The 144,179-nt window shown below is 35.3% G+C and overlaps 1 pseudogene across 1 annotated transcript; it reads left to right on the top strand.

Moving 5' to 3' along the window:
• Nucleotides 1–40,811: 40,811 nt before the first annotated feature.
• Nucleotides 40,812–103,334, top strand: LOC149531687 (lysine--tRNA ligase-like; annotated as a pseudogene). The gene is made up of 14 exons (XR_016359132.1): nucleotides 40,812–41,150; nucleotides 41,557–41,642; nucleotides 54,525–54,649; nucleotides 54,734–54,814; nucleotides 55,105–55,230; nucleotides 55,339–55,621; nucleotides 55,803–55,899; nucleotides 56,024–56,180; nucleotides 60,655–60,798; nucleotides 61,068–61,136; nucleotides 78,399–78,542; nucleotides 78,622–78,673; nucleotides 102,289–102,550; nucleotides 102,820–103,334. The product of XR_016359132.1 is annotated as a lysine--tRNA ligase-like (transcript).
• Nucleotides 103,335–144,179: the final 40,845 nt, after the last annotated feature.

Below are 144,179 nucleotides of genomic sequence, written 5' to 3'. Positions count from 1 at the left end.
GGCTTGAACCATGACATAACATTCCAAGTCATAAGTTGAGAACTTCTTTTTAGCATCAGTTAATTTCTCAAAGAAGAAAGTAACTGCCTTACCTTCTTGAATTAGGACTACACCTATGGTCAAATTACTTGCATCTATTTCCATAGTAAAAACCTTGTTGAAATTAGGTAGAACCAAAATGGGATATTGAGAAACTCTATTTTTAAAGTACTGAAATGCATCATTGGCTTCTTTTGTCCAAGAAAATTTAGTCTTCCTACCTCCTTTAATGGAATCAAGCATTGGTTCACACACATGACTAAATTTTTTGATAAACTTTATATATAAGGTGGCAAGACCATGGAAGCTTCTTACATCACCTTGGTTCTTTGGTGGAGGCTAGTTGATGATTTCTTCTCAGGGTCCATCTTGAGGGTACCTTGTGAGATCACAAAACCTAGGAACACAAGTTTCTTCTTCATAAACATGCACTTTTCCAAGTTGATCACCAACTTGTGCTAATGAAGCCTTCTTAATACCTATTCCACATGATCAAGATGCTCCTCCTTTCTATGATTGAATATTAGTATGTCATCAAGTAAAATAACAACAAATTTTCTAATAAAATCAATGAATATCTCATTCATAAGCCCCATAAAAGTACTAGGGGAATTTCTTAACCCAAAGGGAATCACTAACCATTCAAAAAAACCTTTAGTAGTTTTGAATTTTGTCTTCCATTCATTATCTAGTTTGATTCTAATCTAATAGTATCTAGACTTCAAGTCTATCTTGGAGAAATAACAAGCTCCTCTTAGTTGATCTAATAGATCCTCAATTTTGGGCATGCAAAATTTATACTTTATAGTGATCTTGTTGATAGCCCTACTATCAATACAGAGCCTCCATTCTCCATCCTTTTTGGGAGCAAGGACAAATGGAACAACACAAGGACTTAGGCTTCTTTATATTAGCCCTTTTTCCAAAAAATAATAAACTTGCTTAGAAATTTTAGCATGTTTGTTTGGGTTCATCTTATAAGGCCCTATATTAGGTAGAGAAGAACTAGGTATCAAGTCAATTTGATGACTAATATCTCTAATGGGAGGGAGGCTTGTAGGCAGATTAATAGTAGTGACATGACTGTACTTTTGCATCAGGTTTTGTATCTCTTGTGGAATAGGATCTTTTTCCTTAAAGGTTATGTTTTCCTTTGGCTTAGAAACTAATATAAAATATTAGGCATTAGGTTTTTTCAAGGCTTTGATCATTTGTTTCTCTCCTATGGTTACAATAGTAGGCTTTATTTTAGGATCAGGCATGGGTTTCATGGTGAAAGTTACACCATTCCTAGTTATAGAGTAGGTATTCTTTTTGTAATGGTTGATGGCATCAACATAATATTTCCAAGTCCTTCCTAGGAGTATATGAGATTCATCCATTTCTACAATATCACAAAGTACTTTATCCTTGAAATCTGCTAAGGAAAATTCTACCCATGCTTGTTCTATTACTAAGGTTTGATGACCCTTTGTTAGCCAAGAAACATGATATGGAAATAGGTGGGGTTTCTTAGGTAGTTTAATTTTTTCTACCTTTTTAGAGGAATCAAGATTTTTAGTTGAGCCTAAATCAATCAACAAACTACATACTTTACCTTGGCACTTGATCTTTGTTGTGATGTGGAGCCTAATCTGACTTAGAGGTTTATGTAGCATAGTTTCCCTCCATATTATTTCTATGAGGGTTTGGGGGCAGCACCCCCAAGATGGGGTCAAGGGGTAGTGCCCATGTAGGGTCCTGGGGTAGCATCCCAGGTGCACTTCTTGTCATATCATAGGGTGGGATCAAGGGGCAACACCCCTGTAGGGGTTTTTCAAGGGTAGTGCCCCCAAAGCTAGAAATGAATATTATAAAAGGTGTTGCCTATTAGTTTCTATCATTATAGCCCTAATTTTATAAGTGGCAAAAAGATTGTATAAAAAGGCTTAGGGTTAGGGATTTTCATAATGTGTAATGCAAAAATTGGTTCTTGCAATAGTATCGAGCTATAAGGGATTACAAATTAGGGCTCTATTAATTTTGTGTTCTTTGCTTAAAAGCTAGAATGGCTTGGTAATGGCTATGAGTAATTCTATTTCCAAATCTAATACCATAAAAATTGATGATGTGATCGGTGTTATTTTGAGTAAGAAAACTTGTAGGAAATATTCAGGTGGATCTACATCAGGAAGTGCTTTGAATGCACAAAGTAGAGGTAGAACAAATGAGTGAGGAAATAATTCTAGAAATCATGGAGAATCAAGAGGAAAGTCAAAGTGGAAGAGGTCTTAATCTAGAGGACCCAGAGATTGTTGGTATTGTGGTAAAATAGGGCATAAGAAGAAATATTGTTGGACTTGAAAGACCAATGAAGGAGATAAACTAAAAGGGAACAAGGAGGAAAATATTGTAACTGAAAAATCCGAAGAGGATACATTGATGTTGTCTTTGGAAAGTTTTGATGTTTAATGGGTTTTAGATTCTAGTACTTCATTTCATGCTACACCTCATAGAGGTTATTTCATTGATTATGTCCAAGGGTATTTTGAGCTTGTTTATTTGGGGGATAATAAACCTTGTCAGATTGTTGGAAAAGAAAAAATTAAAATCAAGTTGTAGAATGGGAATCATTGGCTACTACATGAGGTAAGAGATGTTCCAAGGCTGAGTAGAAATTTAATTTCAGCAAAGCAACTCAGTGATGAGGGTTGTGTAGTTACTTTTAATGATAAAAATTGGAAAGTTTCAAAAGGTTCCCTTGTAGTAGGAAAAGGTGTGAAAGTAGGCACCTTATATCTTTGTATAGGTTATATTGTTCCTTCTACTTTGATTGTTTCAGAGAAAAATGAATGTTCAGGAATAGTTGTTGTAGTTGAGCGAGGAGAACAAATAGTTGTTGTAGACTTTGATATAACATTGTGGAACAATAGAATTGGGAACATGAGTGAGAAAGGTATTAAAGTACTTCACTAAAATCAATTTTTATCAGGTCTAAAATGTGTCAATATGGATTTCTATAAAAGTTGTGTGTATGTAAAAAAAGAGAGAGTGAGTTTTGTGAAGACTAGGAAAGAGAAGAGAAGTGAGAGACTAGAGCTTGTGCATATAGATGTATGGGGACCAACTCATGTATCTTCCCTTGGTGGCTCTCATTATTATGTTACATTTATTGAGGATGCAACTAGAAAGGTATGGGTTTATTTCCTTAGATAGAAATCTAATGTATTTAAAAATTTTAAGAAATGGAAATGGTTGGTTGAAAATGAAACTAGAAATAAATTAAAATGTCTTAGATCTAAGAATGATGGTGAGTATTGCAGTCATTAGTTTGAAGATTATTGCTCTGCTAATGGTATTCATAGATAGGAAACTATTCCAAGGACTCCATAGGAAAATGGAGTCGTTGAATGAATGATCAGGACTATAATGGAGTGTGCAAGGAGCATGAGGTTGTAGGGTTGCCCTTAAACATGTGGGCAAAGAGTATCAATATTGCTATATATTTCATTAATAGAGGTCTATATACTCTTTTGGGTTGTGGTATTCTAGAGGAAGCATGGACTAGTAAGAAGGTGAGTTATTCTTTTCTCAAAACCTCTAGTTGTGAAGCGTTTACTCATATAAATTTTGAAAATAGAACCAAGTTGGAAGTTAAGTCAAAGAAATGTGTATTTTTTAAATATGCAATTAATGGATTTGGTTATAGGCTTTGGAATTTTGATAATCACATAACTATAAGAAGTAGGGATGTTTATGCAATGAGAAAGTATTGTATGAAGATTTTTTGTAGCAACATGAGAAGAAAGGAGATGATTATGTAGTACTAGATGATACTCCAAAAGCTGAATGTCCAGTAATTCCTCATGATGTGTAACAACTACAACAATGAATACCACACACTCTAGTGAATATTAGATGATCAACAAGGATAAGTAGACCTCCAAAAAGATTTTCTCCTTCCTTGTACTTTATTTCACTTACTGATGTTGCTGAACTTGAATGTTATGATGAAGCTGTGTAGGTGGATACAAAGATTCAGTAGGAGTTTGCAATGAAAGAAGAAATGGACTCTTTGCTGAAAAATAAAACATGAGATTTATGCAAGTTGCTTGTAGGAAAAAAGGCTTTGTAGAATAAATAGTTTTATAGGTTAAAAGAAGAGGATGGAGGTAAGAAACGATTTAAAGCTAAGTTAGTTGTAAAAAGATTTGCATAGAAAAAAGGAATTGATTTTGATGAGATATTCTCTCCTATTGTTAAAATGACTTCTATTTGCACTATTTTAAGTATTGTGGCTACTAAAGATTTGCATTTAGAGAAACTTGATATTAACATAGCCTTCATTCATGGTGATTTGGATAAAGAAATATATATGGCATAGCCATAGGGATTTGAGGTCAAAGGTAAGGAGAATTTAGTGTGTAGACTGAAGAAAAGTTTTTATTGCTTGAAACAAGCACCTCAAAAATGGTATCTAAAATTTGATAGGATTATGCATGAGCATGGATATAGCAGTTGTCATTCAAATGATTGTGTTTATTTTAATAGGTTGGATGCTAACATCTACATTATTTTATGTTTATATGTTGATGATATGCTTATAGCTGGGTCTAACATGGATCACATTTGCTATGAAGGATTTGGGGGCAAAAAAAAAAATCTTTGGGATGAAGATTTGCAGAGATAGGAAGAATAGAAAATTGACATTATCTCAAGATAATTATATTGAAAAGGTGTTGCAACATTTCTCTATGGAGAATGCTAAAGTTGTCAGCGCACCTTTACTTGGTCATTTGAAGTTGACTAAGGAGATGTGTCCCAAGACACAAAAAGAGGAGGAAAATATGTCTAAGGTACCCTATGCTTCAACTATAGGAAGCTTAATGTATGCTATGGTATGTACTAGGCCAAATATTGTACATACAATAAGAGTTGTTAGCAAGTATATGAGTAATCTAGGAACTGAGCATTGGAATGTAGTTAAATGGATTCTCAGATATTTGAGAGGCACATTTAGTAAGTGTTTACACTTTGGGGATCTACTATTGATTTATAAGGATATGTTGACACAAATTTGGTAGGAGATATTGATACTAGGTGAAATACTACAGGTTATGTATTTACTATTAGTGGGGTAGTAGTGAGCTGGGTTTCTCAATTATAGCAGGTTAATGGTATATCCACTACAGAAGTAGAGTATGTTGCTACTATAGAGGTAGCCAAGAAGATGATATGGCTTTAGTTCTTCATAGAAGAATTGGGATACCCATATAGGGATAATTATTTGTTCAAAGATAACCATAGCTCCATTCATCTTCCAAAGAATTCAGCTCTACATTCAAAGACAAAACACATACAGTTGTGGTACCATTTTATTTGGTCAATTTTGAATGATGGGTAGTTAAATCTAGAGAATATACATAAAAATGACATTCTAGTAGATATGTTTATAAATATAGTGGCAAGGGAGAAGTTGAACTCCTCTTTAGCTTCGATTGGTTTTCTAGAGTAACCAAACAAAAAGAACAACAGAGTCCAAGGTGGTTTAATATTCCAATGGGAGCTATAGGTTTAGTAGTGCTATGATCAATCTCCAGTCGGAGGTTATTATTGTGGATTCTGATTAGTTTCCAAGTGGGAGATCGATGTGATGTAGAGCCTAATCAGACTTAGAGGTTTATTTAGCATAATTTCCCTCCAGATTATTTTTAAAAGGGTTTGGGGGCAGTGCCCCCAAGATGAGGTCAAGGGGTAATGCCCTTGTGGGGTGCACTCCTTGTTGCATGATGAGGCCTCAAAGCCACAATGACCTTATATTGTAAAAAGTGTCAGATATTATTTTCTATCATTCTAGCCCTAATTTTGTATGCAGTAAAAAGCTTGTATAAAAAGGCTAAGCATTAGGGATTTTTATAATGTGTGATGAAAAAATTGGTTCTTGTAGTAGTATCAAGCTATAAGGGACTATGAATTAAAATTAGGTTGTAACCACTGAATCACAATAATATTCGACTTACTATTAGTGGACATAGCCCAGGGATTGGGTGAACCATGTTAAATCTTGACATCCTGTGTTTTCTTATGTGTGATCTATTATTTTCTAGTATTGGTTATATTTGCATGTAACTATTATTTCTATCTAAGGTTAATCCTAACAGAGCCAGACGGTTGTTGTTAATTTTAGTAGATTGTTGTCATTTTTTTTAGTGATCCTCTGTAAGAGGGTCTTATAGTTGAGTGAGAGTCTCATGATTGAGTGGGAGAAATGGTAGACACAGGTAAGCTATAGGCAGAGAAGTTTAATGGACAAAACTTTCAGTTATGGCAGATGCAAATGGAAGGCTATCTTTATCAGAAGGATTTTTGAAAGTCGTTGGAAGGAAAATTTGAGAAACAAGGAACTATTTCATATGAGGATTGGAAGATTTTAGACAAAAAAGGAATTTGGAAGCATTCAATTATGCTTGGCATGATTAGTCACATTTAACACTAAAAAAGCAAAGATGATTGAAGAGTTGATGGAAACCCTCGAAAAATTATATAAAATGCCCTTTTCTTTAAATATGGTATTTCTCATGAAGCATTTATTTAATGTGAAAATGGCAAAAGGTGGATCTATTGTAGATCATTTAAATGAGTTTAATACTATTACTAGTCAATTATCTTCTATGGGTATTAATGTTGATGAAGAAATTAGGGCTCTCTTAATTTTGTGTTCTTTTCTTAAAAGCTACAATGGCTTGGTAATGCTTGTGAGTAATTCTATTTCTAGATCTAATACCATAAATTTTGATGATGTGATTGGTGTTATTTTGATTAAGGAAACTCATAAGAAATGCTTAGGTGGATCTACATCAGGAAATGCTTTGAATGCATAAAGTAGAGGCAGAATAGCTGAGAGAGGAAATAATTCCAAAAATTGTGGGAAATCAAGAGGAAAGTTAAAGGGGAAGAGGTCTCAATCTAGAGGACCCAGAGATTGCTAGTACTGTGGTAAAATAAGGCATAAGAAGAAAGATTGTTGGACTTGAAAGAACAATGAAGGAGATAAACTTGAAGGGCACAAGGAGGTAAATGTGGTAAGTAAAATTTCCAAAGAGGATGCTTTGCTTCTATCATTAGAAATTGTTGATGATTCATGGATTTTAGATTCCGGTGCTTCATTTCATGCTACACCTCATAGAGGTTATTTCATTGATTATGTCCAAGGGGATTTTGGGCTTGTTTATTTAGGGGATAATGAACCCTGTTAGATTGTTGGAAAAGGAAAAGTTAAGATTAAGTTGTAGAATGGAAATCATTGTCTACTACATGAGGTAAGACATGTTGCAAGGTTGAGTAGGAATTCAATTTCATCAGGGCAACTCGGTGATGAGGGTTGTGTAGTTACTTTTAATGATAAAAATTGGAAGGTTTCAAAAGGTTCCCTTGTAGTAGGAAAAGGTGTGAAAGTAGGCACTTTATATCTTTGTATAGGTTATATTGTTCTTTCTACTTTGATTATTTTAGAGAAAAATGAATGTTCAAGAATAGTTTCTATAGTTGAGCAGGGAGAACAAATAGCTATTGTAGATTTTGATATAGCATTGTGGCACAATAGAATTAGGCACATGAGTGAGAAAGGTATGAAATTACTTCATTAAAATAAATTTTTACCAGGTCTAAAAAGTGTCAATATGGATTTTTGTGAAAGTTGTGTGTATGAAAAAAAAGGAAAGTGAGTTTTGTGAAGACTACGAAGGAAAAGAGAAGTGAGAGATTAGAGCTTGTGCATACAGATGTGTGGGGATCAACTTAGGTATCTTCCCTTGGTGGCTCTCATTATTATGTTACATTTATTGATGATGCAACTAGAAAAGTATGTGTTTATTTCCTTAGATAGAAATACGATGTTTTCCAAACTTTTAAGAAATGGAAACGATTGGTTGAAAATGAGATTCGAGAGAAATTGAAATGTCTTACACTTGACAATGGTGGTGAGTATTGTAGTCATGAATTTGAAGATTATTACTCCACTAATGGGATTCATAGACATAAAACTATTCCAAGGACTCCATAGGAAAATGGAGTGGTTGAATGCATGAACAAGACTATAATGAAGTGTGCAAGGAGCATGAGGTTCTTGGGTGTGAGGGATCTACAAAAATTCTTGCCTCGCCATCAAACATGTTCCTTCCTTATGTTCAAGGTCTCTACAATCAAGTTTCTCTTCTTCCACAAGTTGTGCTCTTCTTTCCCTTTGATTGTTATTCATTTTCTCATGGAACTTTCCTACATGGTTTCCTAATTTATTAGATTTGTAGCATGTAAATAGGCCATTACCTTATCCTCTACCTTTGAAATAATTTTATCTTCTATAGTTCCCTTTAGAACTTTGTCCTCCCTAATCCTTATTCTAATTTGTAGGTTTGTTTCCACTATTCTGTCCCTTGTTCCAAGAATTGTCCTTGGGCTTGAAATTCTTGTTGTTCTATTTTCCTTTGTTTTGATCTTGTCTCCTCTTTCATTTTAATTCCACTTTGAGGGGTAGTTGATAGCACTTATTCACTAAAGTGGGACTACAAAAGTTGAGTTCTTCTTAAAAGGGTAACTTAAGGCCATTCATATACCTTGCTAGTTTCTCTTCCTCATCCTCTACTATGTTGGTTTTCATACACAACTTCAAGAACTCTTCTATATATGAACTAACATCTAGATCCTTTTGTTTCAAACTTTTTTTTCTTCCATGGAGTTGTACCCTATAGTCTTTAGGCACATATGTCTCCTTGACTAGTTCCATCATTCTATCCCAAGAAGAAATCATGCTTCTTCCTTTCTTCACCATCTTAGTCTAGATGAAGTTCCACCAAGTTAGGGCTACTCCCTTCAACTTTGAATTTTCCATATTACCCTCTGCTTCTTTGGAATGTCTTCATACTCAAAGAAACTAGTTAGGGCTTCTATCCAATCCAATGCCACATCAACAATTTGAACTTCACTTTCATGGTTCTTTTCTCTATATATTTGAGAGCATTCAAAAGAGGTTTTTATTCAGCAGGAAATTCACCATCTTCCTCAAGGTCTTCAGCCTCATTATTCTAGTCTCTTTAGATTGTGCTCCTTTTTTTTTGTCCACCTTTCCTTCAAGTTCTCTCAACCTCTTTGCTAGAGAAACATTATTTTCCCTTTATTCTCTCATTAACTTTTCTATTTCAGCATTGTTACCATTGTAGTTATTTATTCATATTCTTTAATAAGAGTCATGGCTCTGATACCACTTGATGCAATGGAGCCTAGAGGAATTGATCAAATGATGATCAACTAGTTCAAAAATCCTCTTCATTGAAGTCCTTTTGACAAAGTGTGTTGGAACAATGATAAAATGTCAAAGCACCAATTACAAGTGTTTCAAGGATGGTATTAGGTTATCACAAACACTCCCCCAAACAAGGAAAATTCTAATCACAAGGGAACCCTACAAACAAGACAACTTATCACAAGTTTCTCACAATGCACAATTTGACCCAATTTGGTTAAACAACCCTAAAACTTCATGAAATGACTAGGGGAGACTCATACTTGTGGAAATTGTCTATTTAGGTCACAAATGGAATGATCCAATGATTAAATTTGAAATATGCAACTTCTAGCATATAGTTGCTTTATTAAGCCACTCAAGAAGGATAGTAGCCCTTTTTGATGAAAATATGACTTAAAATAGAATACCTCCACAAAACCCAAGGAAAAAGTTACATTTTTTGTTACCCTTTTGGGACTTACAAAATATACTAAGGCACCAAGGTTTGATGGAATAAATAAATAGGTTTTTTCTCCAATTCTTAGCTAGGAAATTAGGCCTATTAAGTCTCCATTTAGAAAGGAAGTACATATTATAAGACTCCATCCAACAAAAAAAAGGGAAAATGTTATGGAAACCCTAGACAAGTCAAAAACTTGATTTCAAGCCTTGATGCCAAGTCTGGTACAAGTTATGGGAGATGTTGCATTCTTTTTGTAGCATGCACATGGGTCTTGCATGCCTAGAGCATCAAGTAACTCATGGAACCTTACAAGTAAAATCCTAAAACCACTTGCATTTTATAATACATGTTAAACACTAGGATTTTACCAAATTCCATTAGATTCCCATGGTGAAATCCATGGTTATACATAAAATTGTTTCAAAACCCTAGGTTAGCAACTTTTTTAACCAACTTTTGCAAAAATATGGATAACTTGAGTTAGGAGATAGATTAAGACTTAAAAAGAGATGAATTTTAAGTTTTCTTCATCCACCTATCCAAAAAAGTGGGTCTCCTCTAGATGTATCTATATAGATTCGTACAACATGAGACAATAGGTGGATTGCACTAAAATAGATATTTTATTGATTTTAAAAGTGAAAGTACATCATTATTTCCTATCACCTACTTGAAAAGGCTTCTTATATGCCTTCCAATGGTCATAACAATATTTTGAACTATTTTGAGCCATTGGGGGAGTTTTTGCAACATTTTGCAAAAAGTTACTAAAGTTGCTTGAAACCTTTTACACAATTTTTGCATTTTTAGCAATTTTTGCAAACTTACAAGGAAAACTAATGAAACTTGGTCTAAATTACCCAAATAGGTCCGAAACATGGTTAAAAATTAAATAAGTAAAAATCCTAAGACTCTAGGCCCTTTGACCATCTTTGACCATAGTTGACCAAGGGCTTATAACTATGCCAATCTTGGAACTAGTTCTTACAATTTGGTCTAGATTCCTAATTGATGAATCTAACCTAATCTAGGTGTTCTTAGAACTTTGATGAGTCACCATTTTTTGTGGGTTCTCTTGCACCATTTGCCTTAAATAGGGCATCACTTCAAAAGAGTGAAATTGGGTAGCATATTTCTGGTGGTTTTCCCAAATTGGGTTTCAATGTAAAATCCTTGTCTCAAATTGTGTGAATAAGTTTTTAGTATTTCATGTTTACATTTTTGTGAAGTTATTTTGACCTAGGATAGTGACCTACTAAGTTAAGGTATTGGATTATCTAATGGATGCATGCATGATATGGTTTTATGGATATGAATTTGTTAAGCACTGAATAGTTTTATTTGTACACTTGGACCTTGGATAACTGATTCACCACCCCCCCACTCTCATTTATTATAAAGAATTCCAAAAATTGGTATCAATTCTATTGGTGCTTGTAAGAAAATATTTTGAAGGTATTAAAATAAAAAGAGAAAGATGTACAGAAAGGAGGTGCCCAAACCGAACAAGGAAAACTTTCCTACATGGAAAAACTTGATGAAGCTACATGTTGGAGGACTTAGAGATTATACAAAATACACCATCACCATTGATCTTATTGATCCTATTGGAGTGCTTACTTATGATGATTGCAAAAGAAGAAACAACACAATTGAGCAATGTTAGATCTTGCATCTACCCTAAGCTACTTATAGTTTGATGACATCAAAGGATATAATTCTACTAAGATGTGAGATGTATAGAAATGATCTATGGAGGAGACATGAATTTTATGAGAGCCAAAGTTGAAAGTCTAAGAGGAAATTTTAATGTCATGAGAATGCAAGAAGGTGAGACTATAATCTAGTATTGCATAAGAATTCAAGATGTTGTGAATGCTATTAGAGGAGAAAATGGTGTTATGAAGATGAGACTATGATCAACAAATTATTTAGAGCCTTGTTGCCTATATATGCTATTAGAGTCTCTTCCATGCAAAAACAGAGGTGTTTTCTTGGTAGTAATCTAACCTTGGAAGGACTAATGGATAGACTCATTGCTTTTGAGCTTCCTAATTTTGATAATTTCAAAACTAAAAATGTTGAATCTGCTTTCAAAGCTAAATTGATAGTGAAAGAACCTAAAGAGAAGAAGAAAAAGGTCAAGCATGTTTCTAGTGATAGTGATATAGATGAAGATGATGTAGAAGATCTTGAAGCATTGCTGGTGAGGAGATTTCATAGAGGCAAAGGGAAATACAAAGGTAAGTTACCTATCATGTGTTTCAATTGTATTGAGGTTGGTCATATTGTTGAAAGGTGTCCAGAGAAGAACAACAATAGAAGTGGAGATAAATATATAGATAAAAGAGATGAGAACAAAAAAAGACTATAAAGACAAAGTAAAGAAGTCTTGTGAAACAAAAGATGGATCTAATGACCATGATGATGAAGTGTTGTATGTTTCTATGAAGGATGATTTTGATGAACATGACAAAATTGTATTAATATCCTATGTGAACAAAAGTGATAGATGGATCATTGACAATGGATGTTCACATCACATGATTGGAGATAAAAGTAAGTTCATTACCCTTGAGTATTACAATGGAAATATTGTTAGATTTGGAAATAATGCACCTTGTCTGATAAAAGGTAAAGAATCAATAAAACTGATAGAAAATATCATGTGTGATAATGCTTACTATGTAGAAGGACTTAACTATAACTTTTTGAGTGTATCACAATTGAATAGTTTAGGTTGTAAAGTTGAATTTGATAACAACAAAGTAGAGATCTATGAAATTGATGGAAATTGATTGGGAATAGAGATCAAACTAGAGGTAATATATTTTATCTTGACATGAATAATGCTACTTGTCTTGTTGTAGAATTTTATGATGTGTGGCTATGGCACAAGAGGTTATGTCATGTTAACTTTGATAACTTAGTCACTATTATTAACATTAAAAGAGTCAGAGATTTTCCAAAATTGAAGAAACCTAATAATGTGATTTGAAAGCAATGTCAGTAAGGAAAGATGATAAAATCTAGCTTTAAAAGTAATATTCACTCCTCAAAAGAAATTATAGAATTATTTCATAGTGATTTGTGTGGACTAATTGATGTGCAAAGCTACAAAGGTGACAAGTATATTATCCTATTTGTTGATGATTATTCTAGGATGATGACTATTATGTGTTTGAAACAAAAATATGATGCTTTTCAAATGTTTAAGTGGTATCTGACAAGAGTTGAAAAGGAAATTGGTAAAAGCCTAAAATGTCTAAGATCTAAGAGTGGTGAAGGATTTACATCAAATGAGTTTGAGCTATTCTGTAATGATAGAGGAATCAAGATACATAATTTTGCACATAGGACTCCTCCACAAAATGATATTTCTTAAGGGAGGAACATATCTATAATGGATTGTGCTAGAACACTAATGATGGAGAAGAATGTTACTTTGAAATACTAGAGAGAATTTTTAAGTACAATTGTCTATACCTTGAACTGAGTACAAGTCAAGAAAGGTACAAATTCCACACCTTTTGAACTATGGTATGGATACTCACCCAATGTAAAATATTTTAAAGTATTTGGAAGCAAGTGTTACATTCTTAAGGACATTGGGAATGATAAACTTGATGCTAAAAGTGAAGAAGGTATGTTCCTAGGCTATTCCACAAAAGGAAAGGCTTACAAGTGTTTAAATATTAACATTAACAAAGTTGTGGAAAGTGCAAATGTGAAGTTCGATGAATATACAGAGGTACATGAAGATTAACCTAAGAAGGAACCTAAAGAGTACAAAACCTTCATATAGTACTATGAAGAAATGAATGTTGATGAAGTTTTGAACCAAGGTTTAAATCAACAACAACAAGTATGAGGAACTACTGAGTCACATACAATAGATGTCTAGTTGCATTCAAGAGCTGAGTTTTAGACAAAAGCTGAAGTATATTTTGATACCAAGATCAATGTAAATGAAAGGAATGTTAATTTACTTGATAGAGAAGTGCATAGTAACCTTGAAATTGAAAAACCCATTGAAGAAAGAAGAGTAGAACCAAGGTTGTCAAAATATGTCACAAGACATCACCCTGCTAAACAAATTATTGGAGATAAAGAAGCTAGACCAATGAAAAGGAATAGGTTGAGAAGTGATAAATGTCTATTAAGCATGCGTGAGCCTAAGTTAGTGAAGGATGTGTTAGCGAATGAAGATGTAAAGCCATGAAAGAAGAGATTGATTAGATTGAGAAGAACAAAAAATGGACTCTAGTACCCAATCCAGAGAATAAGAATGTGATTGGAACCAAGTGGGTGTACAGAAACAAACTAGATGAGAATGTTGAAGTCACAAGGAATAAGGCAAGATTAGTTTACAAGGGATATGTACAAAAGGGAATTAACTATGGAGAGACATTTCCTTAGTTGCAAGATTGGAATGAGTAATAAATTTTCTTGCTTACTTTGCATACAAAGGTTTCAAATTTTATCAAATGGATGTGAAGTTAGCATTTTTGAATGGTATACTGGAGGAGGAGGTTTACATTGAACAACCAAAAGGATTTGTTGCTCCAAACAATAAGAACATGGTATGTAGATTACACAAAGCTTCATATGGATCAAAGAAAGCCCCAAGAGCATGGTATGAAAGGCTTCATAATTATCTTGTGAAGATTGGATTTGAGAAGACTGATGATAAAAACAATCTACACTTGAAGATAGAAAGAGGTGAAGGGATTTTACTAGCTGAAATATTTGTTGATGATATCATATTTGGAGGACAAAATGCATTGTGCAAGACATTTACAAATGAAATGAAGATAGAATTTGAGATGTTTATGTTTGGATAGATAAATTTCTTTGTTGTTTTACAAATATATCAGATGAAATATGGTATTTACATCACTCAATCTAAGTATGTAAAGGAAATATTGAATTCTTTTTGTTATCAAGGATTCAAAATTTGTTAGTAATCCTATAGTGATAGGACACAAACTATCCAAAATAGATGATTCTGTTGAAGTAAATCAAACTTTGTATAGGTCTATAATTGGAAAATTGGAATATTGCATTAGATGTTGGGATTGTTGCAAGGTTTTCTACAAATCCTAAGGAGAATCATGTGATGGTTTCTAAATGGATCATGAGATACTTGAAAGGAACAAAAGACTATGGGCTATACTAAAAGATGAATGATAAGTTTGATTGGGATGGAAACATTGATGACAAAAAGAGTACAAGTGGTGGAGCATTTTTCTTATGAAAGAGATAGGTCACTTGGACTAGTAATAAACACAATTATATATCTCAATCTACTATTGAAGTTGAATATGTGGCTACTATAGTGAACTATACAAATGTGGTATGGATAAAACAACTACCCAAAGGACTAAAGGAAGAAATTACTGAACCTATGGTAGTTTATTGTCATAACACAAGTGGTATAAATATATCAAAGAACTTTGTGATATACATAATGACAAAGAACACTACAATCAAGTATTATTACTTGAGAGAGTTGGCTCAAGAAAAAGAAGTGAGAATGGACTATGTGAATACAAAAGAACTAATAATTAACATATTCACAAAACATATACCTAAGGATGCACATGAATATCTAAGAATCCAAAGCTACTTAAGAGGCAAGAGTAGTACCCTACATTAGCTGAGTTAAATGTCATATCTTAGAATTTGGTACAGTGGATCTTACTTTGGGAGCTACCTAAAGTAATGAAGAAGCTGAATAAAAAGATTTATAGTCACATGCAAGTTGATAGAGGGAGAAATTAAATTTATTATATTTGCATAAAAAGATGACAAGTCTTTGGCATTGTTGTCAAAGAGGGAGATATAGGTAAGAGGGAGAAATTCCTAGTGAGAGAGATATAAGTTAGAGGGAGAAGATACATTGAGGGAGATTGACAAAGGTTACATTACCCTATATAGAGGAAGGAGACATATTGATAGAGGGAGAGATTTCAAATATATTAATTTTTCATATTGATATTGTTGTTGGTATTGGGTTGCCATCAATGCCAAAGAGAGAGATTGTTGAAAATAGATTGCTTGAAGTGAAGAACCTATCATGGAACAATGATTATTTTGTCAATGATTTCAAACCTACTATGTGCTAGTGAGATAATTGCTTTTTGGTCTAAATTCTATCATTTATTTGATTGATGAAGAGGATTTGAAAATATAGGATAACAAGAAAACCTAGAGAAAGTTTGAGTTTTTTAGTGTATAAAAGGAGCACTAAGACCAAGTAAGACATGGATGATATGATGTATTTTTAATCTACTTAAGGCTAAAGAAAATGGTCACTCTAGCTAAGTGAAGAAGAAGTGTTTTCATAATAAGTGTCTTCCAAGCCCGATTGAGTGAACAATGTAAGCCAAGTAAAATTGAGCAAGTGTCGAGTATCAGTAAAATTTAGTAAGTGCTAAGCATCAATAGAATTTAGTAAGTGTCAAGAATCAATAAAATTCAATAAATGTCAAGCATCAGTAAAATTCATTAAGTGTTGAGCACCAATAAAATTTAGTAAGTTTGAGCATCATGGAAATAATAGTGGTGACCAAGCTGAGAAGACATAGTTGATGTTGAGCAACTTAGTGTTGGTCGAGCATCAGAAGACTATTAATGCCAAGTGAATAATATAAATGCTGAGTGACACCAAAAAGTGTTAAATTGAAGATTTGATGAATTTAAGCTAATTGATTTGATTTCTTTAACAATGTGAAGTGTGTGGAAGACAAGTATAATGAGCTAGTGGCATAGAATTCAAGATAACCCATTTTGAAGAAAATTCAAAGAAGAATATAGAATAAGTTTCTAGAGGGACTCAAATGGAAAAGTGGGTAGATCTATTGAATCTTACTTAAACCTAAAATGGATGATTGTGGTTAAACAAAAAAAGACCTAAATTCTCTATTTATAAAGATAGCAGGCTAGAAGCAAAGGTTGTCATGTGTGAGAACCTAAGGAAGATAAGAAGTCTATGGTGTTGCTTGATATGGTGGTTGAATAGAAGAGACTATGATTTGCATACAAAGCAAGAAGGCTTAAGAGGATGAGTGATTGAAGGGTGAACAAGCTATTAGAGATGAAGAATATGAATACCAAATAGAATGGAGGGCTGAACCATAAACTTTTAATCTACAAGTGAGTTGTATTTTATTATCAAATCAAGTCCTATTGTTACTTTATAACAACTATATCAGTTTGGATAAATCCTTTGGATTAAGGTTGACCTAGTAGTCATTTATAAATCCTTTAACTAAGTGACATTCTAATGGAATGTTATAAAGTCCTCTAACAAGGCTCACTCCTAATGGGGTGATTGAAATCCTTTAACCGAGTCACATTTAACAGTGTATATTATAACCTTTAATAGAGTTGGTATTTAACAGGGCATCACTTCAAAAGAGTGAAATTGGGTATGGTGTTACTAGTAGTTTTTCCCAAATTGGGTTTACATGTAAAATCCTTGTGTCAAATTTTGTGAATGAGTTTGTAGGATTTCATGTTTACATTACTACAAAGTTATTTTGACCTAGGATAGTGACCTACTAAGTTAAGGTATTGGATGATCTAATGGATGCATGCATGATACAATTTTATGGATATGAATTTGTTAAGAAATGAAAAAGTTTTATTTGTACATTTGGACCTTGGATAACTAATTCACCCCACCCCCCTCTTAGTTATTCTAAAGAAATCCAACATGAAGATGACACTAACACCCCTGCACCTAATCCTAATATACTAATTGAAGAGGAAATTCAAGGTTTGATGAAGGACTCAAGAAAACTTTGTAAAAAGACAATTTTTTTATAGATAGTTGAATATCCAAATCTTGAAGTTAGTAAGATTGATGATGTTATAGTCACATAAATTATAGAGTCTACAAGTATTGAGCAACTTGGTAAGGCACTAATTGTATATAATTTGTATGCAAATTTTGAACAAGGAAGAAAGTTTTTAAAAAGACTCATGCACTAAGTTTGAAGAAGTTGAAGTAACACAAAAAGAGAAAGATGTTACTCAATCTCTTATTCAATTTCCAAGTACAAAGGCTATAGAACCAACACATGTGACACCTATGCAACAGGTGATTTCTACACCAGTACAATAGCAAAAGTTGAGATCAAGTGAAAAAGGGAAGATATTGTGACTGTCACTTCCAAGTGATACACCCTCTAGATCTCAAGATATGAATCATGAAGAAGAGGAAGATGATGAGTTAGTCAACCTTGATGAGGTAATTACATTGCCTAAATATGATTTGAATAATCTTACACTAGAACAATTGCATGAATCACAAATGTTGTTGAGTCATAAGGGGGAAAAAATAGTCAAAGGGAGAGTAGAAGAGAGTATAGGTACTTTATATTGTCAAATATATCTTTACTGATGCATTTGGAATTATAGATGTAAATAATCAACAAACAATTTTGGACCAACTAGTGTATATAGTTGACAAAATTCAAAAATATGATATAGAGACAAATGAAAAGTTATTGCAATGGTATAACAGAAAAATGGAGCATAAAGTATTACAGAAAGTCTCATAGGAACTTGTACAGAGACAAGATGAGCTTTCTACATCCATTACACAATTAGAAACAATTTTGAAGTACATCAATTTTTTATACTTGAAATTGTGTGATATAGATTTCTTTATAGCAAACACTACACACTCATTAGAGTTATTGCATGCAGACATGAGAGATAGTGTTCTCACATTGGGAAAGAATGCAAGTTCAAGCTTGTTCTCTTACAATGAACTAAGATTTAGTCAAACAAGGTTAACCAAGCTCACAACTAAAGATGTAGACATAAGACATAAGTTGACATTAATTCAACTTCAGCTATTTCCACATATAGAGACAATTCAAAAGGTAATCTTTGTTGGTAGAGATATTTTGAAGAAAGATACACATTTTTCACACATTGCAAGATTCGTTGATCTAGCTACTAAGATAAAATTCAATTTCAAATTTTGGAATAGGCATATGAGAGGTGGAACATAGGCTATGCCAATATTGTGGCAAGTTATCAACAATTCTTTGATAAATATTAGTTAACCCAAATAGCTCCAAGTTCCACTAGTGACAAAAACAAGGGGGATAATAAGGATAAGGATGCTAAGAATAATGGATAAGGATGATAAGGAAAGATAAGTAGAATGAAATAACAAGAAAGGGGATGATAATAAATAAATAAGGAGATAAGACAATATGTATATCATAGATCAGATATATCAAATTGAACATAATCAAATTTTGGTCTCAAGGGGAGAATACATTTTTTGAATGAGATGATTTCATGGCAAAGTGTTTTCTCCATTAATGTCAAAGGGGGAGATTTTTGATCTCTAAGCCTAAGTTACTTATTAGTGTTCAAACACTTAGTCATTTACTAGGAAAGATTACAAGCTTATCACTGTGACTGAGTTATCTAGTGAAGGCTAAGCATATAATACTTATACTGAGAAGGATAGTAATTGTCAAGCATTCAATAGAGACCAAGAAGATATATGAGCTAAGAAATATAATGAATACTAAGCATATTAATCAGCTATCAAGATCCACATAGATAGGTATATAGAGGCTGAGTAACAACATGAAGGTTTATGCATGACTGAGCATCAGATTACTCAACTATTGAGTAGTTTAGTTTTGATATGTTAGTTTGTACTACACAAACTCATATGTAAACCATTTTTGGATGAATTTATAGGGTATTTAACATTTGTAGATCTAGAACAGATGTTGATTATACATAATTGCATAAGGTAATGATCCCTAGGCATGTAATTCAACCAATCAGAAAATGGGAAATAAATGAAAAAGATGATGAAGTTTAAGTCATTGATCAAGATCTGGAATCTTCACAAAGTGTCTATTTAAGGAGGATTCTAACAATAGTATATTTAAGGAGGATTCTAACCCTAGAATCTATTGTTGTTAGATTTGTTATCAAGGAGAAGATATTCATAAGGAGTGAATGTGCATGTGAAGTAAAATGAGGTTTCATTGATAGATCAAAAAGAGAGAAATTGGAGAAGTGAAGGACTGAATAGAATCATCAGATTAGGAGAATCATATTAGAGTTATAGGAAAGAGGAGACCCAAGATCATTTTGTAGAGAAAACCAAGGGTCAAGTACTGAATTAGTTATTTTGTAATTGAGATAAGGTAAATCTATTAATAGAGTTGTCTTCATAGATCTATATAAACCTCCTAATAGAGTCCTTACTTAATTATGAGTGTAAAACCATTTAGCAAGGTGAGACCTAATAGTCTCTTAAGCTTTTAATAGGTCAAACCTTTCATAGGGAATATCATATTTTATGATCAAACATGGTAACATTAACTAGATAAATTTATTATTGTAATAATGAAGATTTGTGGGTTTCATCCCTACCCCAATTTTACCTTCATCTTGAAGTATTTTTGGGTAACCAAATCATTGTGTTATGTGTTGAAATTTTTATGGATGTGACGTGTTTCATTTATGTATCAACATTACATTTTTATTTATAAATCTATGTGATGATTTCGATATGAATTAATGGAATTGGTTTTGTATTCAAAATTTTAAGATCCTAATTCACCCTCCCCCTCTTAGTATTTTGTTTCCCATTTACTCATTCCAACAGGTGTCTCATCTTTTCTATATAACTTATGACTAGTTATTATTGCTATACTAATAGGATTACAACTTTCCAAGCCAAATATTTTCAACAAATCTTTCAAATACTTAGCTTGTGATATGAAAATTCCATCATTATTTTGTACAATCTACACCCAGAAAGAACTTTATCTCACCAATCATGCTCATCTCAAATTCATTCTTTATTTCCTTAGAAAACTTATCACTTACTTTGTCATTTCCTCTAAAAATTATATCATCAACAAAGATCACTATTATCAACAAACCATTCTTAAGTTCTTTCAAATACAAGTTACTATCTACCGTACCTTTAGCAAATCCAAGTTTTTCCAAATACTTGTCCAACCTTGCATACTAGGTTCAAGGTTATTGCTTTAGATCATATAGAGATTTCTTCAATTTGCATACCATAGCTTTGTCTTTTGTCAAAGGAAATCCTTCAAGATGCTCAATGTCTAAACCTCTTCTTCAAGTGCTTCATTTAGAAAGGTTGATTTGACATCCATATGATGCACTTAGAACTTCTTATTTGTTGCATAAGGCAAAAATATTTTCACTACTTCCATTATGGCTATAGGGAAATATATTTCCACATAATTTATTCCTTCTTGTTGTAAATAGACTTTTCATACTAGTCTAGCTTTGTTTCTCACAAATTCATCTTGTTCATTCATCTTATTTCTGAATACCCATTTCATTCCTATAACATTCTTGTCTATAGGTCTAGAAACCAATTCCCATGTGTCATTCTTCACAATCTGATTTAGTTCTTCCTTCATTTATTGAATCCAATGATCATCTTTACGTGCCTCATCTATACACTTAGGTTCAACTTGAGAAATCATACACAATTACACATTTACTTTATTTCTTTTCATTGCTCCTTTATCTTTGCTTCCAATTATTTGTTCTATAGGGTGATTCTTTATCAGTTTCTTGTTAGGTGTAGGAGTTTCTATCTCAAATCTTATCTCTTCCCTTGGTTCTAATCTCTATTCACCTCTTTTCTCAATAATTTGCATTGTTCTACAAGTCATTGTTAATCTCCAAGAAAAATTTTGCATTCTCTCTAACAAATCTAGGATCTTCTTCTTCTTCTTCATTGGAGTTATAATCCATTATCCTCTCTTTAACTCCAAACTTTTCATCAATTTTTACATTTTCACACTCAAAAATTATCTTAGTTCTATGATTTTTAATGAATAACCAAGGAACATACCTTCATCACTTCTTGAATCAAACTTACCAACATCATCATCTCTATTTATGTTGTACCTACTTCCAATTTTTTTGAAATACTTTACTAAAAGTATATTACCAAACCACAATTCATAAGGATTCTTATTTGTAACTTTATTGATATGTACTCTATTTATGGTGTATATTATTGTATTGGCTACTTCTCTCCAGAAAGTCTTGGATACATCATTTTCAAACATCATTTCTCTTGTTACCTCTGATACTAATCTATTTCTCCTTTCTTCTATCTCATCCTGCTTAGGGGTCTTGGGCGATGATATTTGTCTCTTAATTCCATTCTCTTCACAAAACATGTTAAAATCTCTAGAAGTAAATTCTCTACCTCTATTTGATCTCAAACATTTAATCTTTTCACTAGATTTATTCTCAACTCTATTCTTGACTATCTTGAACTTTTCAAAAGCTTGAAATTTCTCTTTAAGAAATACTATTGACATCATTCTAGTGAAATCATCAACAAAAATCATACGGTACCTTTCTACATATAATTCTCTTGTCCTAGTAGGGCCACTTAAATATGTATGAATAATCTATAGCTTCTCTATAGTAGGGAACTTCTCACAGGGAAATGATACCTTCTTTTGCTTAGCCATGATATACTCTTTACAAATGACATTAGTAGACTTCATGATCTTAGGAAAATATATGACTATAAATATACTACTAACCTTCACAATATTATAAAAAATTACATGATAAAATCTTCTATGCCATAACTAACTATTATCCACTTTTGTAACCAAACATGTCATCTAAGCAGGATTTAATTGAAACACATTCAATCGGTTTACCATCCTTATCTTTTATAATACAAGTCTTCTCTATGAATTGCAACTGATAATCTATATCCACCATTGTCCAACAATCAACAAGTTATGATTTAAACCATCAATAGAGTAAACATCATGAGTTATAGTATTTCTATCAAGAGTAATAGATCCTATTCTTGTGATGTGACATATTGCATTGTTACCAACTCTAACAATATCTCCACCATGATTTCTGAATTAAAATTTTTTGTTCATATCTCCACTATTGCTTGTTAAAAGATGATCCCTATTAGGAGTCTATGAAATACATTCAATACATATCAATCCCTATTCAAAGACTTTGAATCCCTATTAGGAGATTCCAACCCTATTAGGAGTTGTGGAATGCACATGGACCCAATGTCCAAAAAACTTTAGGGGCAAGACCAATTAACTTACTATCCAAATAATCTTTATATTATTCCTTGTAGAATAATAGAAATGAACTATACTTGTACTTTCTCTTCCTCTGTCCTATCAATTGGACCACTCTACTTTTTCTGATCTCGATACCATATCACCAATTTCACATCCAATAATCCTTTGGATCACTTACATGCATTTAGAAAACTCTCTGCTATTATTTGTACTTCTTCACATCCAATACATATCTCAAATAAGGAAAGCATCTTTCCTTTAAACCATGTCCTTAAAACAATTCCTTGAGTTAGCATTGAGGCTTTCCCAATTAATTATAATAAGACCACATTAAGATAATTAATTATTTCAAAATCACATAACATTTTTGGCTCATAGTCTTTACAACTTCTCACATGTGCAACTCTAAAATTTTCACACTCGCCAACATCACCATTAGACTATTTTATGTCATTGTATAAATGCTCATATCATGATTCTATCTCTATTAGGAGATTTAGTCCAATCATCAAAAACTGCTTATCATTTACTCTGACTTTGTACTGATCTCTATAAATCATGTATATCTTATGCATATCTTTGACTTACTCAATACACACTTGAACTTTTCATCAAGACACAATATAGAACATGTTCTTTATCATGCATCACCTGAACATCAAACCTTTGTCTATATGATGTATGTATACTACTCTACTATTCTTCATAGAAACAACACTATATTGTCATTGATGACAAACACAGTCATGAATGAAACATGTCAATCATGCCACATGCTCACTAATTCTTAGGATAATCCCCCAAAGGAATGCCATCATCATCCATGCTAATATGAAACCCCAAGATTATATTGATGACTTCTATGTCACTAGGCAAATGAAGGAAAGTACCTCTCACAACGGCATAGGCTATAACCATACACAAATTTCAAGGATTATAACCATACACATATCTCAAAATATGACACTATAGAAATAATTAATCAAAATTGGCAAGATGGAATAGAAGAGGTTGGCATCCATAACTATGTCTAGAGTTAGAGCATTGAATGACCTCTGCATTCAATTGATGTTCTGCTTCAAGAGATGCTCTATAATGTTATATAATAGAGAAAAATGGTTTCTATCAACTATAACCAAGTGGTGTGGATCAAGAAGATATTGGAAGGAATTTAGGAAAAAAAAGATTGAAAAAATAGTTATCTACTCTAATATAACAAGTTATGTCAACATATCTAAGAACCTAAACATGCAATTTAAGACAAAGCACATTGTAATTAAGTATCATTTCTAATAGAATAGGTACAAGAAAAATATGTATATTTGGAATATGTTCCAAATAAGGAACAAGTAGAAGATATCTTCACAAATCTATTACCTAAGGATATATTTGAGTATCTAAGAGGTAGGTTAGGGGTCACACACGTACTTGAGTCAAACTAGAAGAGATGTTGGGGCACAAGTCAGTAAAGTGCTTATGTGGTGAATTTAAAAAATACGTAGTGTTGAAATGAGTACGTATAGAAAATAAATTCTAATTGAATTTTCTCCTTCTATTGATGAGGAGTTTTCAAGAAAATATTAGTTTCAAAGTCATTATATCTTAGGAAATCTCGAGTAAATAAGGGTGATGTCAAATTGTGTTTTTGTGCATAGAATTTTAATTCCAACTAAAATTTCTCCTTCTATTAGTGATCTTTTCAAGAACTAGTTTCTCAAAAATTGGGATTGATTTAACAGAGAACCATCATGATTCACACCTTGTTTTACAACATGCTCATCAACTTAAAGATTTTTTTAATTTGGCAACACCCAAATATGATTTCACCAAAAACATATTTCATCCCTCAATATCCTAATCCATCTTAGATTGTTTGATTCAGGATGACCCGAATAAGATTTCTAAAAAAAAAAAGTTTTCTTAAAATAAGGTTAGTTTCTATATATTGACTCACCCCAAACCACGTGCTAGAGACAACATACATAATGTAGAAAAATATAGAGATTCGAATGAAAATAAAAAATCAATTCATCTTGCCTTGTATTACACACTTAGACATTTAGAATAATTACCTACTATAGTTAACCAAAGCATAGAAATCTACTTCAAAAGAAACATATTCTATCTAGTTCATAAACCTAAGAAGTTTATAAACAATTTCTACTAAATGGATTTCATAGTAATGACTATTGAGATTATGTGTGTTGTACATATTGCATAATATTATTATATTATATTATGTAATGTTGCACCTAAGAGCACCTAGACAGATGTGCAACGGGGAAAGATTCCCATGGCACATACTTGATGAGTTGTATTCTAATATTGTGATAATATTTGATATAATTATTTAATATTGTGGAAAAGAATTAAATGTCCAATATTAAATTTGGGATCAATTGGTTAGGTAGCACATGGTTCTAGGACATGGTTTATGTAATGCCACTTTATGTTTTTGTGGTATTTACTACAATATAAGTAGCCACAAGGGTAGTTCTATGAGAAGGGAAAAAATGAGAAGACAAGAGTCGAGCATGGAAGGGCTTAGCAAATTATCCAAGGGAGAATTTGTGAAGTTTAGAAGCATGACATGGGATTTATGGATTCATGCTTGTTCACGTGGATTATTTTGTTGTGGCTATGGAATTGAAAGCTTCCATGGTTGTATTGAAATGGTGTTTTTATTAAGTAATACATTGTGATGAATTCTTTTGGAGGCTAGATTTTTTTTTCCTTAATGAGGGTTTCATCTTATGTCACAATTTTTGGATGTTTCATTTAAATGAGGGTTTTAAGGAGAAGCTTGTAGAAATGACCTCCTGGGAAAATAAAACCTCACCATTGGATCTGGGTTGGATTTTCCATAAATTTTGATAGATAATATGCCCTAGTTTGGCCATGTTGATAGAAAATGTAAAAGATCTTTAGTTTTAGCCCATGATGGCTGTTAAATTTAATTGTAGCATAATTTTTGTCACAAAAAAGTGAAATATTTGCAATGAAAATGGTAAAGAGAATGTCTTGGTAAAATGATCGTAGCTTTCTCTTAGGATCAAATTTTAGACTTCTTATAGTTGTTGAAAAGATAATTCAGAGAACTATAGCTTGGTGTAGGTTTGATTCTATGATTTTGAAATTTAATCAAGTTTTAAGAGCCTAAAAGTCATATTTTTTTATAATGGGCAAAGATTTGGATATAACTTGGTATACAAAGACAAATTTTGGACTTCTAGTAGTCAATGGAACAATCTTGGAGTGTTCTACACATTGGTTTAGATTTGGTGCAGGTTTGACATGATTAATTTGGTGATATATTGATCAGAATGGTTTATGATATATATATTGTCTATGGTAACATTGTGATTTTATGACATTGTATGTTTTGGATATTTGAGTTTGATGTTTTTGATTAGATAAACAGGTTTTACAAGGAACTTGAAACCTGAAAGTTAGTACATAAGAAGGCTGATAATAAGCATGACAGCCCAGCCAAAAAAGTATAAGTTCAAAGGCTGATAATAAGCATTAAGCCTAGCCAAAGGAAAGAGTACTAAGAAAAGACTAGGAAAAGGAATTAAACAAAGCCACAGCCAAAAGCCAGAACAAAAAGCCAAAAGACAATGTTAAACAAAAGAACAGGTAAGAGTTATTTGAGTTTGATGTTATTGTACACTCAACTTATATTTCAAACTAGTCTTATGATGATATGGTTATTATTATTTGGTTTGGGTATGTATGATGACTTGTTGGATCTACAAGTTATGCAGTGTTGTAAGTGGTCTATACTTACAGGTTGCATTTATGCCTTGGTTAAGGGTTGTCTTTGCCCATTAATCTTTCATTATTGATGCATATTTAGATTGGTGACTTATATTTGGGTTTTCTATGCCCTAAGTCACATGATTTTCTATTTTTTCTTCATGTAGAAAGGATGATATTTTGTTACCAAGTACAGTCACAGTGGAGGATTGTGGTTGACTATTTTATGCTAACAGGTTGGACACTTTGAGAGTTAGTTACTTCGTTCTCATGGATGTGATCATGGTGCCATGGATCTTGGCATGACATGATTGGATATATAGGTACATGGTATAATTTCATTGATTTGGATTCCTAATTTAGTTATGGTGGTATATCTTCTTGGTTGAGGATCATGGTTATTTGATTTCTTTTGAGGAGCTCATGATGTGCACTTTGAGTTCTTTGATAGTTTGATGCATTGGTTGATTCTCATGGTTAGAGGAAGGTTTTTTCATCATGATGTCATGGATAGCTTAGATAAATGGTTTATTGGGAGCTTGTAACAAATGAGATGGTGATACAAGATTAGTTCCTAGTTTGGTTTGTATCTTCTTGGGTTGGAGATCTTGGTTTCATTTGGTACTGACACTTTGGTTATGTGTGTGCATAGACCTAGAGGATCTTCATGTAAGAGAATTTTATGATGTCATGGGTGACTCCATAGCATGGTTGAATGATATTTTTTGTCATTAATATATTGAGTTTTTGCAGATGTTAGAGGTTTGTCTTAGAACTTGTTGTTACAAAATAATCTTTAACATTTACATGTTATGCTAGTTATCTTCATGTTGTGTGAAGAGGGTTGGATCTTGAGCACTCATGGGGTTCTTGGTTGTCTTAATGGTATACAAAGATGGTTTCATCTTGAGGACTCATAGGATTCTTGGTAAAGGTGTGATTTATGCTTTCATTTGACATGTTATCCTTGGTATTAGGATTATTTTATTATTATGCCATGGTATACTCTTGATACATCTTTAGAGTTTTGACATGTTATGATATGCTCATATGGAGCATGTTATCTATTTGGTTGAGATGGTTTAGATCATTTTTTCATATTTGTGGTCCTAAGGCCATGGTTGGAACTTTGACATTGATCTTGGTTTAGTTTCTTGGTATTGATTGCATTGGTCATTTTTTGGATACTTCATGATATTGCTATGTTCAATTTGGAGTTGGAATGGTTGATTGGTTACAAGTGCTCATGAATACTTAGAGATGGTGGTGATATTGATTTCTCTTGTATTGGAGGAGTATTTTTTGGGACAATTAATGGCTTCAGTAGGAAGTCTGAGGGGCATTCACTTGATATGGACTTGAGAGAATATTTTTCTTAGATGAGTCTTGGTTGGAGACTTGGATATCTTGATGAGCATTCTCATTCCCCACTCCTGGTCTACTCAATGGTTTGCTACTTGAGAGGTATAGCCCATTGTTTCTCTCAGGTGCATTGTGTTTATGCTTTTCTTACATGGATATGGATCTTGAGATATGGTACATGAGTTAGTTCTAGAGGGGTGTTAGAAATATCTAAGATATGACAGGTTACTGAGAGGGGAGGGGTGAATCAGTAACCTCAAAAATTTAATAGAATTCAACACTTTAATTATATATACTATTCACCATTCATTCATCTAATCTACTGTATGTATGAGAGATCAAACATTCATAACACATGTACACAATGATTTGGTGACCCAGACACCTTCCAAATAGAAAGTAAAACTGGGGTGGGGATGATACCCACAAAGCTTCAATATTGTAGTATAAAGTTGGCCTGTTAAGGCTTACATTGACCACTTCTGGTGATCTACCCTATTAGGAGCATAAAGGATTGCTAGGTCCACCTTATTAGAGGATTTATAAACATATAATGAAGTATGCACTCGGTTAAGAGATTTACAAAAGACTGTTAAGTCTACCTTGTTAAAGGATTTAGAAACTTGTTCACCTATTAGGATGAAATAGTAGATTTGACTTACAACTAGATTGTTGATTAGATCCTTGAAGTACAGATCACCTTTTGTGATTGATGAATCTTTACTGTTCCTTGTTGACCTTTCTGAGTATTCTTCTTTGCTGTTGATTCGCATTTACACTTCTCAAAACATTATATGTCTATTTCTCGATACTCTCATGCATGCATTGTAAATGATATAATACATTACATATATATAATTCCAATAATTATAATTGCAAGGTCGGCTAAAACACGAGTGAACAAAATATTACTGAGTCAGCCCAATAGTAAATAACTCAGGTTCACTGAACTGACTCGGTGACCTTCTGATACTCGGCATCCACTGTATTACTTGGCATCATCATGCACTCAGTAGAAGTGAAGGCTCAGTCCATACTAATCAATTGACGTAGTTCTAAACTTGGTGACCACTAGTGACTCGATAGATGTAGTGTTACTCGGTATATACTCCATGCTGAGTTTACCTTGCTTTACTTGGTAAACATTATAACTTCCATGCTCCGTTTACACTGAATTCTCATGACACAGTGTGACTGCTTGGTAGACACTAAGATGCTCGATGAAAATTGCTGAACACTTCTAAGCTCGGTGTAAACTGCTGAACACTTCTAAGCTCGGTGAGTGTAGGAAACTGAGTGCTGAGCTCTGTAGCTATATTGATATAGATAAGTGTTGTCACTAATGGCAATAGTAACTTAATGCCAACAATCTCCCCTTTGGCATTAGTGACAAAATACTTATAAGCCAAAACATATGTACATAACTTGACTCACTGAATTTTGGTTTTTTTAAATTGATCTTTGTAGAACTCTTTGTAGGACTGCTACATATACATTTCTACATATATCTTCTTAATGATGTATATACAAAGATACTTATGTACACATGCTAATTCTATTGAGTGCTAACTCCCCCTTTCACTTATACTAATAACTCTCCTCATTTATTATGCTGAATCTCTCCCCCTTTTTCACAATAATGCTAAAGGACTACATATATAGTTTATATGGGTACACCAAAGTGAGATAGAAAATCTTGATGTACCTTAAGGATGGTGGCAAAAGTATTATCCTAAGTCTGTTGCAAAATTTGACTGGTGGAGAGAGAAATGTGAACTTCTACTGATAATTGGATCATGTGATCAGCCACTAAGAAGTTCTGATCTTGGACCAATTTTTTGCAATGAGCAATATGTTTCTGCATTGTATCCATGATAGGAAGGATCATGTTCTAGATGTCTATTAGTGTAGACTGGATCCTTGCTTCCTCTCTCAATAGTTCTGCTTGCACATCTCCCATATATCTAATTTTGGTGTGAAGGGAGGTTGTGGAGGAGTCCACCTTTAGCTTGGATGCACTTGATTGCATATCAACGTCAATCTTATTTAGCTTATCCTTTATTTCTTTAGTAAAACCAGAAACATCACAAAGTTTGGAAAAAAGTGATTAAAATAATTTTCAAAGTTACCCAAAAGTGTGGACAATTCAACTTGCTTGATTGCTATCTATTGAGCAATATGCTCTAGAAGGATCTTCATTAAACTTTTGTACTACCTCTTCTAACTAAATGAAAATGTGTTGAGTGGAATCTACTTCAACACCTATAGCTTCTGTAATTATATCTTTGGCATTCTCAATTATTCTGTACTCCTTATCCCTTTCAAACCTTAACTGCTCCTACGTAGCTTTCATCTCTATGAGTTGACTAGCTAACCTCATCTCTTCAATGGTAGCAGTGTCAAAGCTAATCTTTGGTATCACTATCTCTGTATCTAAGTCAATGTCTTCTTCAATTTCCTTTCCAGTGATCAGAAGTTTTAATGGATGCTTTTGTTTGACTTCTGTGTTTACTGGTTTGACCTTTGGAATAGACACAATAGTGGAGATAGAAGGGCTAACAGTGAAAAATGGATAGGACTTGAGGATTGAATGCCAATAGAAGTGCTAACTAGATCAAAAACTAAAACACTTCCCAAAAATGGTGTCACACTCGGTAGAGTACCCATAGTAGTATCTAAACTGATTGGAGTTGAAGTGGATACAGATAATCCTAATGAAAACAAAACCATAGAGCTTACTAGAATAGATGGAGACAAAATTGTAGAACTTACTGTTACACTAACTGATGGTGAAGGAGCTAAGGTAGCTAACTTGGTCACTAAAGAAGTGACAGGAAACTTAGTTGATAAAGTGCTTGGCATTTCTGTTTTAGATACCTGGAGCTAGGATGAGGCTAGTGAAGATTGAGCAATTGAAGTGACTATTGTTGTGCTCACAATTTCACTTGCAGAAGCTATCTCCATAGTAGATTTACCAATCTTTGGTGGAGAGTGAGGAAGGGATGCAATAACTACTATTGCAATTCTTTCTGGGTCATATTCATATTTTTCTTCCTCAAGTGCTTCTTCCTCTTTTTCTTTCATAAGTGCATGCACCTCTCCTAGTGTAACTATGATATATGGAGTGTTATCAAAATCATCGTCACTGCTATCATTATCCTTAATTTCAATAGGATCATCTGATGGCTTCCTGAGATGATATGCATCATTCCAAATATCTATAGCATTTTTGACAACTAATTCAATGTCTTTTAATAATATAAGACAAGTATTGAATCTCTTATTCATTCTTCCTTCATGATCTTTTAATGCCTTTTTTGCTTCTGCATCTATCATCCTTGTTGAGATATTTGTATTTGATTTTTTTTTCATTGCCTCTTATTTTAAGTTGCCGATGCAAATGTCGGTGCGAGAACTGGGTGCATGCAATTTTTTGGGGGTTTTGGATGCATTTATATATATGATATTAGAATAGTTTAGAGACTGAATACAAGAAGTTTAGCTGAAAGTAATCAGCAAAGAGCACCTAACTTAAGCGGTTACTTCAGTATCTAGACCCAGCAGCACTATACATCGGAATACATATGGGAAAAGTATCACATATACCCAAAATGGGTGTACATAAAGTAAACAGACCTCAGAGCACCTGCACATGTTTCAAAAACAAGATCTCAAAATAACAACATATTCAAACATTTGCTAATTATCTCTATTCGGTCCTCATCCATCATTAGACTCCAGTGATTGCAAAATATCTGTACGAAAAGTTCATTGTTCCAGCCTGCAAGCACATATTCTTTAGGAATATTGTCACCAAGTTCTTTGACCTCTTTACTTCCACTAGTAGCAGTAGTAGAATGCATTCTTTAGGAATATTGTCACCAAGTTCTTTGACCTCTTTACTGCCACTAGTAGCAGTAGTAGAATGTTGAACATTACTGGAGATTTGTAGCTCTTCCATTTTCTTCTCAAGTTGATTTAACTCAGCAGGATCCAGCATGTCTTTGAACTGATCCAAATACTGAAAAGCCTTGACCTCATTTTTGTGAATCAGGAGCATACTATCTTGAACCAACATCATGAATTGAGCCATAGAAATTTCCAAGGAAAGAGAAACCTGTGACATAATTAAAAAACAGGTGAGTTTACATGTAAACCCAATAAGCCTTCTATCTTTCTGCTGAAAGATCTCTTCATTTCTCGCCATCCAAAGGAACCATAAGATCTCAAAAGTAAGTATAGACCAAAACATATCATGTTTAGAATCAAAAGCTTCAACATATCCTGGCTAGAACTTCACTCCAGTAAAGACCTGGTTTAGATTTCCACACAATGGGGCTACCAAAAATATGGACCACACCATGATGGCAAAATCAAATTGAAAAAATACATGTTCAAAAGACTCAATTGAATCACAAATCTTACAATATCCAGGACTAAGACCCAAGGAATCCATATTGGAACCTAAAGCACATTTTTAAAGTAATAGCAACCATCTAAAACACAACTTCTTTGGTTCAGCTTTTGACTGCCAAAAATATTGAAAAAAGAAACAACAATCAGAAAATGGAGAATAAAAACCTCAACCCTAGATTACTCTTTTTATATATATCCGGATCTAAAACAAGCATCTTGTATATTTTCCTTGGAATTACTTCATTGAGCACTGTGCCATCATACCACAACAGTTGTTTAAAGAAACTATCTAAATCAATAACCTTAGAAAAGTTGCACTTACCAAGTGCCTTGATAATCAGTGTAGAAGTTTTTTTGTGAGTTTGAGGGATGCCAAACATGGCTTTAATCTCTTCCCAGGTACCCAACCGATTATCAATCATTAAATCTTTGATTAATGAAATACCAAGATCGTTCAAATGTTTTGTTGAACAACTTTGTGTAAGTGTCAATGGTGTTCCATATGATATAACCCCCACCAAACTCATCTATCCGAGACAATATAAGGTGGAGAAGACCAAACAACTTTGACTGGGAGGAATATCTTTTTATGGGTCCAAGCCTTCCACGGGGTAGCAAACACATTAGAACCAAATGTCTTGATTTTAAAGTCTCTCATGAGCATGTCACAGAATGGGATATTCCTCCAATTTTTCCCTTTAGGATAGGGGAGCATTAAATATTATGTCTAATCAGAATTTTCAAAGGCTCATTGCCATGAATAGCCCGTAGTATCCATTTAGAAGCAAGAGCAATATCATGTTTCTTAAGATCCTTCAATCCCAAGCCTCCATATTGTTTGGGTTTGTAGCATCAGCTCCAATTCACACAATGTCTTTTTCTTATTACCCATGTCATCAGACCACAAAAAGTCTCCCAAAATTTTTTCTAGCTTATCTATTTGATAATTTGCCATCAACCAAGTAGAGGCAAAATATAGATGATGAGAGGAAAACACCTTCTGAACAACTTGAATAATACAAGCTAGAGAGAGGCGGTGTGTTTGTCATTTACTATGTTTCTTCTAGATTTTATCAAATAGCCACTGCCATATGTCTTTAGCTGAAGGGTTAATAGCAAAGGGGATACCAAGGTATCTGACAATCTCATTTGGGCCTTTCCATTGCCAACCCATTGACTGAATCCAAGTAGGGTGAGAGTTAGACCAACCTAGAACAAAAGATTTATGTGGGGCAACTTTAGCAACATCATCAGCAAGCTGAGAATTAAGAAGGGTATCTTCATTAGGAAGGAAGGGGTCTCTAAGGGTATATAATAGAGCACGAGCTGCTATCACAAAGAGGGAAGGGGCAATAGGGAAACCTTGTATAATTGATTTCCCAAGTGGGATGGGATTAGTGAGATCGCCATTCACATCAATTACTGTAGAAAAATCTTTAAACAATACCTCAATCCAACTGCAAAAATAATCAGGAAAACCAAATGCTTTCAGCATTCCAATAACAAATGGCCACTCTATTTTGTCATAGCCTTTTTCAAAATCAAGTAGGATCATTGCCACATTTTGATTGCTCTTATGAGCCCAACGCATTGCTTTCCAACTTGTTATTAAGTTCTCCAAAATTTATCTTCCACTAATGAATCCTGTTTGTGTGACTGATATCAACCTATCAAGCATATTCTCACTTCTTTTGGCTAGCAACTTTGTAATGATTTTATAGGAAATGTTTAACAATGTAATCGATCTCCAATTCTTAATTTGAGATTTGTCACCATCTTTTGGGATCAACTTAATTATTCCTTTATTAATCTTCCCACCTAAAGATCTTCTATTGATGGAGTCTTGATATAATGCCAAGAGGTCACTAGATTCCAAATTATATTGGATTTGTAGAACTTTGTAGGAAGTCCATCAAATCCTGGAGATTTGTTGTTGGCTAGGGAGTTAATAGCCCATTTAATCTCTTCCAAAGTGATAAGTTTATGAGTCTAATAGAGTCATCATCTGTGACTTTATAGGAATCAAATGAAGACAATTATAAAGAGCCTCATAATTAACGGAAGTCATTTGAGAAGAAAGAAGCTAAGAGGAGTACTCAATGAAAGCTGATTTCATTGTTTCTGAGTCAGAAGTATATTGATCATTGATATGAATACTTTCAATAAGCTCCCTCCCATTCTTTCCTTTAATGATATTAAAAAATAAATTTAAATCTGATATCTCCTTCAAGGGTCCAATTCAATTTGGATCTAGTCTTGTGTCCTTATATCTTATAATTTTGGATCTTTCTCAACGATTTTTTGGTCTTAATCACAGTAGTCTCCAACTCTATGTCCTCAATCCTGACTTGGAGTTCCTTTTCCAATATGTTAAGATAGCTTGAGCCCTTGTTTCTTCAATACTCATATCATGCTTCTCTTATTTCCAATTATTTGAAAGATTTTTTGCCATGATTCAACCAACTCATCCCAAATTTCTCTAGGTGAGGTGTTTAAACTAGTCATTTTAACTAGAGAGGTCACATGTTGAAGTGCACCAGGTGTATCCTAATCCTTAAGAAGAGATAGATTTAACTTAGAGGATCTGCAAGAAGACATCCTAGGAGCTGGCTCCCCATCTTGAACACAAATCATAGCAGAAATAGGGAAATGATCTAAGAGAGAAGCACGATTAACGACAATGGGAGAGTGACCAAGTTCAGATTGAAAATAAAAGAAAGTAGATTCAACATAGATTCTATCAAGTCTACAGTAGACCCTATGAGACCCTTTTTGGTTACTACACCAAGTGTACCAAATGTCTTGGAAGTTCGCTTTCCTTCTTTCTATAGGGTCTAGAACATTAAATCTTCTCTTGAATTTATTCCAAAAGAATAATTCATTACCTTTCCAACTAAAGCAGTTACCACCTCTTTTATCTTCTCTACACTCAACCATGTTGAAGCCACCAATAAAAATTATCCAGTGGGTGTTGGGTAAATTAGTTATGGCCCATTCCCATAATGAAGCTCTATCTCTGTAATTTAGGTGCATAAAAGTTGCAAATCCCAAAAGTTAGTCCATTCTTACTAATCACAATCCAAAGAGCTCTGTGACAAGGAGAGACCCCTCTATTCACAATAAAATCAGCACAGTTTGGTCCAACTAATATAGCCACCCCACCTACCTCTTTCATGATTAGTATAGAAGGCAGTAGCTTGGTCCCATAGCATTTTCAAAATGGTATGAGCCTGAAAGCCAACCACTTTAATTTCTTGAAGGCAAAGGAAATGCTTTTGTTTAACTTTATTACACCATCTTCTAACAATATATTTTCTATCAACCATCTCTAATCATCTAACATTCCAGCTATGGATGTTGATCATGTTCATGGTTTTTAGAGATGTTTTTACGATTATTATACAATTTGTTAAAACAATCAGAGATATCTCCTTGTTTATTCTTAAAACCATTAGAACTAGTGAAGCTTTGAATTATCATGTCTTTTCCTTTTTTTACTTCTTTTATTAGTGACTTCAACAAAGGGGGGATCTTTCTTCTTCTCAGGAGATATCTCCATCCCTGTAGGCTTCGAATTATCCAAATGCATATTCTTCCTAGTCAAAGATCGGTTGGCAATTTTAACCATCTTTTTCCTTTGAGTTAGAGTATTAAGTGCTAGTTGTTGGGCATTAAGTTTAGTATGGGTTTCAACCAAAGGCATTTGCTCAACATTTTCTTTTTGGCAAATAATGGATTGTAATCGATTGGGAACAATAGGGATGACCTCAGAGCCAAAAATGACGTTATTGAGAGGAGGAATAAGCTCTAAATCATACAAGGGATCATTGGCAACTGTAACAAATTCTTCTTCAAGGGGAGGAGAAGCACCCTTATTACTATGAGATCTATGTGGCTCAATAGGCACAAAATTAGATTAAGTGTTAAAAGAATGTGCTTTTTTAATTCTTTTTTTTCCAACAATAGGAACTTTACTAACATTACCCTTTGAAACATCAAAATTTGATATCTGAGTTCTAATTAAATTTGGGCAATCTTTCCTAGCATGCCCATTCCTTTTGCAATGAAAACAAGCACCTAAATTAACAAGTCGAGATATACTCCATGAAAAACTTTAGAATCAATGGAAAGAGTTATAACATCTGTAAATAAAATTCTTGGTTCAAGAGCAACCAAGACCCTAGCATTCAAATGAAGAAGGGTAGTTTTAGTCTGTTCAATCTGCAAAATAGAGCTGATAGGCATTGACAATTGGTGAATAAAGGACCAAAATTCCACATCCAATTTTTTGATTTCAACCCAATTAGGTGAAGCCCTAGCAGAGACCTCTACATTTCCAATAGGAGACCAAAGGAAGGCTCAAAAGAGGGATATACTCACATTCCAAAATTTCTTATTAAGAATTCTTTCTTGCATATTGTGGTTTTTAACAAAAAGCACAAAAGCCCATTTTGAATCATTTTACAAAATGAGACATGAATTCCAAGTTTCTTTCCTCAAACATTAGGTATCCATTCATCAGAACCTCTACATTTCCAATAGGAGACCAAAGGAAGGCTCAAAAGAGGGATTTACTCACATTCCAAAATTTCTTATTAAGAATCCTTTCCTGCATATTGTGGTTTTTAACAAAAAGCACAAAAAGGCATTTTGAATCGTTTTACAAAATGAGACATGAATTCCAAATTTCTTTCCCCAAACATTAGGTATCCATTTATCAAAAAACTTACTGGAGGGTAAAAATTCCTTATCCAAACAAGTAACAAACACTGCAACATTTTTTAAATGTGATTGTTCTGCCCTAATGGCTATTACCATATCCTTATTCGGTGAGAGAGAAAGGCTCTTCGGTTCATGGGAAAAAGACTTACCTTCCTCCTCGACTACACACTCACCAATTGTGACATGTCCTCCACCTCTGAGTCCACTTCCATTGATCGAGGGTTTCATCGTTTCGACTTCCATCTGCAAAGATTTTACAAACTTTCCCACAAAACCAAGCAAAAGGCGGGCAAGAAGCCCTTTGTTCCTTAGTAACAATGATCTTGTAAGACAGCATCACAATTTCATCCTTTGCCTTACTCTGCAAAACATCTTGAGCGCTAACATTGTTTATATTCCCATCCTCATTTATCATTTCAACAGATTTATCTCCTCCTCTGCTATCATTCGTGATTTCAGCCATCAAATCTCCCACGAGTGATCTATGGTGGGAGAATAATGGCAGAATAAGGGTATACCAATATGCGGAAAGGAGACCCAAGCGACACAAGACATACAAAGGCACAAAGATAGGCAATAAAGCAAGCCCAAAAAATGAAAGCATTAAAACCAAAAAAACAATAATGGCACAAAGAGTGATAAAATGTAGATATGCTAAATTGCAAGGTAAGGGAATTGAGGCACATAGGTCTTCGGCTTCCATACTTGATTACAAAGCGTTGAAATGTTATCCAAGCCTTATATATATATATATATATATATATATATATATATATATATATATATATATATATATATATATATATATATATATATATATATATATTACATAAATATTTATTTACGGAAAGAAATGCAAGAAATCTACAAAATTAAATCATTTGATTGTATGGTACTTCACCATTGATCAATATATTTGTAATATGATAGTTCACAAATATTCAAATTGAAATAAGTAATAAGCCATTTCATATACATCTATGTTCACAATTCCAATGCAAATCAAGAAATCATTACAATTACAAAATAAAAAATTAGTTCATGATTTAATGTTTATCAATCAAGATTCACTAATAATATTTAGAATTGTAAGGATTCTCAAGAAAATTCACATCCTCATTATCTCCAACTGCTTCTTTGAACCCAAAACAGTTTCATTTATGCTAGATGCACAATGTGTCATAATTATATCATCATCATCATAACATCATCATCTATGATTGTTGTAAGATCCTTAAACACTGCATCCAAGTTGGCACACTCAAGGGCTATATCCCAAAGCTTGGATTCCCCTTTGTTGTAGTGATTCTCCTTATGTAACAAAAGATGCAATTTTGTATGAATGTAAAACAAGTCCGCTTTTTTTGAGCCCAACTAATTAGGCTTCACTGAGCGGATAAATAAGTTTGTACTTCAATTCCGTTCAACAACATAAGAACTTATAGTGTTAACAGAATTAAACATTCAACTGAAAAGAAAATTAAAGAAACAAAAACTATAAAAGTGTACTTGTGAGAGGATCTTGATTGCAAGAAGTTGTAGATTCTTAAATGGTTGACATAGAGGTACCACCATGTGATAGGTCCCATGTCATTTTGGTCTTCTATTGTAATTGAACTAAGTTTTGCCTTGGTGGTAAATAAGCCAAATTTTAGCCCTACTTTTTTGTGCATTTCATTTTCTTGGAAGTCTTTCAAAAGCTCTGTAGCAACCATTAGCAACTTCTTCATACGCATACGAAGCTACTCTATCTAGCATAGCATGTTTTTTTCCGCTATAGTAATTCAGAGATAAAGAATATGCAAGGAGGTGCAAGGTGTTAATGTTTTGCTAAAAAACAATGATAAATAAAATAGGTACAAACGACAATGACTTACCAAAAAAAACCCCTCCAAATAAAGGGAAAAACCCAACCACACTAGAGAAATATCTCTTTTATTAATCATAGATGTTTAAATACAATGCTTTCAACTTGATGCCATATACAGAAAACAATCACATATATATATTGAATAGAGAGACTCTTTATATCACAACTCAAGGTCTCTTCAATTTCAAAAAGAAAGTCTCTTCACTTTTCCAAACACATGACTTAGCATTTTGTATGCCTAGCACATGTTCAATGCCACATTGTGCTCACTTAATAACAACATAAATGTCTCCTTTAGCTGATGACACAATACAAAGGTATTGTCCCAATTTTAACATATGGCAAAATCAGAGATAAAGATCTCTATTGCAAGTACAATCTTCAATGCTCCCTCTTAGCAAAAGAGAGATCTTTAGTATGGCAGGCATAAATAGCTGCAATGAAATATGTCAATAATAAATTTTCATCGCATAGAAAGCAATGTTATCTCAGCGTAACATTATTCACCATAGTTACTTTATAGGAGCATAAAATTAAAGTCATGGAGTTGCACACAGGACTTCCACTGTGCCTACTCGTAGAGGGTTTTTGACCATACCTACTTGCAGTGGGTTGAACAAGGGCTTTCACCTTAGAGTTCTCCTAGAGAATGCAATTCAATAATGCCTACTCATAGAGGTTACTTATGACTCTTAAGGCCCTTTGGGGGACATTACATTCACATTAATTAGTGGTCATTTCTTGTATCTTTCCATCCATTAAACACAATAGAAACACCTATTGTTTTCGAAGAATTTCCAATTGGTTGAAGAGATCTCTCTAGAGAAGTCTTCTCTTTTTGTAATAGGATGGTAGTCAGTTCTTTATTGATGGCTTCCACCATATTCTTCCAATATGTTATCTCACCAAGTTGAAAGGAAGACCATTGGCATAGAGGCAATGTGCAATGGCTTGATCAACGATCTCTCTTGCCTCCATCTTAAATGTTGTGTCTAATGGATCTCGTTTACAGGGGGTAATTTTTGTCCTCTTCTTCTTGTGGGACACGTACTTGCAAGAATGGATGTATTGAGGATAGAATTGGTCTAGTGTGTATTTACATTTTTTTTCTTTTTGGTTAAAAACTTTTTTTTTGATCTTTTAGCCAATTTTTCAACAACTTCTTGTTCTTTTATACATCTTGCTATTTGTGCATTAGACATCCCCTTGCCATCTTTGCCTTTGCACATTCCCATTCCTTGGCCAGCAAAACCCATAAAGTGAAGTTTGACTTGGGAATATGAGCTATTGAATGGTTTGCTTTTGCTACTTCAAACATTACACTTTGAAAGAAATGAGCCACCTCCTAAAACCTATGATAATCTTGTGGTATGTCTCCATAATGTAGATCCTACATCAATTTTTAAACTATCAACTCCTTGTTCTCCCATTGAACTTTGACTACTCGTGGCAGCCATTCATGCACAATACAATCTAATTTCTTGCTATAATAAGAAATTCAATAAATTTAAATTAGGAAAAAAAAAAAAATGAACATCAAGCATACAAGTGCGAGAAAATGATACAAAAATATTTAAAAAAAAAAGAAAAAAAAGAGAAAAAATTCTTCCTAAACTTCAAAGAATTCATCAAGATCTCAAAAAATTCATTGAAGGGCTCAAGAATGGGATAAAATGCTTACCTTAGATGCTTACAACTCCTATGTGGAAGCTATCTCGCACTCCATAAACAATCCTCTTCGAGAATAATCACCTCATCTTCAAAATGCCAAATTGGAGCCCAAATGAGAAGAGAGAAAATGAGAAGAGAGAGCCTAGCTGCAAACAAAATGAGATGAAAAATGAATGAATGACCCCTACATGGCTGTTTTAGGGTTTTGAAACAAAAAAGGAATTAAATATGTTATGCACATGTTTGAATGAGCTTTAAATTGTATTTTGTTTGAAAATCACGTTTTTGCCAAATGGGACCTGCAGATGCTAGCGGAAGTGCCTGGGTGCCCTATGGATGCTCCCCGAGAGGAGCCTCTGGATATGCTGTGGATGCACAGTTCAGATCAGAATCAGCATCCTTGCCCATCTGCTTCTGCTTCCCCTTCCGCCTCCACCTTGCTAGGGCGCTGTATCCAAGCTCTTATCTGTACAGTGATATTGAGTCTTGTATTATCAGATTGCTTTGTCCTTCACAAATTTGATGTGCCAAATGTATTGCTGAAAAGTCAACCAGAGTTTATTGGAATGAATAAGTTTTTGTGATTATGTTTACACAAATAATGGTCCGGGTTCTTATGTCCTAGAAAATTTTAGTTTGACCATATTCTAGTTCATCTATGGTTAATCTATTTCATCTCAAAGATATTGGAGATTCCACATATGGGATTTCTCATATTTTAATCAGCATTGATTTTTTGTTCAATATTTTTTTCAAGTAATTGATTGATTGTGAATTCAATCTTGAAATTAAAATTTCTATCTTCGAATTCATCTTAGCATTGGATATACCCCTTCATTTTGTATTGACACACATAACGTGTTACTGTTTTCAGGAATTCAGGAATGGAAGAGGCTCAATTTGTTAAGCTCCATGCTGGTGTAAAGCGTGGTGATATTGTTGGCATTCTTGGATTTCCAGGTGTGTGGTTCTCCTTAGTTAATTGAGTCACATTTTATTGAGGCCAATATTTTGGTTGAATTTTCATCAATGCAATAAACTTTCTGTGCCTATGTGAAAATTTTAGACAACAATAAAGTAAGGTTTCTGCTTTAGTGACATTAAATGTGATAGGAGTATTACAATCACAGCTTTTTACATTTTCAATTAAAGGAACGATGACAGAATCTCATTTATATGCATTCAGTTGCACAGCCCATTTTGTTTTTGTAAGCCACAGATTCGTACTCTAGTATGTATTTTTTCAACATGGTTCAATACACAATGGTTTTTATTGACTTGTATATTTTTATCAGGCATATTTGCCATATGGTTTATTTAAAGAAAGCTGGAGTAAATAATGACAAAAAACCATATGAAGGTATATATAACATACCCACCAGGGAACTGTAATGTCGCCTGCTAAGTGAAAGCGCAGTCACTACTAGATTTTCATTTAAGATAATTTAGCAAATATTGTTTATAGTCATACAACATATGAAATTGGCAATGAATTATAAAATTGACCATTTTTTAATGTATATTATGGGACAGAACTAATAATCCTTCAATTCTCGAGAAGGGATAAGACATTGGAGGCAGTTCCCGAAGTGGTTAAAGACCATTGATAGGCTCCCTAAAAGTTTATAGATTCAGCCTTGAACCTGTTTTGGGATTAAGCCCTCAGGGCTAAAGATAACGCTAATCCCTACCCTATCTTGGGAGCTACCCTATTGGATTTAGACTGCCCCTCTTTCCCCTCTCATAAGTCAAGCTATAATAGCATCTGAGTCTAATTATATGTTATAGTTTCATTAACAATTCAGATTAATTGTGTGTATATGTATGTGTGTGAGAGACTGCTATTAAATGATTACTAGCCACATTAATATCAAATGGTACTGCTGTATTTGGATCGCACTGTTCCGTTATCATGCTAACAGCTTGGCCTGTTCGGATCAATCAACACTGGCGGGGGGAATCAGTGTTGCAACACTTTTAATCAAATTAAACTTTTCACCACAATACCTTACAATAACGGAAATGACAAAGCATGAAAGTAAAGCATATACAACAAGAGAATTCATTACACCATGATTTGTTCTCGAGGAAACCTTGGGCAAGGGAAAACCCCAATGGGGATTGAACTCACAAGATAATGCACCAATCTGAAAATGTCCCTGTTAGTAGACTGAACCTATTAAGAAACTAGATTCTGTTAAAGGTCTGCAACCCTGTTAGGAGTTGAGAGAACAAAAAGGGAGTTCACTGCTTGAGGATGAAGGTTATAGCCACTTTCAAGGACCCACTGTCCAATACAATAAAGTATTATATCAAAAGCTTGAACTATACATAGCATCTCAATACTTGATTAGTTCCAATGAAGTTCACATCTTCTCTGTTTTGACATCCAGCATCAAGGCTGGCACATCACAATAGTATTACATTTGTATCTCATATTCTCAGATACAAATTGCTTTCCTTTATACCACTTGATTTTCTATTCTAGTTATCTTTGAGAAGGCTTTACAAAACGTGTTCATACACTCATCGATATACAATATTAAACTGTGCCATCCAAGAGAAGTCCTGATATGTCGGCCCAATAATGCCGAGTAATTGAATTGCCAAGTCAATTCAATTTACTAAGCCAAATTGCCCGATCAACAAAACTGTCCTGTAACATTTTCTTCTCAAACACGTGCCAATTTACACCATTGTAACTCAGTGCATCACATACTAACACCAACTATCTTCTAGAAGTTATAGACCCATCTGAGAAAATCCTTTGTCGTCACTGAATGAGACTGCCCAACTGTGCTCTATATTCCTTTCCCGTACTCATGCATTTTTCACATTCTTGACATACTAAAACTTATTACCAACACTGGTGACTATACCAATGATGTATATTGCCATCAATGACAAAATCTGTACAATCGCCTTGGATTCACTTGCCAACATGATCTTCTTACTAAATCTATATTAGTCGATATTAGAGTGCTCTTATCATTGTACTACAACCGATTTAGATTATTGATTACTTGGGTAATATCAATTACGATTTCCTTAATGAATATCAATAGTGTCGTTCACATCAGCAATTGAATTGCATTTGTTTCATTTTTATTAACTCTCTAGAATAATTGTGTTTGCACGGTCTACCTCCTATGTGGCCTTGCAGAGTCATCAGACTGTGCAAGAGTCTCATTGCTATTGTCAACGATATATATACCCAGTGTTGACGATATAGATAGTTATCTATTTATTAATTATTATTTAGTATCTAATAATTATTAGCTTTATATAATTAAAAATTATTTGTTTATTTGAATATATATAGATATACAATATAATCATTTAATATTTATTTTACTTATTTAGTTATTCTATTAATGACACATTGATGTTGGATAAAATATATATTTAATTAATATATTCCGTGAATTGGTTTATTTATTAAATACTTAGTACAAGTAAGGGCTATTACAGTCTGCCACTCCTAATTATGCTTGTCCTTGAGCAATTTAAGGTTTGGGTGCTAAAAAATATTTGCTCCTTCCCAAGTTGCATTTTACCTCAAGCAAGCCTTTCTATTTAATGAGATATTCTAAATTGGTCTTATTTCTCCACTTATTCTCCCTCATGTTGAGGACCCTTTTTGGTTTTAGGACGAGTTTACCCTCATCATCAAGTAGGGGTAATTCTTTACATGGATTAATTTGTTGGCCAAGTATTTCTTTAGCCATGATACATAGTAGACATGTGGATCCTACTGTTGATGCAGAGCTTCATGGGATTCCAACAAAGATCCCCTAATAAACCATAGAGTTCAATCATCAACACAATGTCTTCAATATTATAGAGACATTAATATATGTTTCCCAATACAACATCAATCAAATTACCATTATCAAAAACAAATCAATCTTGAAAATATATTCTTCAATTATGCCATTCTAGATAGATCTACACACAGAGATTCACAACTTTCAAACCCAATCTTATTTATTCAATCCAACCATCCAATTTAGGCACAGTTTGGTCCCCAGCAACATATCCAAAACTCAGAAACATCCAACGGTAGAATCCAAAGTTATGGTCTCTACACCGAGACCTATTTTTCTGTGATTCCATTGAAGAGGGTTAAAAACCTGTTTTCACTAAAACTGTCATAACTTTTACAAAACTTAACAAAAACATATCAAAACAATTGCATTAGAAAGCTCATTCATCCCTGTTTCCAGAAATATAAGGTTCATCCCTTTAAGATCCATTAAGTAATCGTAAACATTGCTTCAATATGATTGTATTCTGAAAATCTGAAAATTATTATCCATAGAATGCTCACAACTTTCTCAAATCTGCATGAAATTAACTCAAACCAAAAGAAATAGAAGGATTATTCATTTTCCTACTTAACCATATCAATAATACATCGTTTCCAGGCTGTACATGGCCGTACAGAGGCTGGAAATGATAAAAGAACTAGAAAAACCAATCAAAATAACAAGTACAAAGTGCTCCAAAAGATCTTAACTTTTCTTCCCTTTCTTGCTTGGTTCGACCTTACAATGAATTTTATAGTTTCTTCGTCAATTTAGACCTTACAAATGCCACCCTTGACGTTTGGACTTCCTTTTACAATTTTAATGCAATTTTGCATTGCTGCATTTTTTGCAACTCTTTATCTTCTTGATAACTTTTGAGACTTTTTACAAATGTGATGCCATGACTTTGCATAAACCTTCAAGACATATCCAAATGACCATTTAATAACCTTGTACATGGTCTTTACCCTTTCAAGGGTTATTTTACAACTCTTGACATATTAAATCAATTGGGACCTCAACTATGACAATATGGACAACATTACATTTTTGTTACAACTTTTCTTTTCAATTGGATTCCATTACATGAAATGACGTTGCAACATATAAGAATTAACATAGATCATTAAAATTTCCATTATGATCTCATGTAGTTATATGATGGCTAGGTGTTCCTGCACCAACTGTTATCGTGTAACTTGATTTCACAAGCTACCCCACCAATTTTTCTTAAATCTTTGTAGGTCCCATAGAATCATGGCTTAAATTTTTATGCGCCACTAGGTTTTATTGACAACTGTAAATAGGGTTGTAACCTCAAGAAAACCCAATTCCCCAAACTCAAATGCTTGTTCAGTTTGGTTCTATGCTGGTTTTGTGCATGGTGTAGGTTATCTCTAGTAACTCTCATAATGTTCATGTTTTGTTTGTTCAAAATGACCAGCTCCTGGTACCTTACTTTTTGGAAGAATCAAACTCCAAAAAGAATCGGCTTCATAACTATATAATGCCTTGAATGGGCTCATTCCAATGCATAGATGGTGTGTAGTATTGTAATAGTACTCACCAAGGTGTAGCCACTTTACTGATGCATTCAGTTGACTTGTAATGTAATTCCTCAAATATCCTTCTATCCTTGTATTAACTATTTTTGTTTGTCCATCGGGTTGAGGATGATAACTTGAGCTTGGTGTCAATTTAGTGCTTGCCAAATGTAAAAATTCCTGCCAAAACATGCTAAAGAATCGGCTACCTTTGTCGATAACAATGTTTCGTGGAAACCTATGTAACCTGAACACTTTGGAAAAAATCCTCTGTAACTTGAGGTGCTCTATATTCTATAGATTTGGCTGTGAAGTGTGTATTTGGTTAATCAATCCATCGCTACATGTATACAATCTTTCCTGGTACTTTGGGAAGGTTTACTATGAAGTCCATGAAGATGCTCTACCATTTGTGGCTTGATATTGGTAAGGGTTGAAGTAATTCGACTGCGTGTGTTTGCTTTATTTTTTGGGCATTTCGTACATTCTTAGACTTGCTTAACTATGTCTTTCTCATGTCCCTTCCAAGAATATTTTTTCTTATGTCCTTTCTACATCCTGCTATGAGGCTGCCATGAAACTCTTTAATAGTGTTAACCTTCATTTTTGAACAGGATGAAAGATAGTTTATGCTTTTATAAAGGATATTTACCTCAACTATTTTATAATCTTCATTTGGTATGTGTCCTTCAATGATATCATTGGCATGTGATAACATAATTGCAATTTTACATTTTGAATGAAAGAAACAATGCCAAACAAATATTGCAGAAATTGAAGGAGATTTGCTGATTAATTTGAAGAAATGTTCATTTACGAAGAAAGAGATTGTGTACCTTGGTTTTGTTATTTCAATGGATGGTTTGAAGATGGATCTTGAAAAGCTAAAACTTATTCTTGATTGGCCTACACCAGAGAATGTTAGAGAGGTAAGATCATTTCATGGGTTGACAAATTTCTATAGGAAGTTCATAAACAAATTCAGTTCTATTTGCAATATTATGACTGAGACTATCAGTGGAGATAATAAGGATTTCAAGTGGACACATGGAGCATAGAAGAGCTTTGAACCATTGAGACAAAAGATTGGAGAATTGCCTTAGTAAAGTCTTTCAAGTTCATTGTGATGCTAGTGGAAGTGCTATTGGAGTTGTTTTGAGTCAAGAGGGAAAACTTGTAGCTTTCTTTAGTGAGAAGTTGAATGATGCTAAAAGAAAATATTCAATTTATGATCAAGACTTCGTTGCTATTATTCAAGCTTTGAAGAAATGGAGACATTATTTGATGCCTAAAGATTTTGTGTTGTATAATTTCCATAAAGCTTTGTAGTGTTTGGGGGGTTAGAATAAGTTGAATTAGAGACATATGAAGTGGGTTAAGTTTTTGCAGAACTTCTCTTTCTCTTTGAAACATAAGAGTGGACAGTCAAATATTTTGTTGATGCAGTAAGTAGAAGGAATTTATTGACAGAGATGAGAGTTAAGTATGTGGCTTTGATGATTTGAAGTATTTGTATGAAATTGATCTTGATTTTGTAGATCCTTGGAAAGTTTGTAAAGAACAGATGATAAGTGATAAGTGGATTGATTATTTCATTTAGGAAGATATGTTAAGGGAATTTAGTTGTGCATCCCCAGAGGATCTATGAGAGAGAACATCATGAAGGAGAAGCATAGTGGCAGACTTGCTAGACATTTTGGGTTTGATAAGACAATAAAGTTGATTTTTGGTAGATTCTTTTGGCCGCATATCTATAAGGTTGTGCGAACAATGGTTAGGAGTTGCAGAGTTTGTCAAACAAAAGGAACTAATTAGAATTTGGGATTTTTTTAACTATTGCCTGAACCTGATAAGTCTTGGGAAGACATCAGTATGAACTTTGTTCTTGGTTTGTCTAGAACTCCAAGAGGTAATGATTCTATTTTTGTAGTAGTTGACAAATTTTAAAAGATGGTTCATTTCATACCTTGTAAGAAGACATTTGATGTAGTACATACGGATGAATTATTCTTTAAGTAGGTAATAAGATTGAAAGGTTTGCCTAAAAATATTGTTTTAAACAGAGATACTAAGTTTATTGGTTATTTTTGGAAGACACTTTGGAAGAAGATGAATAATGGGCTGAAGTTTAGTTCTACATTTCAACCACAAACAGATGGGCAAACTAAGGTTGTGAACAAGAGTTTGGGTAATTTGTTGAGATGTTTAGTTGGAGATTTTAATGCTTGTAGCTTCAATAGGATAAATCTATTATATATGTGTTTTTTTAATATATTTGAGATATAAGGTTATATATATATATATGATTAATTTTTTTATTCTATTATTTATCTGATTCATGAATAGACATGTTGCATGAAGGGACATGTCTATTTGTGCCCCACTCTCAACATAAATCTAAGAGGTTGCATTTGAAACACACATACCAAAAAGCATGGTAGTGCTATTACATTTGCAAGTGATCCTCGGGATTCAACGTGTTATCAGAGCCTAATTGCAGATGTAAACAAAATGAAGAGTATAATAAAGGGATCATACTCTGTATAATAAGAAGGCACCAGTGAAGGAGGACATCTAGAAGGTGAGGGAGGATGGAGAATATCCATTGGAAGAGTTTCCTAAGAAACCCGTGGTACTTATACCACTTGTGTTAAGGTCATGGATCTTCTGCAAATATTTACAATTGTATAGGTGATTTTAATCGGGCAGATTGCTAGAAGAGAAAAATTATAGATTTCGGTGTGTCTTCTAATCTGCAATTTGGCCCCCCTTATACCTAACTCAAGGGGCATGTTCATTGAATGGACATGTCCCTCTCTAGGTTGGCCTATTTAACAACATAGTTGTTTCCTCAAGATTGGTGCCCATTCCAAGATTACTAATAGTTAGTAACTAACCACATTAGTAAATAAGAAGGCTTATAAAAGCCACAAAGAAAATGCCAATCTGTCTAGAGGGGACAATATGTTCTAGTGACCAATACTTAGGGGAACTCATGCATCTAGATCAGACTGATCTGAAAATCAGAACACTTGTTTTGTCAAAGTTACAAGGAATTAACAACTTGCGCAGAGCAACCAAAATGAACATAGAATCTAAAGATTATGTGGCACACATCGGACAACGAGTATGGACATTCTTTAATGAAGAATGCTTACTGTCAGATTGATTGTCAATAAGTTTGACTTCCATTCAGACCATGTATGCTACTAGCAGCGGCTAGACACATAAAGCTCCTTGACGTGGAATGGATACAGGAAAATAAATTTGAATGGTCTTTAATCATCCATCTAAAAAAAATAGCTCCAAAGGATTAATGGGTATTATAGAGTAGGACGACATGGCCACAACATTGTCAAAATGAACCTGGCCAAGTATAGGCTTTTCGGGTAAGTAGATTGGATAGCTCTGAGCTTGACCCAACATCAACTAGTGTTGATTGGTAACAAATAAAAGGATGGCAAACAAAGTTTAGTTAGTGTGCCTTACATATTGTCGAGGATCAAACGTGGAGTTTAAAAGAACATTTTTAGTGTGCGCATACATTATTGCAAGATAACCACACTAACATTGATAGCAATTCTCCTTGCCAACGAATAGAAACAAAGGACACTTATCAGTCAATGCCTCGTATCTAAGGTGACGGAAAAAGACACAACGATTCACAAAAAAAATAAGGTGATCTTTTTATAGCGTTGCAAGATCCAAGCGCAACAAGCCATGTGGTTGGCAAGGGTCACACACTGCAAGTAAGACAAGCCAGTTTAGCACTGAGACATATCAGGGAGGTTGTTTAGGACACCGGGTCCCGATCCCATCAATGAAAGTATGGGGTGTATTATTTAAAGTCTTTTTTTATATTGTTTCAAGTTCCTTACATTATGGATATGTTATAGATATATGTAAGTATATAATTAAATATGAAAACATATGTAGATGCAAATATTTAAGGATAATATTTTAATTCACTAATCAGATTAAACAATTTGACATTGACAAATAGAAAGAAATAATTGATGTATAGAAATATATATAGATACATATTTGTATATATGTATTTATATATATACATTCAGTCAAATATGATATTTAGTAACCTGACAAATATAAAGAGATTCATTATGAGAGAACGAAAGGTAAGATGTGTTATCTTATTTCAATAAATGAAAATATAAAAATCTCCTTCAATTTAATGATTTGACTTTATTGAATGTAAGAGGATTAATTGATGTGCAACAAGATGGTAATATAATCTCTTATGAATATAGGTTACTATAGATTAAAGTGTATCATCAAATAAGACATTTATCTATATTGCATTGGACTGATCTTATATTATTATACATAATTATTTATTATCCTTGATTATGTAATTTAATCAATGAAGTCTCTATCTTATTTGTATTTTGTATATACTATAAGAGCCATGTGCCTTGATCTTTTCCTTCGAGAATGTCCTTGCAGGAAAAAGAGAGAGATTGAGATTCAGAAGGAGACTGACATTTCATTAGAGGCAACCTTGAAAGAGAGGGAGCATATATAGGCTATGATTAAGTCAACCTTCGGTGATCTCGACCATATTGATTCAGATGGAGTCAACCATGTTGAGATTGATTATTTAGCGATCAAATAAATTATAGTAGTCAAGAGGACTGTGATTCATGAATATACCTTATGACTATGATTTTAATGGGCCTACCCCTTGCCTACATCATGAGGAAGTGACGACTTCCAAATGATGTCACTTGTATTTGCAGAAGTTATTGTAAGGTGACGAGCTTACAATAACTTGTATTATGAGATCAAACAAATCGAGTATATGGTGAATGTCTTGCATCTCAACATTTTGGGAGGCCATCACTCAAAGAGTATTTGGCGAATATCATTGATATTCGAAGAGGCCAATACTCTTGTTATCAGATGTGATATCGAACCTTATTTTGAGTATTTGGCGAATATCATTGATATTCTGGGAGGCCAATACACTTGATATCATTATTTTGAGTATTTGGCGAATATCATTGATATACTGGGAGGCCAATACTCTTGATATCAAATGTGATATCAAACCTTATTCTGAGTATTTGATGAATATCATTGATATTCTCGGAGGTCAATACTCTTGATATCATATGTGATATCAAACCTTAAAACTTTTTGAGTACTTGGTGAATATCAATGATATTCTGGGAGACCAATATTCTTGATATTGAATGTGATATCAAATGGTGGAAATGTTTTGAGATATCCTCAAAATTGTTATTTGTAATATTACGTTGAAGTAATATTATTCTTATGTGGATATCCTTCTAAGCTAAGACAGAGTGCTAATGCTTATAGCTTTAGTCAGATAAACTTGTTATATATCCGTGTTATTTATATTTGAGATATAAGGTTATTGTTTTATATATATATATATATATATGATTAATTTTTTTATTATATTATTTATCTGATTAATGAATAGACATGTCCCATGAAGGGACATGTCTATTCATGGCCTACTCTCAATATAAATCTAAGAGGAGGTTGCATTTGAAATACACATACCAAAAAGCATGGCAATGCTATTACATCTGCAAGTGATCCTTAGTATTCAATAGAAGATAAGCTTGCTAATTGGGATTTGGTTTTGGTACAAGCAGAGTTTGCATATAATAATTCTTCAAATAGAAGCACTAAGAGGACACCCTTTGAAATTGTTACTGGATTGCATCCTAAGAGAACCACACAGTGAAGAGATTTACCTACTGAGACAAAAATAAGTGGTGAAGCTAATGAATTCACAAATTTTATGAAGACATTGCATGATGAAGTAAAAGGGAATTTGGAGGACAGTAATTTGAGATATAAACAAAAAGTAGATAAGAGGAAGAGACAAATATTTTGAGGTTGGAGATGAAGTTATGATCCATTTGAAGAAGAACAAGTTTCCAATTGGTAGTTACAACGAGTTGAAGTTGAAGAAGTTTGGTCTTTGTAAGATTCTGAGAAAGTTTGACAGTGGAAATGCTTTTGAAGTTCAATTATAAGAAGACATGGATATTTCACCTATATTCAACATTGTAGATACCTTTGAGTATTTTGAATTAGATGATGAATCGACAGACAACTTGGATTATCCTAAGAACAAGACAAATAGCATTGAGATGATCTTGAATAGTAGAATAAACAAGAGTATGAGAGGAAAAGATTGCATGGAATACCTAGTTCAGTGGAAAGATAAGCCCGCTGAAGACAATTCATGGATTACACAAGCTGAGTTGGATTTTTATGATTCAAGTCAGACTATTAGGGATGCCTAATGTGGACACCAGTTCTTTATTAATCCCAGGTGTCTAATGTAGGAGCATCTTGGGTCTTTGAGCAATCTTGTATCAAGTAAAAGTATTTCTTATTTTTTGTACTAGTCTGCTGTTCGCGGAGTAGCTGTTGCTACTTCTGGTTTCATGTTGTGGGCAGTTGATGTCATGTTGAAGACCTATCCTAGATCCTTGTTCTAAGTGCGCAAGTTCTAATGTTTTATATCTCTCAAGTTTTGTGTCGTTCTTTGCGATCTTTGTTTCAAACAGTTTTCTTCCAGCAAGGCATGCCGTTTCATTTGGCACGATTTCCTATGCTTGCGTGGCGTCTTGCGCATTTTGGGCCCAACTCCTAACACACTTGTGGACCCCTTAAGTGCGTGTGATCTTATGTTCTCCTTTGCTTGGGTTTTGATTTACTCCTTAAGGCTGGACCTAAATTGTAATTAAATGCTTGACTAGCAGACTTGTGCCTTAGATGTAGGAAGGTAGCATTCCTAGAGAAAGACTAGAAGATTGAAGATGCAAGCTTGGACTCTAAATTGTAATTCTTATTGTGTATAAGGCTGCAACCTGGAAGGCCTCACAGTCGGGCGTGCTGCTGTTTTGTATGCAATGTTAAATAATTACACCTATGAATATGCTGCTTCTGGCCTCGTGTTCGCTGTTGTTTAATTGAATTTCTGTATGATGCTTCTGTGTGTAACTCTGAGGAGGGGTTTATTGGAAGGTTCAAGTTGAGTTTATTCCACCTCGTTCCCTTCCTTTCATTTTCCCTGTGTCAGGTTGTATTAGAGCGAGTTCTTTATTGCAGATTGGATCGGGGAGAACCTTATTGGATTGGTTGTAAGGTGGCAGATCTGAAATCTGACCTATAACTTGAAGAAGGTTACAATCTTGCAGGAACTATTGTCAAGATGGGTTGTGGCAGAGGAAATGCAGATAATGCTATGATGATATGTTGAGGCAGATTGCATATCTTGTAGGCAATGTGACACTAGGATGCAAACTCTCCAATGGATATCCCTGTCTTTTTGGTTTGCCCCTCCATATGCAATCTATATGTCTTAATCTTTTTCAGATGGGTTATAGCTTCACAACTATTCAACATTTTACTACCTATAAAAAATATAACAATAATCTCAAGGATAGCTGCCCTTATATCCTTTGGGGGACATTTGTTATTTGTTATGCTTATCAACTCGTGTTCTGAATTGCTATAGAGGTTTCTAGGGGTTACATGGCATTTTGCATAGGTTTTAAGCAGTTTGGAAAAAAATTTAAGTGGATTTGAACTAGCTGGCCTTGGTACACTCCTTCGTTGAGGAACCTTCAGTGGCTGCCATATTTCTTATGAGTTCTACCTCTAAGTTCTAGGTCTATCTCTTTCTTCCATTTTAATCTCAACCTCCTCATTTTCAGTATTCTAACTGCATACTATGATTTTTGTTGGTTGAGAGTTTCAAAGAAAGCTGCAAGTTATAAAAGGAAAAGTAAATTCAATTTGCCCTTCCCATGTCTTAATTTTTTTGATTTAATTGAAAATAACTAAAGTACGACAAAGAAAACTTATCTTTAATGTAGTGGATTTGACGCCCTAACTCCTCTTATCAACTGTTGTATTTCACTTGCTGCTCATCAACAAAGTTTGTAAATGTCAAAATGAGAAATAGGTTTAGGTTTTGTTTGAAGGGGTGTGGAGGCCCAACCATCCCTGTGTTGAATCATGACTGGGCTGCTGGGGAGGACTGCATTTTTTTTGCATTTTGGGGATGATCTCAATTTTGGGGACTGATAGGGTATGGAGATGTTTCTGGTGTGTCCCGGAGTCCCCAGAATGTTCTTTGTAAGGGACAAAGCTAAAAACACAGGGGATGTGTCCCTGTGAAGCATTACTTTATATTTATGTATGGGATCTTCATGAATCTGATTGTTGTGATTATAGAGTTTTTTCTTCTCCATTTTGCTTAGTTCTTTGATCATAAGAAGTATCGTATATACTTAGAATTTAATCTAGGATACACAGTATGAATTTCAAAATATTGGAAAGTATTGAAATTTTACATTAATATTTAGCATTTATTTTCTTGACTTTCTTGATTCCAAGTATAATATCATACAATGTGTTTCAGTGTGATTCTATTGTTAATAGTCTTGGTAAGATGGATTGTTGATGTTGTGCTTCAGGCAAAAGTAAAATGGGTGAGCTTAGTATATTTCCCAAGTCTTTGGAGGTTCTATCACCTTGCTTACACATGATGCCAAGACAAAGAGCTCAGGAGAGGGTTAAGGATGATCGTGCTCAGGCAAAGGTTTAATAATTACTCCAAGGATTTTATTACCTACAAATCAAGAGGCTTTCACCCCCAAATCTAATGTTCTTGATCAACATGCAGGAAAGTGAGGGAGATAAAATTGTTGGCGTATGGTGTCCTGGTCAGACCAGAAACCCTGAAAAATATGTCCTGAAAGATCAGGTATCTTATTTCTTTTTATGTGAATGTGCTTGAGAACCTGTAATTGCTTGAATACATATTCACACTGCTAGAGGTTGTTTCTTATGAGCTAGTAGGTTGTTGGAATGACACACACTCTAATTTCTTATTATTCTGTTTGGCTTCTTATTTAAAGTCCTTGAAAACCAATAAATATTGTCTTATGTTCTGATTGATCCACATGAAGAGAACTACAAAAATCCCACTATTCTCAAACGTTGCAGTGTTCTGGTGAAGTTGTCTCTTGATTATCTTTTAATTTTGAGCGACAGGAAACAAGATATCGGTAACGCTATCTTGATTTGATGGTTAATTCAGAGGTTAGAAATATATTCATAACAAGATCAAGGATAATATCTTATGTACGGCAGTTTCTTGACAGGCTTAACTTTCTGGAGGTATTGATCTTGCCTAATTTGCTCATATTAGTTATATAATTTTTTATTTATTTCATTACTGTTGTTTATTGCTTGATTTTGCCACCTGAAGCCAAATTTGATATTCAGGTGGAGACACCTATGATGAATATGATAGCTGGTGGAGCTGCTGCAAGGCCGTTTGTTACTTACATTAATGAACTTGATATGAGGTTATACATGCGTATTGCTCCAGAGCTTTACTTGAAACAACTTATTGTGGGTGGCTTGGATCGAGTATATGAAATTGGAAAGCAATTTTGAAACGAGGGCATAGATCTGACTCATAACCCTGAGTTCACCACCTGTGAATTCTACATGGCTTATGCGGACTATAATGACTTGATGAAACTCACAGAGCAATTGCTATCTGGTTAGGACAACAATGTTATTTATCAAACTAACCAACCATCAATTTAATGGTTTTCTGAAATATTTTTCTTCACATAAAGTGAATTGAACATGATGAGTTGGGGATAGTCAGTTTCTACTTTCATATACAATCAAATCTTCGATATCTTCAGATTAATTGTTTCTTGCTTTCCAATTATCAGGAATAGTCAAGGAATTAACTGGTGGCTATAAAATCAAATATCATGCTAATGGTGTGGATAAGGATCCCATTGAAATTGATTTCACTCCTCCCTTCAAGTGAGTTTTTGGTTGTGATATTATCTAATGATTTGTTTTGTGGTATATATATTGGTTATTGTTTAGACTATTTACTTGAGATGATTTGATACTTTGAAAGCAAGCCTTATCTTTTTAACTTCAGGAGGATAGATATGATCGAGGGGTTAGAAGAAGTTGCTGGTCTCAACATTCCTAAAGACCTGTCATCTGATGAGGCAGTCAAGTATCTTATAGCTGCTTGTGAGAAGTTTGATGTGAAATGTCCCCCTCCACTAACAACGACTCGTTTGCTTGAAAAGGTCAGTTGATGCATTGAATATAATCCTTTGAAAGTTCTATGGTATTTATTCAGATTCTGGTCTTGCTATTTCTATGTTATGTTTTCCTTTCTTGTTTCCAATCATTTTGTTATGATGAATATAATTACCCAAGTAACTATATGCTTTTCTCAAATTTGTATATAGAGAAGCTTGCAGTTGTCTAATATAAGGCTTCTGCTTCCATGCCAGGCCACTAAATAGTTTGGAATCTTTAGCCATTCTAGTTCAGAATCTGGTGTTTGTTAGCTATATATCAGAATGCAATTTTCTTTCAAGTGGTTTTTCTTACACTTAAATCCTAGGAATTTTTTTAATGCTGCCTTTGCTTCGGACAGTAGACCACAAATTTCATCAAATTTTGCCCAAACAATGGTTGTGAAGGACTTCTGAAATCACAAGCCTCGGAATACACTGATGAGCAATAAAAACCAAATCAAGCCTTAGGTCATAAACCAAGAAAGGATCTAAACAGTTGAAGCCCCCTCGATCGGCTCATAATTGAAACTTTAAAAAGTGGAATGAATTGTATTAATAGTACACACAAATAAATAGTTGTTTACAGATGGTAAAAAAATGTTAACTAAAAAGAAGAGTTGTCCAAATAAAGAAGCCTAAAAATAAACCAAATTAAGACAACTTAAAATAAAGCTTAAATGACCATTAACAAAGATTCTAGAATAACAGGCTAAAAATAGCGAGAACCTACGATACTAAAAATATTCTAATACCATTACTTAATGGTGATTGTATCAACTAGCCTTCAAAAGACTGTACATATCTAGTGGCCATAAATTCTTCAGAACATTCTGTTGCTGCTGATACTCCTTGGATTTGCAAATGTCAACAACCTAGAGCAGCAAAAACAGAGAAGTCTGCCCCCTTCTTTAGAATGGTCTGCAACAAAAGGCAAGAGCCTGCCACTGAAATGAGTTTACCACTATTCCTTCAGAATCTGCAAAACCTCTGACCAAAAATCATCACAAGAAGTCCAACCTGATATTGGATAACAAAATTGTCCTTCCTTGTAGACAGAGGCACACATTGAGAACAGCTGCCAGGATTTTGAGGAAAAATTGGCACTCCTCCAAACTATTGCAGAAGAGCAAGATGCTCCATAATAGACTGCAAGAAACCATATGATTTGAAGTTAATAAAACATTGTTTTTTTTGGAAAAAAAATGGTAAAAATCTGAAAATAGGAATTCCCGACATAACTTCCCACATTAACTTCATGAATTATAGAAACCAAACACGAATTTCGGGGTGAAAAATTAATCAAAATAGAACAGAATTTTTGAGGTGAGAAATCAATCGTAACTAGACGAATAGTTGACACCTAAGTTGCCGATTCGGGTTCGAGGACAGATTCGGGTTCGGGGTTTGGGTTCGTGGGTTCAGGCAAAAAAAATTTCCCATTTGGGTTCGTGAGTATACATATATAAAGATAAACATCCATATTTGTAAAACTAATGACTAGTTGACACCTAAGTTGCCGATTCAGGTTCAAGCACGGGTTCGGGTTTGTGTGTTCAGGCAAATTTTTTTTCCCATTTGGGTTCGTGGGTGGGTTCGTGAGTATATATATATATATATATATGCAAAAAAAAGATAAACATGCATAGTTGTAAAACTAACTTACGAATTCATTTCATAGTATGAATATATCAATGTTACTTGATCATTGATCAATGCCAAATGTCAAAGATAAACATTAAATACTCACTCATTAATCAATGTTAATATTGTAAAGAAAATTATACATTGAAAATATTAAAAAATGATATTTTAATTTAATTTGAAACACTTTTATGGTCCACAGTCCCAATCAGGGACCCTGCCCGGACCCAGATCCAGACCCAAGCACGAATCCGAACCCAGACGAATCCGGATCTGGACCAAGCTCCAGGGCTGAATCCGATAACTAAGGTTGACACAAATCTGAGATATGGATCAGCATAGGAAAACTCAACAAAAGCAAGGAACCCTCCTGAACTGCAGAAACCTTGACCAGGTCATATGGCAGCAAATACTTAATTTTTGAGGAAAACATTATAAGTCCTCTAGCATTCTTTTGAAGGAAAAAAATTATGAAAACAACAGATTTTTTTTCAAGGGAAAAATATATTTAAGACCCTTTTTCCAAAAAGAGTGTAGAACTTTGTCTACTTAATCCGAATGGATCCAAATGGATTTATAGGGTTTTAGGGCCAAAACCAGAGAATTTTATTGGCCAAAATTGTAGAGTTTTCCCAGAAAATCCATGCTGACAGAAAAAACGTCTTTGTCTGTCAATCACATGCTGAAGAATGACGACCTGAAAATAAAAAATGAACAGAAGAAAACGCGAGCTAACCAGGGTCTATAAAATATTAAAGAGGCAGTAAAAAACCCCAGAATTTGCAGAGTGGAAAAAGATTGTGGTCACAAATTTGAGAGTTGAAACTGCGGCAATGGCCGAATAATAAATGTGTTTGAAATTACACGGTGGCTCCAAGAAAACTCATATTCTGCTGGAAAACACTGGTTCCTTCACTTTTGACCATAGACACCAGAAGTTGTGGGTTTATACTTGCAAAATGTAGCCGCCAAATACATAAAAACAATGACGTCAGACAGAATGAATGTGGACAAAAATCAGAATTAGAGTAGGTCTGGGCACCAGAAAAACAGCCCTCACATAAAATTGACACGGCCCAAAAATCCCTTCAATTTCTGCCAAAAACACAAAAAAAATGCTCCGTGCATGGGCTAAAAAAGGTCAGAAACCCTTCTGCAAAATACTGCCCAGCAAAACAGGAGCACACATTCATGAACTGAAAAATGTGGGTACAAAAAAAGGGTGTCGGGTTCTGAGAAAATTCTTGAAAACGAACCACAAAAAACTGGAAAAAAAAATTGCTTGTGAAGTAATGTGAAGTTCTGATCACAAATGTAGCCTGAGCAACAATGCTAAATGTGAACCAAATAATATGGATCAAGAATGTACTCAAGTACCCAACTAAGATATACTACTTAGAGACGATAATATTGCCTTGTATAGGTCTGACAGCAGTTCTTTCTGGCAGTCAAAACTGAACCTTTGTGGATAACACAGAAAACACTGCATAGAAGCATTTCAACTTTACTCAACTGAAACAATTACCACTACACATTTTAATGCCCTCAAATCACACTAAAAAAGTGAAAAAACACTGGGAACAGCTATTATCACAATTTTATGTCTTAAGGGAAAATTCAGGTATTTGGCACATTTTTGTATATCGTGAACTTGGGGTGCTTGTGTAGGACCTTGGGCGAACTTGGTTACTCCTGTTGGAGAACCAGTACTTGGAGCAGTTCAGTACAGGATCCAGAGCCCACTGCAGTGTACCTGGTAACATAATATGTATAGATTGCGGGTTAATTTATCATTTCATAAATCTGGTGAAAATCAATAGTCCACATACAAGAACAGATATGTTAGTGTTATGCAGGAGTTAGCTGCTTCAAATAGATTGATGATGACTATTTCTTGAATTAAAAGATACTGGAATGGAATTTGATGTTACTGAAGATAGACAGGGTGGAAAATCACAGGATATTTCTAGAGTTTTGTTGTTTCTTATTCTAGGTTATCTACAACACTAATATGTTAAGAGGAGTAGGGAAATGCTGGATAAACACTATGAGTAGTATCATTAGCAACTTTAGTTGATGCTATCCAATTAAGAATTCAAATGAAATTTAGTTCATAAGCATATGGTGTTGCTTGTGGATGCAATTTTTTTCGTAGACGCTTATTATTGAATGATTGAAAAGCCTTGCATTGATGTATGGAATGGATTTGAGAATTTTATTTAATGAAAATTATTCTTATTTGATCAATTGAAGTTGTCTCAAACTCAGTTCTAGGATTAGGAATTAATTGTTTATAATGTTCTAAAACTGAACTTTTGCAAGAAAAAGTTATGCTAATTGCAATAATGGAATGCACATATTTATTTGTTTAAGGTCAACAATGGTTCACTATTCTGTACAAGAACAATAATGCTCATTATTAATCCCAAGAGTGCCATTAAAGGCTTTTAAGATATTTCAATCGGACAAGGAAAACTTGAAATGCTAATTTTCCTTTTTGATTTTCATACCTATTAATACCTCTCATAAATGTCGTTCTTATTATATGATTTTTAAGACGATCTAGACTGTTATGGATTTTGTGGATCAGTTCAGTCTTGTCTGTCTCACATAAGTTGGTTTCTTGGGTATACAGTAAATTTTAGTTGCATGTAATAAGGTTGTTATAATTCAATTATGGAATATTGAGCTTTGTGATAGTGCTATCAGGATTTAACTGTGTACCAATATCACAATTTGACTTGCTGTGGAAAATATCTCCTACTTATCAATGTTAAGCTTTGCTATAATCATGGGTGCACCAGAAATTTTGATCCGTTTATAAATGAATTGGCAGCTTGTTGGACATTTCTTGGAGGAAATGTGTGTGAATCCTTCATTCATCATCAATCATCCCCAGATCATGAGTCCCCTTGCAAAGTGGCACAGACACAGACCGGAATTGACTGAGCGATTTGAACTGTTTGTGAATAAGCACGAGGTATTTCAGTCAGCTGCTTAGTTTGAATTTTGGTTCAATAATTAATAGATTTCATTTATAGTGTGTGGATGGTCATCAGGTGCTATAAATGAGATGAGAAAAAAATTAATTCTCGAAGTACACAAGAATTAATGGTCATACTTTTGCATTTTGTTTAACCCTTGCATGTTTATCTAATGACGGAATTCTACAAACTAGCTGCATATGCTTAGGTTTGAAGCTTGCTTTTATGTCTTTCCTATAAGAAATGTTATATTTGTCTTTTGCAGTTGTGCAATGCATATACTGAACTGAATGACCCTGTTGTCCAGCGTCAGCGCTTCGCAGATCAGTTGAAGGTAAACAAGTTTTCTCCGACCAGCTTGCTTCTGTAATCATTGCCTTAATTTACTACATTACCTTGAGAATCATTGATTTTTTGACTTATACTCTGTGTTGGTGAATACCAGTAAAATTTGGCTGCATATTGTGAAATTTGGCTGCATATTTATTTTGCTTGACAATGTTGGGATTGCATGATAATATACGCTATCAATTCCAATTCTCTCTTGCTCTGTATATTATTTAGTAGTATTTGTCTTTTAATTACTCTTAGAGTGCGTTAATTTTTATATACAATGAGAATATATTTCTCATTCTAGATTCTAACCTAATTTTGAAGGAAGGCATAGATACTTGTCAATTAATTGTCAAATACCATTGTCTATCATCTAAAGCAAGTTTCTGCAAAGTCTTTAGGCAGCTGGAGTGATTTGATTTTTTCACTTGCAATGTTTTAACATATCTACCTTTCAATATGCACATCTTGCGACAGGTTGATTTGCAATCTCTCTAGCATCATTCTTAAATGCTCTCTCTGACAGCCCATTGCCTCTCTTTGTAGTAATAGGTTCTTCAATTCTGCCCAAGAATGGGTGGCTATCTGCAACATCAGAAAAATCACTATGAGATGGAGAAGTTGGGGGCCTTTATCTACCTCCTTTTCCTTTCAACAAAGGATGGTTTGTGTCACGTCGGGCTCTTGCATACGCTTCCTCTTTCTCTAATAAATCCTGCTTTTTGATGAGGTGGTAATCCTTTCTTATCGGGTCCTACATGTATTTTGATTCTGTGGTGGAAAATGACATAGAATGGGCATTTAAACTGCTGTAGGTGCTAGTTTTCTTCCACTTACAAAAACTGCATGTCCAAATAAATGTTCCACTCCCTTTATTTGTCCTGTTACTGTTAACTTATTATCATAATGGCGAATTTGGTTCGTGGGTCGAGCAATAAAACCAACACTTGCTGCCTGTTTTCCCTCTTGGGTTAACAGAGATTAATTGCACACATAAGTAAGGTACTCAACAATGGATATAAAGAGAATATAACAGCATTGTATTCGTCAACTCCTTGCTGTATACAAGTTTTCTTCATACAAGCGTGTCTCATTTTGAGAGAGTACATATCTATAGTGCCCAAGGGGATGCGAGACAAATCGTCACATCCATGTAACTTCCTCGGACAGACCAACTGTCTAGCTACCCGTTTTCCCGACAACATAATCCTCCTAAAAAGAAAAGTCGTCTCTTGGTGACTCAAACTTACAAAATAGAAGACAGCTATATGAATATATCAAGAAAAATTACAAAATAGGAGACATCTATACAAATATATCAAGAAAATAGAGACTAATAGGGAGGTTGCGTCCCTGGGGTGTTCAACAATTGGCGCTACTCGTAGATCTGATCCGTGTGGATGCGCAAATCCTTTTGAGTCCTTGTGTTGACCTCTACGACCTCTTCCAATAAGAGTCCGACTTCCATGGCTTGAGCTTCCCTTTGTTTATAGGCTGCTTTAGCCTCTTCTAACCTCTTTTCTGCTTGCTCCTTATCTTGTAACAACACTGCTCGCTCTGCGGCCCAAGGTGCCTGTTGGCTAGCCAAATGAGTAGTTAGCTCCTCTCGAGCCTTTGCCTCAATCTCTCTGGACCTCTTAGCTACCACTCCGTCGGCCTTTGCACGCCACTGAGCATAGTAGGTGTCCTTGTATGCCGCTACTAACTCATGTGCGAGCCTCTCCATTGTGTTGGTGACTGGTCCCAACTCGGGTTCTGTGGCACAATCTGCCAGCATCTCTGGTGTCTCTACTGTTGGTCATCCTCTTGCCTCAAAGCAAGAGTGGAATTGCTCCGGGCATGTTCGCCTGATGTAGGCCTGGATCAGCTATAGTTCCCGTGTTCTAGTCAAGGCATGATGTCCAATCATCAGACCTCTTTCCAACACATTCTTCAGAGCTCTGATGTATGCCTTGGATCTCTCCTCATCCGACCCATAGGAAAATCTGTCCTCATCCTCTGCCCAATCTGCTGATCTGACTCAACTTCCATACTTCCTACGACAACAACTTACACTTTTGGTGCAGCCTCCTCATCGGGTGCATCCTCAGATAGTGGACTCTCCTTCTAAGTTGTTGTTGCTGGTGCTTTGCTCAAACCCACTTCCTGTCATGGGGACTAACGTCAGTAGGAGTGAGTCGGAATTGGTGTCTCAGGAACATACTGGCTTGGTCCATCACTTGGACATCCGCCATCTCTGGTTGGGTTGATTGCGCCATGCTCTCTAGTTCAGACAATAGGGGAGAAGCAATGGTCACGACCGCCTTGGTGCCAATGACCTCTAATCTGTCCTGGGGCTCAGAAAATCGCTCTCATTTGCCTTTGCCTGGTGGATTTCCATCTCACCTTCTACTAGATCTAGTCTAGTCTGGTCAAGGACAAGGTCGACTATCTGACTCTAAGCTACCTAGGAGGGCACTTCAACTATCTCTGTCCCCATCACCTGCTCAATCTCTGTGGGCGGCTCTGGAGTAGGTGTCATAACAATTTGTGGCCTCCTTTGTCCGAATGGTGGAATGGAAGGAGTGGCAGTGGTAGGTGTCAAGTGTGCTGTCGTTGGTAATAGAGGTGGTGCAAACAATGACTTAGGCAGAGACATGCTCTGGATCACCTTTGTCTCATCCTCGGCTTGAGAGTTGTCACTCTTTGAAGTAGTCTCCTCACTCTCTGTAGTATTTTCGCGGCCACTATCTGTGTCACTCATGCTCAATCCCTACATCACTCTCTTCAGGCCAGCTATTCTACCCTCAGTGTCCAAGTGTCGCCAATAAATTACTAAGGGTACTCTCTGTGCTAATTTGCCTTTCGACGGTATCTCAAATACATCAGCCTACTTGCGAAGTATATTGGGTGATCGAGTCCATGTGCCCCCTGCTAAGCCAAGGTGGCTCCGATGGCATAATTTGATGCGTTAACATGTACATGGAATTCTTTGTCCCAATTTGGAAATGCAAGAATAGGGGCTGCCAACAACCTTGTCTTCAAATCTCTAAAGGCTTCCTCTTGTTCTCCCTTCCAAGCATACGGTTCCCCCTTCCTTGTGAGCATATCCATCGGATATGAAATTTGTGCGAAGTTTTTGATGAACCATTAGTAATATCCGATTATGTCTGTAGGAGCCTCCATTTCCACTATCACCCGTACCTTGTCAAGATCTGGTTTTAATCCTTCTATGTAGGAATATACAACTCTTGAAGAAGTATTTACAGGCATCAAACTAGACTTAAGCCACCTAAGAAAAATTTGGGTGTCCTCTTTATATTCATATTCCTAAAGAAAAGAGAACAAAATTAGAACCATTTGGAAAGAAGGATATACTCATCAGATATAGTGAATCAACCAAAGGTTACAGGATCTATGTCCCTGTTCAAAGAATCATCGAAGTCAGTAGAGGTGTAAAATTTGAAGAAGACATTGCCTTTAATCTTTCAAAGAACATTGATGAAACATACGTAGAGCCTATTATTGAACTAGATGAGGATCATTCAGTAGAGAATGAGAGGGAGAATGATGCTGAACACATTACACCTATTATTCCAAATTCGAAGGATACTAAAAATCCTAATAACAAAAAGAGACCATTTTGGGCTAGAAAAATGATGGAAGAAAATCATATAGAATTTGATGAAGTAGTCAGAGAAAACAAGAAAACAAGAAATCAATCATGCTATGTAGCACTACTCTCTGAACTCATCAAAACAGAGCCTTCAAATGTCGAGGGAGCCTTATCAAGCAAATCTTGGAAAGAAGCAACGATTGAAGAATATCAATCAATACTAAAAAATGATATGTGGGATGTAGTACCCAGACCAAAGAATAAATCAGCAGTCTCTTCTAAATGGTATACAAAATCAAACATGCCCCTGATGACAACATTGAAAAATAGAAAGCCAGATTTGTAGCCCGCGGATTCTTGTAGAAGGAAGGAATTGATTATGAAGAAACATTTGCTCTAGTTGCCCAATACACATCTGTTAGAACCATCATAGCAATTGCAGCCTCCAAAGCGTGGAAGATATATCAAATGGATGTCAAAACAACATTCCTAAATGGTGAAATTGAAGAAGTATATATTGAGCAACCAGAGGGATTCATCACTCATGAAAAAACTCTTATGTGTGCAAATTAAAGAAAGCACAATATGCCTTTAAACAAGCACCCAGGGCATGGTATGAAAGAATAGACAACTATCTCACAAAATTAGGATATTCCAAGAATGAAGTTGATCCCAACATATTCTTTAAAATAAATGGAGATGATATGATTATTCTTGTATTATATGTTGATGACTTGCTTATAATAGGTGAAGAATGTCTCATAGTTAAATGTAAGTAGGAACTAACAACATAATTTGATATGACAGACCTAGGACTTCATCATTACTTCCTAGGTCTAGAAGTTTGGCAAAAGGAGGACTACATTTTCTTAAATCAAGGAAAATACATTGTTGATATTTTGACTAAGTTTGGAATGATGGATTGTAAACTAGTTACTACTCCTATGGAAGCTAACTAACTTACATAAACTGAAGAATGACAGATTTGAATTTGAACGTATTGATCCTACTTACTATAGGCAAATCATTGGATCAGTAATGTTGTTGATATCTATTGTGCAGCTAATACATTAAGTCAATTCTTGTGTGAACCAAAGAAGATACATCTTATGACAACTAAGCACATCTTATGATACTTAAGAGGTTCAATTGGTATGAGACTCAAATATGATCAAGTTAAAATCAATCTTGATGGATATTTAGATTTTGACTGGGCCGACAACTCTATTGAATGTCAGGATGTTGTTTCAGTCTTGAATCTGCAACGATTTCTTGGTTTAGTAGGAAAGAATCTTCAGTTGCCTTAAGCTCCACTGCAGCAGAATATATAGCCTTGTGCATGGGAGCCATAGAAGTTGTATGGTTGCAAAAGTTGCTAGTGGGGTTGTTCAAGAAACCTTTGAAGCCAACTATCATTCACTGCGATAATCAAAGTTGTATCAAGCTTTCAGCAAATCCAGTTCTCCACAATCGATCTAAGCATTGGGATACCTTATCATTATATTAGGGATATGGTAGATCGAGGTGTTATCAAACTAGAGTACATAAGTACAAATGAGAAAACAACATATGTTCTTACCAAACCTCTTGCCAAGGTTAAATTGGAATATTTTACAGGAAAACTTGGTATGATCAAATTGTAATTTTGAATATTGAATTTGAGTTTCTATTTTATATGTATGTTTATGCTTCTAATTGAATAGTTGCATTAGATATGTAATGAAAGATGACAATCTTTCATAGACATATATATTTAGAAGGTAATCATTGTAAGGTGATGATCTTACAAATGATAGGCCTGTTATCGTGACAAATTATGTTATTGTTTTTGGATATGCCGAAAGTCATTGATAATGAACGTATTATGATCACTCTTATTGTTGATCTGGAATGACGGAGATCATAATACATGTTGTGATAGTGTTCATAACATTGTGATTATGATTATTTGACAAGTCACTATTTTACAGTGTTAAAGTTAGATAATCTGTTATGTGTGTGAATATCATTAATATTGATATCTTGTTTAGGTTCATGAGATATGATTAATATTTCACTTCTCTCTTGCTAAGAGGGAGTGTTAATGTGTAGCTTCAGAAGAAGTGAAGTTCGCAGATATGTTAAGTATGCGATCTGTGATTTTCGTACATTGATATATATATATATATATATATATATATATATATAATCACTAACATATGTTTACTAATTTTCATATGCTTAATCATATTCGGTGTTTGATTATTGTTAGTTTGTTATTAGAACAATTAGTTTATTAGAAGTGCATGACCCTATAAGGCCATGACTGCATGTGGCCATTGGCCACGTATAGTCATGTTCCTACAAGACATGCACCTCTACTTCTCATATTTAATCATTGATCGCTGGGTGAATCAGATCATCAATAACAACGAGGATGTTCTACTCTTCACCAACGATAACGATAAAGTAGAAGACATATATCGTTGCCTCACTCAAACCTGTTAAATACATACATCATTCAGATTGTGATAAAAAACATTGTCGATCTACTTACCATATCAAAATCACATCGATGTTGTTAATCAAAACCAGGCTCAGTTGTATATATAGTTCTAATAATATCTATATCAGTATATATTGATATTGCATCAAGAGGATTTAGTTTATCTTTATTAGAGATCCTACAAACCTTTTCACATTGCACGGTTATACGCATTATTGTATGATGTCAAAGGTACGATCTTCATCTTCTTCCGGATGAAGTTCTTTAGTCCTTCGACAAACCACTACTTCTTTAGTTCGTCGGTTGGGCCAGATGACATAATTCCAATTAACTCCTCTAGTTGTCGCCCGTAAGCCCTAATAGATTCATTCTTTGCTTGGTTTGTGCTATAGATTTCAGAAAGGATCTTGTTATCATCTCTCAATAATTTGAACTTTGTTTGAAATTCTTTCTTTACATCTGCCCATGTTGTCATGTGAGTTTTGTCCACATCGAGTACCAATCAATGGCTCCTTCTCTCAATGTGGCAAGGACCTACTTGACCCACTCATCCTCGTCGGTGACTCGGTTGGCCATCCATATGGTTTCGTAGGTTCGACATTGCCGTAGAGGATCCTTGTTTGCCTGGCCTGTGATGGCAATTTGTGGTCATCACTATTGGTTTTTGTATGGGTTGTTCCCTTTGTGGGGTTTGTATTTGGCCGCCCGCGTTGCTTGTATTGTTCAGGGGCGTAATAAGGACGAATCCCAAATTTCTACTACCAAACCGTCTTCCCCCGTTCGACGTACAAGAGTCGAATTGAGTGTCCCAGTGAGGACTAAACAGGGTATCTTGGTTGCTGTGCGCTTGTGCCCATCGACACCTTCAGACGTGTCGGTTCCTGCTTCCCGTCTACTCCTTGTTTACTCTGCCTGTGGTGTGATGGATAGGTTGAGAAATTGTTCTTGCATTTATTCAATCAAATTTAGCTCTTGCCTCGCTTCCATAAGCGACTCCTCCCTACTTCTTACTCTCCTAGGTTCTGACAAACAATAGTCTTCCCCTTCGGTTGTTGCCTTTCCAATTGTCTCCTTCGGTTAACCTGTCGGTTGACTGTCTTTCAGTGAGTTGCCTAAACCTTCGTCGATGTTCTACTTGCTGGGCAAAAATTAAAGCATCATGTGTGGCTTCTAAGGCATTTCGCTGTTAACCACCTTTGTGATCTCCTTTGGTTGACCCGTCGTCTGGCTATCCTATGGCAAGTTGCTGAAACCTTCGTCCATGTTCTACTTGTTGGGCAAAAATTAAAGCATCATGTGGGGCTTCTAAGGCATTCGGCTGTTGCTTCTGCTTCTTATTCTTATCTTTGTTTAATTGATTTGGCATTAATTTAATCAAACATTATAATCATCTTAAAACAAAATGTTGAACACTTTTATTGATCCATATTTCTGTACAACAAGTCAACTTTGTGATCTTGTTATTATGAATTTTCAGTGTTCTTTATTCTTCTCCCCGAGGCTTAAAGCTCATGGGTTTGTTCTTCGTTGAGTGCAATCACACTCTTCCTCCTTGCGATAGTTACTTTCGGCAAAGTTCCAGAGGACTTGCTGTCGGCGCTGCTCACGCTCTACCTCCTCCCTTCGGTTCCTTTTTGCTATGGTTGCTTGCGCCAACAGATGAGGTAGTTGATGCAATAACCTATTCGTTGTAGGACTGATGTCGAGTGCGTCCCACACAAGGTTTGAATCGACTTCTACTCGTACGACTTCCCTTCGTACAAAAGTCTCAATCGCTGTGTGAATTGAAACAAGGAAGTCAATTGTTAGAGCATGCTCCCCTTCAAAGAGTTCCGTAATGTCTTAGGCATTGGTCCTCACATTCCCATTTACCTCAAATGGTAATCCCATTTATCCAATCATTTCGTCACTTCCCAAATTCGATGGGCAATGACCCAAATGTTTTCCCTCGTAGGTTAACATAGATTAATTGCACACCAAAGTAAGGTACTCAACAATGGATATAAAGAGAATATAACAACATTGTATTCATCAACTCCTTGCTACATAAAGGTTTTCTCCATACAAGTGTATCTCATTCCAAGAGAGAAGTATATACTTATAGTTCCCGAAAGGAACGTATAACAGAGGAGTGGAAATGAACGTGTGATTTTTTGCATTCATTTAAATTTGCTTCTAGGGATTTTTGTGGTTGGTTTAAGTGAAAAAAATTTCTCGCAGTCTTTGTTGCTCACAAAATATGTTTGTTCCTTTGTCTTTGTTGCACATAGAGCAGCTGAAATGAATAACATGTTGATTTTTTTGTGTTCGTTAAGTTCAAATCTTTCTTTCAGGGTTCTGGCCATTAGTTTAAGTGAAAAAACTGCTAAAAATTTGCACCAATTCAAGCAAAAAAAAAGCCAGGTCACCATCCGATTTGACAGGAATTGTAGTCAAATTGCAACGTCATCATAAAAATGTCTAAATGTAGAGTGGAAAATGCAGATGGATGCGTTTGAGGCAAGAAACGATTGAACTGTCTGATTCAACAGGGATTCCTGAACAAACTTGACTTGGATACATACTGTACCAGGACTGGAGGGCAAATCACGACGTACCGGTAACTCAATGATCATTGCATGTTATGGCCTACTACATTCATTTTCACAATTACATTTGGAGTCATGTATTTATGATTACCACAACTTTCTTTTTTCTCAGTCAGCTGGAAGAGATGCTGAGTTTGTTTTGTAACTGAGCAATTTTGAAAGGGATATCTCTTGAAGTTTGTGCATATGCCATGATATGCTTCTTCCTTTTGTGGATTTTATAATAAATAAGTTTTTAATTGCTGTATAATCCTTGTGTACAATATATGCTGATCTGGTGTATAAGGATATTTCCTTATCCTCATTTGATTTCCTATGCATCTGTATCTTGCCTTTTTATGGAAGTTCTGCAATAGAGATATTCTATACCATTGATGCTAGGTGATATATCAAGCTCATTATATGCATTTTATCTTCTCTACTAATACCAGTCCCAATCGTCTGATAAATATATCCTAAGATATGACAAGAGATCAGCTCTCATGAGCAGTAATATATTACCACCTCATTTCTGTTACTTAAATCTTTGGTATTATAGGGGCTAGATAATCTGCTACATAATCTACAAAGCTAATTGATTCCATTTTATCTCCTGTACTATTACCAGTCCCAGTCTTCTGGTAAACATAGCTTATATTTGACAATAGATCAGGTTTGTTAAATGACAAAGTATCAAATCGAAAACCAGGTAGAAGTAGAAATTTATGGTTCTATTATGCAATTTATTCATGACTTGAACACAATAAATAGTGACAAATATTTTGTTGTGGAGTTGGAACTGACATTGTTCCATGCTCATGCTTATTGTCCTGCATTGACAAGTCATGTGAATTGGAATAAAAAAGGTTCAAGGCCGAGGGCAACTGAAATAGAGTCAAAACTTAAAAAAATAGAAAAATTAAATGGAATTCACAAATGGAGATGTTTCCTGTTCTGTAATCACTTTCACCCGTAGATGTCAATATCAACAGAAAACTATATTGCATAGGCAAGCTGCAAAATCATTGCCCTAGAATGTGTATCACCAATAAAAAAGACATTTGTCTATTTAATACATTATTAGGCTTTTTTTTATTCTTATGCATGATAGTCAGGCAAATGAGACTTCACAAGCTGATGATCAATATTAGATTTGCATTTGATCAAAACTGTTGATGTTGGTTTTGTACCACTACATAACATATAGCAATTGAATACTTGATATGGGATATCAAACACTCAATTCCTCTATTCTGTACTGGTTTCAAATGTGAAGGGCACCAGTGATTTAACAAATAATTGATTTTGTCTTGATACCATTCCTCTGGGTGCACATCTTCCAATTCATAAACTTGCTGCACAAGTCCAAGCCCCTCTGATGCCATGGTCTGCGCCAACCATTGCCCTCTGACCAATTTCATTGGTTGAATTTCTATGTCATATTCCTGGATAGTGGCGACCCACTCGCCTCTTCTTTCTCCAATTTCGTTTTGCATTAAGAGAGTCTTCACTGCTATGTCAGCCACAATTGCATGTACTTTGCTTCTCAATATGTAATGCCTGAACTTCTTCATTGCTTTTACCAAGGCATAAGCTTGTTTCTCCACATTTGGATAATTCAATTCGGCCTCCTTGAAAGGTGCACTCATGAATGCTATCGGTTGCTCTTCATCTACTTCATTCTTCTGTGTTAAAATGGACGGACACGCATGATCAGAGGCAAAAGAGTATATATAGAATGGCCTCTCATAATCTGGGCTTACTAGAATTGGTGCGTTAACGATAACATGCTTTATTTCTTCAAATGCCTTCTTTGCTGCTGGAGTCCAATCCATCTTTGCATCTTTCTTTAACATGTCATTCATTGGCTTTACAATCTCAGCGAATGCAGATATGAACTTTCTCATGAAGTTGATCTTTCCAAAGAATGATTTGAGCTCTTTCTTGCTAGCTGGCACGCCAAGTTTGAAAATTGCCTCCACTCTCTTTGGATCTATCATGATACCCTTTTCTGAAATTACATGTCCCAAAAGTTTCCCCTCGGTGACTCCAAACATACATTTCGTCACATTCAAAGAAACTCCAAACCTTCTACATCTCGTGAAAACTTTCCTCAAATCCAGAATGTGATCCTCTCTGTTCTTTGAAAATACCGTTATGTCGTCCATGTAAATGATAATGCACTTGTCTTTTAAGTCCTTGAAAGCATAAACCATGGCTCTTTGAAATGTTGCACCGACTCAGGCCAAAGGGCATCCTCCAGTATGCAAATGTTCCCCACTTCGTGGTGAAAGTTGTCTTCAATCTATCTTCAACAATTACTTGATTGTACCTCGAATATGCATCCATAAATGACATCATTTGTGCTCCATTGACAATTTGCAGGACATCATCTAGTGTTGTCAATGGATAATTATCCTTTTTTGATGCTCTGTTCAAATTCCTGAAATCAACACAACCTTATTTCTCCGTTTTTCTTCCTAACTGGGACAAGATTGGCGACCCATATTGAATGCCTTACTGGGAAGATGATCTACACATTTAGCAACTTCTTTACTTCTTGGAATATCAATGGTTCTAACAAAGGATTGACTGGTCTTTATCGCTGCCTGAATGGCTTACTTCCTTCCTTCAGTGGAATTGTATGTGTGATGATGGAAGGATCATATGTTTTCAAATCTTTATATCCCCAAGCAATTACATTTGGGATTCCTTCATCAAACTCAGTATATCTGCCTTCTCCTTAGGTGTGCAAACTTTCCCAATATAAACTATTTTGGGACAATCCTCTTTTCCCAAATTTACTTTTTTGCATTCATCATCCCCAGTGGGTTGATATTGCACTTTGTTGAATTGGTCCATGTCAAATATTCTTTCTAGCTCAATCATTCCCTATGGAATAGTATTTGTCTTCAAGCTCATAACTCCTAAGTCGATTTCTGCTTCTTCATCCACTTCACCATCGATGATTTGTGCTGCAAAGACATCTGAATTAGTCAAGAATTTGAGGATATGTCTATCATCTTCAAACACTTGGAAGTTCTTGACATTATCTAGTATTGATGGGACCGATGCTAACTCAACTCTGAATTTCTTCAAGCCATCCAACTTAATTGGTGCTAGTGAGCTTGCAGTTTGTGCAAGGGCATTAGCCACCTAATTATTTTCTCTATAGCTAAACTTGATATTGAAGGCATCGAAGTCCTCTATCAAATCCCAAACTCTGTTTCTATATCTCTTCAATCGCTTGTCATGGCAAGTGAACTTTTGCTTTATCTGCTCAATTACTAAATATGAATCTCCAAGTGCATGAAGTATCTTGGGGCCTTTCTTGATAGCACACAACAAGCCTAAAATCAAAGCTTCATATTCTGCCATGGGAATCCTCCAAATATGTTGCCCTTGTCAGGCTAACTAACTCAAATCCGGCTCTAGCCCCTTGCTTAGTTTTGGAACCATCGAATCTTAGAGTCCACACTCCATCACTTTCTTGATACTCCTTTTGGGAATTCTTGGACTTGTCTGTTTCAATACCTTTCTTCATTTCCAAGTTGGGTGGTGTAATTTGCTTCTTTGTTTCACCCATCATGCTACTTTCTGCTTCATCAACTTGTAAATTTTCAACCCTCTGTTTGCCATGTTGATCATCTTGTTTTAGTGCCCCTGGGATTCTCTTTTCTACTTGTTCTAAGGCAACTATGCACAAGGAGCAAGATAATTCTGAATGGAAAGCATTGTGGATTCTGCACCTGTTGGGCAATAATAAGTCTCTCACTGATTTTGATTACCGAACTCTCCTCCTTGCTGTACAGTTCTAGTTACAAAGTTCTTAAAATTCTCGAACATGACTTCACCATAGTTTGATGAAGTGTTTGGATCCGACTCAATCAAGATCTCTGTGGAATCCCCCCCTTCACTTATGATATTCATTGTCAACACTTCTGTCTTCTTTGGTCTATAGGTGTTCATATTTGTTTCTACAAACGATATTTCATTTGGTTCCCCATACTTGGTAACCATCAATCTCATCCTTGGGATGCTATCGATTCTGATTTGGTTGGCCAGTCCTCTCCATGGGAGCCGCATGTGAGAAAAGTCAGTTGCCATGTATCCGTTCAACCTTCTGGCCCAATCTCTACTTGGGATCAATCCATAGGTATTGGCCACATCTACCACTGAAGTATCTACGATATGTTCCATCCTCAGATCAGATGCCAACTGCATATGTATGTTGTGTAGCTCACCTACCACTGGCACTTCTGTCTTATCCAATTGAGTTACCTTTCTGTTTGATCCCAAAGGCGTGATTCCCAAACTTCTACAAATATTCAAAGGCATGACATTACTCGATGCTCTTGAATCTATCAAACAATTATGGAGAAGCTTTCCGAATATCTTCATTGATAGCAGGAATGGGGCTGGCTCATCTTTCCCTTGATAATATACCATTGGTGTCTTATGTACTTGCTTCGGCTTCACTTCAAAATCTGTCAGTTGCACTACTTCTTCTTTCTTCACCCTTTCCTTATTATTTATTGAGTCTTGACTTTTTTGAGCTTGTGGTGCTGCCGAGCTTGATCGTTGAGCCACATAAATTGGTTGAGGCCCTAGCTGTCTGTTGAACTCACTAATGTCGCCATATGCAATCCCTTGTGTAGAGTTCTCTATTTCTCCATATGAAATCTCTTGAGATGAATTCATCATGTTCCCTCCTGGAATGTCTTGGATTACATGCATTGAGTTAGGAGGAGGCCTCCCTTGAGTATGCGTTATTGCACTTTGATTGTGAGTCCCTTGTGATTTGTTATCCTCAAGTTGTCAAGGAATGTATCTCTAATCCCCATTATCTTCAACAATTCAAACAAAGGGAGATTGATTTTGATCTTCTTCATCTCCTTTATTACACTTTGTCCTAATCTTATCAACTCATCATTAATCACGACATTGTTTCCTGTTCTTCCTTTATTTGCTCCTTGTGTTGATTGGACACTCTGTGATCTTCAAACATCTTGATTGTTTTGTTGCATACTTTGTTGGGAACTCTGTGTTCCACTTCTGCTGTTATGGTTACCATGTCTGTACTCGGGTGCATCCCTTGAAGAATTTGGTACGTTACTTGCATTGGGGGGTGGAGGTGTATTGAAATTGTTTGGAGGTATGGAGGACGTGAAGGGTCCATCATTCCTCTTATTATTTCTCTGATAAAACCTTGCATTGCTAGCCGGTTGTTGAAATGTTTGGTTCCCACCTGTCCCTTGAACTAGAATGACGTCGCTCAAAGGTGGGAAAGAATCTGACCCATTGTTATACCCATTTTGGTCTATTGTCTCGCTAACTAGCCTGTTGGTTGACGCGGGAGGAAATCTTCCTTGGTGTTCTTCATATGATTCAAATTCTGATGGAAATGAAATCTCCTCAAAAGTCAAGCATTGATCATATCCCAAGGACGGGACAATTTCATACCCTGTGACATTAATATCTTCTTGGTTGTTTGACTCATCTATTATGTTCTGAAACAGGTTGGATGCCCTCTTGAACTTAGCACATCCTAACTTCGAATGTTGATCAGTCTCATGGAATCTGCAATATTTGGACACGGCGGACTCAACTAGAAATATTCTATCCACCGGTCTACTATCCACTGAGGCTTGATTATCTAGTGGCGACACCACATTTCCATTGTTTGGGCCTGTGTTCCACATCCTCTTTTGGTTAGACTGATTGTTATATCCTTGGTCCTGTGGTTGGCTGTTACCTTGGTAATTGTTATTTTGATAGTTCCTTTGATAACCACCACCTTGGTTGTTTCTTTGATAGTCTCTGCCCTGATAGTTCCTTTGGTCTCTGCCTTCTTGATGATTTCTTTGATTCCCTCCTTGATAACCTCCGCCATGATTTTGATAATTGCTTCCTTGATTACCTCCTTGATTGTTCCTCTGGAAAGATTGGAGTTGATTGTTTTGATTTCTCAAATAAGTAACTTCTGTAGATAGCTTCTTGACTTGCTCGATCGATTCCTTCATTTCATCCTTTTCCTCTTGCGTTCTTGTGGATGAACTTGCACTTTTCAGATAAATTGGCGTTGATGGCGGTGCCTAAGACAACAGAGGTCCCAGATGTACCATCAACTGATTTGTAGGTGCTTGGAATGCAAGCTGTGGAACTGGATTATTCGGATACCTAGCACTTGAAGGTTCTATTCCTTGTTGGCCCAATTGCTTCCCTAATTCAATTGCTTTAATGTAAGCCTCATTCAACGTTGTGGGAGCAAGATTTGCCATCCTTGTAAACATAGCTGTTTGACTATCTAAGGCACTGTAATATGCTTCTAAAGCGCCTACCTCCGTCATTGTGTAAGGGGCTTGCAATCTCGTGTAGGCCTTGTGGAAACGGTTGTTGAAGGAACTTATTGACTCTTTATCTTGTCTCCTAATATCCACAAACATCCTATGCAACTCCAATGGTGTGATGGGTATGCCAAATTTTGCAATAAAAGCTTCTCTGAGCTGAACCTATTCTATTATAGATGACGCCGGGAGATTGATGAACCAGTAGTAAGGGTCTTCCCCCAACGAATAAGGGAAAAGCCTGCATGCTACATCCTCATTTTGAATCCTTCTGTTGCACAATGCATCTTCGAACACTTTGATATGCTCTTTTGTTGTACGATTAGGGTCATTAACAAAGAACTTGGAGCAGAATACTGCCGGATTCTTTGGTAAATCATGATATTGTTGGAATGAAATGGGTGAGGCATTGTTCTGAATCCATGGTGGTTGAGCCATCATTGGTTGATTGGCTTGAGCTTGACCCAATTGACTACTTGAGGGGCTAGCTAAATTTGAGGTATCAGCTACCCAGCGGATTATTGATTTCTTATGAAATTCTAACACAAGTAGATCCTCTTCTTGGTGTGGTGTAGACCTCAGTATCCTCTACCTATTATTAGATTGCAGTTTCTCAAACCTTTCGGGGGAAAAAAACCCAATTCTTCTATCCAGCTTGACTACAATTCAGACCTGATTGATTTTCTAATTTGAGTTTTCCTCAACAGTAGCCCGAGCTTGTCTTTGTGCTTTCCTTTCTCTTTCAAGCTTCCTTTCTAGTTCTCTTTGGCGTTCCAACCTTTTTTGAATTCTCCTTTCAATAGCTCGTGCTTTCCTTTCTTCTTGATTCAATACGTCAATAGTGTCCAGATACTCTCTAGTGCTTTCACTTTCCTCCCAAGCAGTTGAGCACAAACTGGCTACAAAATGATCTTGGAGTGTTCCCCAAGTTGCTCTAGGTTGATTCGATCTAGGAAGCACCATTCTTCCTCATAGTTAAATACCGACGAGTCCTTAAACGAAACACTTTCAGGCCCTCCTTCTAGCGCCAGATAATGTTGATGTGGGTTTTGTACCACTACATAACATATAGCAATTGAGTTTTTGATACCCCATATCAAGTATTCAATTGCTATATGTTATGTAGTGGTACAAAACCAACATCAACAAAAACTTGGCAATATAATTACTCTGCCTTTTTTTACAGATATAATGTTTCAGTATCATGACCGTGGTCTGGTATATTACCAAACATTAGAATAAAATGAATTGAATTTCAATTGCTTGGTATAAACGATTCATGGCTGCTTGAATTCTAATTGCTTGCTTTGTGTGAGATCTGGCAATTATTGGGAGAAGAGGCCCAAAATGTAATTTTATATTCAGATATAGTACAAGGAATATTTTTACCTGCTTGCTGTAAAACTGTAAATCTTAAATAACCACTGATTCTTTTGACTGATTGACTCAAGGATCCACTCTTCTTGATAAGACATTTTGCTCCAGGGACCTGCTTACCCTCCAAGGAGTGCAGTGGTTTCCTATCTTGCTTCTATCTTAGCATTCGTTGTAATCCTCACTGGATTCTATATGGAAGTTCGTGGAACAATCTCTGCTTATTTAATTGATTTGAACCAGCAAGTTTTGTTCTTCACTTCAAAAACTTCATTTTGGTAAAACAAAATTAAAATACCAACTGCTTATTGTTAAAGGGATTATATTGACTGTCAGTGTCTGCCTATTAGCTTCTTGTTCAAATATCTATCTTCTGGCATATACCAGCTGTTTTTTCACGTTAGAAAAGCTTATGAACTACTTAGAATTGATCAGAGAAGTTGGCTTCTCAAATGTGATGGATTTCAAGGGAGAACCTTAGAAACATTTATCTCAGATATTAATTTGGGCTTTGGCAGAAGCAACTAATACTTTTGTGACACCTTTCTCCTCAACTAATGCCAATAATTGCATCACATTTAACTTATTGCAGTAATAATATAGTAAATATTCATCTAACAATATTATTACTGCAATTATTAGTCAAAGAATTCCAACTAGTGATTTATAAATGTCAACATTTTAATATTATTATTACAATTTACAACAATTTCAACTTTAAAACAAAGCACTATGGCAGGAACATGATGTAGCTGTATCCTCGTGTTAAAAATTTAAGATGAGGGATTAAACTCTGAGAAACTGTTCCAAAGCCGCATGTTTGGTTGCTGTAGATGAATATTTTATCTAAATGTTTTCTAATACTTTTCATTTTGCACGTTTTTAAATATTTCAGGACAGGCAATCTGGTGATGATGAAGCAATGGCTTTAGATGAAACATTTTGTACTGCATTAGAGTATGGGTTGCCACCAACTGGTGGATGGGGAATGGGAATAGATCGTCTTGCTATGATTTTGACAGACTCCCAGAATATTAAGGTCAGTTCTGTTTGCTTCATTGTTCATTTCTGAAGATGCATAATTGATAGAAGAACTAATAACTGTACACCATTTTCAGGAAGTTCTGCTCTTCCCTGCAATGAAACCTCAAGAAGATAATTCCTCCAAAGGTTAGTTTTTGTTTATAAATCGTGGTGAAGCTACTGAGGCTTTACTAATTGTTTCTGAACATGAAAGCGAATTTATTGTTCAGTGTGTTGGATGCCAATTTATTTGTAAACTTACAATTGGAAGAACTTTTGGCTCCAATATAAGTTCTGTAGTGGAAAGTTGGCTTTCTTTTGGTTTGTGGTAATTCTTACTTTCAATTGAATGGCATTCCTGTAGTGCTGCTAAAGTGATGATTGAATGCTATATAGAATTTGTTCCTGTCTTAAGGGTGAAAGCAATTGGAATACAAGGTGAAATATAAAGGAAGCTCTTTAGATTGATGCCATCTAGACAATAGTTCTTTAACTTGGACTTAGCTCAGACTTGGCAAGGCCGACTTGACGTGTGACTCAACCACACAAGCATATCAGAATGTGATAAATGTCATTTTCTTTTTCAATTGAGATTGCAAATACTCATGGAAAGGCCTATGTGAAAGCAAATTTGCTTCTGCAGGTGTAGGACGGTAGCTCCATTGATAGTGACTAGGATGTTTGACCGTCATTCAACTGCTATGCCGAATCAAATGTATCTAGGATTGTGTTGGGTTTAATCCCTTGAAAGTCATGGATTACTTTCCTCATTCTTTCAGGCAGCAAAGGTTTTTGTAAAAGTTTCATTCATATATGTTAATGGCTGCTTTTACCTATCTATAATGTATAGTGAACCCAGGGAAAACTCATATCCAAACTGACAACTTAGGTTTTAGTGTATATATATATATATATATATATATATATATTGGTAGGACCTAACCTATACGCATTTTAATATTCAAAGTGACAGTTAGCAATTCAATAAATAAGAATATAGTCGAATTCTAAGTGATGTGAATTTGAGTAAACTACGGAGAAAACTCCATAGTTAAGTGTGCTCAACTGGAGGTAGTACTGGGGGGGTGACCTCTTGGGAAGTCTCGGTGCTTCACCTTTGTGAGCATCACCTAGATCCAAGGAGTGCTAAGTGTTCCATTTATTCTCATGATAGATGGATTCGTATGAATTACTATTCCTGAAACATGAGTCAGTGAGTTTGACTCAAAAACTACACAGTTAAATCCTGATAGCAATATAACAATGTCAAACCAGTTAGTCTGGTGGAACTTGTGCCCAATGCTCTACCCAAATGTAATATACATGGGAAACAATTGATTTTGATGATACAAGTTCACAGAGTGGCCTTTGAATCTAATCCTGATTTTAATCTAGGTTGTAACACCAACGTGGGGGTATGTCGGACCTTGGGACAACTTTCAGGTGTGGGAAAAAATGGCCTCAATTTTGGGACGGTGGGGGTACGGGGGCATTGCATACTATACATAAATAGTTATTGAAATGGTAATTATGAAATGACATGTCAACTTTCTGTCATGCCCAAAAATTGGGGCAAAAACACAAACAATTTATTTTATTTTTAAACTTAATAAACACATGATTAACACCTACTAAATTGAATATGTTACGGCAAGTTGAAAAAGAGATTGAAGTGAGTTTCGGTTGTATTTTATAATGATGCAGAGTCTACATCTCAACCCTATCACACCATGACGAAACCTTAGGTTTTAGTGACTATAGGAACACTTAGTTCGAGTTACATAATTTGGTTGACTAAACCATGTTTAAGATGTGACATCAAATTCGAGGGGACATTAGGGTTCCATAGTTCTTGGATTAAAGTTGAATCAATATGTTTGACTAATTACCCAAGACACATTAGGTTTGACATGATTCCATAAATTTATTTCATTATGTCGGACAATTACCCTAGGTGAACTAATTCTGCACCTCCTAGGAAGTGATTCGGAATCTTAATACTGGTTCCCAATTAATCCTAATTTAATGATAAACTAATTAATACATTTAAATATTCATCATGCAAATACCTACGTTGCACATTTCATCTCTACAACACCTTCCTATTTCACTATCCCGATCTAACTCTAACTTTACACCTAAAGTTTGAAATCCTATAATAATTTTACATCTCATTTAAAAAATAAATTATATTCTAAATATAAATCTGAACTTTCAAATGTCACATAAAAAGAAATATTTAAAAAAAATTAATGAACAAACTATAACATTAATCTCCTAACTATCCAACTAACCTTACTAACTAGAATTACTTTATATCCTAACACTTTCATTTTAATTCAATTTAATATGTAAATAGGAACACAATCATTTTTTATAAAAACCTATTTACTAACACTAAAGATCTTACACACATGGTAGAGGATAATGAGCAAGTGGGTGGAATAAGGATAAAGGAAGGAGTGTAAAACAATTTTTTTTTAAAACCCTTTTCAACTTCTGCCAAGTCAACATACCAGGTACGCATGGCAAGGACGATGTCATCAAATCTTCACCAAGGACAACGAGGATGAGCGGCCCAATGGGAGAGCTGCTCCAAAATGCATTTAATGTGGATTGTGTTGGAAGGTAGAGATATTTGCAAGATGGGGTCTTTGCCTTTTTTGGTAAAGTGAAGGGCATGTCGCCACATGCATATACTTAGGGTATTTTAAGGTTAAAGTGGTGAGGTGGAGGTGGGACCCACCGGGTGTCGCTTTTCCATTCACTTACTTTTTAAGAGTTCAATTCGTTAATTGTTTTAATTAAAATTGGTGTCCACTAATTTATGTCTACCCTTTCTTACTTAGCATTTGGGTTTGCACTAACAATAAAATATGATAGGTGAAATATCCTAATGAGAGGAATATTGAAAGAATATTCTTTGTCACAAAAGAGAATTAAAATCTCCCCCATACATTCTCTAGAGAGCATTTTGGCTCTCCCAAATAGATGGAAATGATAAGTTTTCCTTCTTTAATAGTATTAGATTTCCTCTTAGAAATTTTATAGTGTCATAGGGTATAATGTTTTGTTCATTCTATTGAGTGGATTGTAGGTATAATTTTGATGTTTAATTTTGCATCCAAGTTGGGAGTATTTTTAGGTAGTTTACATATTATGCACCATAAGGTAAAATTCATTGATTTAATAAAACTTATACAAACTGAGGTTTTAATATGCAAGTAAGATGGATGTATCTAAATCAAACATCCACATCATTGATTACTCTCGAGCACAATAAATTAAATCCAAGATTTCGTGGAGAAAGTAGAGAGTTTTCAACTTGAACTTTATGCAAAGCAATATAATTGAAAGTAAGGTATGATTTACAATCTAATAACACTTAGATCACATAACTTGCTTATTTCATACAATATCTGAATTCCTATTTATCAATATTGAAGTTACAACATTTAATCCATTTCTTTCGTAATCATTCTCAACATGGATATACAATACAATAGGTGGTATTACAATGGAGAATCCTCCAATAACATGACATCAAGAACACCAATAGTGCCCCAAGAAAACCAGGATTGTTCCATCATGAGAACCTATCCAGACAATTTGCAAAATAGAAAGAACAACTATGGAGAGCTTACCTCCCATCCTAGGTCTCGAAAGGCCACCCATCGAGTTAGGAGAACTAGTAATTGACTAGGTGACATTCAAAGACCAATCACAATGACATAACTCATCATATAATTACCATCCAAGGTATGCACAACAGGTTTCATAATGAGCCTATGACCAGGGAGAAGGTGGATTTTTCTAGGTAGGAGATGTCACTCAAGAGCACAAATCATATGCCTTCTTTCAAGGCTACCAAACCACATAAACTTCAATTTCTTTCTCTCCTTATTTCCCAAAAACAAACTCAATTTTGCATTGACAGGCAAGGGCCCATAACACCTTGCTTTCTCCCTTTCCTCAACATGGGAAGAGACTCTGCATTGACTTGAGGTCCAACTAAGCCCTTCCCTCGTACATGACCACTTATGCCCTATCCGAGGGTGAGTAATGCCAACACACCCTTCATAGTTTTCTCAACAAAACAAGAGAATAAACATGAAACAAAGCAAGTAAAATTCCACAATGCCCATTCCTTACATGATACAACACACACATACTATAGTATGCAAGAATTTTATACATACAAGCAATGAACAAAAAGGCATAACCATGGCAATGGAGAACCTACCTTCACAAAGGTTATGTCAATGAATTTTGAGTCTCCTTGCAAATTCCAAACTTGACTTCTCTAATGTAGAGAATGAGTGAACAACCCTCAACTCTTCAAAGGGACTTTAAATAGCCTCTAAACTTATCTACCCAAAATAACAGTAACTCCAAACTTGACTTTAAGCCTCCTATGGTCTTCTCACTTCCCCCTATCATCAAGACAACCTTTTGAAAGAGTGAAAACTTGGCTAACCTTATGAAGATGATCCATTTTTGCAACAAAGAGAAATTGGGATATTTTAGGGGTCATAAATGTTTTTGATCAAGGAAAACAGGTTTTATAGGGACTTGAAACTTGAAAGTTTTATAGCATAAAAGATAAGACAATAAAGTCCAACAAAACACGAAATAGCAACCAACAGCCAAAAAGAAACAAAAGGCCAGAGGCCAGGAGGCAAAAGCCAACCGCTAGACCGACAAGGAAAACCAAACCTAATGGTTCTCCTTATCCAGATTTTGCAGAGTTTCTACAGCTTCATTATCCTTTTGGTTGTCCGCTCCTTCCTGGTTGAAGTTCTGGGCTTCCTCCTGGTCCAAATGATCCACCTGGTCCCTGCCTGCATTCAGATCGGCCTCTTCCTTACCAATGTTCTGGCTAGTCAGCTTCCCCGTGTTCCCCCCCCGACGCCAATTCTCATTAGAGTATCCCCCAGGTTGACAATGTTCTCGTTCAAAGTGTGCAGAGTGTCCACAATTTGATTATTTAGAATCTGGATGATGTTGTCTAACCTCTGGACTTTCTGTTCAACCCGGGAAAATCTATCCTCTTGATCATTTCTGGAGTCCTGGCCGCTGTAGTGCTTCTGGTTGTCATCTTGGTCGTTCATCCTTCCGGTGTTCTCTTGGACTCTGCAGGAGCTCTGGTTGCTATCCTGGATAATCTTTTCCTTTAGAGCCTCGATTTCCTGAAACAACAATTTGATAGATCGAAAGTTATCTATCAAGCCGTTCTTCGCGTTGTTTAGAAGGTCGAAGCCGGATTCTCGCATGTTATCAGACAAGACCAGAAGAGCGGGGTCGATGAGCTCATCATAATGGGTTGTGCTGTCGAGGTCCTCCATCACTTGGATGTTCATTGGCTCTCTGACAATTCCCAGCCTAACAGTATCCATGTTAAAATTCCTCCAAGCCCTCCTGTCCTTTGTTATCACCTCCCCACTTTTTACCACAGTCTTCGCCTCAGTTATCACCTCCCCACTTTTTACCACAGTCTTCGCCTCAGGCAAGGAAGAGGGCGAGACAGGACCAAGGGTCTCGGAGGTCAGGGCGATGGGGTCTTCCTGAAGCAGGGCTTGTTTTGCTTTTCTTTTTCTGGGATTATCCGGGGGAGCAACGAGGGTATCGAGGGTTTCCTCCCTGTCTCTCCTCCACCCCTTTTCCCCATCCTTCACAGTGTCCTTCCCCTTCGCCTTTTCCTCATCCTCTGACTCAATCGCAGTCCCCTCTTCTTCTTCACTGTCATCTTTCACCTCTTGGGGCTCAGGCTTGGGAAGAATGGGGGGGAGACCTCTAGGGCTCTTTCTGCTAGGAAAGCGGGGGTTGAGGGCAACAGAGATGGCTTTGGTGAAAAAATCCTCGTCCTCCGATTTAACAACTTGAACATCCTCAGAGTCCGAACTGGCAGTGTCCTCTGAAGCATTCCCAGGGTCACCAAGGGTTTTTCCCTTGGTTTGAGCTTTCAGAAACTCATAAACCAAGAGGAGACGGCCTTCGTGGAGGGCGGGATTAGTGATGGGTTTTCTCTTGAAACCCTCAATATTCTTAGACATGGAGGTGAAAAGAAAGGAAAATAAATTTTAACAGCATGCTTAAAGTTTTTTAAGCAACACAAAATGGTGCGTTCTTATCCTATCGAACCTGGAGTCAAGAGTAATATACTCAATGAGAATCCTGAGAACATACCTCCATAATTTTTTGATGGATTCCATCTCATAGTAAGTGTCTATCTTGATAAGATTGTTCCTCTCAGCATTGTCCTTGACAAATTCACTAATAGCATTGGCCGACATCTTTTTATCCCTGAAGAAGTTTATGCCAACTTGAGGGATTTCCGTCACCTCTGCTATCAATCCCTTAGTGATTTGGTGGGTGACCATCAATTTTAACTTTCCCGTTGTTCCATGTTTCCACCATCCCCTTGGTAACCCCAGCGTCAAAGCCATGAAGGTTCTCCATGAATTTGGTTATACCCCCTTTTTCGAGCTTGTGCCAAACCTTCCCCTTCCCCTTCCACTTCTCCATTTCCCCCCAAGGCTCTCTTCTGATCCTTTCCCCAACCATGGCAGACTTCGGCTCTATAAACCCTATTCCTCTAGCAGAAATGTTGAGCTCGGTTTTCCTTGAGACGCTGAAAAAAAAACCGTAATTACGATTTTTGGTGGTTCTGTTCACACCAGCCCTCAAAGTGTGCCATCCGTACGCGTGATTATCACTTGAAAAGAGCTTTGCATGACTTGTAATTACTCCCCTTTCGACGTGTGATTTGGCGTATCTTTCCATAATTAAAAAGGGGTGATATTAGTACCCTAGCTGGGATTTCGTCTCTGTTCGTCCATGTCATCACCGAGTTTCTGGTAACAACGTCATTGGCGAACCAGTCAGCAACCAAGTTGGCTTCACGGTAAGTGTGGCTAATGAAAGTCCTTTTGAACTTTCCCAAGTCAGATCTAAGGTCCTCAATGATGTTAGCAATCGTTGAAGAGGGCGGGGCATGTCCTTTAATACAATTGATAATGTTTAGGGAGTCGCCCTCAAGCCATAGGTTCTCGATCCCTGACGCTAGGGCGAGCTTAACAATTTGTTTGGCCGCACTGGCTTCAGCAAAGCGATTGGTCTGGTGACCAAGAGGGAAAGAAACAGCCACAATTCCTCCTTCCGAACAATTTCTGATGATGCCACCGCTACTGGTCGGTCCAGGATTCCCCTTAGCCGCCCCATCAAAGTTGGCTTTGTGCCAATCCTCAGGGCGGAAGGACCATCTTGCTTCCTGTCTTCTCTTGTCCTTGTCTTTCTTCCTAGCTTTACTATTCCCTCCTTCCTTGATGTTTCCTCCCTTTGTGATGGCAAAGTTCTCCATAGTTAGACCTTCAATTTTCTCAGCAATTATGAACTTAGGAACCTCTCTGTCTCTGAAGATTCGGTTGTTGCGCTCTTTCCAAGTTCCCCAGCAAAAGTGTGGGAGAATCCAGGAGCTAAAAAGCTGAGTATTCAAAACAGAGTGGTGGCTTCTCCACTGGTAGAAGAAGTCCTGGATGTTGTCAGGGGGACACCAGCTGAAGCCAAGATGCTTGGTCAAAAGATTTCGCACCTTAGAGGAATAGGGGTAGAGGATGAATAGGTGATTTACCGATTCCAGGTTAAACTTGCAAAGGCTGCACCTATTGGGGATGAATTGGCCTTTCTTGGCTAAATTGTCCAGGTAAGAATTTTGTCTTGCAGTAGTAGCCAGAAAAAGATATTAATTTTGGGTGTGAGGCCAGAAATCCAGGCACTGGCCCACAATGGCTTCTCCATTCTGGCCCATAAGGAGAAGTAGCTAGAGGCTACAGAGAAAAGCCCATCCAAGTTATCACCCCAAATGACAGAGTCCCTATTGTTGTTGATGGTGGTGGCATTCAATAAAATCATCAGAGGGATAAGGTCCGAGGATAGCTCAGTGAGGTCCTGCCAACCTTGACTAGTTCTGTAATCACTGACTTGACCATAACTTTCAATGCACTGTTTTGCCCATCTTCCATAAATGGGGTGGTTGATAAGAGGTCCCTCACTAGTCCAGTTGTCCTGCTAGAATAAGATATTATCCCCTTTGCCAACTTTCCATTTGGCCTTTGACTTGGCCAGGGGTCTAGCCTTTGAGATCCCATTCTAGATATAGGACCCCTGGGGAATCTCGGTCTCTTTTATCAGGAAGTTAAAGGGTTGACTTCTCAGATATTTCGGTCAGGATATCCCTCCAAACACCGGTGCTTTGAAAGATATGCCATAGCTATTTGGCCAAAAGGGCGTTGTTGAGGTGTTTAATCTTTTTGATGCCTAGACGTCCATAGCATTTAGGGAGACAGACAAGATCCCAGGCGACAAGGTGATATCTCTTATGGTCATCAACCTTTGACCAAAGGAAGTCCCTTTGAATCTTCTCCATTCTATCCGCATGTTTGGCAGGGATTCCAAAGAGGCTTAAAGCATAAGTGGGGAGGTTCTGGAAAATGGATTTCACCAGGGTACACTTGCCAGCTTGGCTAAGGGTAGCCCCTTTCTATCCAGCAAGTTTCTTATTGAATCTATCAATGATGCTGTTCCAGAAGGAGTTCGGGGATCTGAAGCCCAAGGGCAGGCCAAGATAATTGGCTGGCAGGGATCCAATGCCGCTTCCCAAAATTTGAGCAATTTTCCTCTTTATCTCCAAAGGGGTGTTGATGAAGAAAACTGAGCTCTTCTCCTAGTTAATAGCTTGGCCTGAACCCCTGGTGTAGGTGTTCAGAATGCCCTTGAAAGCTCTGGCTTCACGGATAGTAGCTTCTCCCCCCAAGATGGTGTCATCCACGAATTGCTGGTGAGAGAAGGTAGAGGGGCCCGAAGAGGGCTTGAGACCCTGCAAACTCCTGTCCTGACGTTTCCTTTGGATGAGTCTTCCAGGCATTCAGCCAGAATGATAAAGAGAACAAGGGAGATGGGGTCACCCTGCCTCAGTCCTCTCGAAGGGAAGAAGAAAAGAGAGGGGAAGCCATTAACCAAAACAGATAAAGATGGAGAGGAGACAAGTTGAGAGATAATCTTGCATACCTGAGCATCAAAACCAAATGCCTGAAGGACCGCCAAGAGAAAATTCCAATCCACCCTATCATAGGCTTTAGACATATCCAACTTTAGCAGAAAGCCTTCCTTCTTTTCAGCCTCCAGAGAGTGGATGACCTCGTGAACCGTGACAATAGAGTCAAGAATCTGCCTGCCAAGGACAAAACCAGTCTGCTGGGGGGAGATAAATAGGGGGAGAATGTTGAGGAGTCTGGTGGTAAGAACCTTAGAGATGATTTTGTAAAAGGAATTGCAAAGACTAATAGGCCTGAACTTGTCCAGCGTATCAGCCCCCGGAATCTTAGGAATGAGAACCAGGAAAGTGGCGTTGAGCTCTTTCAAAAGGTTTTTGGCCCCAAAGAATTCTTGGACAGCCTTAGTAACGTCCCTTTTGACCACCTCCCAGTAGGTTTGAAAAAAGAAAGTCGCGAAACCGTTCGGGCTAGGAGCTTTGTCTCCTGGAAGAGAGTTGAGAGCCTGGAGGATTTCCTCCTGGGAGGGGATAGCTTTCAGCATAGAATTGTGGTGCAGTTGTAGTAATGAAGGGATTGCCGACAGAATGTCAGCTTGATCAATCGTCGACAGAGAGGGGTCCTTGGAGAGGAGGGATGAGAAGAACTGAACAGCTTCATCCGCAATCTCATCTTCCTTGGAAAGAAGGTCTTGGCCTTTCTTAATGCTTGCGATCCTGTTGTTTGTGCGATGTTTGAGCATGGTCAAATGGAAGAAACAAGAGTTCTGGTCACCTTCTTTCAGCCAACTGACTCTAGATCTTTGTTTCCAATAATGTTCTTCCTTAGATATTATGTTGTGGAGGTCAGAGAGGATGGCTCGTTCTTCCAGCCTGTTCTTGTCATTATATCTATTGTGCTGAATTTCTTCCTGAATGATACAGAGCTGGTCTGTCTTTTCGTCTTTATCCTGGAAAATGTGACCAAAGTCGGACTTGTTCCAAACTTTAATGTTTCTTTTCACATTCTTCAATTTTTGGGCAACCCTGAACATTGCGGTGCCTTCAACCTCAATATCCCACGAGGAAGATATCTTAGATTCCAGATCCGGGTGGGAAGTCCACATTTTCTCAAAACGGAAGGGGAATTACCTTTTCACTGCCAGGGGGCTAACAGAGAGAGAAATAGGAGAGTGGTCAGAGCCAACTCTGGGGAGAAGGGAGAGTCTACAAGAGGGAGTCTGTAGCCACCCAGGAGAGATGAGAGCTCTGTCAAGACAGACCTGGATGCATTCCCCACCAACTCTTCTGTTAGACCAAGTGAATCTTACCCCCAAGAGGTCCAGATCCATGAAAGCCAGGTTGAGGATGAAGTTGGAGAGGTCGAGCTTGCTGTTCTGATCCGGGGCAAGACGTTTGCTTTTTTCACCATCTGTGAGGGGAGAGTTAAAATCTCCCATAACTATCCCTTTGTTAATATTGTAGTTGGCAAAGAACACTGAGATCTTGTCCCAGTTAGCTTTCCTTTCCCTTACTGAATTAGGGGCGTACAGGTTTAAAATGAACCAAGAGTCATCAGTATGGATATGGGACACCTTGCAAAGGAGAACATTCTTTGCAACAAAAATGGGGGACAACTTGAACGCCCTACTGTTATAAAGAATCATCACCACTCTCGAGGCTCCTTCTGAATCCGTGGCTTCATTGTTCATGGATTTACTAAAAGAAATCTTATTAACTAGATTCCTTTTCATCTTAGTTTCCTGGATCAGCAAAAAATCGGGTCTTTGATCTCTGATCAAATTTCTGATAAGTTCCTGTTTATGGGCTCCATTAAGGCCCCTAATGTTCCAAGAAATGACCTTCATTTCTTGCTTTCTGAGAATTCCTTGATGGTTCTCTGGCTCCTGTCTGCCAGGTTTCTTTTGGTTTCTTCTTGCAATAGCTGGTTTGATTTCTTCCTATCAGGTTGCTTGGGAGTTATCCCAACATCACCCTTTACCTTGCTCTTGGTTGTCGTTGGGGACAACGAGGGGAGGTCATGAGGTTGGTGCTTCCTATGATACCTGATCAGAACCCGGACCCAGAGGTCGGGTCAGGGGGACCATAGGCCTTGGGGAGATCTTCTGAGGAGAGTCCAGCCTACTATCTGAACAGGGGGGCTCAATCCTCTGACCAATGTTCTCTTTAGAGCAGGGTTTTTCTTGCCTCTAGCCGTTCTGCTCTGACCCTCCCGCCTCAGGACCGTCCTCTGCATCAGGGGATTCCACCACAGGATCAATGTGGGCTTGATCCTCCAAAATGGTGTCAATCTGCCTGGGGGTAATCTGCTTAACTACCTTGCTAATCCACGTCTCTGAAGACCTAGATGGTTTACGCCTCCAGATCAGTTTCTTCTTCCCCTTGGCTGCTGGGCGAGGGGGAGGAGGAAGCTTCTTGGAATTGTCTGAGGTAACAGGGACCATCGTCTTCTGCTTGACCACCGTAGGGCACTGGTTGGCCTTGTGACTTGCCTTCAGGCAGAGAAAGCAGGCGAAAGGAATAGTTTCATAAACCAGTTTTTGAATGTGCACTCCAAGTTTAGAGTGAAAGGCCACAAATGCAGGCATGTCTGTGCCTTCCCTGACTCCAATACAGATGCGAGCATAGTTGAGGTGGCGCTTGGAGGCAATGATCGGATCTGTAGATAGGAGTTCACCAAAAGTCCTTGCAAGCCCCACAAAAACATCTTCGTTCCCAAACTCTAAAGGCAACTCAGGTAATCTAACCTATAGACAGGGGCTTGGACAACAAAAGTCGTTCAAGTTCAGATTGGAGGTCCACTTCTGGAGCACCAGGGTGGAGCGACCAATAGCCCACTGTTCCTCACAGAGGATGTTGGACATATCTTCCATGCATGAAAAAGAAAAAGACAAGAAACCCTTCGCCATTGCCATGACTGAGACATGACCTTTCAGAGCCCAATTCTTCTTGATGAAGGACCTTACATTGTCTATGTTAGGTCTCGGCCCCAGAAATTTGCCAACCAGAGTAGAGGCCATGGATCGAATGCTATGATCCACGATTTCCTCTGGGATGGCAATAGCACAGGTACCTTTCTCAGATTCCGGAATAGTATTAACAGGTAGGAAAGATGACTTACCTAAAGGTTTGACCCTGAATAGAGAAGACCATTTTGTTGGCAGGTCTGCTTTGGGAAGCGGAGGAATCTTGACCACCTCCTTGGGGGGGGATAACTGGGTCCCCATCTAGGATCTCCGACTGGTACCTAGTACCAGAAGATGCTTGTCCATCCCCCGCCTGTGACCCGTGTTCTAGACCAGGGATCTGATCTCGACATTCCTGCAGAGTCCCGCCCTTACCTAAATTCAATTTTTGAAAAACATTGCTTCCTTCGCTCTCGCTCGCCATTTTGCTAGGAAGTTCTAGAAGGGTTGAAAAAGTTCCTAGCCCATACACATACCACTTGGGCACTTGAATTGCATTAATTTTGGCTTTTAGGATCAATTTATGACCTATACGAGTGGCTTGAAATATTTGATCTTCAAAAACCCTAAGGATGTAACCTTTCCACTAAACCCTAATTAAGGGGAACTAATTTAGGTTACTAACTAATCAGTCTTAGATTGATGGGTTACTTTGCTAACCCTAAACTGATATGTTAGTCCACATATGCATATGATGGGTGTCAAGTGACACCATAAGATTTATTTTTACATAACATTTGACATGTCACAAAATACAGAATGATGCATACATTCCGATTATGATACAAATTAAACACTAGACAACGAGGTTCAAATCACTTTATTGGATTCAACCTTAGTGTTACAGTTTGCACAAAGGGTCAATTACCTATACTTCGATTAATTCCATGGTTAATTATCCTGCACACTCAATTCGAATATCAGTAGTTCGATAACATCACATTCATATTTTAAAACCACATTTGCATAATCACATTGGTTAAAACATTAAAATTTTCATTTAAATAACTTTTCTCATTTTTGCACACATATTTAATCATCACTAATTGCATAATTAAGGTATTAACACATTAGTGTCTCAAACACATTGAGTCATAATATGTCAAAAATAAAATGTATCAGATGTGATATGATGGATCAGAGCGAGGCCTCACACTTACAGTATAATAGACCAAATGCTTGAGATGGAAAAATTGCAGCACAAACCAAAACTTTTGAATAACCAAAAGAGTAACAATGTAACATAATGATGAAAGTGTTGGACTAAACACTGACGTTCCCCTTAGGGTTTCATCACATGGCTTAACTGCTTTCTGTTTTCTATAAGTATAGTGGTATCAGGCACAGACAAGGTCTTTTGGTGCAACGACAACTCTAGCTTGTAACAAGAAGTAAGTTAGTTTTGTTGGTTCCCAAAACCATAGATTGGAAATCCAAGAGCTTGCTACTTCTCCAATAGGATTCCACAATTAGTTCAGGCCAACAAACAAGAATCACCTTGATTCCCTTGCACTTCAAGCTCTGCTACACTAGGCAGGTAGATCTTCTCCTCGAACCTGATCACTTGGTTTAGAGCTTTTCTATAGAAAATTTAAGCTTTGGGAGTTCTTCGACTGGCAAGGTCGTTGTACTCGATTAACATGGAGTTACATTATAGTTTTGAAATGAATGTTTTGTATAAGTTTTTTAACAATGGATTTGAGGTGTGTAAGAAGGAAGTTATAGATTTTACGACTTCAAATATAAATCCAATACTTCAATGATAAAAAGACTAGTGCTTTGGCTTATTCGGGCAACAAAGTCAACTACAATGAAGATTATAACGTACAACTTTATGATGTTCTATGCACATAAACTATAAATAGTTTAATAATCAAGAGGTGACAGATCAAATATATATACACAATTCTAAACTAGTCCAGATTGTGCTTTAATTCCTAAGGTCGGGGAGACAGATTGGACACAGATTCAAAAACAATTAAATTTTTCACAATATTTGTGATGATCGAGTTTAAAATGCCATAGATAACCTTGTCCACTTATCTGACCAAAATTGTTTATAGAATTCAAAAATGATTATAAAGGACGAATCAACTGCACTTTAAATCTCCTCGCCTTTTAGAAAATAAATAAATGGCCTTCTATTTTATTACAAATATTTGAATTCATATTACAAAGCCATATTTTTGCTCCTTATTCCTTCCTACAAATATTTATAAATGGTTCTTTTTCGAATAACATGGTTTATAATCTCTGCCCCTATATATATCCTATTTTTCTAAAATTGTGACCTTTCAAAAAGTCATATTACTCTTCTTATTAATTAATCCCACCTCTTCGTAACATAAACTATTATGTCTTTTGCGTTATAATGCATAATCCATATGTTTGGTTGATAATTGGTTATGTTGTTTATAGCAACCACAAAAGACGAACCACACTTCAGCGTTGCTATATTGCCTTCGTTACTTCCTTCCAATCACCTCTGAAGATTTTATACATTCGCAGATGTTTGAGTTGCAATGATCCTGCACTGTATGCACAGCTACATATTTGGACTTGGAGAAGATGCTTTTGATAGCCTTATGATGCCGTAAATATCCAAACCTTTCTGCCACCGGTCATAGTTAATGTGCAGTGTCTTGATAATGATAATACTGGATACGCCAAACCTCTTTATCGCTGATTGGTACTCTTAAATCTGGGTTTTATCGTTACTTTTCTTTCAACCATATTGATGTTGCATACAGGTTTTAAGCATTATTTGGACCCTCATATTCCCTCATCCTGTCTGGACTCGTATTTCCTGCTGATGTCAACGCTTGTATGCTGCTTAATTATATTTTTATTGAATCCTCCAATTAGGTGCGGTTGTCATGTTTGATGTGGATGTTATCTTTTGGTATATACAGTCAAATTATTTATCATTACCTTCTTAGATCAGAATGATGATCGATACCTTGTATGGTTCATATAGACTTCTATCATAACCATTTCATGCTTGTATTCGAAGACCTCATTCCAGTTGTCTCTGTTTATTCTTTAGAACTATATGTTTGACTGTATATTTTGACGTTAATAAATTTCCACCAGTAAGGATGTGTATTTCTGAAGCCTTGAGGGACTGCAGGGGTAGGCTGAGAAAGTGGATCTTGAATTCTATTTCCATACTTTTCAAACCAGCTAGTAATCAGAGTTTAGATACAGTAGTTGGAAGTGACTGAATAATTATTTGCCGGGTTTTCTTGCCTGAAATAATTATTGACTGGATATATATAATCCCCAAACTTTGTTGATAGGATCAGACCTTTTACCCTGCTACTTGCTATGTATGAATTTTTAAAAAGCCTTGTTCTGCTTTCCACACTCATTTTTCCAATTCAACTGACCCGGTCACAATTATGTCACCATTCAGTAATGACACTCTATTAATCTATTTGTTCAAAATTCATTGTTCAAATATGAAATATAGTAATTCATGAAGATGATCATGATAATGAGTAGAGTAGCATGATATGAAATAATGAATCATAATCAATACCAAAATGCTAGGTTGCACGGGTACCTCCCTCCCCCCCTGCTCCGAACCACGATCTGATTCGAACCGGTTCCAAGTTCGGGTCCGGTTCAAACTTGGTTCGACCAGGGTTCTCTTTTAAGTGTTTTATTTGCAATTTTGTATAATGTTTTGACGTCCATGTAACCTAAAAAGGTGTTATTAATAGATAGATCATTAGATAAATTTTAATGTCCAACAAGAGGCCTAAGGGACTGCCAATGAAAGAGCAGAAATCCAGCAAACAGCGGGAACACATAATATTGTCCGGACAAAGACAGAACAACAAACAAAGCAAAGCATACTATAGATTCTAAAGCATTCACTTCTCAGAAGACTTTCTCAAGGAGAATTTACACCCATCATTTCCCTGACATCTTGCCAATAAATATTAGTACATAACTTACAAGCGAAATAAGGGAACACAGAATCAATTGATTCCCCATTTTGGGTCAACCTTCAACTTAGATTACATGACAAAGGAGTATCTCTTCCATCAAAGTCATCTGTGACTTGCATCTGGCCTTGATGATTGAGACAACTCTACACCTTGTGTGTTTATGTTACTTTATCCAAACTCATCTTTTGGCCTCAGCCTTTGCTTTGAAAGCCCTTTTACAAGTTCAGTGCATCCTGATTGGCATTATTTTCTCAAGAATTGAATGTTTAGTGATTTGTTTCCATCATTAACCACCTGTGAAAATCTAAGAGAAGCTAAAAACTAGGTATAAAATTGCAAAATGGAAAGATTAAACAAGATCTAAAATAAGTTCATTTTCTCAGTTTCAATCATTTAAACCAACTGACCCTTTGACCCCACCTTTTTTGAATGGACAAGGAATCACACTACAATTCTATGGGGGGGCCTACCCCTACTATTTAAGGGTAAGGCAGTGAGTAGGAATCAGAGATGGGTCCAACTGGCTCATTTACGATAATAGGGGAGGGGCGATAAGAAATTAAGTTAGAGCCCTGCGTTGCTTTGACACAATAGATTTTCATTCCATTAGTTAAACCATGAACGTGAAACAATGATTACTTGAACTTGATATTTTAAATGTTTTGAATATTTGATGTTGAAGTTGATTGAACTATGTTACTATATGATGGTATGATCACTATGATATGTTATTGTTTACGGTGTTTTAAAGTTTTTGTTGTTTAAATGTGTTTATGCTTCTATGCTACATTCTAATTTTAACTCATGCTTCATAAAAATGTATATATATATATATATAAATAATTTTTACATGTTTTTGTACTAACAAACCCAAACGAACCCAAACCCCTTTCCAAAATTTTGTTAAACCAGTGAACTGGTTTTCAAATTTTGAACTTGGAACTGAACCCGAACTGGCAACTTAGCCAAAATGAGTACAAAATCATGTCAAAATGTAAGAAAGGGAGGCCTCTAATCATCACCCCAAGCCAAAGTCCTCTACACTAGAACTATTGGACTCCTCATGGTCAAGTTCTGCTAAAAAAACACTAACTAGCACTACATTGACTTATGCTGCAATCTCATCCTCATCAATTTGAGATAGCAAACCAATGGTTCTTGTGAGAAAAACAGAAAAGTATGATTCTTTAACTTAAAATTAAAAATGATAAAATTTAGAACTTGAATAGGTTCTAAAAATGAGGAACTACAAACCTGAGATAGCAATCGATTGGCTAGATTGGTAATCTTTGCCCTCTGTGGTATATGATATTTCCATCACAAAATTGAGTGCTTGTATGCTATTGTTCTAACGCCCATCTGTGCCAAATCCGAGTAAAACCTAGAATGTAATAAGTTTGAACATAATGCCATAAATACACTTAATAGAAAAACTGAAGTTACTAAACTAGAGATAGTAAATATTAGTAATGAATATTGAGTTAGCAATTACTTGTAAGAGTGTCAAATTCCGTCCAATCTGAACAAATCTCACCAGCAATCTCAACATTAGACGTCTTACAATGCACCTAAAGAACCTGGTCTTCACCTCATCATCCTGCTGTGGTGTATCTCTTCTAGGCCTAGGCATGTACCACTTAGGATTCAATGCATAGGCAACCATGTGCAAAGGATTGTTCAACTTCTTCTATCTGCAGTGAATGATAGGCCGAATGTGCTCATTGTACAATGCTAAATTGGGGTCCCTCTCACGCTCAACCGCCCTTATCTGGCCAAGCATGGAATCAATATGCACTCACAAACCTCCCCAAGGGATTATCATTGGGGTGTTTAACCACCGAACCATGGATCAACCTGAACCTCCTTTGTACGCTTCTAGTTGGAGTGTGCCTGGTCCTTTGCAAGGGAAAATTACGTGGTAAGGGATCGAGTCATTTGGAACTGGTGTTACCCTACAACCTTAGTCGGTTACACCCTAAAGCTTCTGCTAACTTGGCTTAACTCCTGACGAAGTTGTATCTGGGAATTAGAGATTGACAAGCACTGACAAGTTCTGGTGTAACTTGGCCAAAGATTTATACTCATGGCAAGCATGGAATCAGTCCACACATTATCGACTTGCACCATCTAAATTCAATTGTCTAAACTACAATTACTAGGTATCCACTGAGCTTGGATCACTAGCATTACTCTTATTAGGTTAGATTGCAGCTATGAATAATTTGAGACTTTTCTTTTACATCTGACTTGCATAGATCAACTTTTGCAGCTTATGTGAAGTGACTGACTTGTTTATGGTTGGTTTTCCCAGGGTGTCCTAACTTGGGCTTAGTGCTTACATTGTGCATGACCTTTCTAATGTTGTAGGTTTGTAAGGTTGCTCTGCTACAAGTGTTGATAGGTATTCTCTATCCTGGAGTACCGTCCATAAACTGCATGTTCTTAGTACATCATTACTATTGTATCATGCTTTAGATATTGGTCAAATCGAACCTATTGTTACAGTTCCTACTTGTCTGCTGCTATGTTGGACTGCCTATACTGAACCAGTTCACACATGGCACGTGAAGCAGTCTGAGTTATTGTTAAGGCATTAAAGGTTATTGTTTCCATTCTTTCAGGTTGCATCGGTTCTGTCTGAACATTAACAGCTTAGTCACCCTTCATATTACTTTTCTTTTGGCTTAAGTCCTTTCTGTTGAGAGTTGAGACATAAAAACGATCAAGAGAATGCCTTAAATGCATGCAACGTAACTTTGGATGTCTAAAAGTTTATATGCTATTGAAATAGCTGAGCGGCACTTTGGGCATGCCGCCCAGCACCAGATCAAGATTTGGTTCAATTTCTCTCTGCTAATTTCATCTTCAAAGATTCTTTTAATTTGAACTATGCAACACCTAACTGTACTTCTATTTTTCCATTCATGTTTAAGCATAAAACTGGAACTTCAGATATAAACAAGACAAAATAGCAGAAACATTCCATTCTTTTGGGATTGTGATTATCAGAACCTTTTTGAACAGGAAACTATGATGGCAACTTGACTTTTCCAGTTCATTCAATTCAAAAGAAAGTAATAAAGTGATTGGAATTTCACGTGCCTGGACATGCTGGCTGAGAGACTGCAAGGTCTGTATTAGCTCTTCCTCATAAAAGGCTCGGCAAGTATCTCATCCCCACCTGAGTCCCAAGCTACCCAAAGTGCAACGTTTATTTTTCCTAGGTTCATGATAGTGTTCAGTTGCAAAGAATGCAAAACTACAAACTTAGAAAGAAGAGTTGCTGCTCAAAGCTGTTTTCTCATCCTCATTATATTGGCAGGAGGTGCATCCCTAACTCACAATGAGTGGGCACACTATTTCCACTACCACCCTTCGTGCTTCAAGAATGTATTTGCATGCTAGGGATCATTTTTGTTTTTGGAAGTTCCAAAATCAGATTCCCTCTCTCCCGATAAAATCCTTTACCTTCATGTTTTCCAAAAATATTTCAATATATGGAGCCAAGCTTTCCTGACAACTCATCCATTAACCAAAGAATTAAATTCAATAGGATTATCGAAAGGTGGCGACTTGGACATGATCAAGTTAGACTTAACTAAGCATTAATAAATTATGGCTGTACAATTTCTCATCAACATTACTTAGTGTGTCGCTATGCATTACACCGGAATGCCTTAGTGCTAGCAAGTGGTAATATAAAACATGTATGTTCATATAGTCAAAACATTCACATGACACATATTTACTTGTGTGGGTAATTCTATTTACTATTTATGTTTGGGTAATTCTATTGTGACATTTACTTGTGTGGGCGATGTAACTTGTGCTCGCAAGCCCACCAAGCAATCTCCTAGTTTTCAAGCCTCAACCACTAGCCCTTCAAAGTTTGCATCCTCTTCTCCAACATGGATCACTTAATCTTCTCTTTCTAAAAGACTCCACAACACCCTTTACTTATATCCAACTAAGCCACAAGTTGGCCCAATTCATTAGAAATTAAATTAAATCCCTTACATTAAATATATGTTGAACCACAAATTGGCTACAACACAAATTAAATACCCAAAATTGGCTACAACACGAATTAAATACCAAAAGTCAGCTCACAGACAACTCGGCACCAACAGGGACCAAGACCAAGCCGAGCATCAGTAAATTCCCAAGCACTGCCGAGCTCCCAGTGCATGCCGAGCACACAGAGAAATATAGGTAAATATGTTCATATAGCTGACATATTTACCCAAACATACATATTTTAAATCGGCACATATTAAATTTTGCTTTGGGATAACCCTAATAACGTTTTTAGAACCCCTTACAAGCTATACGTGGTCAACATATCCTATATGGTGCAAGTGGGGGTAACAATTTGACTCAGGAGTCATGCACATTAATCAAAGCTAAAGATGAACATATCCATTTCAATTTCTTACCAGAAATTTGATCTACGAAGGTGACCAAACATCTTTCCCGATGATACCTTTCCCATCCTTTGGAGGCTGCATCGATCCTGCACCCACTTGCAGTACACTGTACAATAGCATTCAGTCTGTTATCATATTATGGTAAATTTAGAGACATACATAATGCAAAATAATAATTAAATGTACTAGACTTGATTAACCATAACATCTTAAAATTAAATTAAATTCATTATACAAATAAGGATAATTCAAAATCATAAATTATTTCATGCAGAACCACCTGTGGCATAATTCACAAAACCATTTAAAATTAAACCAGAAACCACTTCAAGCACAACCTACAAAACCACAGTTCACTCCAAATAAAACCATTTAGGGCACAATTTCCAAAACCATTGTTTAATGTAAAGCCAAAACCATTTAGAGCTCAATTTACAAAACCATTGTTTAATTTAAAGCTAAAGCCATTTAGAGCTCAATTTACAAAACCACTGTTTAATATAAAGTATCTTGGAGGGGTGTGATAGTGGCACAAATGATGGCCCTTTCTCCATTGCCACCAAGGACATCAACTCCTTATAATAAGGAGATCAAGCTGCATGCAAAGGGATGCCATTGGTAAAGAAGAATGTACCAATGGCATTGTCTAACCATCTTGTGGACATTAAACAAATCGGCAATGGGGTTCCTACAACTTCCTACCTTACTTTCCCCTGCCCTACCCTTTCTTGCTAAACTGTGAATGGATGAAGTTCTCAAAGCTGATTCTGACATAGTCCTTACTTTCTAATGCAAGATACACGTAGAAGTAACATGCTACCCCCGTAACTGCTGAATTGTGTGCACCTATTGCATACTAGCCAAAGACTTAGGCATTGGAACTACACTACCATTAGGAATTCCCCACATTTTGTTTATTTCAATTCTAAACTTGCCATTTTCAGCACTTGACAAGATTTTGCATGTACTCACACAATTTCTAGTCCAAAAGAGGTGGTGTGAATTAACTCTAATAATTCTTCAAAACCATTTTGTGCCACAAAAATTACATTTCCATTTTTGCGTGCCACAACTTGTAGGTGTTGATGGTGAAACTCTTATTGGAACTGTTTCATAGGTTTCACAGGAGACTTTGGATCATAAGGACCCCATACAAATGGTGCTAAAATTTGAGAGGGACAATCAACACCCCTTACTTATACCAAATAGTCAACTTGTAGAACTCCTCAGTATAATCTTTCACAGTCATATCCTTTTGTTTCATATTTTGCAACCTCTTAAGCAACTCAAGTTCATAATCATCAAGAATGAACTTAGCCTTTAACTTAGTCACCATCAACCTCCATCTAGTGATCTTCATTTCGCTTTCCTCCTCTCTGTCTCTTTGTAGTTCTTTCCACCAAAGAGCAACATGTCCTTTCAGCTTAGTTTGTGCCAACCTCACTCTAAGTGGATCTTCAATATCCTCAAGTTCAAAGTAGTTTTTCAATTCACCAATCTAATCAATCAGGTCTTCATGAGTCAAAGTACCTGAGAAATTAAAAACCTCCATCTTATGCTTCAGCTTCAATTGAGATCCAGGTCTAGCAAACTGACCAACCCTAGTTCCAGTGGGTCTCTCCACATGATCAGTTCTGTCCTCACCACTAGATCCAGTAACTTCAAAGTCTTCAACAACTTCTTCATAACCATCTTCAGTAACCACATGCCTAGGTACACCACCTAAATCACTCACAATTTCAGCAATCATGTCACTCTTCATCAATGCAATCTCAGATCTGAATTCTGCTCTAATCTTCTCTAAGATCCTTTCCTCCACAACATCACTAAGATGATCAATTGCCCCAGGGTCCAGTCTTCTTAGAGGCATCTTCCAAAATCTTTGCAAACCCTAATCAATAGATACACAATCAAGAAGATCAATCAGCTCCACTAGATCAACCATCTCTCCAGCCTTCACCAATGTCTTGGTGCAAATTGCCTCGACTTTGGCGATTTGTCTACCACTTAGGAAAACTTTGGCTCTGATACCATTTGATGTAGTACAAGGCAGGAGAATCCCTAAAGGAGATGTCCAAGTGCCTAACAAATAACCACACAGCGGAAACACCAAAACAATGCAACAATAATGCAAGATGTGATACCAAATCACAACTCTTCATTCATAAAACAACTGATTATATGCAATATGCTTGGTTGTAAGGCCTTCTGGGTTAGGGCCAAATACAACAACAATTACAATAATAGTTTTGCAAGATCCCCCAAGATCCAATCCAAACACTACTCCCAGCTTGTCCATATTTGAACTCCGAAAGACAATCACCAAGGAAATCTTAACTTGTGCTCACAAGCCCACCAAACATTCTCCTAGTTTTCAAGCCTTAGCCACTAGCCTTTCAAAGTTCGCATCCTCTTTTCCAAGATGGATCACTTACTCTCCTCTTTCTAAAAGACTCCCCAATATCCCTTACTTATATCCAACTAAGCCACAAGTTGGCCTAGTTCATTACAAATTAAATTAAATCCCTTGCATTAAATATATGTTGAGCCACAAGTCGGCTACAACACAATTTAAATACCCGAAGTCGATTTCAACACGAATTAAATACCAAAAGTGAGCTCATAGACAACTTGGCACCATCAGGAACCAAGACCAAGCCGAGCGTTAGAAAGACCAAGCCGAGCATCAGTTAACTCCCAAGCACTGTTGAGCTCCTAGTGCATGCCGAGCACACAGAGAGTGCCGAGCAACCAACTTATGCCGAGCACACAGAGAGTGTCAAGCAGCCAACATAAATCGAGCACCACAAAATGCATTGAGCTCCAACGACGATCGAGCATCTCGGCCATAACTAGACCCTTCAGTGACCAAGCATCATTATTTGGTGATCGAGTCCACAATACTTCGCCAAAACACCTCCAACATGCAGGATTGCAAGCAAGCCCAAGATGCTCCTCCATCAGAAGCCAAGCAGGTTGGTTCCTTTGGGTCAAACCTAGGTTGAACTAGGGCAGACCCAAGTAGACCGAGTGTGAACCAGGTACAGTTTCATTGGGAACATTTTATAATTTAGTTCAGAAAACAATTATTACAGAATTTGAGTAAAGATTTTTCGCATTACAAATAAATTTTTTTGAAGTTCAAATATTTATTACATCAAAATAAACTAGGCCTCAAGATTTCTTGGAGTGAAATTTTTATATCCAATTGTTGATAATGGCCCATCCAAATAATTGGTAGCTTTGTATGGTGATAAATCATATTTGAAACATTAAACAATATCTTCAATAGGTGAAGGGAGTTGCAAGCTACTTATATAACACTTTTCAAGTAGGATGTTAAAGTACTTTTTCATTCCCGCAGATGACCTCACCTTGTCACATTCATGGTGCTGTTGAGGGACTGTTGGAGTCTAAAAGTCCCCAAGCACCATCACACCACACTGGAGTTTCAGAGCACCCGCGCGGAATGGTGGGAGCTCCAGCGGTGGCGGGGGTACTTGGGTATGCGGAGTACTCGTCCTGGAGATGTCCCAACACCCGGTACTCTGGGGTTTTGGGTTGGGTTTGTGTCCCTGGGTTTTATTGAGAAAGAATGAGATATAGGCCAATATTGATTCCTAATAGTATGTCTTCTATACCACTATGCCCTTGTTTGACTACAGGAATTGGTTGCTTCATCCTGTATCATAGAAAAAATTTGCTACTAACAGATATTGTAGTTACTGATACCATTTTTTTGTCTTTAAGGCTGAATTGTGCAGAAGTTCAGAATAATTAACTTGGGAGACTAAAAAACTTTTTATTGTATGGAATATGTGGTTCCTTTATAAAGAAATGTAATTTTGCTTAATGTATATCTTGATTGTAACTATACATTGCATTCTTTTCACAGCTTGAAGTGTTCCAAGAAAGGTCGAAAGTCAAACAAAATGCTGATTTGCTATCATGCTGCGCAGAAGTATTGGATGAATTTTTGTATTTTCTTTGGCATTCTAACTGCATTATAATGCACATCTCAAATGATAAATGAGCAGCACAATTATTATTATGTTCGTTGTAATAGATGAACTGGAATTTGTCGTTGATTTATCTCTCTATTGTTGACAATCCAATTTGCTAAATTAACTATTTGCAATTGACTCGACTGTTACTAAATACTTTTTCTTGGCGATGGCAATGATGTAAATCTGCTGGCAGATTAATTTTTGGAATTTTTTTGTTGTGCTCGGCAAAAGAGGTTCAATTTCTTTAATGCCTTGTTTTTGTTATTGTCAAAAGACACGTGAACTATTCAAGTTCAGAAATATTGTTGTAAAAGTGCCATGTTCCACGATGTTTCCAAGGCGGGGGCAGCAGTTCATATATATTAATATAGGAACTGTTTTGAGTTCCTGGAATTTCATAGAATGATTGCCTTGTTCAAATGTTACATAAAAATCTAAAATATCTATGCAGTCTTTGTAAATGGTGAGCGAGTTCCATTTGGGATGTTAAGGGTTTTCAGAAGGGGAGTGAGATGGCTTGTGAGTTCCCCATGCACTTTTTTGTCTGCTTTTCTAATGAAAGTGAGTGATTAAAAGTAAAGAAAAGAAGGGATGCACCTGTACCCATTTCCCTTACAGAACAGGGGATCACTGGGTGAGATCCTCATGTCCGTGGGAGGTGAGGTTGGAGAGTGGCGGGACACATACACTTGCATCCCCATGTAATGATTGTATATTGACGCTTTGTATAGATGGTTGGTTTGTTTTTCCCTAAATAAAAGTAGGAATGGTAAGAGATTGAATGTGCTGATTTTTGTCTGTAACCATGTCGATTAGAAAAGTCATTTTTATATCTTTGAGAGCCTTAAATAACATTTTTTCAAGTGTCTTTTGGTTTTAGTAAACTATATTTGTACTCAGGTGAGCTTCCTCCATTGTGATAGGCGCCATATATACTAGGGAAAAAAGTCTTAACTGATGTTAAGTTGCTTATTATTATATACTTGAGAATGGAATGATGAATTGTAAAGATACAATGAATTGCACTCATTTGTTCTGAGTGTTTGTAAAATGTTATTCTATGATATTGCTGTCCAGATTGCAACCCAAGTGAGCTTATTCTTGTGGAAACTGTGGTTAGGTGTGTTTGAGCTAGAGTAATACTGAGATGCAATGAGTGTTTAGTGTTCCATTCATTCATGGAAGACGAGTTCTTATGAATTGCTGCACATAGAACATGTGTCAATGAGTTCGACTCAAAATCTACCAAATTAAATTTTAATAACAATATCACAATTTAATTTGATATAGAAAAATATCTTCTTATCAAATATTATTATCACCTATTTTTTCACATTCTCAACTTTTGGCTAAACAATATTATCATATATATATATATATATATATATATATATATATATATATATATATATATTCCAGTGAACTAAAACTGTTGTGGAGTGTATTTGATGGGTTGTGGGTTTCCTTATAATGATAAATTACATAAGATAATTTTCTAGAATTTTGATTGTGTGAGTTTTTAACATCAACATATCTGGCCATAAAGTTACCCATTGATGAAGGAGAGTGAAGAGAATAGAAAACTCATGTTTAAAGTTCATACACAGTAGAAAAAACTGTCTTATGCATTTCTAATGGATTGTAAAAATCTGATGACAATAAATGGGGAAAAATGAGAAAAACCAAAACAAAACATTTATTTGACATTGAGAACTCGAACATTGTGCTCTGTTATTTATGACGTGTTGAAGAAATGAAAAATCTGGTGAAGGAAACTTAGTTCAAGTTACTATAGTAGCTACTATATTAGTTGGGGAGCACATCATAATCAAAGATGTCTCAAGGTCTGAATTTGGTGGAGGGCGGGGAATGAAGTTACTACTAGAAGCAATGAAACTAGTTAACTTTAGAGCGTCCAACCATGCATTCCAACACAAGCCCTTAGAAATGCCGATCGATGGAAATATTTCACCAATTATTGCACGTACAACATTCCGTTTACTACGGGGCATTGTGTTTAAAAGAGTGTAAAACTTAACAAAATAAAAAAAATGAGGCTGGTGCCTTGCAAAATAATTGGAGGAAATCACACCACTTATAGAATAATTTGTAGCATATTTGAAAAGGAAAGGATATTTCTTATTCTTAACTAGAATGAATGTACAGGGTGGGGTTATTTAGAAGGGAGCATCCTCAAAAGTAGAGATGAATGACTCGCTTTTTTTTTTAGGGAATATTTGAAAGCTAGCATTACCATGAATTATATAGTCTATCTTAACCTAAAAAGATTAATTACAAAATTTAAATAAGGCGTGGCGTAACTTTGCCTATAAAAAACAAGTTAAAAAATTAATTTTCTTTTAATTTTTGATATTTTTAAATATGAAATTTTAATATTTGATTAATGAAAAAAAAATATTACTAAAAAAATAAGAGCTATTATTTTCTAGGAGATTCAAAATTGTCCTATAGCAAAATAATGTTTTGATCATGGGTTCTTCCTCAAAAATAGAGCTGAAGCTCTGTGTCATATGCCTTATAGCCCATTTATGTGATAGACTAATAATTAGTGACCTCTTGATCTTTATTTAATGTTTTGTTTTAACATTACTTCATTTTATATAGATAGTGTGTTTTTCATTCTAAAGAGCTATCATTTATTAATATTAGTATTATTTTCATTTTATAAAGAAGTTTGTCTTAAATATTAGTTGTTTGTAAGATTATTCCACAATTTATAAAAGTTTCAAATGGTATACTTCAATATAAAGGAGATGGTTGCTATATTTTCCTCATCTTTTTGTTAAATGTATGCAATTTAATTTGAATTTGTGTTTTAAAGATTCTACATTTCATTCTAATCTGAAATACTCAAGCTACAAATTCACTTTGTCGTCATGCATATGAAAATCTTATTGAAAATATATGACTTGTAACCTTTCCAATTCTTAATATGTTAGTTCTTATTTTACAACATCTATAATTTATTTTTAAAAATATAATTATGCTAGTTAATAATATTGGTATAATTTTAGATATAATTTAGTCTTCTAAATTTTTTTTATATGAGGGTATACATGTAATGGAATAATATAATATTATGTTTTCAACATTAAAGTGAGAAAATATTGGATAGATCTATCAAAAAGTCAACAATGATGTTTGATCATTCATAATAACAAATTTCGTTTTGTTAATTTAGTTTTTGCCTTCTTATTTTGAAGGAATACAACTATGAAGAAGTATTAGTTAAAAAATTCAATTTATATTATTATCAACTATTTTCAATATTTTAATAAAAGTATTTTTTTAAAACTAAATTATTTTGAGATTGATTAAGATATTATCTCAATTTTTTTTCATATTGATAGAATTGATATATGTCTACCCACAAATTCATTGTATGTTAAAAATATATATTTTTACTTGTAACTATCAAACATGTTTGATTTTACTTCAAACATACATATACCTGAGTGCCATTCTCTAAGTGGACACAAATGGGTTTGACAAAAAAGAACTCATTATTTGTGCTTTAGTAACTAAATCTTCTTGGAGAATCTATGGAGGTATAATATGGGACATGGCTTTAACCACTTATTTTCTAGGGGCTAATATTCATTAATTAACTAATTATTTTATACAGTATAAATTGCAAGTGCCTAACATGTGTGTACAATTTCACAATTATTTAGCACCCACCTTAGTGTGTTTTCATAAGAGGATTTTAAATTTATCTTCACAGACACTTAAATTTACGCATAGGTCTTCTATTATATCAATCTTGTTTGAAATCATGGTAAGCTCTTATTTCGAAGTGTTCTACTCAACCTTTTCCTCCAAGACAATAATTTATATCATAAGCTAGGCCCTATGTTACCATTGTGGCATCATTTTATGTCTTGATCTCAAAATCAACCATGCTCTATAATCTGGCATCTCCTAATTGTCTGCAACTTGTGGCCTTGCTATGAGCTCTGATTGAGTGAAAGACATTATGTTCTTGGGAACATATACATTGACACTTTGTTCCTTGAAGATTAGGCAGTTTACTGGAATATATGGATTTACACTCAACCTACTTTAGTTATAACCCTGGAGTTGTTTTTAGAGGTATATAAACACCTTATCTCATCAATTTAAGAGGTGTTAACATTATTACCAAGCATGTATTATTGTCAAGTGCAATAATTTAAAATCAAGGTTTGTAAGGAAGCATTCAAGCATTACAGATCTAGATTTCTTCTCAATAATTCAAGGTGGTATTCTCTATGGATCAATCTTCTTTCTCTCATTGAATGCCTAGAAAATGAGTGTTCTATCCAAGAGATAAACCCACATCTACATTTTTCTTCTTTTCAATCAAATTTTGGGGTGAATTAGAGCATCCATCGTATAATTTTATCTTTCATGTTTTCCTTTTGGGGTTGTTATGTTATGTCAACTATTACATCAACATATTTAAAGAGACATTTGCATAGCCAAGGTATGACATATTTTTCTTTTCAAATCTAGCCATGTTATATGAAAACATGCTTTCATTTCTTCCAATAATCTCAAGGTTGATTTCAATTAGGGGATTTTCTCTATCAAATTGTCATTTTTCTTTCATGTGCAGTTATAGGTGGCACACTTGTCTAGAGTTGCTATGACAAGCACAAGATTTGTAAAAAAACTACAACTAGATTATGGAAAAACACTTGGGTAAAGAGTGCCTCAGGCTTTGTATTTCTAGGAACAAAAAATCCAAGGAATTTCATACCTAGAAAGTCTATTTTCTCCAAGTCTATTTTGTAATTTTGTCAATATTTTCTTATTCATCATTCTATTCTCCATCATCATATCATCTCTATCAGTGAAGTATCACTGGATCTCTTATAGCTTAAGACTTAAACCTATTGAGATGTCTTCCTTCCAATTGTAAATCAAGATTAGGGGAACAATCACATTGCTAAATTTTCTTAGTGTACATTTTGGTGAATACAACATATGATATTTCCATTTTGATTTTAGTGTTACCTCTTTTTTGTATAACTGGATCTAATACATTTCATTTATACGTCTAAGTTGGGGCAATTTTTGTTATGGAATTTACTAAGTTAGATTGGTGTGTGATAAGTTATGTAGTTATATTTTCCCTTCTCTTTATTAATCACATGGTGAAAAATATACCATTTGCACTTAATGACGTTTATAATCCATGATTTTATTGCATATGGTGTTATGAGACTTTCAAATATCTTTCTTCCTTATGAGGGATGTCTTTAAGACTTTTATCAGTATTCTAATTTTTTCACAAGATCTTTAACAAAATGCGTATAATATATTGATTACACAAGTCTATTTGTTGATGATTACACTAGAATTAACCAACATTATCAAAGCATTTATCATAATTATGATGTTACACATTTTATTAACGATTCATCTCCAAGAATAACGTTGAGTATCTATGTGAAGATCTTGATAAACCATCTTCTTCTTCTCCACCTAATAAAGAAAGGAATAGCGATAGGAATCCTGATCTACCTAAAGAGATTATTTCCCTTCATATTCCTCTTTATACTACCCATGTTCATAGTCAACAAGGCTATAGTGAACAATGACTTGATATTAATGAGCAAGGTCTTCAAGGTATTAATGAGCAAGGTATAAACATTACTATAGATCCTACTACACAAGTTACTTCAATCACCCTAAAATTGATAGAATTTTTAAATCATGGTGTTATTAAATAAACAATGACAAAGTCAAACTTAAATCGAATCAAGGTCATTTAATCAAAACGAATTAAATTAAAGTGATCAAAATAGTTAAATATTAAATCATTATGAGAAGAATATAGATTTATTCATTGTTAAAGTAAAAATAATTAAATCAAATCAAAGCTGTTAAGTAATTATGTAATTGATTTTAATTATTTACACAGTTCACTTAATTAATTAAATATTAATTCCAACCCATTCCATGGGCAAACTTCGCTAAAATAAATGAAATAAATAAATTAGTAATTCTAACATCCCTCCCAAACCACATGGGATGGGAACTGAGGACATTACTCATATGGATCACCAAAATCTTTACAATCTTAACTACTCAAATTGGCTATGCAATATTGATCACTAATTTCAAATGGTATTCCCCTCATTTGAAACCATTTAAATGAAGTCACTCAACCATGAGTAATTGAATTAACTTTGACTCTACCCCTAAGCATTGGAAAAATCTATAAATACTAAGCCATTTTACAACAAATCATCCATTGTATTTCCATTACATTACTGTAATCAATTTGATCACATTGAGTCATTTAGCTCAATTATTAATTTTGTAGTTTGATTAGATCAATTTTAGTTCAATTGTGCATCTAGAATCATGTTAATATTTGATTTTCCATTCTAGAAGTTGTTGCTATTGTGCTTAGTTAAGAACTTTCTTAGTCATTTTAGTTACGAAAACATAAAATGGTTTTGATTAAGCTTAATTTGATAATTGTTCATATTGTTCTTCATTTTAGTTATCAAATTGAGTCTCAAGTTAATGTTTCATGAATATGCAATTTAGTGTATCCAAAATAACACCCACCGTGGGCACTAGCTTCAAGTTTGATCGATTTTCATCTTTAAACTAGATTTTGAAGTCATAATTTACAATAACGTCTCCACATAGTCTTCTAGCGCATTTGAATCTTCTTATGACACATCTAAATTATCTTGTAACACTTTCAAATTATTTTACAACTCATTTGCAAAACACTTGCAGTGCTTTTGATTTTCTTTCAGCACATTTGTGGAAAATTCTTTATTCCTTTTCTCTATCTATCAAAATTTTGCACTAAAAAATCTTTCAGCGTGATTTTTCCTTTCTTCCAATACCTTTAATTTTCCTTACAATGCTTGGTTTCATAATTATTTACAACACCTTTAAATTTTCTTATAATGTTTTTGTTAAATATTGCAAAATTTTAAATTTTGTAAACTTAATGTCAAATTTCATGTTGTTTGTAGATGACAAGACCTAAAAAGGTGCAGAAGTCGAGGCTTAAATTGCCAAGACACTACAAGGAGAATAAAGGAAGCAATTATCAAGCTATGAGAATTTTTTTAGTAATGCTAATTTGCTAGAAGATTTATTGGAGTAAGAAGAAGCACATTTGGGTTATCTTAGGGTTGTATCAACTTACAAGTTGAAATATCATTCTTTAAATTAGATCTTTACTCCTTGGGTTTTGAAGTTTCATTAATTAGGAGCATTTTCCTTTTGATTTTGGACTTACATAACTTTTTCTTGGAGTTTTTTTTGGACTAACATTTGTGGAAGGGCATGGGAAGGAACGAGAGCTATTGTTGAGGTATGAAAATAAATGCACAATATAAATAAAAACTTCACCTAGCCTAGCTACATTGAATTGAGGCAAGTAGTTAAACAGGCTTGAATATGATCAAGTTGTGGCATTTAATTGAAAAATCTAGTTTGATTAGGAAGTGTTAAGGTCCTTGACAACAAATTAGGGATATGCTCTTTCTTTTCTTAAAGTCATTGAATTCCAAAATATGTGGATTTGGAGATGATAAAATGCTTTGGACAAACAAACACCCCTAAAGAAAGCCTAATTTGATTGTGAACAAAAGGTATTAGGGATACTCTTTCACCTCTTTTAGGTGATTAAACTCCCAAACATACCCTAGTTCTACTTGGATTAGAGGCTTGTAAATTAACAATTATCAGTTGTGTTTGGAAGATTGAAATAATAGGAATATGCACTTACCCTTTTAGGGTGATCTAACCCCTTGACCTATTTTCCCTCACATTTCATGCTTTGATGAACATGTTATCTTTCATAGAGTCATAGAAAGGAACATCTCCCAAGGACTATAATATAGTCATAAGAGAACTGACCTTAAGTGAGATACAAAATTAGCTTTGTTGTGGTTGATCCAACTCACTCAATAACACAACGATTACATCCTTATGGAGTGTGAGACATAGTTGCTTGTAACAACTTTCCTCTAGTAGTCCTAAGCATACAACGTGAATCTCCCCAATGCTAGTGGGGAGATCTCAAAAGAGAGGTAAAAGCAAGCAACTTTGAATGCATTATTGACTAATACCATCTTAAATTAGTTACCTACCTATTAGATACATGTTTAAAAACCAATTTGACCTTAGGTAGGTGAATACAATATTTGATTTGTTCAAAATCCATGAAAATCAAAAGATGATACACATTTTATTTAACGACATAGTTGAGAAAAAATATGTAGTGCCTACCTCATAGTTTTCTTTTCAATTCATTTTGCCAAACTCTTTTGGGCCACTTTCATTTGTGTGTTGGTTAGTTCAGTAACATTGGAGATCATTAATGTATGACCTTATATTGGGATTTGATTTTATATCAAGATCTATAGGATAGTGTGAGATATCATGTGTGGATAGTTATGTGTTCATGATGATGATTCTTTATGATTCTGGATTGGTTGACCCATACTTGCATGTTTATGATGTGTGTGTCTGTTTTACATTTTCTCTTGATGTGTCTGATGTAGATGATGGAGGAAGTCATAGTTACAATCTATATGATGTACCACTCCCCATCATTATCTATTATATAAACATATATTTGTACATGCTCTTCTTTTATACAAGTATGTAGGTACTAGACATCGACTTTCTTGAATTGTTAGGATAAGCGTGCCCTATCATAGTATCTCAATCATAAAAGGGGAGATAATATACATACTCAATCCCATCCTAACTCATCATTGTCCTAAAATACAAACATGCATCTAATTGACTAACTATCCAAATTCATCAAGGTGACATGAATTTGTGAACCTGACCATGAGCTTGATAGTCTATTGGAGTTATTTTCATGTTGCTAAGTCGTGAGTTTTGTCATATGTTTACTTGGTGAAATGAATTTATTAAGATATATTATGAGTTGAGAATAATTAAATCTTATGAATATTTGAATATTAGAGTAATAAATATTAAAATAATTAGGTGTGATGAATTAATTAAATACCTTTATTTAATTAAACAGATGTAATTAAAAGGCAAGAGCCTACAACACAACAGTGAATTGTGAGCCTCTTATGTGAGAAGTCTTGGGTTCAAGTATACTTGAGCTTAATAAAATAATAATAATTAATCACAACTCATAATAATAATGAATCTTGGCTTCAACCTCTTAAAAAAAGACTTAATTAAAAAATTAGCTATGGAATTAAAGATTTAATTAATGATTAAAGAAAAACTTAAATTAAAGTTGCACAAATAATGTGAGTTAATTTTAAAGTCATGTTGCATCTTATATTGTTTAAATTTATTAAATATAATTAACCTATAATTTTTCTTATAGTAGTGTGCTAAAAATATTAATTTTTAAATAAATATTAATATGTTTTCGATTAATTCAAAAAAAGGTTTTGAAGTGACTTAAAACCCTTCACAACAACATTACAAAAATATCATAAAAAGAGATGTCTTATTAGACCAAAGTCGTTCAACACCAAGACGACTATAATAAAATTAAAGCTGCACATTAATTTAGTAAAATTGAATTATGATTTAAGTTAAAAGTTTAGTGATTTGAGTTGAGTGGTTATTAGTTGAGTTGCTTAATTTAAATTAGACAATGCAACTAAAAAAATACTTTATTCTAAAATTATAACTTAATCTTTTAAAAATTAAATGACTTAACTAAATAAATAAATAAATAAATATATATTTTTTTGCATAATTGAGTCTCTTATTTTGGAAAACCTATCCAGTCTTCTATATTAGAGGGTTTTGGGTTATTATTTCATGATGGTTTGCCACATACCTTGTTTGGATTTTGAGAGTTTTAAGAATTTGTTCATAGCTTTAAGGTTTTTAATAGTTTTGAAATTATTCTTCATGATTGTAAATTAATTTTTGTGGATTAATGTAGGGTTTTGAAATCCTTTTTTTAAAATTTGTTTTAAAAATATTTTTTACATCATGTTTGCTAGATCTATTTTTTGGTCGGATAAGTTTAGGTTTTATTAATATGAAAATAAATTACATCAACAAAACAGGCCCATTGACATCTACCTAAAAGGACCATAATCTCCTTTGGACACAACTTGCATGTAATCCCACCCATCGTCTGCTTTTATGTTCTGATTGCCAAACTCTTTTAGGCTGATTTTATGCATTGATTAGTTTTAGACATACCGGATTTACAGTTTTATGATATTATTTCATGACTTGGATTAAAGATGTATCAGTGATGATTACTTAGTTGACTATATTTCATGTGTTGTTTAATAATTATGGTTACTGTTAGCAACTTCTGCCCTCTCCCAAAAATTTGAGTTTTGCCTATCAAGCATGGTCAAGTGTAATATCTTTTCAAATATTCAAGATATTCAAATATTCTATTGTTATAGGGATACATTAAAAAATCTTTAACTTATCCTTATATCCCTAAGTTTCAAGCCTTTTCATGATATGTCCCTGTGAATGTTTCAAGTCATGACCATGCGACTACCTTCCATCGTCTGGTCGTAGGATATCATCTCCTAACCATCAAACAGGTCATGAATGTGCAATACGGTCTTCTCAGCAGTAAGCGCAGGGTCGTCATTTAGAAGGCTAACATCTAGTTAAGAGCGACGATGTTGTGATCACCCTTTGGATCACACAGTCGCAATGGGTTAAGGGAAAATCATGCTCAATACCACAAAAGTGAAAAACCCTTTGTTCGCATTGTCGTGGGGTTAAACGCCAAGCCCTAGTTCCAGGTTGTGATCCAACAATAGGTGGACACGTGGAAGTGGTAGGACCGACCATATAGGGAGTTGTCGAAGGTTTTTTGCCATAAATGAGGTTCTAACTGACAAGTTTTTATTCACCATAAATATAAACACAATGGAAGGGAGATTTTTTGTCATAGTCGTCTGATCTTTTTAGGATCAACAAATGTCGCTTTATTGTTAATGAAATTTGCATAGAATAGTCATAGCGAGATAGTGACAACAAGACATGTATACCAGTGGGCTCGAGGTCACAGAAGCAACAATTAAAATTATTTTGTAGCATGGTTGCAATGAGTTTAACTTTATCTTGAGTCAATGTGTCCACTAAGTGGTGACAATTAAGGTTCATAGTTTCGCATGGTCACAAAGGGTTAGGTCTAACTAGAGTCTACATGGTGACATTGCAAACAGTTACAATCATGCAATCGTTGGGTTACAATAGTTAGTGAAGTGAAGAGAAGGCAAGAAACGAAGCAACAATAACTGTTAGATTTGATGGTGTCGTGGTTTCGCAAGGGTAAAAAAGTTAATGAATATAAAGGTGGTGAAGCTGTGACTAAGGCAAAGGCACGGGTCAACATAGATTTCAATGCTAGGGTGAGGTGGAAGAATGTTGTAATGTCATCGGGCCACATGGTGGGATTGACAATTAATTTTTGTTTGACTTGCTAACATATCTGATTTGGAAGTGATCAAAAAATGCATAACTAGTGGCTCTTTAATCACTAGATTGATCTTTTGATCATCTGCAACTACTATTTTGTGTTCCCCATGCATGGTGAATAAATTTTCTATCTTCTTACTACTTTGGGTTATCCATCTACCCAATTTTTCAGTTATGGTTGTCGTTTCTGTCCCTTCAAAGGTCAAATATGCACATAGGGATCAAATTTCTACATATGGATGTGCACCTAATCAAATCCTTCTGTATCTGCATTAATGTCCTTGTAACTTGGTGGTAGTGGTTGATTTTCTTGGCTTCTAGTAGAAGTTTCTCAATTATGCTTAAACTATAAAAGAAAGTTTTTAAACTCTTCTTAGGGTCAATCTTTTCTTTGATTTTGTAGCATTCTATGTCTATGCTCTACTAGAGAAAATTCCTTTGCCTCTGAGTTAATATACTCCTTTGTTGTATCTCTTTCTTCCATTAATATATTGTGCAATACCTTCTTGCCTTGTGTTAATGTATTGTCTTCATTTCTCAACTATATGATTGTATCTACTTGGCTTTTGGAATGATATAAAGTAAAGTCTCTTCCTTATATCATTCTTTTGGTTTTTGATCTACATATGGTTGTTGGATTAAGAAAGGATTGAATTTGTATACTTTGAGTCTATATTGATGAACTATCCATTCTTGGGGAGAGATAAGGTTGAACATACTATTTTGGTGTATCACCCCTTTTATATTAGATTAGGTAGTTTTCTTTTATGCAATCCTTCTACCTTTTCCTCTCAAAAGAATAGTTACGTGCATCTTGATAGTGAGAGAGTTGACCTTATCTAGAGATTCGATCTCATAGTTCAAGCCCCATAAATTGGAGATTGTTTCCATGTTTCATAAGGTTGCCTTTAGGTAAAAACTTTAGGCAAGGGTGAAAGCTTTTGTGATAATAGTTTTTGGCATGCTTGGTGGAACACTCATATTGAAGCATTCTAAGTTCACTGGTGTCAAAGAAGAAAACTTTAGATTCATGTCGAGAAGATAGTGTTGCTCTCAGTATTTTAGGCCTTCAAGAGGCTCATTTACAAGTACTTGGTGACTCCACTCTACTAATACATCTGGTTTCAAACCAAGTTTCTATGGTTCATGCCCGAGGCTCACACAAGAGTATCTTCTAGAGGTAATTTTCAATAGATTGAGATTTCATTTTCAAACCCTAGAAGAAAGAGAAACAGGGTATCTCTATCACCAGTTAAGAGTGCAACAACAACAAATACACTTGCAAGATCTCTCTCTACTCTTCCTATTGATAGATCGCATGCTAGGTTGCCATATTTTCATTTGAATAGGTCATTATTCTATATGGCCTAACCTAGAGCCCATATTTTTTCCACCTTCAATGGTGGAAGCCCTCTTCTCATAGCTCATAGACATGACATTCTAGTTGCTGCACTTAAAAGTATACCTGAATTTACTGGTGAAACTTCCATTTCTCCCTTTGAACACATTCAAGAAGTTTCAAATGTCTGCAATGTACATGGTATTGTGAAGATGATGTTGCTATTAGGCTCTTAGCTTCATCTCTAAAAGGGAAATCCTTGTAGTGGTATAAAGGTTTGGCTCCTAATTCTATTACTGATTGGGATGGGTTGGGAGTAGGACTTTGCAAGCATTTTGAAGACAAAAGTGATCACCTATCACTTTTAGAACAATTAATAACTATCAAAAGGGCACCCCATGAATATATGACTGATTTTAATTATAGATTTTAAAAGACATGGGATATAATAGCTACTACAGTAAAGCCTTCTCATGGTAATGCTTTCTTATATTACCTTAGAGCCTTTAAAAGTGATATTTCTACCACCCTGCAATCCATGAGAGGAGATACTTTGCTTGATGCCTATGAAATTGCTATAAGGGCAGAAAGTATCTTGATACAAGGAGGAAAATTAGCTCCAAGGCCTCCTATGCCTTTCTTCCCAAATATGCCCAATCATCAACCCACAGTAGCCCCTATCCCTACTACCTCCACAAGCCAACCTCTTGTTGTAGAGCAAGTGGGCTCCACATCTTCTAGTGAGTTTGGAAAGCTGAAGGACATGATGCAAGCCCTTATGTTAAGTAATAAAAAATTGCAAGACCAGGGCTCTAAGATTGGCAAGAAGCTACAGGATCGAGAAAAGAAGCTGGATGACAAATTTCTCAGTGGTCCAAAAGATGAGCAACAAGGTGGTGACCTTGGAAAAGCAGCAAGCCCAGAATACTAAGCCTCCCCAACCTTATTTTCAAAACCCTATATATAATAGGCCTATTGGCACTACCCTTGTAGCAAATGTAAACCCAAATCCAATGAGTACATTAGTTCCTCATAACAATCTTGCTTAGGAACAAGAATTCTGTCCCTCCTACAATTATTGTTATGGTCATTGCATGTGCCTTAAAGTAGAATCATACGTAGTTCTAACCACTCAAGACCAAGCACCAGGACAACAAGATGATGCCCTTCAAGCTACCAATACTGCCCACTTGTGGCACCAAGGTGATTATTCTTTCATGAACCATCAACCAGGAGAATGTTGCCATACCAATTAGGATGCCATAGCTCACAACACCAAAAGTAAGAGAAGAGCTATAGAGGATACTATCCCTCTTCCACCTAATCAATCTTTAACTTTAGGAGTTGCTCCTTCTATTCCAATCATGAGTACACAACCAAGTGTGGCTACTTGACATCAACAGGACACAAATAGAGGAAAGTCTTTTGAATCTCAGGTTGTTCCTGTTTGATTATCAGCCCCTATAGTTCCCAAAGCTTCAATCAAAGTAGTCGGTACTCCTCTTAATATTGTGGATTAGATGAAGAAGACCAATATCAGTGTCCCTATGTGGGATGTTGTTACTGCTATGCCATCATCAAGGGTGCTACTGTGGCAGGAGCTAGAGACCATAAGAGTGGAAGATCAATCAACTACTCCAAAGGATGCTACAAGCCTAGTGTAGCCAAGAAAGGAAGGAGAATCGAGCAAGAAAGAAAAGCCTCCTCCTTTCTATGTCTCTTTAATTATAGGAGATACACTAGTCCATAATTGCATGATTGATTCAGGGGCTAGTAGTTCTGTAATGCCTAGGTGTGTAGTTGACCTCATAGGTATGAAATATGAGCCAATGGTTAGGGATGTGCTCCAATTATATGGTAGCTCTATCAAGATAGTGGGAGTCTTAAAGAATGTAGAAATGGAATTGCATTCTTTCCCTGGTTGTACTATTACACAAGACATATCAGTAGTAGAGGTTAAACCACATTTCACCATTTGTCTTTCTAGAGATTTTACTGCACAAATAGCTAGCTATATTTCTTCTAACTGGTCTTATATGGTTTTTAGAACAAGGCATGGAACAAAAGCCTCCATTAAAGCAGAGCCTCTAGCCCTCAATCATATAGAGACCTATACTCCAAATCCCATAAACATGAATTGTGCTATTCTTCAGATAGATGATAATGACATGGCACAAGGGCATGCTACTTCTTTGGAAAAAGGTCCTGACTATCTCTTGGATGAGTGGACAACCACTTATCAATTTGACTTAGTACAAGAAACCCTAGAGATAGGCCTTGGGACATATTGTATATCAAAAAAGGATGCTCCTATTCCTAGTCTCATGAAGAAGGAAGAAAATAGAGATGGATTGTGGAGCATATTTTTTGATGGCTCAAGGAATAAATATGGTTTAAGGGCTGATGTCATGCTCATTTCCCTTGAATTGGATAAATACTATTTCTCTTATAGGCTACATTCAACTGTACCAATAATGTAGCAGAGTATGAAGCTTTCATCCAAGGTCTCCAACTTGTACAAAAGAGAGGAATCAAGGCTCTAAAGGTATTTGGATATAGTGAGTTGGTTGTTAATCAAGTAAGAAGCCAAAATATCACCAAGAAAAACCTCCTCAAATCATATAAACACAGAGTGTGGGACTTGCTTGAAAGTTTTCAAGCATTCAACACTCAAATTTTTCCTTGGAGAGAGAATAGACAAACAAATAATTTTGCAGCAATTGGTGCTTCTTATGATGTACTAGAGTGTGTTAAATATGAGAAGGAGCAACACGTTATAGTGATGGTAAGACTTGCAATCCTAGACAATAATACCAATTGGTAGGTTTTTGATTCTGATGCACAAATTATCAACTTTTTGCAAAGTGAAGTAGAATTCTCTAAGAGGAGCCAATCTAAATTGCAAGGTCAGTATGGTGATCAAATCATGAACCTCAGTTCAAACAAGTTACCCAAAGGCCTAATCACTTTGGAGAGTATATTTAACCCTAATGATCAAGCAAGGAGAAGAAGTTGGAATCTAGCTGCAAATAAAGATGATCACACACCAGTTACAATTGCTTATGGAAAGACTCTCAGTTTGGGAAAGGTATGCTCTGAAGTTGAACAAGAAAATTTTGTTCATTTATGTCAAGAATAAAATGATGTATTTGCATGGACATATGATGATTTAAATGGTTTCGACCCAAGTTTGTTTCAACATACTATAGACTTGCATGACAATGTCAAACATGTTAGACAAAAGAAAAGTCCACTCAACGCTAAGATTGAGCCTATAATGAGAAAAGAGTTATCCAAGCTAATAGATGCTAATATAATTTTTCCTATTAAGAATTCTTTTTGGGTAGCCAACCTTGTTCCCATTAGGAAGAAAAATGATGAAATTAGATTGTGTGTAGATTTTAGGGACCTTAATAGGGCTTCTCTTAAAGATCACCATCCTCTCCCTTCCATGGAACAAATCTTGTCCAAATTTAGTGGTTGAAAAAGATTTTCTTTCTTAGAGGGGTTCTCTAGTTATAATCAAGTGTTAGTCCAAGAATCTAATAGATACAAGACTTCTTTCACCACTAAATGAGGAACTTATGCCTATAACAAGATTCCTTTAGGACTAACTAATGTAGGTGCTACTTTTCAAAAGGTAACGGAGATGGTCTTCAAGAATATGATTGAGATATTTGTCTTGGTTTACCTTGATGATATCACAATCTACTCTAGGAATGTGGTAGATTATTTTGGTCATTTGAGGTAGGTATTCATCAAATGTAGGGAGTATGGTGTATTCCTAAATCCAAGAAATTGTGTGTTTTCTACTAATCAAGGAAATTTTCTTGGACATATTTTGTCTAAGGAGGGTTTGGATATTGATCTAGAGAGAACAAAGACAATTCTTGCTCTCCCACTTCCTAGTCATAAGAAGGGGTTGCAAAGCCTCCTTGGTAGAATTAACTTTGTAAGGAGATTTATCCCTAATCTTGCTACCATGGTTGAGCCCCTTACAAAAATGCTAAAAAAGGATATGGTATTCACTTGGACAAAGGAAGGGAGAGCTAGTTTTGAAGAGATTAAGGTAGCAATAACATCAACTCCTACGCTCATCAATCCCAATTTTGATAAGGATTTCATTCTCTATACCCTAGGGGGTGAGTTAAGCATCTCAGCTATCTTGACACAACTTAATGGTACAAATGAAGGACAACCCATAGCCTTTTTTAGTGAAGGGATAAAGCACTATGAAGCTAAGTACAACTATGTAGAAAAATAGGTCCTCCTTGTCATAAGAGTCTTCAAGAAGTTCAAACATATTTTGCCACATAAAAGGATCCAGCTCTTAGTCCCTCATGCAAGTGTGAAGGACTTCCTTTTAAATAAGGATGTCAATGAGAGAAGGGTTGGATGGATCAGTAAGGCCATGGAGTATGACATAGACATCAAGATCACCAAGCTGGTTAGAGGTAAAGGACTATGTGAACAAATGATTTCATCCTAGGAGTCTACTAACAAGGTTTCTCTAGTTACAAAAGATACAAAACCAATAGGGGATGGAAATTTGAATGATTGGATGTAAGACATGACAACCTTCTTGTTGGGAGAAGGATATCCACAAGGGTTCAACAGAGCTAAAAGAAGACAATTCAGATTGTAGTCTATCCCTTTTGTCCTAGTGGATTGATTTCTCTTCAGAAAGGATATTAATGGAGCATTATTAAGATGTATCAACCTTGATCAAATTGATAAGATGATCAAAGAGTTTCATGATGGTCTTGATGGTGGCCATTTCTTAGCTAGACCAACAACTAGTAAGATCATGAGAGTTGGTTACACTAGTAAATTTAGGCCTAAATTTCAACGCGAAAAGGTCAAAATTTTGACAAGAGTAGGTTGGTCGGTCTTTTTTGGTCGGTTTTTCGCGACATACATTTTGCCTTGAAATTTCAACTTCATAAAGGTGGACTTACTAACATGAATTTCGTCGATTTCCCTAGTCCAACCTAAACTATTATTTCCTCATTTAAAGGCACCACTGGTTGAAATTTTGATGTAAACCTACAGCAATTTGGCATCTAAATTGCGACCAAAACCCCTTACTGTTCTACATCAGTGTCATACAAGTGACATCAAAGGCGACCAATTTGGTGTCAAAATTACAACCAAAAGACCTTACCGTTCTACACATTTGCATCAAAATTGAGACCAAGATATGTAGAAATTTTGACGAGCTATCCCAGTTATTGTAAAAGCTTTGCTCTCATAGGAGCCTTCTAAACTAAACAAAACTTGATTCTTAAGTGTAATTTCTCAGTGCATGAGAGTCAGGGTATTGTGCACATTTCTACCTGCACACCATTATTTCGTTCGTCACATGATTTATTTCATACAAAATAATGGGAAGGAGGAAGAAATGTGCACGATATCCTAAGTCTCCACCGAGAAATTATGCTTTACAACTAAAATTTTGTGTAGTTTAGAAGGCTCCTATGAGAGAAAAGCCTTTGCAATAATTGGCACAACATGTCTAAATTTTGGTTCCTGCAGGGAAGAATAAAATTAGGAAAGAATTATTTATCAGGAATGAAAGCCAATAATTTCATCTATTTTTCAAATAGATAAACGTGACAAAAAAACTTATAGTCCCAATCACATCATCATAAGAGTGCATATATAACTATAACTATAACTATGTCTAAAACCAACATAATTTATAAATATCCACAATTCAAATATTATCCCTTGATGTTTTCTTTAATGCAAAGTTTTAAGTCAACTATGTTATCGCCTTGGATGTAATACCAAACTGCCATTAGGCTAAAGACTGCAACAAGATTTACGATTTAAAAATGCAAGGAGAACTACCCAACCAAAGTAGAAAATGACATGAAAAGTTAACAATCTATCAATTAACAATCTAGATGAAATATTTCTAGCAATTGAACTATACGTTATAGAAACAAAAAATTGCCTTAAAATTGACACCTCATCAGTTGTTCATTTGCATCCTTAATGGCTTCACAAAAGTTGAAAGTTTACGATTTGTCAAGAACACAAAAGGCACTCGTAGTTCAGTTGCATCAATAAAACTAAAGTAGTTCAGTTGCACGGTGAGGGCACGAGACTATCAATATCGATTGTGGAGTTGCAGATAGGTAAGTGATAAACATAAAAATGTAGTACAAGATTTTAATAGCAATTGTGACCTTCATAGTTTTTCTCAGTAGATTTGGGTCATTAAATTGGATAGAAAATTGATAGTAAAATGTGAAAGACAACACACATAATGTCACATCAAAATAAGTTTGCATCCTACATATGAGTATGCATCAAAACTAAAGTTTTACCTCCTCAATCTATCTGTATCAATAAAGAAATAAGATGTTTTTGTAATACAAAATTCTTGAACCCTATTCCACTGTAATCTTTCAAACCTGCAAAATAAAAAAAAAGCCATAAGAACTAAAATAAAAGGATTTATTTCTAACAAACTATCATAGATGCTTTGTATATACCTTAGGACATGATACAAGCTATTTCACAAGCAACACTTAGATTGTAGTTTTTTTTCTCATTTACTAGAGTGATGATAAACTATATGCAAAGTAGAAATAGTGTAGCATAATAGATGATTAGTATCTACAATTTTCAATACTGAGAATTATAAAGAATGTGATACTCACAAGTGTCACAGCCTAAGAGAATGCAACCCAAGTTTATCATGATCTCTGCAACATTCATTGCATTGGGAATATCCTACTTATTTGCAAACACCAGTAACACTGCATCTCGTAGTTCATCTTGCAAGAGCAAGAAACTTAAATGATAAAATTTCTTCTACGGATAACATGAAAATAATTGTTAAAAGAATGAGGCCAATTTTACATTATTATTAATAACCAAACTTGCCATGAGAAAGACATTAAATCTTCTTGATCCATTTTTCTGGACAATATTTTTTAGGACAATTTCTAGCAAATAACAATTACATGTGGCAATCACAGTACCACATAGGGGAAATATGTGGATAGATTACTTGACCCAATGATGAAGAACATGCATTGATAAAACTGAAAAAAAAAACAACCATTTTATGGTTTCTTGTATTATAAGAAAGCTTGTAGATTAATGAAGAGCATAGAAGCATAATCCCTCAGTATCAATGTGAGAATCATTAACTTTCTAGATATCTTGATATCTATTTGTAGAGAAATGAGAGCACAAATTTGGTAACTGAAGTTGAGAAATGCATGTTTTATAGATTACTCACGAGTTAACTAGATAAAAGAGTTTGATAACTAAAAATGGTTGATCTAGTTATGGTAGTGAAAGATGTATATAGTAAGTACAAGATATCAGTAAATTCTGATGTTTATTTTTTGATTGATAAGAGGTCAAAGCTAAGATTAATTATTATTTTATGTTTTTATTAATTACTATTATTATTATTTATTAAATTCTAGTAGATTTGAACCCAAAATCATAAGAGGCTCGCAAATTTTATCTTTGTGTTGTAGGTTCTTGCCTAAGTTATGAAAATAGTATATCCACGTATATGACCATATGTTTATTTTCTCTAACAAATGCTAGCTAACAAAAAAAATTAGTATCCTAAATCCTTCTTTCATGAAGTTATTGTTCAATATTACAATAATTATAACAATAAGTAATGTTGATATAATGTGCCAACAGATACAACAAGCAAATATAAAACAATAATAAATTGTGAAACCATTATATATCTGAATGATATAAATTTTAAGTAAAATCATAGTAAGGCACAACACAAATTCTCAAATATAAATAATAGTCAACTGTCATTTTACTTAGATCCCCATGAAAATGTAGCACTGAAATACAATATACATTGGAGTTAGGAATTTGGTTGACAACCAAAATCAATTGAATTGAAATAAGAAACTTCACCAAAGAATCAATTAAATATGTATCTTTAAGCATATTTTGCTACTCAAAATCTTGCGATGTCTTCCTTCTTGACCTTAAACTCGTGAAATTTTCTAGTTTTACAGGGGGAAACATGATCTCTCCAACTATTAGTTCTAAATGGCTTCCACCTTAGGTGTATAGAGTCTTTGAACTAGATAGATAAAATACACAACCATGCTGAAGACCATGGAAATAGAGGATAACATGGAAAATACGAAACAACAAGTTGGATGATGATGAAGACTACAATGAAGAGAGAAGATCCCAGACATCATCAATTAATACCAAACTACCAAATGGAGTATACAAACTTGAAAAGATAAGACACACCTTAAAACTAAATGAACCTCTAGAAGCTACCATCAAATGGCATGACATTGAATCATTACCAATAAATGAATACAACATAGAGAAGCTACTAGATATGGTATTTCTATTAATTTTTCAAATGAAAGAGTGCAGTAGGTATGCAACCACAACTAAGGAAAGTACAATTTCACACCATTTGCCATCTTCTAATATGATGATAACAGATGCCCAATACCCTAATCTAACAGTATTGTATTGTCACCCAAAACAAAAAAGTAAATGATAACAGATGCCCAATACCCTCTTTCAATCTACGCTCTTCCCTTAAATCAATATTTAATTCTAGCAATCAATCATAGGAAAATGTTTTTTTTGTTATTGAAATTTGTTGGTCGTTAACTCCTGCCATGGTATATGCTTTAGAAATTGTACTTGCACATGAAATCCTAATATGTGTCTAATTTCTCACAAAAAAAAACCATTTGTTATAGTTTTTGATGTTATCTTTATTATGTAAGACTTTCGTTAAGCACAAGTGCTTCCCTAGAAAAACAATTATACAAGGCTTTCTGCATTCAAGAATCAAAACAATAAAAGAACTTGAAAGCATGATTTTATTAGGAACTTAGCCACTTACTTGTCAATGAACTGGAAAAAATATAAAAGAAAGTAGTTTTGGCTTCTCCTGCCATAGCGTATCTAATCATCATTTTCCCAGTACCCTAAGAGCAAATTAAATGTACTTTATTGTAAACAAAAATGAATTTCCAACATATAAAGAACAGAGAATAAATCAGACTAACTTACAGGAGGGCCAAATAAGAGGAGCCCTTTTCCTAGAGAGCGACAACCTTGAAAGATGTCAGGTCGCAATAGAGGCCATATGACCATTTTCATCACACACTTTTTGGCATGCTCTAAACCAGCTTCAGTGTAATTTTGGTAGAAAAATTATTAATGTTAATGGGTACATAGAAATAAACATGAATAATATTATCATCAATTCATTTAGCCATATTAAATTTACCAATATCATCCCACCGAACATTGGGATCCTGGTCCATTATCTCATTGCTAACATGCTCTATCAGACATGGTTCCAAGTTATGCAGCTTATCAAGAAGCTCACCATCAGGACCAACAAGCATTTCTAAACTAAAAATATAGGACAGAAAAGAAACAACTGTTAGCATGTTTCAGACCAAAACTGCTAGAGATGGTTATTTATTTGGTTAAAATCAAAATCAACTGATCCTATTAAAAAACAATGGCTATGAGTTATTGTCAAACTACCTTCAGATTTGCAATACTTATCTTGGCACAAGATATTTTTATAACCAAACAGTTTGAAGGATCGTGACCAGAGCAAAAATCCCAAGAAACCAAGGTTACCGAAGACAAGCAAAGGTAGTCTACAATGGAATATGCATGTGGATAGAGTATTTCCCAACCTGTTTGAACATTTGAGCTACAAAAGGATGTTGATTATATACTTTACACTACAAAATGTCAGTATACACGAACAAGGTTGAATAGGCACTATGGCAACATATTTAGAACTATTAAAAAATCCAAATCACCATTAAAGAAAGGAATCATACATGAATAACTCTGTTGCTATCTTAAGATGAAATATAGTTGTCTCATCTTTTGGCTTAGAAGAATCGCTATCGTTGCCTAACCACAAAATTATTGTAGTATTCAACTATGTTCTTCATAGCCTATAAAAGCTGACTAAGGTTGCAACGTTTATAATGACTATAGACAAAAATATAAATTAAAACGAGAAATATTATCATCAATGTTTTTAAATGTAGAATGAAATGCTTGTAAGTATGCATTTCTACTACATGCAAATGATGTTGAGATACAGACCTGTGCAATCTAATCTCACAAGGAATAGACAACACCACTTATCGCCATCTTTTCCAAAACAAGATTTTTCATAAAGCGATGTTAGAATAGTTACTAAAATGGTCATTAATTATGTTGTTATAGTAAAAGAATACTTTAAATTAAGAAAAAAAAACTATACAATATTAAAACATGACATTGTGCTTTAAAAAATAAAAAGGTACTTGTAACGAAGAACTTCATTTCAACTTGCTAATTGGTTGTCACTATTAACTATAAGCTTATCTTTAAAGTTTGAGCTTCAATTGGTTTCAAGAATAGTTAAATATTCTCTACTTAACAGGGCCAACCACATGAAGGTGGAAGCTCATTTGGCCCCTCCCCCCCACCCTAACATCACTCTAAATTCCCCATTAACATTTAATAACATTCAATTCATCCATTTTTGAAATATAAAATTCAATCATTATAATCACATGATAACATTCATTAACACATAAAATTCATAAACACACAACATTCATGAATAATTCATTAACACAGAATTCATTAACACACAACATTCAAGAGTAAGTCATTCATGAATAATTCATTAACACAATATCATTAGCACCCAACATTAATGAATAATATTCATTAACAATATTCAAGAGTAAGTCATTCATGAATAATCATATCTTTTTTGCTTTCTTTCCATTTATTTTTTTCATAAAATTTCTAAGAGGAATATCAATGTCCTCGTCATCCCCCTCCTCTACTGGTTCTAACACATGTCTCCTTCTCATCCGTTCAGGAACATCATGAGGCCGCTGCACCAAAGAGGGGTCTGCTGCAATAACACGTACTTCATGAGTTAAATTCACACTATTTTATATTAGTGAATTAAAAGTTTTTATTTAAGTAAAAGAACTATAAATCAAAAAATTAATTTAAAAGAACAAAACATAGATTTTCTTTAGTTGAATGTGTGACATGATCTACCTGCTAATTAGTCTGAACATCCTCCGGCACTTGTTCAACACGACATGATTCTATATCCTCAACACAAAAAGGTTACACCAAGTTCAATTAAAGATGTTAAATTGTATTAATAATTACATAATTAGTTTTAAATAACAAATGAGCACCTCCATTGATAGTATGATGCACATTAGAGGTTTCATGATGCTACGTATGATCTATGTCATGATTAACAGGCTACATTGCAATGTCATGCACATTATTATCAAATAAATTGTTGCTCAAGTATTCAATTTCTAATATATATTTTGGAATATTTACCTATGCACATGATGCAGGAGATTGTTCGGTTGGGGCAGTGGAAGCTTGTCGTAGGCGTTCAACCACTACTGCATAGCCTTGCTTGAAGGCAATTTTTGTGTGTTCTTCCATGGCCTCCAGATTAAAATTAGTACCCTGCATTTTTTTATTAATTAACAAAATTATTTTTATTTTATGAATAATTTTTCTTTGCAATTCATTTATTGCTACTTACAACACATGCTTTGATTTTTGAATATCCCCCAGAGCCAAGTCTGTGCTGCCCAACCTTTTCCAGCCTCGCCTTTGTTGCCTTTGATGTGTCCTGCAACCTATGAAAAGTTTGAAATATGTTAGATGATATAGATATAAAGATCAATACTAATCAGTCAATTATTATATATTGGTATGAAGGTTTTAGCATAAAGTAGCATGTTCCACCAAAAATATGAAAAAGGGAAGAAATTATAGCATCATACCTTTAATTGACATGTGTAATCATGCTATTTATCCATGGAGTTTGTAACATATAGGGGATAATTTTTGGAACAATCTATAATAAACAAATAAAAAAAACTGATCCAATCTCTTGCAATTGCATGACTTGTAGATTGTGGGAAGTGAACCACTACAAAGGATAAGTATCTTTTGAGAGCTCAAATCCTACAATACACTCAAAAACACAATCATTGGATTTCAATTAATTATAAGATTTTGGTTTAATTTAGGAAGTCTTGGAGGTTTCTATTTGTATTGTGATGATTGAATAGGATCTTGCTGTAGTCAAATCACCACTTTGGTGTTCCCACCTCCATGGACAACGAAGATAGATGGAGATACCAAATAAAAGGAAAGGTATTATCAGCTAAGAAAGCTTGAAATGTGCAAATTACTAATCCTTTAGAAGAGGAAGACCAAGTGTCCAAGGACAGAGTTGCCTTCACAAAAATGCTGCAAGAAAGAAAGGGTGATCTCAAAACTTCAACAATAATCTCAATGTGGCAATAAGAATTCTAATACACTGCTACATGTGGGACATGAGAAACAATGCAGATGAATGCTAGAGCAGTTGTGAAGGAGCTTCAGAGAGTCTCAATCAACAATTGAATAGCAAACAAATAAAGGTTTTACCATTAATATAGTAGGTCTAGAATTTGTGATGCTTGGGAGGGTTAACAGAGGTGTTACACTGCCAAAACACTTGAAAGTTGAATGTTTCAGAATTCAACCTAGTTGCGGATTTTTCACGAGATGCTAGTGCCACATGCAGATGTTTGTATGTGGTACATTTGTCCAAGAAATAATTAGGCTAAGAGGTTGGGGAGTAAAACATATTTTGATTGAATTAAGGAATATTCATCAAAGGGTTTTTATAGTATGGTTTATGAGAACATAAACTAAAAAAAACAAACATATAAATAGAAAATTAACAACTACCATCTACATATCATTTCTTGTCTTGATAATGAATTTGATAGATCACAAAAAGTGAACCAAAACATTCATGCAAAAATCATATTCAGTTATTTTTTCATAGCATTTTTGCCACCATATGGATTACAAACAATGTTAGTTCTTCTCTTGCCATCTACCTTGATGATGAATCATAGAATTTGATCCAAAACATAGGCAACAAAAAATCTAGGTGGTCTAATACAAAAGGGAAAAAAATCTTGAAGTCATAAGGACTGTGGAAACTTCACGAATTTGATATTAACTCTCACCCATTATTTATCTTTGTTGTACATAACTATATGATTGGTAGACCATCAATCAGATAGTATGCATCTTAGTAGATATCAGGTACCAGTGTAGCTGAACAAAATACATCTTAGACACCTACAGGTACAATACCAATTTAGCATCCTATAACTTAACTACACCATACTGTCAGGAGAGTGCTCAGTTGTCATTAACTTGTGTTTTTGACATTGAACGTGATGCTTATTACTTTTAGGAGAGTGACCATTAGTAAAATTCTTGCAAAGTTTTTCAAAAAAATTGTACTTGTCATTACACTGACTGAATATCATTTATCACCTATACTGCTAACACATACAACTATGGTACATGTAGTTGAGCATTACTATATTTTCAAGACATAATATAGCTATATGTGAAGTTATAAGCACACTATTTTTATCTTATGTAGGATTTATGCCCATATTGAGATATATATAGTTTTATATGGGCATTCTATGTGCAATCAACTACCACAGTTATTTAGATGCCCAAATTTTAGAGAGCATTCATAATAGGGTGAAAGCAATTGTGTTAGCATATGAAATACATACCTTTCATCAATAGATAGATTAAATTGAGCTAGTTGAAACTGTTGATATTGAAGTTGAACCCTAAATTTTCTCATTAATGTACTAGTAGTTAATACTATTGCATACCTTTTCAGATTTTTTGATGTACTTTCTTTTGGACATTCCCCTTTCTCCTTTGCATCAAAAATGAACTCATTCCAGTCCCTCACTGAAACAAAGGGAGGATGCTTGTACTTCAGGTTTAGGACGAGACTCTTTCTATATGTGTCTCTCACAAACTTAAGATGTCTAGAAGCTTTTTGTAACAATTTCTTATGATCAAAAATATTACTACCAAACTCATGCTCTATATCTTTGATGAGCTCATCTTTTGATTTTTTATCTTGGTAGTTCCACCTTTTAAGAAAAAACACAAAATTATTAGATATAGCTAGTATAAGAAAAGACTCGATTGAAAGGAAAAATGTTGCTCCAATTAATGATATGAAAAAAATAGTGGGATAAAATTAGTTCAGTTATGATGTTCCACCTTTTACGTATGGTGGGCCCGAATCTTTGCAGGGTGAGGTCATAAAGCCTCCTATAAAATGTATCATTTCCTTCAAAAAATGTCACGGGATAATTAATAGTAAGAACCATTAAAATGAATCATGCGAAGAATAATTTTCATAGTGAATAAAAAATACATAAAATGAGATACATTTCATCTTTTTAGTGATCTATTTCAGGTTTGGAGGATCAACTTGACCAAAATTGACCAAAAAAGAAGTTTGGAAAAAATTTAAAAATGTCTAAAACTAGTCAAACTCTACCAAGGTTCTATTGTTGATGTTCTGAAACTAAAAAATGTACTGTGACTATATTAATCAGTATACCTTGAAAAAAAATATAGTTCATAATACATATAACTTGCCATGACCTTCATTTTTTGTCATTCTTAATTGATGTTGTCACTGATCATACCTAGGATATTATGGAAAACTGTTAATGCATTATTAGGTTAATGCATTATTTAATTATTTTGCATTATTTTATTTGTGAGACACTTAGGAGTTTGTACATTCTTGTGAGTTGTCTTGATGACATCACAGGGGTCCGCACCTCTTTTAAGCACATGGTTTCTACAACATAGGAATCTTCTACACACATATGACACTCTGTCATTCTTATCCATTCATCTAGAATGTTGGATAAGGTGCTTAGTTGTCTTATCTTCTGGTTGTTTCTAGAGACATTCTAGGTGCTTCCTAAGAGGCCTTTATATACAAGCACTCCTAGTGTGTTGAACATCACATTATAAATACATTGTTATTTTGATCATACTCTCTCTCCTTGGTCTACTGTGTGCTTGTGTTTGAGTTCTTAGTTCTTGGGTGAATTTTGCCCTTAGGAAAATTCTTACATGGTATCAGAGCATAAATTTATACCATTTAATCCCCACATAACATAAATTAAATGAAACCATTAACATACATGATACATCCATCCATCAATAAGGATATAACAATCATCATAAAAGATAAACATCCATCATACAACACAATTAATCTAAGTGTGCGGTTCCTCCCAACCGTCAATAGCATCATTAGACCATCGTGGGCCCTAGCCATCCCTCTGCACATAAGATCCCAAGCCATCAAATAAATCATCGGTATTATAGTAAATAGGGATGTCACTCCTAAAACATACTACATCATATGCAGAAAGAAATCTAACATGTTACAATATATGCATAAAGAAATCTAACATGCAAGAATAAAGCATAAGATGATCCTACAAAGTAGATAACATCATCTATCACATGCTAATCAAGAATATAAAGAAACATGTTACTAATTACATCCTTCATAAGATATAACATCCATCCTAAGATATAACATCCATCATAATGATCCAAGAACATAATGAAGATAAATGCCAACAAAGATAGTGCTGGAGGAGATAGGCTCAAGTCAAAATCCAAATGTCAAGAGTACATCAATAAAAAATTGCCAATCATCATCAATGAAAGTAAATAACCACAATAAGCACATACAACAATAAGTACACCACTAGAGGTACACACAAAATCTACAGAGGAGACTTAGGCTACATACTAGGGAGTTTCATCACATGGTTGCTTGAGTTACCCTGGACTGGTCTCTCACTAGACCTCGGACCCTCAAGCGTTGAGTTACCCTGGACTGGTTACTCTAAACCTCAAACCCTCAACATGGCACATGTGGAACTAGAAAACATATCTCTAACTTATCTTTTTAATGTGTTTCTCCAAAATTATTAATTACTAGATTATCACTTATTACATAATTTGCAATAGGTTACCCTGGTACTGACCACTTTGGGCCCCGAACCCCTACTGCAAGTCACTCCCAAAGACATGTACCTAGAAAACCTCTCTTAAGAACATAATACACAGTTGTGTCCCATATCACAACATTCATAATCAAACTCGGTTCCTTAACAGGCAACCTGACAATAAGGTGGTACTTCCATCCAAATGCACATAAATGCTCCACAAAGTAACCCTCATAAACATAATTTTCAATTTAAATCACAAGACGTATCATGACAACCAGCCACATGAATAGTATGAAAGAAACTCACAAAATCTCTAGCATATGCTTATGAAATCACAAATCAAGAATCATATAAATCACCTCAGTCTTAAACAAATGACTGGTAAACATCAAAAGATAATCCACAATAAGAACATCAAATCTCCATGAGTGACTAAAAAGCATCCATTGATCATCATGACCACAACAATTATCTATTGGCAACTGAAGGTATCAATGATAATCACAATATCCATATCAATGATAAATCACAACATCCATCGGTTCTCAACAAGCAATCGTAAGGAATCTCAAAATAAATCACAATATCCATTGGTTCTCAACAAGCAACCAAAAAGGCATCTCAGAGAAAATAATACTGATCGAAGACTCCAAAAATGGTTGAGTCAAAACATGTCACAACATGACATTGTCAAGATCAAAACAAACACTTCAGTCCCATTAAGGCGACTGGAAAGTAACTTAAGTATAACTGATCGATGACTCAAAAATGGTTAAGTCAAGTATATCAAATACTTACACCTTAGCTTTACATAAGAAGATTGGAAAGCAATAACAATCAGTAAATACAAACATCTAATAGAGCATACTATCACATTACCATGGTTGGGTTTTAAAAAGAATCGAGACCAAATAAGATCAACATGCATCACATCTCATAACCCCCGAGCCTCTGGTAGACATCCTATGATTGGTCAACAATCTAGTCAACCCCAAGAAACCCCAAAACACAAACATCATAGAGGAACAAGATACAAACACATATTTTAGTGAGGTTTCAATTTTTGTTTCAAGTATATTTCAAGTGTATAAGATTCTTCGTTTAATCTCCAAGTCAACCCATAGAATTATCCGTCCATTATTTTAAAACAATTTTCTAAAAATAACTGAAGAATAATTATTTACTTATTTAAATCATTGAACTAGTTCCCATTGACTTTCCATAAAATCATTCAAATTATTTTACTAAAATCCATGTTACTAATAATTGCAAAAAGCATCTCCCATTATTCAAATTATTAGAATAAGACTTATCAATTTTCAAATAAATAATTTACAATTTCCTTAGAATACTTCAAGGACAAACATTTATTTAAAATAGTCTTCATTGATTTTAAGTAAAATCAATCTCATTAATAATTCAATTATTTAATTCCACTCAACACTATTATTATCTCTTTTCTTTTAATTTTCCCTCATTTAAAAATCCATTTACTAAAATTGACTAATAATTAATTACACTTCTTTCTACTATTAACTAATCCTAATTAAATTAAATTAAATTAGATTAGTTAATAAATCATATAAAACTAATGCATAATAACAAGATTCTATTTTAATTGGAACCCAAACTCGAATCAATTTCCAAATCTTGATTCTACTAAGGGAAGATTGCAATAATATTTTTAATTCCTCAATTCAGATGAAACAAAATACATACCTAAATTTTCATAATATAGAACATTCATCACAAGAATTATCCAAGCAGTCATCTAGCAAACATGATGAGGACAGGAAGAGAGAAAGCATAATAGAGTATGCGAAATAATCACAAGTGCCTACCTGGACACTGATGCTAATTCGCTACGCCTCAGAAAATCGTAGAGAAGCTCCTAACTTCAAAACCTTCCTCTTTCCAAAAATTCCTTCCTTCCTCAACATTCACAATTTCTCCAAGAACCAAAATCCCCCAAGTGACCAAGAGTGCTTGTAGAAGCATATGAGGATGTCCATACACACTAGGAGAGCCTCTATATAAAGGCCTCTAAGATGCATCTAGAATGTGTCTAAAAAGAACTAAGAGATAAGCATGACAACTAAGCACATAAATTCCACGATAAGAAGATAAACATGATGAGGTGTCTAGAATGTTGTAGACACCATGTGCTCAAATAATATGCTAACTCCTAAGTGTAGACGACATATGCATAATTAGAGTGCAGACTCCTGTGTTATCAACATGACAACTCACGAGAGTTCACACACTCCCATGTGAATAAATATTAAAATAATGCACATTACTTTATTTAATTAAATTTATTTATTTAATATTCACTTGACTCCTTTTAAAATTAATTTATTAATTTTAAATCTCATGCACTCACTTTATTAAATCCACTTGTTTTATCTTAATATATTTTAATCACATGCACGCATCATGTGATCTAGAATCTTTTAATAATTTTAATATCTTTTCCATTTTTAAATTTATTTTTGAAACTTAATTGATAAAATATTTATAATATTATTATTTAGCATTTATTTTAAAATGAACTCTAAATATATTATTATTAAATTAAATAAATATTATCACGTTCCAACTTTTAAACTTATAACTTGTATCTTTTATCTAATTCTTTGTATTTAATTAATTTCCCAATTAATTAAATAAAATTAAATATTAAAATATCATCTTAATTTTTTATTTAATTAAGTCATTAATTAAATATTTTAATTAGACTTAATTAATAGAAAATACACCAAGGACTCACAAAGTAAAATACAAAAATATATCTTAGCAAACTGCAAACTAAGGTAGGCACTAAATCCAACCCCCCCAAGAATTAGGCTTACTCTTGGAAGCTTGGAAGAATGAAAAAATTAAGGTACTCCCTATGTGGCCCCATCACAAAGAGACATGAATTGAACTCAAAATACTAAACTCAATATGCGTCTTTTCCCACTAAATACTAGAATTCTACAGGCCTCTTACTCAAAGCTAAGGTGCACGCTCAGGGCAGTTGATAACTCTATGACCTTGTTGTCCACAAGAGTAGAAATCTCCAATAAAGCCTTCTTGAGCTCTAGATGCATGCGACTAATGAAAACTACCAACACCAGCATCCTGAATGTGGCCCTAAGAAACTTGATCCAACCTATTGCGCATACTACGCCTCGAGTTGTGATAGTTTCTTGACTGTGAACCACCACTTTTATAATAAATCCAACTTGAGCTCTAGATGCATGTGACTAACGAAAACTACCAACACCAACATCCTGAATGTGGCCTTGAGAAACTTGATCCAACCTATTGCGCCTACTATGCTTCCAGTTGTGATAGTTTCTTGACTGTGAACCACCACTTTTACCATGAAAGAATTTTCTTCTTGGCTTCTCCTGATTACCATTAAAGAAGTTAGGAGAATTTCTAGAACTTCCAGCTCCTTGAGACTGGTTATCCCCAGATATTTCTAAATAAGGTGACCCTTTAGCCTGTACACCTGGTAGGCCACCTTGACCCGAAGTCGCACTCATCTCAACCAAAGTAGCTCGCAATATTGCCTCCTTAAGGGTTTTAGGTTGGAACACCTTAACACCCCCAATGATGTTAGCATTAAGTCCTCTAATGAAATGTTGGACCATGAATGGTGAACTATCATTGATTCCTGCATAAGACATGAGCTCAAAGAACTTATGTTCATACTCTACCACAGTCTTGGTACCTTGTTTCAAATCATGAAACTCATCTGCCCTTTGTTGTTGCCACCACTTCGATAGAAATTGCTCACGAAAGTGTTCGAGGAACAACTCCCATGTGACAGTCTGCATATTTACCCCAAGTTTCTTCTCCTCTATTTTCCACCAAACTGCTGTAAATTGCTCTAAGTGGGTGATGTCATATCTTGCTTTGACATTGGAGTCAAATTCTTGCATGGAGAAACATATATCTAGTGCAATCAACCAATTCTCAACATCATATCCAGTACCTTCTCCGTTGAAAGGTTTAACCCTGACTTGTAGTAGGTCCTTCATCTAGATGGACTAGCTAGACCACCTACTGCTCTCTAGGTACCTTCCCCCAGGACTCATGGACCTTTCTCTATCTCCATGCTCTGAATGATGAGCTCTATCCTGCAAAGGTAGGTGTGGTAGGATCTCCTTGACCAAGTCTCTAGTGGCCGATTCTTCTATCTTAGCATGTTTCTCAACACTATTGTCCCCTTTGGCCTCTTCCTGAATAGGGTCCCCTAAATGGACCAAGGAAGGGGTACGTTGATTAGTTCTCCCATGACTTCTACCACGTCTAGAGCTATGACCCCTAGCAATGGATCTAGAACCAGAAGTCATCTCTCCTACAACACCCAATACAAGAATGACATCTAAGAATCCAACATAAACATGAAGCAATAATCCAAAAATTTTTATAAGTTTTCTAGTTCCATGCTCAAAGTAGTTTTGTTTCAAGTTTGATGACAATAAAAGTTTTTCTTTTAAATTATTTGTAAGTTTACTAATTACTCAAGTGATGGCGCACATTATGCCCAGAGTTCCCAATGTTGAAACTCAGTCTTGTAAGAATTTGGCTTAGGCCAGAATTCACCGAAGAACTAAAGAACTCAACACAAGCACATAGTAGACCAAAATGGATAGAGTATGATTAGAATGACGATATTCATTCAATAATTTCATTCAAGAGTATGCTAGGAATGCCTGAATACAAAGGCCTCAAGAGAGCTTCTAGAATGTATAGAAGTTAGCTTCATGATATGTCATACAACCAGGCACATGTCCACTAGATATGGATTATCCTCCATTAAGCACGGGATTAAGTGTGATGATGTGAGGATAAGATTACAATGGTATAGCATGCAAATCAATGGTGTAGACAACATGTGCTAAATGAGGAGTGTTGATAACTGTGTTGTCATCATGACAACTCAGTGAATGATGCATACTCCTATGTTGTAGACACCATGTGCATAATTAGAGTTTCATAACTCAATGAGAGTACACAAACTCCTAAGTGTCTCACCTAAAATAATAATAAAATAATGTAAAATAATTAAATAATGCATTAACCTAAGTAAAAATTAAGTGTAATAAGTAAATACTTATTTACACCAACACCCCCCCTTAAGTGCAACTTAGGGGAATGCCTTTAAGCTTATGAAATCTAGGATGAAATGTAATATGGGTCCCAGCTACTAGGCCATGTTAGGCACCCATGTACATAATGATATGCAATCTCCCATAAAGCGAGGATAGAGGGAAAACCTCATGGGAAAAACCCTACCCCAAAAAGAGAGATAAAGAAGGATGCATGGATGGATGGAGTAATCAAGACCCCCCATTATGACATACATCTAGTATATACATAAGAGAATGATGAGAAGAGGAAGAGAGATAGGATGGACTCCCCCCCCCAAAGAAGAATGTCGAACAATGACTGCTCCGATGAAGAAGCTAATCCAAGACTACAAAATGGTGTTCCTCCCCTTAGGAAGAAACAATGCCAAGGGTACAAATGAGACGCTTCTACTGTGTGTGGAAATAATCCCATGAATAAGTGATGTCTCTAAAACTTGCTCAAATGGCTGAAGAACCTGTCCCAAAGAATTGTCTGACCTTGAAACTGATGAAGAACCCTCCTGCAACTGCTGATCATAAGTATCCACAATCGCTTCAACCTGTAAGGATTGATCATGTAGAGAATGAACAAGAGAGTTTGGAACCCTCGTGACAATTGAAGAAGGAACTTCTACATCAAGAAGAAGAAGTAGATCATGAATAATATCCCCCAAATCTATCACTGAAGCTATATCTGGAAGACTAGATGTACCTTACTGTTCTGGACCTATCGCTGTGGCAATGTATGCATGTGGACCGAACTGATGAAGTGACCTCTCATTGTATCTGTCAATAGAACCCCACGTGTATGAAGTTGTTGAAGCACCATCACTAGAATCACTATCAGTTTCCACACTGTATGATGTGCGAAGAGGAGTAGAGGACAAGTTTAAAGAACTTTCCTCAAAATGTACATCCTTCTCCATAAAAATTTGATATGTCTCAAGATCTAGAAGTCTATATGCCTTCACATTGTCTTCATAACCAATGAAGGTACAAGGTCGAGATGACTGTGCCTTTCATCTCCTGGAAGATATCTTTGCCCATGCAAGACAACTGAAGACTTTGAAGTGTGTCACAATAGGTTTTCTGCCACACCATGCCTCAAAAGGAGTTTTTCCATCTAAGGCTGGATGAGGAGAATGATTAAGAATGTGAGTGGCACTTGATATCGCTTCAACTTCTAATGATGGATCGAGAGACTTGGCATGAATCATGCAACTTGCCATAGACTTAAGAGTGCAGATCCTCAAAGCTGCAACATCTATCTTATGCGGACTAAATGCTGAAGGAGTCTGAGGATCAATGTCCTCATGTCTACAAAAGTCCTTAAGTCTTCTATTCACATCCATGCTACCATTTTCTATTCAGAGAACTTTGATGGCTTTCCTAGATTTCTATTCTACATGAGTCTTGAAGTCTAGAAACTTGTCCAACACTTCATTCTTGCTATGCAGAAAGTAGACCCATGTGAACCTTGAAAAGTCATCAACTAAGGTGAGTATATAGTGACCCTGGCTGAATGTAAAAGGACCTGTTAATACCATGTGAACCATCTGTAGAACACCTGTTGCTCTTGAAGACTTCCCTCTCTGTAACTTCCCTTCTAGATGCATATCCACTAAATCTGTTGAACATTCACCCTTAGAAAAGTTGATTTGAGGTAGACCTTTCACCATTTGGTATGTGCAAAGTTACTGAAGATAGCGATAGTCAACATGACCATACTGCTCATGCCATAATTGCATGTTTGAATTTGATTGAGTTAACAAGGCTTTTGAAGAAGACTTGGGTAGAAAATGTGAGAAAGAGTACAACCTCTTGTGATCATTCAGTTTCCCCACTGCAACCAAGGAATCATCTTTAAGATTGTGCACTCTTACTAAGTCTAGAAGGAACTCAACTCTATGTCCATCTCCAAAGTGAGTGACCTGGTAGATTGATAGGAGATTTGAACTTAGGTTTGGAACATAGAGAACCTCTTGAAACTCTCCATTTTCCATCTCCTCATTTCCTTTCCCTTCAACTTCCATTTTGCTATCATTTCTCATGAAGATGTGTGGTACCTTTGAGTGATTCAATGAAGAAAAATCCTCCCTTGAAGAACCCATATGATATGAGGCACCTGAGTCAAATATCCATTCTTTTGAAGAGTTTGAATTAGCCATGAGTGCTTGCCCTTTGCCCTTTGAATCTGAAGATGATCCTTTATCCTTATAAGCATTAGGCAATGAAACATTATGTTTCTTTATGATGTTGGTCAATTCATCAATCTTTTTGAGATAACACTCATGCTCTTCATGACCCGATTTCTTGCAATAAGCACTCTTCTTCTTCTCCTTATTGTTGTCCCCTTTCTTGTTGGAATTCGAGGACTTGCCTTGTTGATTGGATTGTGGTGTTGTCTTTTCTGCATCCTCAAATTTATCTTTCTTCCATTTCTTCTTACCCTTTCCTTTACTTGAAGACTGTCCAGCTGAATGTTGAGAACCCTCATTGGCCACCAATGCTTTGCACTTAGATGATTTGAGAATCCCCATTGATTTCAACTTCTTTTCTTCATCATCCAACAGTTTTTCATATTCATCAAAAGTGACTTTCTTGTAGGCAGACCCTAAGGTAGTCTTTGAGGTGTTAAAAGAAGACACAAATGTGGAATACTCCGATGGCAGCTTGTTATGTATGAGATAGATTAGTCTATCATCTTTTATAGAACTTCCACAATCAGTAAGTTTTGTCCTTAATTCATTCACCTTAATGATGAAGTCCTGTATGGAGTCATATGACTTAGGATCTAAGGATACAAGGTCATCTTCAATTTTGAACACATCCTCTTTAGACACTTTGCCATAAAGGCTTTTGAGGGTATCCCAAGCTTCCTTGGATGTAGTATATTTCTTGATTTGATACATGATTTTATCATCTACCCCCAAACATATATCACCTAGGGCTTTCCTATCCATTGCTACCCAATTTAAAATATCACTTGCAAAAACATTATCACCTGCTGGTTTAGGAAGAGTACCATCTACATATTGTGAAACTCCATTATGCATTAAGTGATACAACATTTTAGTTGACCATGAAGCATAGTTATGAAGAGTTAATTTAGAAAACTTAAAGTTGCCCATAATGCAAAAAATGAAAGAAAATTGCAGAAAAGAGAGAACACAACACCAAGAACACCACCCCTTTTCACTAAATCAAGAAGCCGCCCCAAAATAGATGCTTTGGGAACTTTATTAGTAGTGCGATTAAAATGGGCCACTTTCCAATTTTGGCCTTCATGGACTTTTTATTTTTCTTGTTACAACCTCTTAATGGAGTACAAATCTGAAACTTTACAATGTGTTACAATTCTGAAGCATTGGAAAGCAAAGAAAGGCCCTATTCTAAAAGTGACAATTTTTTCCACACAACCCTATAATCTGATGCCAGATCTAGAAAGTAGACAAAAAAAATGCACTTTCAAAAAAAATGAAACCTATTTTCGACTCCAGATGTGCCCGTATGGAGCATTTGAAGTTGCAAAATGCAGGATTATCCAGGTATAGTTGCCAAAAAATGCAATTTTTGAATGATCCATGAACCAAAATCAAAAACTAGTTGCAACACTGAAAAATTTAGAAAATTCTACCCAATTTTAAAAAAAATTGCATTTGATTTGGAGTTCGGATGTGCGAGTTATGGCCTCCTAAAGTCAGACTACAAAATCCAAAATCAATTTGGATAGGGGTTGCATCAGCGAATGACAGGGTTAAATTTGACTATCATTCGACCATCGCAACAATTATAAATCACCCTAGATTGATGTTGAGATGGTCATCAATTTTACGATAGCAAATTGATGATGTCAACAGAAATTTGGACCCACTAGATGATGTGGCAGGTTGCACGATCTTTCGTACTATATGGATCTGTACGTAAATGTACAAAAAGTCCACGTGGTGACTAACTTAGTAGATTTATAGGATTCCTGCATGGATCGTGGGTATGAAATGCTAATAGGGACTATACAGTCAGATGTTGATTGGGTTGTGAGGTGGGCACCACATGTAGACGCGTGTTCTCGCAGGATTGGATGCACGGAGGCTATGTGTTAGGTATGCCATGACATGGTGACAAGTGTCTCTTTCTAACTCTGCATCCACATGGATTACAGACTGTGACATGTGGTGGAAGTGGATTGGGCAGTGGGTCTGTACACAGGATTGCCGCATGTTTCGCTTCTGTTGCCAGGATGTGTAGGGAATATTTGAGAGATTCACCGTCGGATTATGTCACCTAAATCCATTTTGCCATCGAAACTTTGAAGTCTTAGTCCCACATTCATGGGATGTGGAGACTGAATATTGTTTAAAAAAAATGCCCTAGATTGTAAAGGCAAAGAAGTCTGCCATGGGCAGGACTTGGTCGACGATAGTGATTTGACTGTCAGATTTTGCAGTACAGTCCTGTCGGGGGTAACTTTGCGATTCTGGATTATGCAGAGACATGCAGTTCGACTCTGCACGAGGATTGTGGTTGGGTCGTGTGGATTAAACATTTGGTATCAGAGACTGAGTTTCAACATTGTGGTCAGGCCATGTGGATTGATGTTGTCACTGGGATATTATGGTAAACTATTGGTGTAAATAAGTATTTACTTATTACACTTACTTAAGTTTACTTAAGTTAATGCATTATTTAATTATTTTGTATTATTTTATTTGTGAGACACTTAGGAGTTTGTGCACTCTTGTGAGTTGTCTTGATGACATCACAGGGATCTGCACTTCTTTTAAGCACATGGTGTCTACAACATAAGAATCTTCTACACACATATGACACTCTGTCATTCTTATCCATTCATCTAGAATGTTAGATAAGGTGCTTAGTTGTCTTATCTTCTGGTTGTTTCTAGAGACATTCTAGGTGCTTCCTAAGAGGCCTTTATATACAGGCACTCCTAGTGTGTTGAACATCACATTCTGAATAGAGCAATGTATTTGGACATACTCTAATTAATTGATCATATCCATTTTTGGTCTACTGTGTGCTTGTGTTTGAGTTCTTTAGTTTCTAGGTGAATTTTTCCCTTAGGAAAATTCTTACAAAAACAAATATTGCTAAAATAAACAATCAACCTGAAAGTGAGCACTTTAAAACTCTAACAAGCAATAGTAATGATGTGAAAAATCATTGAAAGCTGAACATTGAATATGAAAGAAGACTCCCACTTTTGGTTCTCTGTAGAACAATTGGTTAGTATCTTCTACTGAAAGCATGAAATTGCAATTTACTGAATTACTAAACTAGAGAATTACTAGTATAGACAAAAGGTCATTGATAATTCAGATGATCCTACCAAACCCCTAATAAAAAGGAATTCCAAAATAATTAAACAACTTGCACAATATGACATACTAAAGAAGGTCACGAGGCATCACTCCACATCAAAAGACCTTGCATTCACCACTTCCTATCATGTTTACGTCTTGCAAGAAAATCCTTATTACACTATAAATTTTTTTTATTTAAAGTACCTAGAATCTTAGGACATTTCAAAGGCATTGATTCATCATCGTTAATCAACAATGATGTATGCATAGCTCCCGTGCTAGAAACACGAGTAGCTCCAAGAAATGACAGTGAATTATCACCAATACATGCACTATGATCTGCATTTGGCAGCGCACCAGATGGTGAATCTCCTACCACAAAAAAAATAATACACTATGTGATGCACCCAAGATTAAAGTACATATTATCAACTCATAATTAACACAAAACAAAATATAGCAAAACAAGGATTTACTAGCTAGACGTCCCCTTGTTGTCGACATTGCAGTTGGCAATCTCATACGGGCGTCCGTTGACCTCGTAGGAGTCTCTTGCACTGGATGACTTGAACAATACATTGTTAGCAAAGACATTATGAAATAATAAAAGAGTTAAGAAGTTTTGAATGTTCGAAATAAAAAATTCCTTCTAACTTGTGAACTAAAAGATTATTTTACCAGTGGCAGTCGGAGCTCTACTACTACCAGCCTCACCGCATTGTCCTTGACCAAGTTGGGGATCAGTTGCCAAAAAATCTTGTATAACAAGAATTTAGTAGTTAAATTTTCTTACAACTCTTTAAAAAAAATGCATCAATAAAGTATTTTTGCACATATTACATATTTTACTTCACAACATAAAAGATTATAAAATATAAATCTTTATTGAACTTTTGTTATAACTAAAGATTCATTGGAGCTTACTTCATAACGATGAGCTTGCGCTCTCAAATCTGATAGCCTCTTCATCATCTCCTCGGATTCCATAGTTGCCTCATCCAAAATTTTCATTACTTCTAAATTAATTTTTAAAATTTTTTTCTTTAACATTTTTGTGAAATTTGGAGTTTCAACAATATCCTCATCAGAAGGTGTAGCTAGTGGCTTGATACTTACTGCTGGTGCTTTACCTTTATCCTGAACATCAAATTGTGAGAGGAATATCAGTAAAACTATCATAAAAACTCAAAAATCGTAAATAAAATAACATAATAATCTAACATTTTTCAACTATCTAATTTTTATAATTTCAAAAAGGTTTACCCTCGCTGAAGAAGGGGTGGGAGTAACATCCTAGTGACCTCTATCATCTGTCAAATCCATATCATCCTGTCACAAAGATTAAACATAAAAAATTCAGCTAACTGAAAGCAATAGACAACAAAAAAAAACTTATTAACAAAATGGTAATTAGTACTTACAACCCTCATGATAGTAACTTTGTATCTATGCGATTTAAATTGTAATCGATTAGCAATTCTTCCCCTGCACTTATTGATTTTATTGCACAAACAAAAACTTTATTCCCCTCACGCACCTCAAATATGCAATTGGGTTGCTTACTAGTTGAAGAAAGTCACATACTATTTATAAAACCTGCAATATTACCTATTGCTTTTGGTCTCCCATCAATGTACATAGAAAATCTTTTACTTTGATCATTTTCTTTCCATTGTATATAATTAGCTGATACCCCATACCTACACATACTTTTTTTATATCGAACAATCCGCATCCAATCATTGTAATTGTAACATGGAATGACATACTTGAACAATTTGACAACTTTGTTGTAACATACCTTTATCCCATCCATGGAAAATAGGTCCAAACCATGTAATGAGGATGGAGCAATGTGATATATCCTCTCATTAACACCAAAATCTGTGTTAATTGGAGGTAGCTCATTGGGTACCCATTCTTTGTCAATGTGTGTATATCGAAAGGGCACCTTGATGTCACCTTTGGTCTCATCATCATAAGACCATGACCCCCCATTAGCAAGGAAAAATTGCATGCGTTTATCACATTTTTTTCTATTCTTTTGACCTCTAGTTGATCTCCCTATTTTAGCCGTACTACATG

This window comes from Cupressus sempervirens, chromosome 11 (assembly GCF_028749045.1).
Source record: "Cupressus sempervirens isolate cs-2001-9-10 chromosome 11, ASM2874904v1, whole genome shotgun sequence".
In the NCBI taxonomy this organism is placed as follows: Eukaryota; Viridiplantae; Streptophyta; class Pinopsida; order Cupressales; family Cupressaceae; genus Cupressus; species Cupressus sempervirens.
Note: the sequence above shows the minus strand (reverse complement) of the source record. Positions and strands in the feature narration are given on the sequence as shown.